Source organism: Adiantum capillus-veneris, chromosome 19, assembly GCF_014529385.1.
Source record: "Adiantum capillus-veneris isolate H3 chromosome 19, ASM1452938v2, whole genome shotgun sequence".
NCBI lineage: Eukaryota > Viridiplantae > Streptophyta > Polypodiopsida > Polypodiales > Pteridaceae > Adiantum > Adiantum capillus-veneris.
Genome location: NC_140949.1, coordinates 135,882,471 through 136,026,649, shown reverse-complemented (window position 1 = coordinate 136,026,649; position 144,179 = coordinate 135,882,471).

Sequence of the window (144,179 nt, the reverse complement as noted above, 5' to 3'; positions counted from 1 at the left end):
CATTCCACAAAACAAGAGTCACTTCGAACATTGATGCTATGTCTTTGAGAAATTCCGTCTTTATAGGATTTTCTTAAATCTTGAAAAATTCATTTTTATGGTTAGAAAAGGCAAAATTCTTGGATATATTGTGTCAAAAAATGGCATAGGAAAGACATGGAAAAGGTGGCAGTGATTGTCAAAATGGCTAGACCAACATCAGTCAAAGAAGTTCAAGCATTTATGGTACATTGTGATTATTATCATAGATTTATCTACCAGTGGTATTCTCCCTTGTTGCAAAATTTCTTGAGTGTAGCCCCTTAGGTATATATGGAAGGAGAGTCACTTAATAGAATGATCATTTATCAAACCGAGTATATTATACTGGGGGATTGTCGTATAAGAAGATGTTGTAGGAGGTAACACAAAATTTGGAGATCTTACGATATATTAATAGAATATATTGAGAAATTATGTATCTAGAGGTTCTCTGAAGAAAGAGGTAGTAATCAAATTGATAATCAAGCCATCTAAGTTGAGTCTATGTACTTGTGTTTTTCTCTTTGAATGAAATTAGTAGACACATTTAAAAGAATTTAAGAGTGTGGAACGGCCTTGTATGAGAGAGTTACCATGCTAAAAAAACTCAAGACTATAGATTACCGGTTAGTCTGGATGTTTGACTATGTGACAAACATAGAATTGATAATAGAATATTGTAAAATATTGCTAGTGTAGTATCATCTCAATGTGCTAAGTGGCTTTGTAAAAGAAAAACCAATAAAAAAAGAGAGCTTATAATGTTTTTGTTGAACCTCATCACAAGTTATCCCATTCATTAGTGATGCAAGTAATAGTGAGCTTGTAAGATATACATACATAGAATAATCGTCAAACTAGAAAATCTAGAGGTTTTTGAAGCTTGAGGCTTGGTATAGTTTTTTGTGTTCAGCCCTTTTAGAATATGAATTGTTTGAGTACGGAAACAAGTTTTTACAAGGATTCCAAGTTACTTTAAGTCATGTGTTTAGGTTTACTTTAAGACAAAGCACTTAAGATGGTTTTTTGCTAGAATCAACAAGGGGTTTACCTGCCACACAAGCTGATGATGTAAGAGCTAAATAAATCTGTACAATGGTTTGTAAAGCTGGGTAGTCATTGAATACAGGGCTCATGTTCAAATGGTGTTGAGATCAAACAATGGCTCCAAATGAAAGACTAACCATGGGGCTTTATCCAAACAACTTCTAGGAAGTCCATTCCTAAATGACTATGCAGTTACATAACACTATACTTGGTAGTGAGTTGTAAGATTGATAAAGTGCAAAACTAATCCACAAAGATTTATTGAGTTTATGATGTACATAGATATATAATGGTTAATGACTAAATATTAGGGTATGCTAAAAGTAGGGGTAATAATACATATATATATAATGATTAATGAATAAATATTAGGGTATGCTAAAAGTAGGGGTAATGATACATAGGTTTTGGTATCAAATTTTGACATAAGAGTAAGTACCTAGCTTTGAGTAACCTTAGCCATCCACAAAAGAATATTGCAAACAATAGAAGAGATGCAATATACAAACAAATAAATGAGGTAGTCTCTAGTAAAATACAAGACCATATGGTGCAATATTAAAAATAATCACAAAGGTATCAAAGTATAAATCGCATTATGCTACATCACTAATAATAGACATAGTTGTACATCATTGGGCCAATGGCTCATGAAAATAGTGGGAAGAGAGAAATTTTCTCCTTTTCAATAGAGAGCTACTCACAAAGCTGTATTCACATTCTAATAATTGAGATAAGAGTCAGTCCACATAGTAGAGAGAGTATGAGAGGGTTCTAGTCCATAGTGACAAGCATAAAACCTAGTTCCAATGGGTTATTCTAACCAATCAATATGGAAGCTTGTGAATGAGAATACTAGATCAGTGATTGTTTATTAATAGTTTGGACTATTGGCCATAGATGGTGTAAGAACCCTAGGAGCTAGAGACCCTGGATCCTCCACCCAACCGCCCATACTTATAGGCTCTTAGCCCTAGGATCCCCTGTCCACACTGCTAGCTGGCCCGTGGCCGGGGTCCGTGACCCCCCTTTAGGGTAGGGCCCTGCCCGTAGGACCCATGTCCTGACAGATGGGTACCTAACCAAATGCATCCTACTTCCACTATGGCATGCCATACACATAGATCCCTCTACAATGAAGATTTTCAGTAGGAGTCATTGCCAAAGGTGATGCAGATAGTGTCATTATAGCTGCTTGCAGTGAGTCATAAATATTTGGTAGCAAGAGAGATGTGAGGGAGATTCTGTGTCTATTAGCGAGTGTATTCCTCATTGACCAACGTCTGCAACCACAAGTTTGTGTATGAGTCTTATCACTAGCATCACTATGGCTAGGATTTCTTCTGTATTCATTGTCTTTGTCACGGTCTCCTTGTCTTTTATTACTTCCTTTATGTTGATTATATCTAACATGAGCTCCATCATCAAGTCTTTTGTATCATATTGACTATCGACCATACTTCCAAGGTGGGCCTTTTTAGTTGGACAAGGTATTTTGACAAAGCTAAGAGAGTAATCATGAGGATATCATCATCTGATTATCCTTGAGTCTGGTTAGGTATTCAAGGTCCACAAGCATCACCATTTTCTCGCTACATCTATTATTGTCCTAGTTGATGTCAACTTTGCCACCGACCATGAGGTCACTTATTAACTAGTCAAGGGCATCTACGTGTGCTCCCACTAGATGGTGAATATTGGGATATCCTTAGCATCAATGCTAAAGATATCTCATCTGACTAGGGCCGTGTGGGGATCTCACATGTTGAGCTAATGTTTCACTCAGAGAGAGAGAGGGAGATGTGAGAGCCAATGGATGTCATGTAGGCTCAATATGGGGAAAGGGTAGGTTGTGCGGTTGTTGGAAATTGATGATAGATCATGTGTATCATGGGTTAAGAAAAATAGGAGATAGATAAGAAAGAAAAGGGGTTGTGTTGAGGTTTGAGTTAGAGGGAAAAAAATGAAGTTCTAGACGAGGGGTGATAAGGGTTTGGCATGATAGCATGGTAGCATGAGAGAGAGAGAGAGAGAAAGGGTTTGAGCTACTACTTAGGGGCATGCAACTAGAGCCACAAAGGAAGGGAAAAAATAATTTGAGAGGTTGACATGTGAGACCAGTGGAGATCCGAATGTCAACTCTCTCCACAACCATAGCCTCTAATAGGAGCCCCCTAGCCACGTTCAGATTGGATTGTGGCCTCTAGACCTTGGCCTTACATTATGCCCCCCTTGGAGAAGAGATTTTGTCCTAAAAGAAAAAAGTGGGATTTTTTTTCTTAATAACACTAATGTTTTCCCAAGTGGCACATTCCTCAAGTCTGTCTTTCCACTTTACTAATGCTTGTCAACGTACATGATGACACGTACATAAATCAATGTTATTGAGAATACACTCAAGCTCATGCGGTTGAGTAGGTGGTTCAATAAAATCAACCAAACTCTACTGATCGATAACATGTTATCCTTATGTAAGCGTTTAGGTAAATGACTTACATGGAATACCAAATGAATACAAGAGTGAACAACTACTGAGAGTTTGTAGGCCATATCACCAACTTGCTGGAGTATCTTAAAAGGTCCACAATACCTTGAAGATCATTTAGGTGTTGACCTAGTCTTCATAATTTTTGAATGCTATAGCACATGAAAAATGACCTCTTCCCCTTCTATGAAGGTAACTTGCTGACATTTCTCATCAACATACTTTTTATACCAATTATGTGCTTGTTGAACATTTTGAAAAGCCAGTCTCAACATATCATATGTCCTTGGAGGAAATCTTTGACTTGCTAAGGATTTTTAATCACCAATCCCACCATAATTGATGACCTAGCTTGAAAACCATACACAAGTGTGAAAGGACTAAAACCAGTCTTCACATGCTTAGCACTTATGTAAGCAAACTTGAGAAAAGGAAGATAATATTCCCAATGTGATTGCTTCTTGATAATTTATGATCATAGATAATGTATGAGCATTTGGTTGACTTGTTCAATATGACCATCCATTTCAGGATGATCTGCAGTGCTTATGTTGAGTTGTGTATCCAATTGTTTAAACACAACCCTCCAAAAGTGACTAATAAACTTGGGATCAAGATTGATCACAATGTTACTAGGAAACCCATACAACTTGTATAGATTATCCACTATAAATAACTTAGATAACGTTGGATTCTTAACCATGATTCGGTTGAAATAAGCTTACAAAGTTTAGTCGATCGGTCTACACCACCCATACAGAGTCATGACCTCGTACAATGGTTAGTAAACCCACAATAAAATCCATAGAGATACTTCTCATTTATGATTAGGAATTTCCAATAGATGCAAGAGACCTCCTACCTTGAAGCGCTCTGCTTTATTTTCTTAATACTTTTGTCAATGCAAAACATAGTCTTGAACATAGCAATTGAAACCTGGCAAGTAAATTTGTTATCGTATGAGTGAACAAGTTTTCTTTATACCTGGGTGCCCTACACTTGGACTGTTGTGACATTCATAAAGAATTTGGCACCAAATTTATGTGTCCATTGGTACACAAACTCTCCCCTTGTGGAGTAGGTACCCATTATCTATAGAAAAAATCTTCCATCTTTGCAACTCATAACTCAAAAGAGGAGAATTAGGTGTGGAGGTTAAAGGCACACTACCAGCATTGGAGTGAGAAGTATCCATCATTTTCACATGGCTCCACACTTCTCAATATGCATTGTCATGCTCACATTTTCCCTTGAGAGATTCCAAAAACTCACATTGAAGCTCAGTAAAGAGAAGAGAGTCGATCTCAGGCATATGACTAAAAACATATACTACCACATTGTATCGTCCTTTACGATACCAAAGCTTTGCATCATATTCTTGAAGAATCTCAGACACCTAGCCTTTCGATCCTTCAAATATGTTTTCTTTGCAAACCATTTTATGCTTTCATGGTCAAACACAATCTCAACTTGAGCTCCATACAAATAATGTCGCAATGTCTTCAAAGTAGACACTATTGCATAGAGATATCTTTTGTAAGTAAAATAATTCAGCTGTGATAAATCAAGCTTCTTTCTTTCAAATGAAATTGGCATTCCCTCCTATAGAAGGACTGCTCCAAAAACACAATTATTAGCATCCGTTTCTAATACGAATGGCAAATGGTTTCAAAGGATCCACAACAGCCAAAATAGGAGTAGTAGCTAAAACATCCTTGAGAGCATCAAAACTTTGTTGTTGAGCTTCACACCACTGAAAGGTTTTTCCCTTGGATTTTAGTTGGTCTGTCATCAAAACAGCAATATGAGGCATAGTTTTTAATGACCCTTTGATAAAAACCTACAAATCCTAAAAAGATCTGTAACTCTTCCAGGTTTTTGGGAGAAGGCAACCTACGAATTGACATCCACTTTGGATTGATCCATGTGTAGCCAATTGGCTAAAATACCATGTCCTAAGTAGTGAATTTCCTCCTTGAGAAAATCACATTTTGATTCTTTGGAAAATAACTTATTTTCTCGTAATAATTCAAACACTTGCTTTAGATGTTGTAAGTGCTCTCCCCCTCAGAGGCACTATACACTAAAACATAATCGAGAAAAACGATAACAAACTTGCCCAAATACAATTTCAAGACACTTTCCATAAGCGTCATGAAATTTTTGGGCACATTGGTCCCACATTGGTTAACCCAAAGGGCATAACCAAAAACCCATAGTGTCCAAACCTTGTTCATAATACAATTTTTGGTATATCACCAAGCCTAATGCATGCTTGATGATACCTTGACTGCAAGTCAGTTTTTGTAAAGATATGAGCATGTATGAATTTATCAAAAAACTAATCCACCCTTGGCAATGGATACTTGTTCTTAATCATAATTGCATTCAGCCCATAGTAATCTACACACATGCGCATACTACCATCTTTTTTCTTCAACAACAAGATGGGAAAGACCCATGGTGAGAAAGTGGGTTGTATAAACCCTCTATTGAACTTGTCTAAGAGGTGAACCCCCCGAGGTAGTCATAGGTGGAAAGTGGCCATATGCTACCACATGGAATACACATGCCCAATGCCATGTACGCATCCTAGTAGACTAGAGAAGATTCACACAAAGAAGCATAAGTGTAGGCCAAAGCCCACAAATCCCAACAATCCTCCCCTTGGGATTTGGGCTACGACAGATGGCACAATACAACTCTTAACAATCCACTCCAAGAGCACAATAATCTGATATCCCCAATCCAAGAGACATGCTCCAATCCAAGAGCTAAAGAATATCTCCAATCCAGAAGACCGGTGCTAGTCTTTGATCCAAGAGTCTACAGGCCTCTAATCCAAGAGAAAAAATGAAAAATACCTCCTCTCAAACCAATGTCTACAATTTCAAGACCAGACTGAGCCATCCACTCGAAGCTATCTCCAACATGTATCAACTACAAGAGGTGAAGGAAAAATGATTTGCCACTATCATGGTCCTCAAGAAATCTTTGATGATTTGACCTTTGCTCTTCCTTTATCCACTTTGGTTGCATGGTGCCTCTTTCCTCCCCTTAATGAGGATAATCTTTGTTTTTTTTAATTGAATAAAAATGCAATGCCGAACATGTAAAAAACCAAAAACATGCTTAAGTTGCCTCCCCTTGAATTGGAAATCTCTAGTTCCCAATACCTTGTAGTGATTTGGAGTAGCCTTTGCTCTTGGAAATTGTTTAAAGGCCAATGTCTAAGCCCCCTCACAATTTCACATATCCTTGGTGATATATGTAAAAACATACATGGAAAAACTGTGCTTGGATGCAAGCATTTTTACTATGAAACTCCCTCGAGAGACTATCCATCTACCTTGCTTGTGTTAAGTACCCCTTCATTGAGGTGAAGCCCTCTTCACACTAGGTAAGCAAGAAAAACACTTTATCCTTTGTCTTGTCTCTTAAACTTCCTTCAATACTCCTTGTGAGCAGTCATGGGAATGAGCGCTCTTGAAGTGTTGGTTCGAGTTGCTATGGAAATAGTCCCCCAAGAGGCCCCGACAGGTAGAAACACCATGGAATAGATTCTTGAGTGCCTTGGTGCCTTGGTGCACAAGAATGTAGGCTTACAGAGTAGCTGAGCACTAGTTGGCCATGAGAATGGCTCCTATGCAGAGAGGTTGGTGCACACAAACTGAAGGGCACATGGGAGCGGCCGCTTGTGGAGCCAATGCAATCGTGGACAAAAAATGAAGCTTATTTAGAGTGTGTGGATGCCCAATGGTCGAGCAAGTCTTGTAGCTCACTTGGTAGAGCCCGAGGCTACGAACTTATACACTTGAGTTTGAAACCCACAGGTTGCAGCGTTAATGTTCAATATTTAGCTTGCTAGCAAAGCATCCGAAAAATGCTGCACTGATTCCTGTTTGAACCCACACACTTCGCAGTCAAAATTGTATTTGGGGAAAAATAGCCACATAGCCGAGGCCTTGCTTGTGATCAAGACCTAACAATAGACTAATTATACTCAATTTTTATATTGGCTTCCACAAGGACACACACACCTAAATCGGGTAAAAGATTAAGTTGGCTAACGATGCTCAAATTAAGAGCTTGGGGGATCTACTCAGAGCTGGAATAGAGGAGAATAACACTAAGCAAATATAATTATGAAGAAAAATTCCTAATTCTAATGATAATATTCTTTCATTAGCTTAACAATGTGGATAGTGGAACATACTCAGTGAGGGTACATATCCCATCATTATCAAACCTCCAAAAGAGATTAGTGCAACTCTAATATGTAATGGAAAGAAGATTAATTTGTTAATTATGGAGCTTGATTTACCCCTTGTAACTTTTAGTCTAAAAAATGCACAGTTGTATGGCCCCCGTTATGAGGAGAAGCCATTGTGCTTAAGAAAAATCACTCACCAAAAAACCAAAATTTCATGCCCAGTCTCGATCTTTGCATTACGAATTTAAAGAAGAATGGATGAAGAGCATGCAAGTAGAGATGGACTCATTACATTACAACCAAACATGGGAGTTGGTTGAGTTGCATAAAGGTAAGCAGGCACTGCAGAACAAATGGGTGTACAAGCTGAAGGAAGAAGAAGGTGGGAAGAAAAGGTACAAGTCCAAGCTTGTGGTGAAAGGGTTTTCTCAAAAAAAAGGTATCGACTTCAATGAAATATTTTCTCTTGTTGTAAAAATGAACTAAATTAGGCTTGTGTCTTAAGCCGTGTGGCTAGTCATGGCTTAAATCTTGAGCAGATGGATGTAAATACGGCATTCCCTCACGGTGACTTAGAGGAGGAAATCTACACGCTTCAACCAAAGGGGTATGAAGTAACGGTTAAGGAGAAAATGGTTTGCAGATTAAAGAAGAGCTTGTATGGTCTAAAGCAAGCATCAAGATAGTGGTACTTGAAGTTCAATTGATGGATGTTGGACCACGATTCAGAAGATGAAACTCAGGTCACTACGTCTACATAAAGAATTTGGGAGATGGGAAGTTCATCATCCTATTGTTGTATGTTGATGACATGTTGATTGCAAGTGCTAACATGCAAGATATCAAAGACCTAAAAGAGGAGTTGTTTAAATATTTTTCAATGAAAGATCTAGGTGTTGCTATTGAGATAGGCATGTCCTTCTTCAACGACTATGGGAAACACCTCTACATGTGCATACCTATTGCTATTGACATTTAGCCTATGAGTTGTACGCTTCTAAAAAGAGCTACATGGAGAGTCATCATCCGGATAGCCACTCCAACTTTGTACATAAATAAATCCCAAGCCTATGTTGTACATACACTATGAAAAAGTATTATTAGCCCCTTTTTGTGTATTGAGTCTATATTTTCAAAAGTGTGTATACTTATCTCTCTAATTGTGTAGCTATGTCTACACACACACACAAACCTTCTTGAGCACACACACACACACACACACACACACCATCAGCCCCAACAACTGGTATTAGAGCCAGTGAGCATCACAAAAAGCTTAACAATCCTATTAGCATCACATAGAAGCTCAATTTGCTGATTTTCAAGTGCATTAATCACTGATCAGAAGGTGATAAAGAAGCCCAAATCAGCCCCTTGATCGAAGAAAAATCAAGAGCATGGCTTGAAGTTGCTTCGATCCAAGCTCACGAATGTTTTTCCCTCACTAAGGTGCTCTCTTTTGCAACTTTGGATCATGCAAAGCTGAACATTTCATCTTATCACCTCATTCGACGGCTTCGGCTTCGCTTCGGAATCTCTTCCCGGCCTTAGAGTTTCGTCAATCAGCCCTTACGGATGTAATCGCAGCTCAAAAACGACCCTCTTGCAATATCTGATCGCTAAATGGCTTCAAGATCAGCCCACCTCGCTTTGGACGGCAACTGCTCATCTCAGCAACTCTCAAGTCTCGTTTTCTGTGCACATAATGCCTTTTTTTGAATTATAATAATCTTTTGAGCCTTTGATTGGCTATCTACTGGAGCTTCACACCAACATATTACACAACTCCAACAATTTGCAAAGCTCCTATTATAATCTTTTTTATTGATTAAAACCCGCAAATTTACACATACTCAAAGTGGCAGCCAAGCTCGACATTGACAACACGCTCGACTTCGTCACCAAGCTCGACATAGTCAATATTTTATGGTCGATTTTTATTCAATCAAGCTTCCAAGCTGTTTGAACTTCAAAGAACGCTTCTCCAAGGCATACACACACTTCCACACACGTAATTTAATCGCCACTTCTGAAGAGGTGCTTCATGCATGTGAAGATTGACTTCACAATTTTGGCTTCCGATCATTGTGTACAGGGCAAGACACTGCCATAGAGAGAGTCTCTCTATTGTAGGACCAAGTCCCTTCATGTGTATAACCATTTTGCACCATGAAAAATTTAATGGGGACGGTTTCCATACATGGTAGACAAAGCTACATGGATACCTCATGAAAAAACAAATGTTTGTTGTAAAACCGAGAGTAAGCGAACCATCCACTTCTGTTGAAGGCACTCTCACTAGGGTCCAAATTGCACAAGCACAAGCTAAAGATGAATAATCACTCGGCATAATTATCACATCACTCCATGATAATTATGTGCACTTTACAGATAGTTGCACCACTGCAATCCAAGCATGGGATACTCTAGAACATAACTTTGGTGCTAAACAAAAGCAAAGTAAGATTAGCTTAAAGAAAAATCTTTTTAAACTTACTATGCTTCAAGAGGAGGATGTTCCAAGCCTCGTTAACAGACGGATGAGCATAATCACGCAGCTCACTTACATTCAGTGACAAGTCCCAAAAGAAAATCAAGTTGCTGTGCTCCTGAGTGCTCTACTTGAAATTTTTGACAACATAGTCACAGTCTTAGAGCAAAAGGAACCCATACCTTCTCTACAATATGTTCCAGGGGCAATCCATGAAGAAGAAAAGAAAAATAAGATGAAATCTGAATCAACGGGAGGAGCTTATTTTACATCATCATCATCATCATCATCATCTAGGGTGTCATCATCATCCCCTAGATTAAATGACAAGAAGTTTTATGAGTGTGGCAAGCCCGGACACTTCTCCAAGGACTGCTACAAGAACAAGTATTGTAGTAATTGCGGCATCAAAGGTCATCCACCATCAAAATGCCAAGGAAGAAACAACAAAGACAAAAGTAGAGTCAATCTTGCAAAAGAAGAGGACAGAGATGCAACTCAACAGGCAGAGAATTGTCTCCATGTGTGTGCCACCCCCAACTTACTTTTGCTAGTATACTGATGTATTGTAAAATGGATGGTCTTCCACCTTCTTTGTTTAAGGGGAGGATTTCTTAGTCTATGTGACACCATGTGATGAGACCACTCAGTCTGTGTGACTATAATTTGTGTGACTACCTTGGTCTCTGTGACTATTAGCCCTGTGTGGCTTTAGGTCTCAATCCAGCTTCATTCAGTATATTCCATGCCTAAGGGGAGGATTGTTGATGAGAGAGGCATGTACTTCTTTAGTGACTATGGGAAACGCCTCTACATGTGCATACCTTTTGCTATTGACATTTAGCATATGAGTTGTAAGCTTCTAAAAAGGGCTACATGGAGAGTCATCAGCCAGATATCCACTCCAGCTTTGTACATAAATAAAGCCCAAGCCTATGTTGTACATACACTCTGCAAAAGTATTATTAGCCCCTTTTGTGTATTGTGTCTACCTTTTCAAAAGTGTGTGTACTTCTCTCTCTAACTGCGTAAGCTATGTCTGCACACACACAAAAACCTACTTGAGCACATAGACACACACCATCAGCCCTAGCAGTGGATACTCATTATGAAGATATCAAGGGACAGGAAGAAGAAGACAATAAAGCTATCTCAAGAGGATTACATCAAGAAGGTACTCGAAAGGTTTGCAATGCAAGATGCGAAAATGGTTTCTCACCTTCGGCTAGTCACTTTAAACTAACCAAGGATATGTGTCCAAAGACACAAGAGGAGATAGCCTATATGTCTAAAGTTCCATATGTTGTAGCGGTAGGTTCTCTAATGTATTCTATGGTATGGACAAGGCTAGACATTGCACATGTAGTAGGACTTGTGAGTAGATTCATGGACAATCTAGGTAAAGAGCAATGGAAATCTGTGAAGTGGATACTTAGGTATCCAAAAGGGACAACAATAAATGCTTTGTATTTTGGAGGCACTAATATTTTCTTGCAAGGGTATGTTGATGCAGATATGGCAGGTGACAAATACACTCGAAGGAGCACTATTGGCTACATCTTCATAGCTAGAGGCACATCAGTAAGTTGGGCTTCAAAGCTACAGAAAGTGGTCTCACTTTCTACTATAGAAGCAAAGTATGTGGCAATGATGGAGGCAAGAAAAGAAATTATGTGGCTTCATAGATTCTTGGAGGAGCTTGGATACAAGCAAGACAATTGTGTCTTGTACAGTGATAGTCAAAACACCATTCATCTTGCAAAGAATCCAGCCTTTCACTCAAGGACAAAGCACATTGAGGTGAGATATCCTTTCATACATAACACTTAGAAACAAATGCATGTGCCCCAATCATAGGTCACAATGGCATGCTATCAATTCGTGTTGGTATCTTTGCTTGTAGACATTAATCACATCATCAAACAAATTCTTTTACATCGGCAAACAAAGCTGACCACCAGATACTTGCCATCAATATAGCTTTGGGTGTGGTTTCATGAGAGAAGTGACCCCCTGCAAGACTGTGTGTGCTTGCTCTAAGATAGGAAGATACTCCTCTTCATTGGCACATAGTCTAAGTTGTTGGTCTTTCCCTCATCAATAGAGTTGATTACCAATCATTGTATAGCTGGCTGCTTTAGTCTCTATTTCCCTTCTTCTTTGTTTACTCATATCTTTTGAGAATATTCTTTTAGTCAGATATTCTAATAGGTATCTATTCCACTGTGGTGTCACTCAAATATGAAATAAAGTGGCATGGGGTATGGTGGTTCTTTCTTTACATTGAGAGAAATAATTCATGTAATGATGAACGTCTCTCTTCATGGTAGGCCAGTAAACTTCCAACCAAGTTAACCATCGTAAGGTTTGATCTTGTGCAAAAAGCAGACCTACTATTGTGGTATGATTTTGACTCAATTAGGCTTCTTTCTCCTCAGGATTAATGTACAAAAGAAGGATTCCATCCTTGTTTTTGCAATACAACCTTCTAGCCAGCAATTGCTATAGGGCGGATTGCTCAATCAATTGTGGTGTAATAGGGATTGGTATTTGGGAATCTACTTGGTATGGTCATTAAAGATACAATATCTTTTGACTATCTTGAAATCATTTCCACAAAGAATAGATATGCATTTGGTAAATCATCATCTACCCCTTTGGGTGCTTCCCCTGTGCTGCATCTTGATAGATGAACTCCTCTTTGGTATGTGGTGCCTTTTTTTACTACAACTGTGAAGTCAAATTCAAGTAAGATGATGAACCATCTCACTATCCTTCCTGTACTGCACGTTTTGTTCACCAAATAGAGTAAGGCTTGATGGTCAGCAAAAAAGACAAACTTGTTAGCTCACAAGTAGTGTTGAAATTTCTTGATTGAATACACCATACCAAGATCCTCTCTTTTAGTGGTTGTGTAGTTCTTTTCCGCTAGTTTTAGTTGTTGACTAGCATAGGACTTAGAAAAATCCATGGTTTCCTCTCCTGGTTGTGCTAAGATGCAGCCAATAGCAAAACTCAAAGCATTGACATGCACATGGAACACGTTGTTTCAGTTTGGAGATTTCAGTATTAGTGTTGTGATCAAAACTTGCTTAAGCTTTTGGAATGATTCCTCACATTTGTCAGCCCATTCAAAATGAGTGATAAAGCTATAAATGGGTTTAGCAATTTTAGAAGACACGGCTCTTTTACTTACCTACATTATCTTATGAGGTGTGAAATCAACCATCAAATTAACATCATGACCTGTACTTGCATTGACTAGAATTACTCTTCACATGATCAATCATTAAGCTATAAAGCTGCTCACATGAGCTCATGTGATTTGGGATGATCGATAACACTTTGTATGTAGTTCACTATTCTGACCTACATCAATCTAGTGTCAAATGTTTTGGTTTTTTTAATACCTTGCCTAATCCATTGGTCACCTGCACAATTTTTTTTCAATTCAAGCAGTGTGTATATGCTCATCTTGGTGTAGGTTCACTAATTCAGGCAATATCAATTAACTAAATAGATCCACCGATTTAGACAACATGAGTGAAAATCACCGATTAAGGTAGCACATCAACAACCAATAGGTTCACTAGTTTAAAGAATACCAATGCCAATTTGTTGGTTTAGGTAGCACAAGTGAAGATTTGCCAATTTAGATAGCATGTCCTATTGGTGTCGATTTACCAATGTAGGCAACACCAATCACAAAATCATGCTGCAATGGCTAGCCACCATTGTCCTTAGTATGATTTTGTTACTTGAGTATATACTGAAAGTGATTTGGATTTGGATTTGGTTTATGATGATTGGTTCTCAAGATTGTCTATGGAAATGGACTTGGAATTTATGAGAATACATTATTCATGTTACGGCATGAGTCGCACATGCGGTCTTGCGGTCCTGCGGAGGTCTGGACATTGCGGATTAGGAGTCATGCGATATGCGGCGGCCGTGGCGGCAGTTCTTCACAAGATATCATGGGACAAGAGTGTGTGCATCATTTCCGATCTACGCTGGAGCAGCGGCTGTATATGGAGGGGCATGCCTATCTTTTGATGAAAAAACCAACCAACCTCTATGTTATTCATGACATCTGCTGTTGTAACTCTGTGTCCGGATTACATATGAATGAAGTAGGAGGTGTTTCGTGCCTGTGTACTGTGTATTGTCTTCTCTCCTATTTCTATGTGTTTGATGTTCACATAATGTAGTTTGCGGGTAATCATTCCTGTAATGCCTATTGCTCCTGTGCGGGCAATAGCCATTACATCTGGCGACCACGATGCGTGATTGACGACTTGCGATGAATATGCATGTGCACTAGGTCGCAGGGTCCGCCTGACCCTGTGGTTCCAATTGTAGGAAGACGTCGGAGGAGAGGCGGTTTGGATGAATTTGTTTTTTCTTCACCGCCGTAGGTTGAGGAATCTGTATCTCCATCACCAAGCTCAGTGCGTGGTAGGCGGTTGCGGCGTGCGAGGCGTACTCCACGCAGTCAGTCATGTCCTCCTGTCGTACATTCACCCTCACCCTCACCCACACGGGTTGCTCCACCACCGTCTCCGGTAAGCAGTCCGGGGGTGTCTCCGCCACTGTCCCCACCTCCCAGTGCTCGTCAGCTTTTTTCGGGAGGAGGTACAGTTGGGCAAGGGGTGATGGCGCATCCTCAGATTAAGTATAGTCGATTTCGAGGTCTTTCGAGAGAAGACCCTGATGCACATTTGCGCCAATTCAATAAAGCTTATGGATTGAATCATCCTGGGGTGGTGATTCCTCTCCATCAACAATCAGTGTTTGAATCTACACTCTCGGGGAAAGCTGCAAAATGGTTGTCCGAATACCCTGATGATAATTTTCAGACGTATGTCGACGGATCCAGAGCGTTTATATGAAGGTTTATAACGGAAAAGACAGTCCCTCAACATTTGGAAAAGCTTCGAACGCTGCGGCAGAAGTCATTGCCAGTGGAGGATTACGCTGCAAAATTTCGGATGCTTTTGCAGAGGGTACCTCAGGCACAAAGGCCGGCAGAAGAAGTGCTGAATGATTATTTTTTGCGGGGGCTCAACAAGGATCTCAGAACTGCTATGGCAACATTGGATAAGGTAACTACTCCAGTGGATAATGTAATTGCTAGGGTTGTAGTAGCAGGAGAAGCTTTAGAGGATACAGAATCTCCAAAGAAATCAAAGAAAAAAGATAGGAATAAATCTCATCGGAAGTCGCAAGACAGTGGGAGGGATAGTTCGAAGTCGGAATCCGCAGTATCAGATTCCTCAGACTCAGGCAACAGCGATTTGGGAAAAGAATCGGAAGAGACACCTCGGAAAAAATCCCAGCGTCACGGGAAAGGTGTTTCATCCGGATCGTCGGAATCGACTGCGGTGGCTAAAATTCTGAAGGAACTATGGTGTACCCAGTGTCAGAATCCGGGCCATGCTGCTCAGGAGTGCGCAATGAATCAGAAGTGGTGTGCGATTTGCACGACCAATACTCATAATACAGTGGAATGTTATTTCAATGGTCGAGGTCGTCAGAGTCGAGGAGACTCTTCTGCATGGCAAAAACCACATATAGGGCAGGGACAAGAGCCTGCTGTGGCGATGGCTCATGCTCATACATTTTGTGTTTGTCCTGTAGTTTTTGGCTAGCAACTGGTTCTTTGTGGATTTCGTCTACTTTTTTGCAATTTTTGCTATGGTTCCCTTTACAAAAGTTGTTCCAAATGTTGTCAGCTATCTACTACTTAAATCTTAGCCTCAGATGGTCAAAAGGTACATGGATCGTGATCCATGTTTCACCACATCCGTGAAATTTGGTCACTTGAATGTTTGCACTCTGTAGAGGTCAATTTTCTTGTCCTTTTTGGATTTGGAATTCAAAAGGTTAAAAAGCCCCAAATTTTGGTCAATTTCAAAAGTTTCTATGCCTTCTGCCTAATTTCTTGATTTGAGTGAATTTCTAGTATCAATTTCTCACCCAAAGTGTGTATTCAGTGATTAGGAACCGTGCTTGATCCAATGGACTCAATTTCTGCTCAAACGGTCATAGGGGGACATGGATCGTGATCCATGTGCTTGCACCATTGAAACTTTTCAAATTGACCTCTTTTTGGCTTGGTTATCCCCTTTTTGCACTTAATTTTGGATTTAGATCAGCTTTTGAGTTTTGACCATCAAAGTTTCAAATTTTTAGAGTTGTTGTCTCACTTACCAAATATGGTTCTTGTAGTTTTTTCCCTAAACTTCTCAACCCAATTTGATGGTTTTGGTTGTTATCTAACCTACTCCTAAATGTTGAAATGAATTCTAAGAACAAAAACAAACAAACAATAGAAAAATTGAAAGTAAAATGGATGATGGAACAATACTTTCAAGAAAAATGCAGAATGTTATGGCCTCACTTACCAATATATGGTTTTTTTAGTTTTTTACTTGAACTTCTCAACCCAATTTGATGGTTTTGGTTGTTACCTAACCTACTCCTAGGTGATTAACTAAGAACAAAAACAAACAAACGGTACAAAACTGAAAGTAAAATGGATGATGAAATAGTACTTTCAAATCAATGAGAAAAATGCAGAATGAAATGATTTTCGTCTCTTACTCACAAGACCCTATGCCTCTCAAGCATAGATCTAGCAAGTCTCTAAGTTCTAGCCTCTACCAAGCAATAAACCCCATGTCTAGCTGCTTGACTGCTAAGGTGTCAACATAATGGGAATCAAAATCTAAGGTCTCAAAAGTCAAAGCTATGACTAGGTCACTCACCACCTAAGGATCACTATCCCCGACAACACTACCAATGTTAGCAAGTCATCACGATCGAACGTCTACAGCATACCTGTCTAGCACTAGCATAATGTCAATACTCAAGGAAGCGACTCGGATGGGGCACAAAGACTCTTTGAGGGTGTCAACCTCAAGAAGTGAACCTACAGAATGAAGTCATCTCTAGCACTAGCAAATCTATCACTCTCTACTCAGGCAATCTATATATGTTTTGTCTCACTGCTCTCAATTGTCATGCCATTTTGGCACTCAAACGAAGTTGAAATGCAACAAAAGTTTAGGAGGAGGTCTATGATGTCTAGGGGCACTATCGTACCAAGTCTAGTTGCAATCCAACAAGGTACTAAAATCACAATCCATCATGGTGAAGGTCCTAAAAACTACAGAAGAACTATTCAGAAAGGTCACCCTATGGTCTAAGAACACTCTCATGTGGTCAAAACATCAAAAATAACCATTAATGCACTCAAAACAACAAATTTAGCTCGTCAACATGTAGTCACAAACCACAACAAAATTGAGATTGGATATAATTAAATTAAAGAGCATTAGACAAGGAACACAATGCAATTGTCAGAAACAAATTTGGATTATCAGAGCTCAAGAAAAATGGATTACAAGTTGCATGAGAGTAGCCGCTCTCAATCATGCACTTCAAACTCTCCAAAAACCTTTGATAATGATAAGTGTTGTGTACAAACTTACAAAATTAGGCTTTATATCTAGGGCTTCTTTTGGTCAGTGGTGGCAGGCTTACAAGGCTCAGACTCTAAATCAATTATTACAACTCAGGTTTTACAAAAGTTGGGCTCAATGGTCACTCGGCTAAAAATCATAGTTCCTCTTATTTACAAGGCCTTTCTCAAAAATAATGGGAGTAAAAAATTGGCGGCTTTAGGACGAGGTGGCTGACTAAGAGGGTGCACATGTGGTCCATTTGCTAATAGATACCAAAGGTTTGTCTTAAGGTGTGAATCACACTCATAGGGTTGAAAGTGCAATTTGACATTTTTCCACATAGGGCGGGAGAAAATTGCAATTTTCTCCTCATACCCTAGCTACATCAAGTTTGAGGAGCCAATATTTGTACCATAGGAAACCCCTAGGGTAAGGAACACAACCATATAGTCAAATCTAGAATTACTCTCTTATGCATGAGAATGAACCATTTTCCTTTTGGAAGGCAAACTAAAGGATGGCTAGGAGACCTTTGAGACCATCAAAAGAGTCAAAAATTTGAAAATATTGCAAGAGTAAGTTGGCTGGGTTAGGTAGTAAGTCTTTGAGATAATTGGAAGGAAAAAATGCCTCAAAGGACCTCAAGCAGGAGAAAATCGCAATTTTCTACCATAAAGTGTTAGGATCAAAAATATTTGACCAATTTTGGTTCAATTCTCTAAAATGAGATCTATAAAGCATTCCTAGGTCTAGAGATCGTTGAAGTTGTGCATGAAGTCTTGTAATTGACTAAAGTTATGTGCACATCAATTGCCAGCTTTTCTTAACTCTATCTATGTTCAAGTTTTTATTGAGCCTTGCAGAGGAAGGGAGACTGGTGCACGAGAAGAGTTGGAGTACAAGAGAAGATTCAAAGGATCTAAAGAACTCCAAGTAACAGTTCAGGTTTGAAATCACTAAAAAAATTTCATGTTCTTGAGATTAGGAGCTTGGTATCGGTCAGGTGTTAGTAGATTACCGAGAGACCAACCAAGTAGGGGATCTGCTGAAGAGAGTGTCAACCAAGCGAGCCTAGAACCCTTATCATCTATGCAAGAATAAGTAGTGTCAGACACTTCTTCTGAGCTAGCTTTTCACAGTTCTTATGGCTGAGAAATCATCAAAAATGAGCTACAATAGTGAGAGAAAAGGGGAGGGCACATCACAAAAACCATAAACTCCACCAACTAAACAACTATAATACCATTACACTAATGGTAAGGGAGTCAGAATCTATGTAGACATCCATCATAATTGCTATGCTTGAGAGGACTTGGGAAACCCTGAGTTTTGAGAGCAAGTTGAGGTTGTCAACTATGAACGTTGATGTATTGAAAAGAGAGGGGTTGCATATCTTAGGACATATAATCCTGATCTTGTAGATACTATGGGATGACCAAAACCAAACATAAAGTTTACAAAGGAATCGAGATACCTCCACTGGAGAATGACCCAAGAGCTAGATTCATTTTCATGAAAGAGCTAGAAACAATGCTTGTAGATTATCCTACGGTGCGATTGTATAAGTTCACAACCAAGGAAGGGAAAATCTATTACAAAAGGGAAGACGTGAGTCATATGGAGCTTATCGACATCAAACAGATGTACATGTATGTCTGCCAGTTCAAAATGGGGAAATGACCTATTTTGGTGGATATTAAGGGGCATGAGTATAGGTGTGCATATATAGTAGACATGGAAAATGTTTCTTACTGCTTGAGGAGAACCATTTTTTGTTATCTACTTAAACCCAATGGCCCATAAAAAACCCATTGAAAAGGAGGTAAGTTTTATGGATAGAATCACTGAGATTCCACCCCGTGTGGAAAGTACTCTTAGGATAGGATTAGGTAAACCAAAATGTCCAAATTTGTGGATGAGAAGGAGTCACTTGTCAAAAATAGAGCCTATTGGAGGTGGCTATATGGCCATTACAGGGTCATCCATGCCACACCCTACCAAAACGGCAAAACCAGACATACCTATAAGAGAAGGATCAAGAGCTAGTGACTCCAAGAATTGCAACATCTCCATAAGAGGAAGCTTGTGCAGGAGCTCTAGAAATGGTGAGATATGTCTATGAGCCAAGGTCCATGCATTTGTCTCAAGTTGAAAAATGCATGGCTTTGAAATACAATGGATCAAGTGATCCACCATGCACATTCAACACCTTTCAATTGAGACTTGAATAAGTCACAAATTTCCACATCTAGAGGTTTTGGATTGACCTTGGAAGGCACCGCTCTTCTTGGTTCTAGCCTTTAAAAAAGGAAGACTATGGGAATATTAGGATTTTGTCGAGAAGTTTTCCATGAGAGTAATTAAACGCAATATTGTGTTGTAGATTCATTCCTTCAAAGAGAAAGAGGGTGAGAAATTCTGAGAGGCTGCCTTGCAATTCAAGAAACACATTGAGAGGTGTCCAAACCCTCAAGAGGATTGTCAAGTAATATTATTCATACAGGGGCTCAAGAACGAACACCTCAAGAAGGATTTGAACTTGAAAAAATATATGACGTTCGCAAGGTCACGAAAGAAGCTATCTATTTAGTGGACAATTGCCAAATCTATGGATAAGTGTTGCGGGATGCAAATGCAAATTCAACAGATTCTTGATCTACAACCAACGGACCAAGCACTACTAAAACACTATCACAACAACAAACATCCATGAACACCGAAGAACTTGCTACTACAATCAAGGGCAAGTTAGGAAGAGGACTTATCAACCAAACCCTCAATACCAGCATAATATGACAACAAACCCTCAGTATCAAACAAATAGGCATGCACTGCCACCACGGAGATATGTCTCAGGGCTAGTAGACCCACAGCCAGGAGTAGAAATACCAAGACAGATGTTAGGCCATCAACCGCCACTATCAAAAGAAGATCATGCAGCAATGAGTTATATGTATCCGAATCAATACCTCGAGGAGAGTGCTTTGGTACTAGTACAGATGTATCACAAGGAAGAACATCACAAAAATTGTCATTAGACTGATCCTTATCCATCAACGGTCATGGAATCCTATGACCAAGAAAGTGTTGTTTCATCCTCTAGAGCTTCAAAGTCAATAAAAGGAAACTTAAATCAATGCAAAGGGTTTACCTTAAGTAAAGGAAGACTGATGTTCATAGCTAACAAGGAGCCAACCAGTGTGAATCTAAACTGGAGTCATATCCTCAAAGGCCATATGTTCAACAACCTAAACAACAAAGACCTCCGAGACCTTGTTTTAGGTGTGGTGAAGACCATTTGTAATGGAATTATCCTTTTAACTTGAGTTGGAGTGGAAAGTGAATAACATATTGAGCATTTCCTTGAGCATTCTTTTGAGTATAGATTTATAGTGAGAAATAAAGTGCTTGGATGGAGAGAGCAGCACTAACACATTACTTCATTAACATGGCATGATCAATACTTGTAAAAGAGAGTGAAAGTTTAGAGAAATTGATGCCAATAGAGGACCGGATTAGTTGGAGCCGGTCCCCCCTCCAATAGGCATTTGTATTATAGATTCTTCCATGACAGAAGACTTGTTTACAATACAACTGTTTGTGTTCCTTGAGACCTTCTTGATAAGATGAAGATGGTAAGATTCACTCACCAAGTATAAAAACAATAAAGATGATTAGCATGAACTTGGAAAATGCCCAGCCTCAATCCCAAGACCTCAAACACCATGAAAGGTGAGGAGAGCCGGCAGGGAGTGAGGAAGAAGAGAGAAGTATAAGTAGCTCAACGAGAAAGAAATAACCCCTTGCACATAATCACTCATAGATCTTGTAGCATAGCATAGCATAGTGTTAATGGAGATTAGAGAGATTGATAAGAAAGCATAATCATTCTCTTGTGTGGATTTGCATCCATAGCCAAGAGCTTGTGGTAGTAGGCACTCAACTTCTCAAGCTTGGAGAAGGAGATGGACTCCTTGCTTCACAAGAGTGTGTGAAGGAAAGAATGAGGGAGAGAGAGCTCATGGGATGCTCAAATGAGAGAGAGAGAGAGAGAGAGAGAGAGAGAGAGAGAGAGAGAGAGAGAGAGAGAGAGAGAGAGAGAGAGATAGGTCGACCCCCTTTCCTATGCTTCCTTAGAAGCTCATTGGGCCATGTAGCCCTCTAGCCAATGAGAGCTTGGCTCCCTTTGCGGCAAGGTGTGTAGCCTCTTGACAAGTGTCCTTCTTTCCCCTTGTGAGGCTAAGCTAGCACCCCCTTGCTTAAGCACAGCCCCTACTTGCTTGAGCAGTGTGTCTCTACACTTGACATGTGGCCCCTTTCCTCCCATGAGATTATGGGTCATTGGTGCGGTGCTCACATACTATCCACCTCCCTCCTTTGTAGGGCTTGCCCCCTCATTATTAGCAAGTACTTTGAACTTGGTAAGCAGGCAGCCCCCCTGCTTAAGCACAGCCCTAGCTTAAGCAAGATGTCCCCCTTGCCTGCTTGGACCTTAGTGACTAAAGAGTAAAAATCTAAAGACTATGTCTTAAGGCTTTTAACATTTACCTTTGGAGGCTTTAATGAAGACAACCCTAAGGTCTTTTGCTCTATTGGTTAACCTTGCTCTTTGATAGACCTTTTCTCATTTGGGCCCCTTTACCATTGGCCCCGTGCTGAAATAGATTTATAAGCACATCTATATCTTAACCCTTGTTCCCATTTATTCTCCCACATTAAGTGGTCAGTTTAATATGAGAAATCATTTGGGTTGGTCAGATATTAGATTTTATGACATTACCTGTCTCTTGAAATCATAGTTGTCCTTGACTATGAGGTAGAAGAGATAAAGTCGTAGTCATTAATCAATTTTACTTAGAGGGTAGAGGATCCCTTTTTACCCTATGACATCTTTCCAAGATGGATGACTAATCCATTTGGTGCTTGGGAGACATAGTTGTCACAAGCATGTCTGCTCTTTAGTCCATTTCATTCTCCCAAAGTAGAGTGACAAATTCTACTTGGTGTTTGAGAGACGTCGTCCTCAGAAACATGATTCTAATCATGCATACTATTTAAATTTTTGCACAATAAAAAGAGAATTAGTCTTATAAGACAAAAACATGAGTTATTTAAAGAAAATTTGTACATTTGCTTACTCTAATGTAGCATTGTAAGCATTGACAAGTTTCATACTATCCTTAAGCTGTATTCCTTGCATCCATATAGCATCTTCAAAAGGATATTTTTTGAATTTAATAAGATACCGTCGGATAATCTGACCATGTCTTAGTACCTTGTCTTCATGCCGAAGGATAGCTTCGGGTTATAGCACCTCTCTCTTGGTCTTCAACTTCGGGTGGATCTTCAATAATTGGTTCACTTGGTGGCTCTCCTTTGTAGGGCTTAAGTAGGCTCACATGAAAATCATTGTGTATGAGCCAATGGTTGGGCAATTTGAGTTGGTAAGCCATCTCATTGATAGGCTTCAAGATTTGGAAAGGACCATAGTATCTTTTTGCTAGCTTAGCATAATACTTTTGATGGTTTGTAGGATTTTTGCCCGTCGTTTGTTTTAATCGATCCTTACGAAACTTAAGTAAGACCCAATCATTTTTGTGGAATGTTAAGTCCCTTTTGTGCTTGTCAGCAGCATCTTTTTGCCTTTGTTGGGAGATGGATATAGCCTCCTTAATCTTTTGAAAAGATTCTTGTAGGTCACAGCTATACTCATCGGCAGCGAAGATCTTCCCATGTACTTTAAGTAGCAAGGGAATTTTTGGTCTTCCCTCAATGATCTCAAAAGGTGCCTTTCCCATAGAAGTATGTACAATATTATTGTAAGCATACTCTACAAGTGGTAAGTACTTTTCCCATTGTGAGCGTTGATCTACTTCTATAACATAAGTCTTTAGTAGATAGAGTATTGTAAGATTGGCTATCTCACTTTGGCCATCCGTTTGTGGGTGATAGACTGAAGAGAAGTTCAATCTTGTTCCTAGATTTCTAAAGAGACCTTTCCAAAAATTACTGGTCATTCTAGGATCTCTATCTGACACGATGGATGTGGGTAATGCATGGTGCTTGAAAATTTGACATATGAAGTGAGTTGCCATTTGATGTGCCTTCATAGTCTTTTTGACAGGAATAAAGTGTGCTTGTTTGCTAAACCTGTCGACTGTTGTCCATATATCCATATTCCCATGGATATACTTGGGTAATCCAAAGATGAAATCCATGGATATACTCTCCCATGGTGAATTTGGGATAGGCAATGGCTGGAGTAATCCAGGTTGCTTCCCTCTATCATATTTGGTCTTTTGGCATACTACATTTGAAACATACTCTTGTATGTCCACTTTCATGGTAGGCCAATAGAAGTATGTCTCTACTCCTCGGAGAGTAGGTTGAATACCTCTATGCCCCGCATATGGAGGAGCATGGGATTCATACATAACTTTGTCATGAAGGGAATGTGTAACACATAGCCTATTGCCGTGGAGAAGATAACCATTTTGCAAGGTGAATGGTTTCTCTTTCTTCCCCGAAGCAAGGGCTGATATTATGTCTCTAAAGTCACGGTCAGTAGCATACTCATCTATCATAGAAGATAGGTCATTGTGAGTAGCTATAGACACTACATTAACTTTTGGTCATCGTAAAAGTGCATCAGCCACTTGATTGTGCTTACCAGTAATGTGAGAAATATGAAATTAAATTGCGAAAGAAAATTTGCCCACCTCATTTGTTTGTTGGAGATCTTGGTTTGAGTCATTAAATACTTGAGACTTTTGTGGTCGGTTCGAAGATAAATGGAGTCCCCAACAGGTAGTGCTTTGTTTGGCGGACGAAGCTACGGTTTCCAGAGAAGGAGTCACATTTTAGTGGGAAACCCTTGTAAAATTCTTTTGTAAGAGAGCATCTCTAAGCCGAGAACTTGTAAAAGAATTTATGATTATTTTTTCTGAGAGCAATTGTATAGTGGAGATCCAGTTAGAAGTTTAGGACTTTTCGGCCGGACAAGCCATTTGTAAAGACCTAAACTATAAAGGTCAATTTTGTAAGTTTGAACATTATCTTCTTTTATGAAAAGTTTAAGAAGACAGCGTATGTTTGAGAGCTCTATCTTGCTCCAACTTGTAATCTTTGCTACTATGGCTACGGTAATCCGAATTCAGATTCGTTTATTGCATTGTGTTCCTCTTACTTTGCTCTTCCATTCAAGTGTAATCATTCAAGATTCGGTGTAGGTTTTCAACTACGTGTTTGGAGCCTTAAATTGCTATTTTGAGTGATTATATGCATATTTTATGTTGTTTTGACCCTAGGAGAGTCTTTAGGGTCCCTAAAACGACCCTTTAGGATCACCTGTTCACTGTTTTTGCTGACTTTGAGATGAACGATCGTGATCTTTGTACCTCTCCAGAATGCTATGAGACAGTGATAGGATAGATTCTAAATAGTCCCCTGTAGCTCCCCTTCAAGTTTCGTGCGAATCCGACATGATTTGCATGGTAAACGGGCGTGATGACTATAGAATTGTGTAGAAGGACATAGGCAGATTACTTGGCTTTAGTGCGTATGATTTGCTTGTAGAGTTAGTAGTTTCATCTCATCGAGTTCACTTCATTAGGAATGACACCCTAGTGAGTTTCCATGCCTCATCCTGGTCACTTCCCTTGTATTGATATTTTATGTTGATACGTGAGAGCTATGCTATGGACGTCCGTCACGGTGACCCGCAAACATTGGCTCCGTTGCCGGGGAATGCACCTTAGGTGATGAGTGACCGAGTGCGCAGTTAGCTTCCTTAAAAGAAGATCAATCCACAAATCCATTTTACACCTCAGTTAGGCTGCTAGACAGGGGTTTAGAGCTTAGTGGAGTCTAGAGTCAGTGGACCGGCTAGATCCTGTCTTAGGAGATTTAGGGAGCTGTGAGTGAGAGTGTTCAAAGAATTTTTGCTCTTCAATTTCTCTAATTCGATTGAGTACTGAAATCTCCCCGAAATCCGTCTTGTTTGTTTTGTTTAATTCATTTCTTTATGTTCTTTCATTTCTGTACTTAGGAGTAGGATAAGTAATTCGCATTCCAGTCATATTTGGGGCAAAAGTTAGAGTCGAGAAACCAGGAAACCATAACTTTGGAAAAAAGGCCATAAGACTCTGAAATTTAGAAAATGTGACCCAACAAGGTTGATATTGATTCAAATCACCAAGTGGTAGCACAAAACACTGTAAAACACTTGACAGAGGGAGCAGACTAAATTTCATCAGATTTGGCCCAAGTACTACGATCGCGATCGGTGTACTTTTGTGTCAGCATTGTACAAGATTTGACATGTGCCTTCTTGATAAGATTCTAAACAAGTTTGTCTAAAGCAACCACACCCAAAAACATCAAAAATCAAGGAAATCAGGCCACTTGGGTAAAACTAGCCTGACAGACCCAAAAACTGTAAAATCTTGACTTTTGGTGATCCAAATGCAAAAAGACTTGGGGGATAGCCTTAAAACATCAATGTCTACAAGCATGCCAAATTTGGTTGAATTTGGGCTCAGAACTACGATCGCCATCGGTGTACCTCTGTGCCAGATTTGACTCATTTTTGAACTGTTCATAGACCTAGACTATTTAAGATATTAGGAGTTGTCAAAACCCAAATTCGACATACTGTCAATCAAGTGTATTCATTTGCAGAGACTGATCAAGTAACAATCCATGCAGTCGTGAGAGTTAGAAGATCACTCCATCTCTAGGTAAGAGGTTTGGATTCAATCAGTAGATTCCACTTTCTTGAGATCGGGAAAACAAACCAACAACCAACACCGAAGTTTAGAGGATCAAGCAAGTGTTTTATCAATGGAGGAGAGTGCAAACCAAGGTGTAGTACGACCGTTAGAGCCGATCCCTGACGGAAGTATTTCCGATACTTCTTCAAAGAGATCTTACGAGTATTTCATGGAAAACTTGGGACATTTAAACCTAAACGAAAGAGAAAACATGGCAGCAGGACCATCAAACCCTTTGGCCACAATGAAGCTATTGTTCATCAAGTATCAGTATGACAAGAAGCAAGGTGCCAAGATCTACAAAGATGGTATGGACCGCTACTGTGTGAAAATAGAAGATAGACCAAGTGAGTTCAAGGACTTAGTGTCTGTGAGCTATAGCAGAGATAGGTACCTAGATGACGAAGGTATCATGTACTTGGTAGTCCTGAATCCTAACATTGTGGACAAGTGGGGATTGATGGGCACAAAAGCCAAAGCAGATGAGGAACCTGAGGAGAAAGCACCAACAATGAGCTTCCCTAATGCGAGGTTAAGTCGAGAAAACAAAACTTTGAGAGTCAACACAGACAACGTCTACGTGGGGTTATATAAGTATAATAATGGAGAGGAAGATCTCTATTATAGATGCAAGGAACCCTACGTCAGAGAGTTGACGGAGTGGAAAAGACTTTATGTCTTCACCTACACAGAGGGATCAGAAACGAAAATCGTCGCATACGAAAAATATGGAAGACGATATGCAGCAATCGATAAAAAGGAGTTGGAAGGATGTACGTACTTTGGGGGACCACTCCACCAGCATTATGTCACTCCAAGCCCATAGAGACCAGCACCTACAAATGTCATGCCAGACCCGATGGCAACAGGTGGAGAGAGGACTCATGTAGCTGATTCTTTCAGTCGGCCTCAGTATTCTATGCCAAATCCCCTGGGAACACTACATCCCAGAGAGTCAATGACTACAAATCGAGGTAGTGCGGTTCCTATCTCTACACATACCGTAGTAGGTCCGACATTCGCAGCCACACCATCCTATTTGCCTCCTAGTAGTAGATTCGTGGCAGGGGAACCAACGAGAGCAACCCACGACATCCATGATGTACGAGAACGCTTAAGTCGAGACACGGGAGCATTGAGATTGGTCGCATACCATAGACGGATGAGGCCATCCCAAGTAGCGAAGTGCATGCCAAAGAAGTATAGTGGATCAGGGGATCCATATGCCCATGTGTCGCTCTTCAAGCAAGTCTTAAGAGCAGAGCAGATCACTAATTTTCATACTCAATATGAGGGATTCAGGCTGACCTTGGAAGGGACGGCCTTAACATGGTTTCAATCTTTGAACCCTGAAACTTGTCTGAATATTGAACATGTATTGCGGGAGTTCGCGAAAGAATTCTCAAAACAGGGTATAAAGCATAATACTGTATCACAGATATATGCTTTTAAACAAAAGGAGAACGAAAAAGTGAAGGAAGCATCCTTGAGATTCAAGCAATACATTGAGAGGTGTCTAAGGAGAGATTACTGCAGGACGAGAGATTGTATGTGCTCTTCATTGAAGGACTTAGAAACGAAACCTTGAAAAAGGACCTTCACTTGAAATCCTGTAGCACATTTGAAAAGGTTACAAGGGAAGCGTTATATCTTGTTGATAATTGCAAAGCATATGGGGAAGTGTCAGAGGATACTGATTCAGTAACCAGTTTCTCTTCATCTATTAAGAGTGAACCCTCTACCAAGAAAGATGCTCAGGCTTCTTTGATGCCGACAGCTGACCAAATGATAGAGGAAGTAACGAAGAGAATGCAGCAACATATGAGATCAAATCCGGTGATGAGACAGTCTCAGACGAGGAAATGTGACATATGTGGGGGGGATCACTCGACACCGTGGTGCACACAACAGCCGAAAGCACCAGTTGCGAATGGACGAGTACTAAAATGGTGCACCATAGAGAAAAAAAGGACGAACCATGGCACGGATGAGTGTTTTTACAACAAAAAATATGTGAGGGAAAGGCCGTATGGACCTCCAGTAGGACCACCCCAGCCACCTCCTCCAAGATATCAAGTTGGGCCAAATGTGAATATTGTAGCAGGAGCAGACAGACCTCAACCTGTGTTGGGTCAACAACCTCCTTTACCACAGGAAAATAGGGCCATGATTAGGTATGCTCAACCTTACGAAGTATCACCAGGAACAAATAATACACCTCAAATTTCTTATTACGAGGAACCGAATGAGCCTTACATAACTGAACCTGAACCACAGATGTACGCAGACGAAGCCTATCAAACGTGGGGAAATAACGAGGGTATGGCACCACCAACGTATGTAGTATAACCTTCAAGGGATCAATATTTGGTGGACGAAAGAACTCTAATGTTCATGCAAACCAGGACTACAAACCAAGAGGATATCCTAAGAGGGTGGGACAACCTATGGGACCACCTCCTTAAAATCAACCACCAATTGGACCCATCTATAACTGTGGAAGTACAGATCATTGGGAGCTTAGTTGTCCTTTCAAAGGAGAAAGAGTGAAAAATTTTGGGTTTTGTGACGGTTGTGGTGTGAATCACATACTGCCAGATTGCCCAAGGAATCCGGACAACAAGGGAAAAGCAACTATGAATATTGTGGGGGTGTTACCAAGTGCAAGCAGTGGATCAGAAACCAAACCCATGATCTAGATCAATGCGGTAACCAGAGCCCAAGCCAAGGACTTAGAGAAAAACAAGCCATTGGAAGAAAAGGTCAAGTTGCCAATACCCATTGAAAACGAGAATTTATCTGTGAGAACACAGCGGAAATCTTGGAAGGCGAAACGAGACAGAATGAAAACAAGAAGGATAAAAACCCAAATTGCCATGCAAAATGAATTATATGAAACGAAAGAGCAACTGAAACAAGAGAGAGATAGTAAAATTGTTGAGGACAACAACAAGCCGAGGAAAGCATCCTCAGGGGGATCAGTCTTGGTCGAGAAAGTGCTAGAGCCTTTAGATGCTCTATTACAAGCATATGAAGCAAAGCTAAAAACAAACCAAACCTTAGAGCAGAGATGATTGACTTATCCTCAACCAGAAGTGGAAACGAAGCGTTTGGAAATGTGTAAACAGCTCATTGAAACAGCCCTGGCATTGATGGAACCTAATGCGATTAGAACCCCAAAACAAGAAATGTTGATTCACAAAGAGCGAGAAAAATTGAAGATCGATGAATCTGAACAAGTAAACGGACCCAGGCCTGAAACTATACTGTCATTGGATCACCGAGTGGTGCCGAACACCACTGATGATGCTAAGTCAATGACTATAATGCCAATTCCAGAAGTGGAAGAACCATGGCTACAACACTTATGGGAAACCATTAGAAATAGAAAGAACGGAAGTGCGATGTTACAGTCTACACCAATTCTTGAGGTTAACATGGGCAACGAATTTTATCCAGGAGATATACAATCGATGTATGGAGATGCAGGAACGAAGGTTTCGATGGAAAGCAAATCTCAATCCCTGAAAACCCTGCCTTCATTTATAGGTGAACATGAGGCACAATTGGAGATAAGATTAGTTCTATCCCATATGAGAGCTATTCCACAAATGATTGACTCAAAAAGTCTTCAAGAAATGTTGTCGACACCTATAACATGCACAATCACACTGTCAGAACTCTTGAGAGTCAGACCACACTTATGGGAAGACATGGGGAAACATTTGGAGAACAAAGGAATAAAGATTCCTCTCCAGACAAACCCTACAGTAGAAGAAAACAAATGGGAAGGTCGACCCAAAGCCCAACCTATTCCCATAAACAAGGTCGGAGATTACTGTGAAGGTGAGGAAGATAATACAACCTTACCTGTCGAATATCAGGATATAAAGATGATAGCTATCCTAGACAGTGGACCGGGAGTTGCGATTGCTACAAAGCAAGTTTGGGAGAAATGGGGTTGTCCAGCTCTCAGAAAGACGAGAATGAAACTGCAACTCGTAGATGGGTATGTAGAGAGACCATTGGGAGTCCTGGACCAAATAGTTGTAACTTCGTGTGGAATTAACTATGAGCACACCTTTGCCATGGTAGACTTCAGAAAAACGAACAACTTTGACATTATTTTGGGGCGACCTTTTATGCATCAACTCAAAATGATACAAGATTGGGGGTACGACCAAATTTACCTAAGGCATGAGGAGCTAATAACAAAAATCAACATGAAGGATCACAGCTATAGAGACGTTGCAAAAACACCAGTGCAAGAATTTGATTCAACCACAGTGAATGAAAAAGAAATACTTGCGTGGTTACAAATGAAAGCACATGTCTGGATGTGTGGAGCATCTGATTGTGGAGACTTAATCAAAGAGGAATGTGTGTTGGAAAGGTCCCTAGAAGACGAGGCTTATCTCCCAGAACCTTTCCCTAAACATTTATTTGAGCCATTTGGATGGACTCAAATATTGTCAACCTTGGATGTATGTGTTAACGAATGCACGCCTACAAAATTTTGTGACGATGAAGGATACGACCTAGTAACGTTGCAAATGGCTAGCATCATCCTTGAGTCAGGATCAGAGAGCGAGGAATGAGAAGAACCACTACGTGAGACTGAGTGTAAAAGAATAGTTGATGAGATATATGTAGTGGACGATAGGAATCAAACAGAGGAGGAATTCACAGATTCACTAAACGGTGACCTTCTATCACTGGGTGATGAAATCCAAATGATAGATGCTGATGACAAGATATCAAGTGGATCAGAGACAAATAGGAAGTATATATCGAGACCGGACAGGTTTTACGAGTTTCCTAACCAAAAACCTAGTCGACAAGAGTGGTATAAATCAAAGAGAACAAGGAAATCAGGAGCGAATAAGCATAAACCCATGCCTCTTGTCAATGACAAAACGGGATATCTAAGGCTTGTAAAAGCTAATGATTGTGTCAAAGACAAGGTCACTGGCCGGTTTATCAAAACTAAACCATGGAAAAACAACAAGAAGAACAAGTGCGAAAAGCAAACGACTGAGACACATAAGGAGGGGGAAACAGGGTCTAGAATGACCAAAACAGAGAGGAAAACAGCGTACAATAAGCTCAAACGGACCCTCAAAGACATATGGACAACTCAAATGGAAACAGATGAGTACACAAATACTGACAAGATGAATGTGCCGTCCCATTATAAGAAATATACCATACAAGATAGAAAAATCATAGTGCAACAATCGATGAGAGAATTGAAGGAACCTGGTACATCATACGACTGTCCTGAAAAAGCCAAACGAATAGATCTAGCAAAGCCAGGAGAAGATCCAAAACCTGCATATATTGACACGGATCTTACTGAAGAAGAGGAAAAGCTTTTGAAAAACAGTATAGAGATGTGTTTGCATGGTCATACAAAGATCTTAAGGAGGTGGATCCAAGTATCTGTCAACACACAATACCCCTTAACAATGATGCCAAACCAAGCAGACAACGTCCTTATACTTACAATGAGACGTTTGCAAGGAAGATCAAGGAGAAGATAGATAAACTGAAAGAGACAGAGTTTATTTACAAAATTGAGCACACTGACTGGGTTTCACCGATTGTGGTGGTCGTGAAGAAAAATGAAAAGTTGAGAGTATGTGTCAATCTCAAGAAAGTAAACGCTACTACAATTCGGGAAAACTATCCCCTCCCCATTACTGATCATGTAATAGAAAGAGTGGCAGGAAAAGAAGCTTACATTTTCTTAGATGGATTTTTAGGCTACAACCAACTCGCAATAACGCCAGAGGATCAGCACAAGACAGCTTTTTCAAGTGAATGGGGCATTTTTGCATTCAGGGTAATGGCTTTTGGCTTAACGAATGCACCAGTCACATTTCAGAGGCTGATGGGTCATGCTTTTAAAGAATATCTAAGACAGTTCTTAGAAATTTACATGGATGACTTGTGCGTTCATTCTCTCGTAAGATTGGAGCACATAGAGCACTTAACCAAAGTATTCAACAAATGCAGACTGTATCGGATTTGCCTGAATCCGGAGAAATGTGTCTTCATGGTAAGACAAGGCAAAATATTGGGACATATAGTGTCCAAAAATGGTATTTCGACAGACATGGAGAAGATCAGCGTAATTGTTGATCTACCACGACTAGTAAAGGTAAAGGAGGTACAGGAATTTATGGGCCATTGTGGATATTATCGCAGATTTATCTACTCATACGCTATAATTGCGAAAGTACTTTACGCGTTGATAACTAAATTTGAGTGGACAGGTGAGTGAGAGAAAGCTTTTCAAACTTTGAAGCAAATATTGATATCCACTCCAATTTTGAAGGCTCCGGATTGGGAAAAGATATTCCACATCCACGTAGATGCATCAGCATATGCTATAGGATGCATACTTGCACAACTTGGAGAAAACAACATGGATTTTCCAATCAGTTACTCCAGTAGATAACTAAACAGTACAGAGAAGAATTACACAACAACTGAAAGGGAGGGTTTGGGTATGATCTATGCTATGAAAAAGTTTAGACATTACCTACTTTCCAATAAATTTGTATTCTTCGTTGATCACCAAGCACTGTTGTACTTGGTAAACAAACCTTGCAGTATGTGAAAGATTGTACGATGGTTCATCATACTGCTTGAGTTTGACTTCACGGTTGTAGTCAAAAAAGGAACTACACACCAAAGAGCGGATCATTTATCTAGAATGGTGCATGGAGAAAACCCTGTAGGAGTTGATGATGATTTGCCAGATGCATATCTCTTCAACATAGAAATGGTTCCAAGATGGAGCGAGGATGTAATTCCTTTGTTGACTATTGGGTCATTGAATTTGACAAGACAACCATCTACCATTGCAGCATCTAGATCATTGGTAATGATGGCTGGAAGGCTATACAAACAGGGATCGGATCAAATCCTTAGGCTTTGTGTTGATCCAAGTGAACAAGACTTGTATCTAAACCAGGCTCATGTACAAACAACGGGGATTCACAATGGGCATGCACAGACGTATCAAAGATTGATGAGAATGGGTGTATATTGGCCAAAAATGCAACAAAGTGTTCATATGCATATCAAATCATGTGTTATTTGCACTTTTCAGAAGCCGATAGAACACGCAACTCTGTTCAAATTATCTATAGCACCCCGATGGAGTAACTACATTGTAGAATACCTCACCATCGGAATACTGCCTGAAGGGATGAGTAGATCACGTATCAAAACAATCACGAAAGAGGCACAAAACTATGTATTGATTGAGGACAATCTTTACAAGAGGGGAAAATACAATCAATTGAGAATGCGTGCGACGGAAGAGGAATACATTCCTATCTTAGAGCAAGCACATGGTGGACAAGCAGGAGGACATTTCTCAGCTGGACAAAACGGCCAAAGCAATTCTTATTGTTGGCATATAGTGGCCTACACTATTCATGGACGCCGAAGAGTTTTTGAAATGATGTGATGATTGCCAGAGGACAAAGATTCCTAGAGCACGAGATGACATGCCCTTGAGACCAATGATGGGGGCAAGAGTGTTTGCAAAATGGGAAATAGATTTTGTAGGAACAATTGCGTCTCCTGGATATAAAACACACGCTCAATACATTATTGTGGCAACAGATTATCTAACAAAGTGGGTTGAAGCGAAAGCAACAACCAAAAATGATGCAAAAACAACAGCACAGTTTTTGTATGAGAACATTTTCACCAAGTATGGCTTACCAATAGATACAGTGAGTGATAGGGGGACTCATTTCGTCAATGAAGTGATCGAATTCCTATTGGATGAATTCATGGTAATTCACAAGAAGTCAGCTCCCTATCATCCACAAGCTAACGGCCAAACAGAAAGTACAAACAAGATTTTGGTGACAATTCTCACGAAAATTGTTAGTGAATCGAGAGCCGACTGGGATCAGAAGCTGCATTCAGCTTTATGGGCATATAGAGTAGCGTACAAAACCTCAATCGGAACGACTCCGTTCAACATGGTTTATGGAATTCAAGTGATTTTGCCACTTGAATTTCTTATCCCCACACTTCAGGTAGCTAAATAATTAGAATGGACGGGCCATGAATTATCCAATCAAATAGATATCCTAGAAAAACTGGATAAAACTAGATTGAGAGCAGTTGCATCAATCTACGCACAAAAATGAAACATGAAATCATTCTTTGATCAACATGTTATCAGCAAGGAATTTGCTACGGGGGATAACGTCTTAATGTATACCCTGAAACAACATTCTCGGAAACTCAAAAAGCGAGGCAATGGACCCTATGTGATTCATGACATATCATCTAGCGGTGCCATTAAGCTTGCGATATTAGAGGGAGAGGAGATTCCTAATTGGATTAGTGGCTGCAGATTAAAGAAGTACAACCTACCACTAACCTCAGAGATGCTTGCCAAAATCCATGTTGCGAAGGAGCGCAAGAACAAAGAAAATGAGACAAAGTCTCAAGCACAAGAGGAAGCCAGAATCAAGATTTTAAAGCGAAAACAGAAATTACAACAACAAAGGCTTCCTCAACCAGCAGATACGGCTCAAATTCCTCTTTCTATAATTCACACTGACGAGCAATGGGAAATAGGAATCGAAGTTCGCATCAATGTAAGACTTTCGAATGGCAGATATCAAAGAGCATTGATTGACACAGGGGCAAGAGTCAATGTGGTCAACTTCTCCACTTACAAGATGCTTACCGATGAGCCCCTAGTGCAATCCACACGAGATTTACAAGCCGCAAACGGGGCAAAAATGCCAACATTGGGAATAGTAAACTTACCAATCAATATTGATGGAAATAGTTGCCCTCATCAATTTCTCGTAATAAAAGACAAAGGAATCAAAGAATCACTATGTTTGGGAGTTCCATGGATGAGAACGTACAATGCAGTTACCGAATGGTCAGAACATGCATTGATGTACACACACAACTCTAACACGTACATGACTCCATTCGCCAAAACAGATCACTCGTGGCCGATTATACCCATCGACAAAAAGCAATCAGCTCATCAGCCAGAAACACCGAAAATGGCTGTTCGGAAAATATGGATAAAGAAAACCGTCGTGCAAAAAAAACAGAGATAGATATGGCTGCCCAAGTCACAGCTCCCGACGATAGCAACACCATATCAAAGACCTTCAGGAGCTAATCCAGACTGGAAATGGCAACCAAAGTTGGAGACAACCAACAATTTAGCAAGACAAAGATCGAAGGGAGACCAAAAAGTCAACACAGGAAGCCTGAACTAACAAAATGGCAATGGAAAACTAAGAAAATTCAGGAACCTACATTAAAATCGGCAAATATGAAAAGAACTGAATACAAATGGGTTCCAAAAATAGTTGCCATCAAAAAACCAACAATCAAGGAGAGAGCAATTAAACTACAAGATCTTCTGTTCCATCAACAGCTAGCCTCGCCATCCAAAGCCACTGAAAATTACATTCAGTCCCCGCATCTTGCACAGCACTTTGTTACCCAATGCATTGTCTCAAACATGAGGTAGAGCCACATTACACGGCCGTGCATAGACAGAGATTTCAAAACCCATGCACATGCACACAACCTTCGTCCGAGACGACTCAGTTTAGGAAGGGGGGAGTAACTGCTGAATCTAGCAATAGTCAGGACCATTAAGGGGTCCAACATGTATATATGTACATAATGCGTGTGTTTGTTTTTTTTTTCATTTTTTAGAGTTCAATTTCGAACAAATTTGATCAAAATCTGACATTTTTAGCGTTTTTATCATCCAACCAACATAATAATGAGCTGTAAAGACAAAATCTGGAGCATTGGGATGCTTCTAGTGAAAATATATACTTGGGGTGAGTATAATAATTTTTGGCTAATTTTTGCCATTTAATAAGTATTTTTAATTTATTTTGTTTGATTTTCATTAATAATCTTCCAAAAATTAAAAAATATCACCCACAGTGTCGGAATCAAGTTCTGGAAGCAAACGCCGAAGTATCATGATAGGGTTATCAAGCATGTAAGATATGAAGCTAATCTGAAGATGTCGAATTTCAGCCTTAATGATCATGACCACTTTCACCAGAATCGCATCAAATGGTCATACGACGCCAGAATGACGAACGATTCGACCCACAGATGGTATGCAGATTATATCGGGATCAAAGGTAATGAAAATAATACCTATGTCACGAAAACCTCGGGAAGATATGGGTCAGGTAGGCCAAATTCTAGCTCATTGATCATTTTCACATTTTGAGAGAGAAGAAGAGAGCTTCTTGACCTAGAGCGATCTGCCAAATTTCTACCCCATACGGACGTTCGGAGCCAGCATTTCATACCAGATTTCACAGGTATGTTCCTTATCAAGTAAAGATCAAGTCTATTACGCATGCAAGCGCGAATCATTGCACAAACGGGCGCATTGGCCAAATCAAAGTCGGATTGAGTCAAATAGGTCAAGGGCCCTTAGAGGCATCATGACAAAACTTTTTCAGGGACAGAACACATCAATGTGCTCCCCACAATGTCAGGAACAAAGCCATGTGATCAAATCTTAGTTTGGTGGTGGTACAACGATCGCGATCCATGTACCCCACTGACCAAAACTGACACAGAATTTGCAAAAAGCCTCCCCTCAACTCCTGCAGGTGTCAAAAATTAATTTGGGATCTATAGTACGATCGCGATCGGTGCCCCCAGTTGCAGGTTTTAGAAATTTTGACATGGTCCAGGCTTAGAACTCATGGAGGAGCACACTCTCTTGAATTTTCATAAGAAATGCACAAAGTTTGCTCATAGAATGGGCCAAAATTGTCAAACACACCCGAATCGGGAAATTTAACCTACAACTACCAAAATTCGACTGAAAATTATGACGGGTGGTTTGAAAGGTATACCTGTCCGACTAGGAGTCAGCACAGTAGTAGAAAACCCTGAATGGAGCTCAGAATCTCCTACAAGGATGGAGATGACCATTTCAGTCTCGAGTGATCACACAAGGGAAGAATTTGGCCGAACTAATGTCAGAGACTAAAAGGCGACTTAGAGATGCCCAATTATCCCATTGGTATCCAAAGAATGCCTGAAAAATACCCAAGTCTGGAAAATCTCCAAAGACGGGGTAAAAAGTGCCTGATCAAGTCAGAATCAGACAGCGGAGTAGGCTGATGGTAGCAACACATCATGGAAGCACTAAAAGCTCAAAAACTAACATCAACTAAGTCCAGGCTCCAACCAGAATTCATCAGGAAAACCCAATATGGTTAGACTTAGTAGAATAAGGTCAAACAGTGAAAAATTGCTCTAATTTGTTCATTTTAAGTCCAAACTTGAAAATAGATCATCGATGGGCTAGGCAGGCATAGGACACTAAATCCATCTAGTTTTCAGCCAAAAAAGCCCAGGTACTACGATCGCGATCGGTGTACCTCAGCATCAGATTTTGACCAAAACCTAACAGATCCATCTTGTTCAAGTCACCCATCAAGTTTCAAGCCAATTGGACATCAAAAACCCATGAAAAATAAAAGTCTAGTCCAAAACTCCTTTGTAACCCAAAATTGGGACTTATAAACCTAAAAGTGGTTCAAATAAAAGAGAGAGTGGACCAAAATGGACTCTAGCTATCAGCAAACCGCTCATGTGATCAAATGTTAATGTGGGCTCAGAACTACGATCGCAATCGGTGTACCTCAGGCCCAGATCTGGCTCAGATTTCAATCAGTCATAGCTCTAGTGAAATATGGACAAGAATGGATGAGATTTGTTCAAGTTTTGATCAGTTTTAACTTTTGAACTGCTTTTTACTAAAAGTCTAAATGCTACTAGTTACGAAAGGAAAATCCTGATAGCTTGTGATTCTAATGACACAAAATGCCTCGCCAAAAGCAAGCAAGGCAGTGGACAGTAGCACCATATGAAGTGGATGAGCTCTCTACGGAAAAAAAAGCTCACATTTGGAATGAAACACTAGCTCATATCCCTGCTCATATTTTCATCGCGAAGTTTAGGGATGTTGATGGTGACATGGTAAAGACGACTATCATGCCACGGGAAATATGGAATCTCCACTGAAGGCCGGAGGTCACCGAAGCCGTGCAGGCTATTCATTTGGAGCAATTTTTCAGATTGCAGCCATGGGGAACAGACTACATGAGGGTCCACGAGCTCATGAGCTCGATACAGTATGATGGGCAAGCAATGCTCATCGACAAGGATGGTTCAAAGATAAAAGTAAATATCATAAAAGAAATCATCAACGAAGCTTTGCACTTCCTTCCAAGGCAACACAACTCGCTGGCAAAGACCAAGTCACTGGATAACGAGAAGGCATTTATCAAAGCAAAAGGAAATAAGTACAAGTACAGTGACATGATATACGGTGAGTTGGAGTTACCAATGAGATTGATCTCTCAACATTTCAGGGTACAAAGCCTCCTCGCTACACCGAGCCGATCCTGCACATTGTAGTGGTCATGGCTCTAGCAACAACTAAAAACAGGACCATCCGATGTGATTATGGTTCTTACATCTTGGAGAACTTGGTCGAAGCAAATTTGAAAAGCTCGGCAAAGAACAAAAGCTACATGAGTGCAGGGCCAATGCTAACAAGAATAGCATACCAAGCTTTGGGCATGATTGAAGACCTGCGGTGGCGGCCAGTTCTCAAACGGCCTTGATTCAAAAAGCAAAGTTGGTTGCTCACTCAGTAAGGAAGGCCACTAGCGCAACATCATCGCGCTCGGCCAAGGAATCCAACAAAAGCTCAAGTGATGATGAAGAGACGGAGACTAAAGATGAGGGAAACTCTCAAGGGTCAAAAGACAAAGGACCATCGGAATTTGAAGAAAGCGAGGAGGAAGACACGACCACACCGCTTGAGAGAAGAAGGAGGGAAATAAGTACAGTGCCGCAGTCTAAACTTCAAAAAGCATATGCAAAGGCCCAACAAAGAATTGAGGAAAGAAGGACAAAGTTGCGGGCCGACAGAAAGGCAAGGGCTACTGCAACACAACAAGCGGAACAACGAAGATTCGAGAAGGAGAGACAAGCAAGAATAGAAAATGAAGCTCGAATACGGGCTGAAAAACAAAGGTTAGAAGCGGAACAAAAGGCTGCAGAAGTGGACGTTTCTTCTCAGTCCACTGAAGGAACAAAGGAGAAAGAAGTGGTAGAAGACCCGAACCACGCAAAGCAATGGAAGAAAGCTCAAAGAGAGAAGAATGTGGAAGCATGACAAGCGGCAGAATGGACTCGCCAAAGAATAATAAATATTTAAAAGAAAAGAAAAGCGGACGTGTCTGTTTCACAGCCAAGGGAAGATGCATCAAAAAAGAGTCACGTACAAGAAGTGGAGAAATCACCACCTCCTCCCTCGCCAAAATCACCTCCTCCTCCTCCTTCATCCTCACAAAAAGAATCTATGCCTCCTACGGAGGCAATAGGATACCAAGAAGCCTGTCAGGCTATGGTTGATTTCGACTACAGAAAAACCTTGCAAGATCTGGAAACACACTTCCGATGCCAGCACGTGGTGCTAGAAGAAAAGGAAAGGCTAGTACAGGAGACTCGAAACATGCAAAAATCTGGGCAAGAGGAGTTAGAGAGCCTGTGGGCACAACTGGAGCTCGCAACGAAGGAAAGAGACACTGAGCGATTGCATGCTCAGTCTCTGATCAGAGACCTGGTGGAAGTCAGGACGAAGTTGACATTCAAGGAAAAGGAATGCCAAGATTTGACAGCAAGGGTAAAGAAAGCAACGGAGCAGCTTGAGTACGAAGGTGCAAGGTTCCAAAGAGTGACAAGTTCATACAACACAGTAAAAATCACGCTTACCACATTGCTGAAGAACCACAAACCTGCTGGGGCATTGGTCTCCACATCAAACAATGATGCAGCAGTGAACACCCTAGCGGCGCTGAAAGGGGAGCTAGAGCAAGAAAAACTTCAAAGACAGCTGCTCTTATCGGGAATGATGGGCGGGGCCAACGAGCAAAAGGTAAAAGAGCTGGAGCAGCAATTGGCAGCGGCGAGAGCAAAAATACAGACGCAGAAGAAAATCAGCGAGACCCTGCTGAAAGAAAAAGAAGACCTGATTTCTCAACAACAAATTAGAACAGACGAAGCCCAAGTGCAACCGCAACTGCTGTCTAGTCAAGACCTGCCTGACTTGCCTGAAACTTCACACCAAGGAGAACAAGAGCAAGGATCAGCAGAGGAAAATCTGGAAATAAGAGATGAGCTAACTCAGACCATCAAGGACATGCCAGAGGGACCAACAAAAGATTACATGATATACGAAAAGAAGATAATGGAGTCAGCAGCCCTAGCGTTCTTACAGCCAGAAGAGCAGGTGGAGGGGTTTGGCCATGAGTACCTACCTTTTCCCTTGATATGCCACGAAGCAATCTTATGGAAGGAGAAGATGCGGCCGACCCTGCCACGAAACAAAGACGGGGATTACGAAGGTGTAGCACTGACAGTTGAAGAAGCACAGGTACTCATAGATGACCACCCAAAGTGGAGGCAGAAGTGGTTGGACAAGCGGCCACAAGATCTACCCAACTACCACAATGCTCCTCAACACATTCAAATAGATCCTACTTTCTTCCCAGTCCCTAGAAGACGCACATCAAAGGAGTTTGCCACATGGAAAGGCTCAAGGCGGCAAAAGCTCAACTACCCAGTCCTGACAGCGCAGAACCCTCCTACAGTAGCATATGTAGTGAACACTCTCAATTCGACTATCACTTTGCTGCGGGATGTCCCCGAGGTAGCCTGTCAGATGCTAGTAAAGATAGCCCGGATGATCATCACCTGCATCCAAGTGTTCAAAGACACTGAAGGCGACGATCATCCGTGGAACCTGTTCCTAGAACGGCATAGAGGGATCTGCTGGAATCTCTAAGATTCGCCGCCACGACATATTCTGATGGCAATGTACTCAAGACTAATGTACTTGCCTTCACATTACTTGCAGACGTTTGAAGAGGTCTTCGTCACAGGTTTCTTCAAAATCGACTCAAAGATCTTTCATCCTATGGTGAAGGACCTCAAGGCACGGTACATAGCATACCAGCACACATTAGGTGAAAACCCTTTCAGACAGCAGCAAGAAGCCCTCGAGGTTGTACTCTGCACGCGAAGCTTTTCAGCAACTATTGCCTCCTTGGAGCCCAATCAACGACCAAAGCTCTGAACATGCACGAGGATGTGCAAGGATAAGGAAGGGGGGAATGTTTGGCAGATGAAGCTACGGTTTCCAGAGAAGGAGTCACATTTTAGTGGGAAACCCTTGTAAAATTCTTTTGTAAGAGAGCATCTCTAAGCCGAGAACTTGTAAAAGAATTTATGATTATTTTTTCTGAGAGCAATTGTATAGTGGAGATCCAGTTAGAATTTTAGGACTTTTTGGCTGGACAAGCCATTTGTAAAGACCTAAACTATAAAGGTCAGTTTTTTAAGTTTGAACATTATCTTCTTTTATGAAAAGTTTAAGAAGACAGCGTACGTTTGAGAGCTCTATCTTGCTCCAACTTGTAATCTTCACTATTGTGGCTACGGTAATCCGAATTCAGATTCGTTTATTGCATTGTGTTCCTCTTACTTTGCTCTTCCATTCAAGTGTAATCATTCAAGATTCGGTGTAGGTTTTCAACTACGTGTTTGGAGCCTTAAATCGCTGTTTTGAGTGCTTATATGCATATTTTATGTTGTTTTGACCCTAGGAGAGGCTTTAGGGACCCTAAAACAACCCTTTAGGATCACCTGTTCACTGTTTTTGCTGACTTTGAGATGAACTATTGCGATCTTTGTACCTCTCCAGAATGCTGTGACAGTGATAGGATAGATTCTAAATAGTCCCCTGTAGCTCCCCTTCAAGTTTCGTGCGAATCCGACATGATTTGCATGGTAAATGGGTGTGATGAATGTAGAACTGTGTAGAAGGACATAGGAAGATTACTTGGCTTTAGTGCGTATGATTTGCTTGCAGAGTTAGTCATTGCATCTCATCGAGTTCACTTCATTAGGAATGACACCCTAGTGAGTTTCCATGCCTCATCCTGGTCGCTTACCTTGTATTGATATTTTATTTTGATGCGTGAGAGCTATGCTATGGACGTCCGTCGCGGTGACCCGCAAACATGCTTCCATGTGTCTAGGGCATGTAGAATAGCTAAAACCTCTTTTTCATAAATTCCCAAGACTCATTCATCAGTATTGAGTCGCCGGCTCTCATATGCTATGGCATGCCCTTCTTGAAGCAAAACTGCTCCAAGGAAATCACCACAAGCATCACATTGGACCTCAAATGATTTTGAGATTCGGAAGCATGAGGACTGGTTGGGAGGTAAGCTTCTCCTTGAGCTTATCAAAAGCATTTTGCTCTTTATTAGCAATCCATACATACTTAACGTTCTTCTTAGTTAATTCATGTAGTGGTCCTGCTATTTGAGAGAACTTTGCTATGAGACGTCTATAGTATGCGCACATACCAATAAAACTTCTTAGCTCATGTAGATTCTTTGGGTTAGGCCATGCTTTTATTACCTCTAACTTTGATGGATCCATACGGATACCATCTTGAGAGATACTATGACATAGGTATTGAATCTCTTGAAGGAAAAATTTGCTTTTCTTTTGGTTGAGAAAAAGCTTATTCTCCCTCAATGCTTGAAAAACCACTTGGAGATGTTGCTTATGTTCCTCCAAAGACTTAGATAAGATGATGATATCATCAAAGAACACTCCAGAGAATTTGCGGTATGGTCTAAAAATTTTCTCCACTAGATGATTGAATGTAGCTGGTGCATTATTCAAACCAAAAGGCATGACTAGATATTCATAAAGACCAAACGTTGTGCGAAATGCGGTCTTTAAGATATCTTCATCCACTATCCTTATTTGATGATAGCCACTCTTAAGGTCAATCCTACTGAAGTAGGTAGATCCTTGTAGCTTATCAAACAGATCTTCTACCCAAGGCATGGGAAATCTGTTTTTGATAGTGATATGGTTTAATGCTCGATAGTCCACACACATGCGGTATGTACCATCTTTCTTTTGCACTAAAAGGACTGGAGAATAATAAGGAGAGGAACTAGGACTCACCATCCCTTTGTCTACGGGCTCCTCCTGTACTTGCCTCATGATCTCCTCTTGTTGAGCTTGTGAGACTTGATAAGGAGGCTTGTTAGGTGGTGAGCTTCCAGGAAGGAGCTCAATGCGATGGTCATCATCCCCTTGTTTTGGAGTGTAAGTCCATAGGGATATCATCGATGAACACATCTTGGAATCCTTTTAGAAAATTAGACAAGTTTAACTCTTCTTGATTCCTACCATTTACTTTTGATGAAACATTAGGATCTTTTAGAGACTCTTTGACAAAAATCATATACGCAGAAACTGAGCTCTTCATTGATTTATCAAAAGCAAGAGAATTTACAAGTGGAATAGTGCGCCATGCTCACTAGAGTCTATATACATATTCTTTCCCCTGTAAGTGAAGTAAATTCTCCTTTCAGGAAACTTCATATTGGCAGCCATGCAATCAAACCATGGTGCCCCTAAAATAACATCCTCATGTTGGAGAGGAGAGATAAAAAAAGTCTTCTTTGCGACATAGCTTTGAACATGAAGCCTCAACTTCCCAATCAAGGGAGTAACAGAGGATTTTTGTCCCTTGAAAGCTGCATCAGCCATTACCATATCTCCCATCTCGAAAGCTTGAATGCCCAACTTGGTGGCCAACTTCGTTGATATGAAGTTGTGAGTAGAGCCAAGGTCAAACAAGATGAATGCATCATGCTCTCTTACCTTTCCCCAAGCATAGGAGAGTGATGAGCCTTTGCAATGAGCATCCTATTTTGGATCTTCGATGGTGGAAGCCCTAGGAGTCTCATTGCGAGTATTATTCTTGGGGCAAGAACGATAGCCATGTCCTTGCTCCGTACACTTGAAACACTTATGATCCTTGCGAAAAGCTTCAAGCTCTTCAGGAGAGAGTTTGTTTTTACCTTTGTAAACTCCCTTCTCCTTGAACCGATTATTGTTGTTGTTGTTGTTGGAAGTTCCTTGGGGAGAATTTTGAGCATTGGTCTTCCCCTTTGCATCATTTTTGCCTTTGTTATCCATGGGTTCGACATTACGTCCAGCCCCTTGATGGAAATTGATACGTGAAGCAACCATGGTGTGATGGATTACTTCACTAATAGTACCAGACCATTGAGAGTTGATGTATTCGGCCATCTCTTTAGGTACTCCCACACAAAATTGTTGCCTTTTCTTGGCAAAGTCTATCTTTTGAAAGACAGTAGCCTTGAGATGTAAATCCCAAACTTGTCTACATACTTGTGGATAGACTCATGAGGGAGAAGCTTCAAGTTGCGCCATTCGGTAAGCACTTTGTCCTTTGCATCGCTTGCAAGGAATTGCTTCATGATGGAAACTCGTAGAGTTTTCCATGTCTTTGTGGCTTCGCCGTTGCCACAAAGGCTAGCCCACCATTGACGAGCTGATTTTTGAAAGTGCATAGCTACATCGCATAGCTTGGAGGACTCTGTAAAGCTCTCATCTCCAAAAGCCGCATCAAATTGATGGATGAAGGCCAACACTTTTTCAGTAGCACCAAGAAAGGTGCCATCATAAGTGAGAAAAGAGATACTCTTTCCTCCCTCCTTGAACTTCTTTAACTTTTGGGACCTTCTCCATGTATGGAATGATGTGCGATGCCCTCCCCTCTTGTATTCTCTAGGAGAATATCCATATCTTTCATCGAAAGAGGAGGAAGGTGAAGATGAAGGAGAAGAGGGTGACCTCTTCCTAGCCCCTTTCTTCCTTTGTTTTCTCTCTTCTCTTTTGGAATGACAAGGAGAAGGACTGTGTGTTGATCTTTTCCTCTTGGGACGAGTAGGTGATCGTCGAGACCGTTGTCTTCGTGGAGCCACATCTTCAGAGGAACTTAAATTTTTGTTGCTTTCTTGCTATTTGGATTCCTCCTCTCGTATGGGAGAGAGTCTTCTTTTGGGGATCTCTTCAAGAGGCCTCCTAAGCTCTCTCTCCTCTTGGAGAGGAAGGGATAGTCCATAAGCACGAAGTTGTTGAGAAACTTCGGCTTGTAAAGCAAGGTTTCCCATAGCTTGCTACAACCTCGTGACTAGATAATTCACAAACATGGGAGCATCATCATTAGCACCTTAATGTGCAAAATCAAAGCTATCAATGTTCATTCTACTCTCTTGATTATTGTCAGTCATGTTAACAAAATTTATGTATGTACTTAGTGTATGCTTTGGCAATTCAAAACCTTAGTTGCCACTCCTCTTAGCCTTTGAAAAGAGGCTCTTAAGTATCTACACCCACGGCTCAAAGTGGTTAATTATCGAGAGTAGAGGAGTAGGTCTAACATAGCAGAGTTGCCGAGGGCTAGCTCCTTTCGAACTTCTTATGGCTCAATAATGGTAAAGCCATAGGCAAATCTAAAAATACTCCATTTTAAGTCCAAAGCTCCCAAGGTGTGCACCATACCCCACATAATGGCCTCAACAAAACCGATAATAGATCCCAATTCCACTTACCCTAATATAATTAACAACATCAACCATTTATAGGCTACTTAAGGACCTCTCTTCTTAATCAAGAAAAGAGAAACCAAATGCTCTGACACCAATGTAATGGAATTAGCCTTTTAACTTGAGTTGGAGCGGAAAGTGAATAACATATAGAGAATTTCCTTGAGCATTCTTTTGAGTATAGATTTATAGTGAGAAAGAAAGTGCTTGGATGGAGAGAGCAACACTAACACATTACATCATTAACATGGCATGATCAATACTTGTAAAAGAGAGTGAAAGTTTAGAGAAATTGACACCAATAGAGGACCGGATTAGTTGGAGCCGGTCCCCCCTCCAATAGGTATTCGTATTATAGATTCTTCCATGACAGAAGACTTGTTTACATACAACTGTTTGTGTTCCTTGAGGCCTTCTTGATTAGATGAAGATGGTAAGCTTCACTCACCAAGTATAACAACAATAAACATGATTAGCATGAACTTGGAAAATGCCCAACCTCAATCCCAAGACCTCAAACACCATGAAAGGTGAGGAGAGCTGGCAGGGAGTGAGGAAGAAGAGAGAAGTAGAAGTAGCTCTACGAGAAAGCAATAACCCCTTGCACATAATCACTCATAGCTCTTGTAGAATAGCTTAGCGTAGTTTTAATGGAGATTAGAGAGATTGCTAAGCAAGCTTAAGCATTCTCTTGTGTGGATTTGCATCCATAGCCAAGAGCTTGTGGTAGTAGGCACTCAACTTCTCAAGCTTGGAGAAGGAGATGGAATCCTTGCTTCACAAGAGTGTGTGAAAGAAAGAATGAGGGAGAGAGAGCTCGTGGGATGCTCAAATGAGAGAGAGAGAGAGAGAGAGAGAGAGAGAGAGAGAGAGAGAGAGAGAGAGAGCTAGGTCGACCCCCTTTCCTAAACTTCCTTTGAAGCTCATTGGGCCATGAATCCCTTTAGCCAATGAGAGCTCGGATCCCTTTGGGGCAAGGTGTGTAACCTCTTGACAAGTGTCTTTCTTTCCCCTTGTGAGACTAAGCTAGCACCCCCCATTGCTTAAGCATAGCCCCTGCTTAAGCACAGCCCCTACTTGCTTGAGCAGTGTGTCTCTACACTTGACGTGTGGCCCCTTTTCTCCCATGAGATTATGGGTCATTGGTGAGGTGCTCACATACTATCCACCTCCCTCCTTTGTAGGACTCACCCCCTCATTAGTAGCAAGTACTTTGAACTTGGTAAGCAGGCAGGTTCCCCCGCTTAAGCACAGCCCTAGCTTAATCAAGCTGCCCCCTTGGCTGCTTGGACCTTGGTGACTAAAGAGTAAAAATTTAAAGACTATGTCTTAAGGCTTTTAACACTTACCTTTGGAGGTTTTAATAGAGGCTTTGATGAAGACAACCCTAAGGTCTTTTTCTCCATTGGTTAACCTTGCTCTTTGATAGACCTTTTCTCATTTGGGCCCCTTTACCATTGGCCGCGTGTTGAAATAGATCTATAAGCACATCTATATTTTAACCCTTGTTCCCATTTATTCTCCCATATTAAGTGATGATTTTAATATAAGAAAATCATTTGGGTTGGTTAGATATTAGATTTTATGACACCATTAGGCTAGAGGCTGCGTTTAGGATCAAACAAATGCTATAGTCAACACTCCTCACGGGAAGAAGAGTGATGGAGGATATTATGGAGAGTGCAAGATTAAACACATGTACCCAGATTGCCTACAGAACCTAGATAAAGTGGAAAAATGTCGATGAAAAATTGCAAAGGTTTTATCATCTTCAAGTGGATCAAAATCAGAGACAAAAATAGCATTGAAAGCGGTGATGAGAGCACGTGCAAAACAAAAAACAGCAAGAGAACAGGAAGGTAGAGACTCCCACAAATCTATTAGTGCAAAATCAGTTAGAAAGCCTACACGAGATAGAGTGAGAGCATAATACCACAAGAAGTTAAAGGCTATTATGGTTGAGCTCTCCCAAGCTCAAGAGCAATCACAACAACTAGCAAAGCCCAAGTCTAGTGTTGTACTAGAGGAAATACATAATATTGAACTAAACCCAAATAAAACCATGTCAAAGGATGTTAATTTTAATGGTTCGGTGCTGGTTAACAAAAAATCAAGCCATTGGAAGCAATTTTGAAATCATACGAGGCCAAGCTAGACAATCGCCAGACAAAGGAACATGAATGGTTGACTTATCCTAATGAGGAATGGGAAAAGTTGTAGCTAGAGATGTGTAAAAAGTTGATTGAAATGGCTCACTCTCTTAAGGAGCCTCCAGTGGCCATGCCTGTCTGAGAGAGGATCGTTCCCCAACCGTCTCTAGACCTGAAGGACCTTGATGAAATGAAAGAAACGAGTGATTGAGAATAAGATCCTAAAATTTTGATTAGAAATAAAAACCAAAAGGAAATAGTTGACAAACAAGATGAGAAGAAAGATCTCATACACCACCTAGAAAAGGAGTGGACAGACATATGTCATAAAGATGTGACAAATCAAGTGGTGGAGAATACTACAAATAACTTTGCTTACCAGATATCGCCTAATGTGCCAGAGGTCAGAGGCAATTGGCCAGAATAAGTGTGGAAGATAGTCATGAAGGCAAGAGATGAGAATCGGGACAGGAAAATGGCACCCATTATGGAAGTTGACGTTGACAAAGGCATGGTTAACATTGACATTCAGTCTATGTACATCAATCAAGGAACATAGAAATTGAAGGATAGTCAAGAGGAAAACTTCAAGGAGTTGCCTCCCTACTTAGGTCCTTATGAAGGAAAATCGGGTTTTGTGGTCCTACCATCACAATGGAGGACTTTTAGGCCCATCATAAACTCTCAGGAGTTGTAAGAACTTATGTCAACGTCAGTGAGATGCACACTAACCGTGGTTGAACTACTTAAAGCCAGACCACATATGTGGAAGGATGTTGGAAATGTCTTGAGAAAATGGGAATCGACAACCTAGATGAAGCTTTAGACCATGAAATGGAGGATTGGAGCCATTTCAAAAACAATGCCATGCCAATTTCCATAAACAAGGTGGGTGATTACTGTGAAGGAGAAGAAGGGAATATCACACTGCCCATAGAGCATCAGGGAGTAAAAACCATTGCCATTCTAGATAGTGGAGTGGGGATTGTTATTGCTACAAAATTGATTTGGGAGAAATGGTGAAAGCCTACCCTAAGAAAAACTCGGATCAAATTATAGCTAGTTGATGGCTATATTACAAAACCTATTGGTATTCTCAAATAGGCGGTGATGACTTCTTGTGGAATTGAGGATGAACATACGTTTGCTATATAGATTCTGGTATTGAGAATAACTATGATGTTATTTTGGGAAGTCCATTCATGTGCTAGTTAAAGATGGTTCAAACCTAGGGTTATGATTATATCTACTTGCACCACATGGAGACCACTACACATATCAACTTAAGTGACCACAGGTACAGAGATTTACAGAGGACTGCTACTACTACCGAGTCGGAAGTACGTGCATGGTTGAATTCTAAAGCTCACATGTGGATGTGTGGAGCTTCACATTGTGATAGTTTTGTCAAGGATGAATACAAGAGAGTGGGAGCATATGAGGATTTTGGTTCTGCAACTGCTACTAAGTCAAAAGTACCTGTGTGATTGAATTCTAAAGCTCAGATATAGATGTGTGGAGCTTCAGAATGTGTTAGTTCTATCAAGGACGAATACAAGAGAGTGAGACCATATGAGGATCTGGACTATATACTTGAGCCTTTCTTGAAGAAATAACGAAGCCCTTGGAGTGGAGTCAAATTTTTGCCACCTTAGATGTGTGTGTCAATGGGATCATACCTACCAAGTTTTATGACAAAGATGTCTTGGACTTGGTTTCCTTCTGGATGATTAGAGTGAATGCAGACACAAATCACCAAGAAACAATAGAGATCGGTAAGGTGTGAGAATTAGAGATTCAAGTGTAGTGTTTGCATATCCGAGATGAGATTTCTAATAGGGCTCTTACCATGGAAATTGATTCAAGTCATATCTTGGAGAAAAATAGAGAATCAAGTGATGGATGTTATAATGACACCCTTGATACTCAAGGATACTTGGATCTTAATGCAAATCTTGAAAAATCAAAAGGTCATGAAAGTGATTCCAAAACAAAACTCTTTGATTTTCCAAATCAAAAGCCGAGAAGAGAACAATGTTACATAAACATACGTGCAACAAAAGGGATGAGAAACAATTCAATGCCATATATCAAAGAGAAATAGTCATACTTGAGACTAGTAGGAGTCCATGATTGCATAAAGTCAAAGAAATTGGAAAATCGATAGCCTTGTTTCAGCCAAACAACCTGAAACCAAAAAAAGAACAACTGATGAAACCTCCAAAAGACACATCAAAGACAGTGGATGATGTTAGGGAACCTAAATGGACAAAGGTTGAAGGTTGAGCAAAAAATGAAGTACAGTGAGCTAAAACAAACATTGAAAGAGGTTTGGACAATAGAAATGGAAAGTGACAATAAAATGGGGAAGAGTCAAGGAAGGACAGAATAAGAGTACCCTCTCATTACAAGAAATACACTATTCCAGATCGCAAAGTTATGATTGAACAGCCAATGAGGGAGAAGGTTGAACCAAGAAAATCTTATGATGGACCTCAGGATGCTAAAAGAATAGATCTATCAGAACCAGGAGAAGAGCCTAAACCTGCTTGCATTGCTACAAATCTATCACCAGAAGAGGAAGAGTTGTTGATTCAAATGCTCAAGGAGTATAAGGATGTGTTTTCCTGGTCTTATAAGGACTTGAAGGGGGTTGATCCAGTCATCTGTCAGCATACAATTCCCTTAAAGCTCAGATGCTAAGCCAACCAGACAACACCCTTACACTTACAATGAGACATATGCAAAGAAAATCAAAGAGGAAATCGATAAGCTCAAGGAAGTTGAGTTCATTTACAAAATTGAACATACGGATTGGGTATCCCCAATTGTGGTTGTAACATTTAATGGTCTAGTAACTTGTGTGTAGCGGAAAATAACATAGACATAGTGAGAATTTCATTAGAATAGCTTCCTAATGAGCATAGCAAGAGTGCTTGGATGAAGAGAGCAACAAAAAGAATAACACCTAGTTAGATAGGCATGAATAATACTTCAAAAGAGAGAGAAATTAAGCTATTGACAACAGTTGAGGACCGGATTTACATGGAGCCAGTCCCCCCTCCAAAAGGCTTTGTATTATAGGTTTCCCCCATCAAGGGAGACATTTTACAATACAATACTTTGTGTTCCTTCAATAACTTGCTGGTGCAATGAAGACGGAAGCTTCAAGCACCAAGCTCACACTTGTAAAACACAACATCAATTCCCTCACGGTCTCAGACCCAAGACCTCACACACTTTTGAAGATGGTGAGAGCTAGTGGGGTATGAGAGTAGATCAAGAGGAAGAAGGAGTATTCTTACGAGAAAGAAGTATGTCTCCTCACATAATCACTCATAATAGCTTAGCATAGCTTAGTAATTAGCATGATAGAGGAGATAAGCATGCATTGGAGCTTGGCTCATGGTTGGATTTGCATCACAAAGCCAAGAGTTGTTGGTGTAGGCCTCCCTTCTCACAAGCGGAGTAGATGATGAGATTTCCATTAAATCTGGAGAAGGATAGAGAGTCTTCTTTTCTTCACACATGAGCTTGTGTGAGTGTGTAATTGATAATTCCTTGCAAAAATCGGCTCCCTCTCTCTCTTGGTCGACCCCTCTTGCTAACTGCACATGTTGGCTTCCTATTGGCCCCTGCAAAGCTTAGCCAATGACAACTAAGAAGCATAAGTGATAGCATTGTGACATGTGTCCCCCTTTCCCCTTTTGTGAGAGCTTTAGGTATTTAAAAAATTCAAATTAAACTCTCATTGGACCTCTTAGTCTTCTGGCCAATAGGAATCAAGCAAGCCATTGGGCTGTTGAATGCTCATTGGACTCCTTGGGAGACTGTCTAATAGTCTTCTAAAGAGCTTAGTTTTTATTGGTTCTTTTATCAAGTGTTTTAAAATAAATTAAACTAAATTTACTCTAGCCTAATTCTCATTGGTCCACCTCTATGGCCATCCAATAGAATTTGAATGCACCTTGGGGGCAACTGGGCTCAAGAGCTGACATGTGTCCAGTATGCCCTTTGTGTAAAGGGAGCTTGCAAAAGTGTGTGTGTGTGTGTGTGTGTGTGTGTGTGTGTGTGTGTGTGTGTGTGTGTGTGTGTGTGTGTGTGTGTGTGTGTGTGTGTGTGTGTGTGTGTGTTTCTCTCTCATTCCCTACTAAAAGGGCTCGCCTCCTCAAGGATAGGAATGTGGGAAGACTTTTGTGTCTTCCCACAAGCATCCAATTTACCCTAAGGCTAGACCATTGGCCATAACCTTTGAATTTTCAAACCTTTGCATTTTGAAAGTTTTAATGGGTTGAACCTTAAGGTATTTGAAGCCCATTGTTGTACATTGCTCCTTTGCATATGGCCCCCCCTTTAGATCCCTTGGATCCCTATTGTGACCAGTCTGTCAACCTAACCAATATTCTAGCTTTTTCTCCCCCGGTACTTCCCCATATTAAATGATCAGTTTAACATGAGAAAATCATTTAGGAGAATTAGATATTAGTTATTATGACATTATCTCTCTCTTGAAATCATAGTTGTCCTCAACTATGGGGTAGAGAAGATAAAGCTGTTACCATATACATGTGGTAGTGACGTGTGTGAACACACTAGGACCGCCAGGGCATTTTTTCCCTCTTTAGGAGGTTTTTTCCCCCGAGCATTGTATATACGCCCATCACTCTAGGGCTATCTATCTTTCCACACAGATGTGTTCAAGATGTTTGTTGTTGAGGACAGGTTGGATGGAGACAACTACCCTATGTGGGCTTATATGCTGAAACATGTCAAAGGGCGTCTGGAACATTGTGCAGGGCATTGATGTACGTCCTGGTTCTGAGGATGTAGGCGATGTTGAAGATGTTGCAGGTCTTGCTGCAAGGATTGTTGTTGTTAGAGTTGTTTTGCCTACGGCAGAACAAGCTCGTTGGGATGTAAAGGATGCGCATGCTTATGCATTGATTGTGTTGTCTGTGAAGCGCACCATTGTTCCTCACATCCGTTCAGCAAAATCTGCCAAACAGGCTTGGGATATTCTAGCAGGTCTTTATGCAAGTCGCAATGAGGCTAAAATTGCTTTGCTGCGTAAAGAGCTGGAGTCGAAGATTATGCATGAGGAAGATGATATGGACACTTTCCTTGCTAGTGTCAAGGATATCAATGAGCAACTTATTTCTGCAAGTGAAGTCATTTCAGCAGACAGTTCCCTTGTGCAGATTGTTCTTGATGCCTTACCAGATTCCTACCAGACTTTTGCTAGTACTTGGAGACTGATGACCCAAGGAAATCTTGAAGTTGTCAAGTTTGATGCATTATGCACATTGTTGTTGCAAGAGTCACTTTCTAGAAAAAACAGGCAGCGTGCAGTTGAACAGGCTTTTACTGCTTCTCAAAGAAAGGGTGGTAACAGTAATGCAGCCACTTCTTATGGTTCTGTTGCGAGTGGCAAAAATTCTTTTCCTAATGCTTCTGCTGGCAACAATTCGTCTAGAAATTCTGGTGATAAGAGGAAAAAGAAGATGCGTTGCCATTATTGCAAAGCTAATGATCACTTCATCAGGTCGTGTCCTAAGTTGAAGGCCAAAGAGGCTAAGAAGAAAGAGGGTGGTTCCACTGCAAATGCTGGTTCCACTACAAATGCAGCCATTGTTGAGTCTTCTGTGAAAGGAGACTATAATGTTGATATTGATGCAGAATGGGCTTTTTTACCATAGAGTGCATTTACAATCCTGCTATCCACGATGCATGCTTGTCAGTTGCTGCAGATTCACATGTGTGGTATTTTGACAGTGGTGCTACAAAGCACATTACCTCACATCGTGAATTGTTTACCTCTCTCGAGTCTGTCCCTCATGGGAATTCAGTCACTTGTGCCAACAATGCCTCTTATCCAGTTCAAGGGGTTGGAAAGATTGTGCTTACTGCTGCAAATGGCAATTCCTTCACACTTATTGATGCACTTTATGTACCTGGGATCAAAAATAATCTCTTTTCTGTATCCGCACTTGCTAGACTTGGACTTGTAGTCAAATTTGTGGATGACAGATGTACAATTCATGATCTCAGTTTTGGTGATAAAATTGTTGCATCTGGCCTTTTGTGCCGTGGGTTGTATAAGCTCACTTTGTATGACAAGTGTGGACAAAATTTTGCAAATGTTGTTGCAGATTCAAGGGCTATTTCAGATGCAAAACTTTGGCATGCACGTTTTGGTCATTTGAATTTTGCCAGTTTGCTGCGTTTGTAGAAATCTGATATGGTTGCTTCTTTGCCGCCTCTTGAAGCACCTGTCAAACATGTTTGTGAAGGTTGTATTTTGGGTAAGATGCAGCATTCTAAGTTTCCAAAGGATGGTTCACTTCAGGCCACATGCAGGTTGTAGCTCGTGCATAGTGATGTTTGTGGGCCCATGCAAACTCCGTCCTTGGGCAATTACTTGTACTTCGTGACTTTTATTGATGATTACTCCAGGCATACATGGGTATTTCCTCTTAAAGCGAAGTCCGAAGTTTTTATGTGCTTCAAACAATTTCTGGCTATGGCTGAAAATGTCTCGAAATGTACTATGGGCACCCTCCGTTCTGATCGAGGGGGGGAGTATATGTCTCATGAATTTAATGCATTTCTGGCTAGTCATGGGATAAAACACCAATGTACAGTGCCTTATACACCTCAGCAAAATGGTGTTGCTAAGAGGAAAAACTGGTCTCTGACGGAAATGGCACAATGTATGGTCAAAAGTCAAGCTTTGCCGCATTCTTTTTGGCTTGAGGCCATCATGTGTGCCACTTATGTACTTAACAGGTGTCCTACGAAAGCTTTGCAGTCTATTACTCCATATGAAGCATGGCATGATAGAAAGCCTTCTATTGAGCACATGCGTGTTTTTGGCTGTTTGGCATATGCTTTGGTGCCACAAGTGCAGCGCAAAAAATTGGATGATAAGGCTATCAAATGTATTTTTGTTGATTATAGTGCTGAAAGCAAAGGTTACAGGTTGTATCATCCGCAAACAAAACGTATTCTCGTTTCAGGGGATGTAGTGTTTGTGGAAGATTCTGTTCATCCCTTGCTGTCATGTACTAGAGAAAGTAATGTAAACTCACAGGACATTTATGACATTTTTTTGCCTCTTTTCAGTGGTGGAAATACGAATGTAAGTTCCAATGAGGCAAATGTACAGCCTATGGGGGTTTCTGAAAATGTTATAGATCAGCCTATTACTGATGCAGATGTACATGATGTACTTGATGAGGAAAGGGCTGAAAATGAGCAAGCTAGAGGTATGCCAAAATGGCTGGTGCACACTTTGTGTGACAGTAAATTGGATGCACCTTTAGCTAGTCGTACTCGTTCAAGCTCTTGCCATGCATCTTATGCATTAGATTGTTATGCTTTGGCTGTGTCTAGGCTACATGATGTTGAGGAGCCTCTATCTTTTGATGAAGCATAGAATTCAAAAATTGGATGGCTGCCATGCAATCAGAATATGATGCACTTATAGAAAATGACACATGGACTTTATGTGATTGGCTCCTGGCAAAAAGGCCATTGGTATGAAGTGGGTTTACAAGTTGAAACGCAAGCCGGATGGTGAGATCGATCGCCATAAGGCTCGACTTGTTGCAAAGGGTTATGCACAACAAAAAGGCATTGATTATGAAGAGACATTTTCTCCCACTTGTCATATGACTACTGTGCGTTTTCTATGTGCATTGGCAGCTCATTTTGGTTGGGATGTACATCGATCAGACATTGTTACTACTTTCTTGAATGGTGACATATTTGAAGAAGTTTATGTAACGCAGCCTCGCGGTTTCGTCATAAAAGGACAAGAGGACAAAGTGTGCAAATGTAAGACTTACATGCTTTTTCGGACTCAAATTGGGCTGGTTGTTTTGACACGCGAGTGTCCCCAAGTGGCTTTTGTTTCATGCTTGGTAGTTCATGTATATCATGGTTGAGCAAGAAGCAACCTACTGTGTCCACTTCGAGTTGTGAGGCTGACTACAGGGCAGTCTTCACAGCTACGCTTGAGTGTGTATGGCTTAGACGCCTTATGGCTGATTTGGGTGTTGGACAGGACATTGCCAACACTATCTACAATGATAGTCAAAGCGCATTGGCAGTTGCGAGGAACCCATTTTTTCATGCTCGCACAAAGCACATTGAGGTGCATTACCACTATGTCAACGAGAGGCTCTCAGCAGGAGAGATCAGCTTGGCTTATGTGCCAACACAGGACAACCTTGCAGATCTTTTCACAAAGGCATTGTCTCGTGAGAAGCTTGAAGCTTTCCGCAAAGCTTTGGGCTTACTCCCCTTTGTGGACTGATCATGTCCTCAGGACATGGCACTTCCCTTTACTCATGTGCCAGCTCTCGTTCACTGCATCACTCCAGGGGGGATTTGTTACCATATACATGTGGTAGTGATGTGTGTGAACACACTAGGACCGCCGGGGCATTTATTCCCTCTTTAGGAGGTTTTTTTCCACGAGCATTGTATATACGACCATCACTCTAGGGTGTTGGACGGAAGCGACTCACACACCCATGAAGTGCATGCAAACACTACCTATATCAACATAATGTCAATCGAGGACACAGATGACACGATAGGCACACAGAGGAAATCTCTTTAGCTTGTCAGGTTGAGACCATCCTACACATACAACACTCTGGAAGGCCAACTAAACCACAATCAAGAACCTCACTACTCTCAACTACACCACCTAGCCACATACACACATACGGAAGGTAACTCACCTAATCATGCCAGATTCATACGAAACTTAAGGAACACCATCCCCTCACTAGGATACACCTGTCCCTAAGCTTCTACACTTATTGGAGTGTGTGTAGTTGAACGTGCCTTTGGTATACGCTCTTATTGGAGTTGAGCAGTTGAACGTGAAGTACATGTTCATGAAAGGTGAGTGCTTGGGTGAAACACGAAAAGAGTGCCTGATGCAAGTGCCAATTATGGGACACTCTATATGCATGTGAGAAATTTGTAAACAAAAGCATGCAATGTGAAAGAAGGAGATGATGGGTGTTTCGAGGAATAAATGTAGCACATGTGACATCAAAAGATGTCTCAATAGCTTCCACCTTTCCAAGAAGGGTTTTCAATGTAGAAGTTTCTCCACTCGTATCTCACTGTGCTCAGTACGTGAGTGTCTTTTGGACCTTCTCCTTCACTTCACCAGACTTAAGTACTTAGACTTCGACTCTTTTGCTCACCTATACCAGCATGAGCGACACAACGTAAATATGCTCAACTCTTCTAGCTTGAGCAGTACCTAGAATAGCTAAGACGCTTAGACCATAGAGAATATTACTTGAAGCTTTGGGACTAACACCTCACTCATTTTTTGGCTTAGCTACTCGACTCTGACTTGTATGACTTGTCGGTTGCATGGTGACACTGCTTTGTGACAAGTTCTTCGGATGCTGTAGTGGCTGCTGAGACATACTTCATGAAGTTTCATCGTTTCCCTGTACCTTCTTCTCTTTGTAGTGCTCAGGCCTCTCGTCAGTCTTTTCTTCATGTGGATTATGGATTTTTTTATTTTTTCTTAATAATAAACCAAGAAAATCTTAAAACAACTCAACAAAGGAAAAATCATTCAAATAGAAATCTAAATGCTATGTACACTATACACATGTCCCTAGGGGCTCATATATGGATTTTGTCCCCATACTCCTCTGTAACACTACTATGAGGGCATATACTCTAAATTTCGTCAAAAAATTATCACAATAAAACACAAAAATTCAATGCATCTCACAAAACATTGCCCTCTAATAGTCATAATGTTAGATCCGCATTCAGAATGCCTCCCCCCTTCCTATTTGGAGTCATCCTTTACGACAGGGTATCGCAAAGGATATGTGTTGTGCTTGGGCAATTAATAGTTGTGCCTATGCATGCCTTGTAATGTAGCCCTATTATGCATACACAGTCAATGCATGGAAAAGATTTATGTTGTGCAAGATGTGGGTATAAGCAATTTGCTTATTGGCATTTGTTGGCGAGGCTTCCTATTCTAAGCAATGTAATGGTCTTTGAAGCTCCTGTATCGTTGCTTGATTGAAGCGACTTACTCTCTTCTAACCGTACTGTAATCTTAGGAAGAATTGTAAGAATTCAAGCGACGATGCACTGACAGCAGTTTTGTTGTTCTTCTTTGGGACCCATTTCTTTGCGATTATTGGATGTTTTGTTGCTGGCTCTGGTTTGGGAACCCATACTTGCCCGTGCTTCGTTTTTGTTTGAAGAGACTTCTTTGGGATCCACCTTTTTGTTGTGTGATTCAACAGTGGTCTTTGCTTCAGCCCTTGTACGCGTGGTTGGGGACGGGATTTAGGCTTTGAAAGTTGATATTGTGGTTGTTTTGGAATCCAAATGAATTCTTGATTTTTTTGTGCTTGAATCAACTGCTTTGGAGCCCAAACCTGAGTTGTGAAAGCTTGCGACTTTGTGATATTCTTACCCGTTCGCGCACGCTTTCCTTGTTTTTGTTTTGATGTTGGATCTTGTGATTTGTCATTAGAGATCTTTGTCTTCTTGATCCATATCTGTTTTTGGCCGATCTTGCTTTTTGGTATCCAGATTTGTCGAGCTTTTTGGCTTTGACTTGTTGTCCTGTTCTTTTGACCTATCATGGTTGTTGCTGAAGGGGTTGGTGATAGTGATGGCCTGAGTTGATGATAGGGGATGTCGTAAGATTCATCACTATCGCTACTATCCTCGGTAAGGTTGTCTTCTTGTACTTTCCCTTGATTTTTTGGCTGGTAGTGGAAAGTTACTGTCTGTTTGCTCGTGGGTGGTAGTTTCTTGGAGGACTTTTCTAGCCCATTGATTAGAGCATTGTTAGCTCGTTGCTCTGGTCGTATTCCTCCTAGATGAGTCTTTGCATCCTTATTAGGAGACATGTATGAGGATGCTTGTGGTGGTTGTGTTTTCACCGAGGACTTTGGAATCCACTTTTGATGCACATTATTCGTGTAGCGATGACATTGATTCCCGGGTCATTGATCTTCTTGAAGCTCGAAGTGTTCTACAGAGTCATAGAACTCGTCGTCTTCTTCATCTTTTGATTCTCCACATTTCTTTGTTTGCTCCTTATTTCGAGAGCTTGTTGATGTCTGGTTCTCTTTGTTTTCCTGGATTACACTCACTGCAAAATAAGGAACGACATCATAGCCATTGTCATCACAAACCTTTGTTGTGGGAGCATCCTCCACGGCGCACACGTCCAGAGTAGCCAAGATGTGTTCCCATCCAAAAGGCTCTAACTCTTCTTCAGGAAATGGTTCTGGGATATAGTCCATATCCTCTATAACCCGCTCTAGGATACATTCCTCACGTTTCAAGCTACCACATTGTGAAGCTCCACACATCCACAGTTCTTTAGGCTTACATAACCAAGCTGGAAGTTTTGATCCTGCTCTACTGTGGCGGAATCAAACTCATCAATCGGTGTTCTTGTCACATCCCTATAGCTATGGTCCCTCAAGTTTATCTTTGTTATGGTTTCCATATGTCTCAGGTATATATGGTCATAACCCCAATCTTGGACCATTTTCAATTGTCGCATGAATGGTCTTCCCAGAATGATTTCCTAGTTGTTCTTCTTGCAGAAGTCAACAACAGCAAAAGTGTGTTCATATTCAATGCCACAAGAAGAAACAAGTACTTTTTCTAGCAGTCCTCGGGGCTTTTCCTTGTGTCCGTCTGCAAGCTGCAAGGTCATTCGTGTGGATATCAAGGCAGGTTTTCCCATTTTTTCCAAACCTCTTTGGTTGCAATGGCCACACCAGCTCCACTGTCAAGGATTGCCATGGTTTTTACATTATTGAATTCCACAGGAAGGGTGGTGTTTCCATCTTCTCCCTCATAATACTCGCCTACCTTGTTTAATGGCACTGGCCTAGTATTTAGTTGAGGCATTTCAAGCTCTTTGATGCCTTCCTCGATTTGAGTCATTGGGGTTTTTACACCAAATTTCTCTAGAAATTTACCCACATTAGCCCACATGTTTGGTCTTATTCTAAGAAACTCGGCTAACATTATTGTACAGGTGACTGGGGTAGATAGAATATCTACTAGCCCCTTTGAATCGATGGCCTTGTTGGGAGACAGTCTCTGTGATGGGACTGCAACCACATCTGACTTGGTCTCGTACACTCCCACGTAGGACGGTAGTGTTCTTAGCGAATGGGGTTGACTATTCATAGATTGTACAGATCCTTTGTCTCCCCAATACGATCACACATCTAGATTCATTTGAGATCCCATCTCAAATTCCTCTATTGGTGGTAGAAACACTCCTCGTTCATCACCAGTCTTGTCTACTCGTCTTCTTACGTCATCGGCTTCATTGGCCTCTCTGACTTGTTTCCACAATTCGTCCACACCATCTATCTCTTTACAATCCTCAGGTATAGCTTGGTGAAATCCCTTGGAAGAGTTATTCGTGGTATTGAGTACTATCCTTGGTTCTAATGCTGGGTCTTTGAGGTTTGGTCTGTGCTCATGACTAGAATCTGGCTCTTTTAGTTCCCGGTTTGGTGGGATTACTTGTGTAGGCATGACACGGATCACGTCCTTAGGTTTTGCAACTGGTGGTTCTAGTAAAGCTTGGGCTGTTTGAATCATTTTCTGGCACATTTCAAACCATTGCTTTTCTAGTTCCGCATAGGGATATGTCATCCACCTGTGTTCTTGGGTTCGGTTGTTTTTGAGCCTCACATCATAGGCTTTCAAGAGGGCATCTAATGTCTCATTAACCTTCTCTGCCAACACAGATCCTCCTGAACTAGCACTTCTCGGTTTCTCATCCGTGGATGGTTCTTCTAGAGGTTTAACCATCTCTGTAAGAGAAGGTGCCTCCTTCTCCTCAGCTTCGGTAAGCTTCTCAGCTAGGGATTTTTTCTCTCGTTCCCTGCGTGCTTTCATCCTAGTCTTTCTAGCTTTCCAACTATTTCGTTTGCTCTTGGTTTTTTAACTAGGTGCATCTGTCTTTGGTCCATCATCTGTCTTTGGACTCGTGTCACTTTCCGTGTTCTTTGTCTCTGGATTCTTGTTAAGGCGGTTACGCCGCTAGCGGAAGCTAAATAGCGAGAACTCAACCAACAACAGAATTTGTCAGACGAGGACGGAGCTTGACCCGCAGGCGCATGGAAACAACTAGGTGGGTGTCAAATCACCTACTCAACCTTCTAATGACAATCACTACTAAGGAAATCAAATCTAAGTTCTAAAATACGCAAGTGACTGAAATCCGTACTACGAACGAATGCTATACGAAACAGGATCTAGAATCATCGAATCGATCTCAAACTCAAGGGAAAGTCTATACACTAGGTAAGAACAACACCCTAAAGACTTGAACTGCGAAATCAACCTATAATCACTCCGTGCGGTAAACGCGTATGAAGACAGGCCGAAAAATACAGGTGACCGAAACTTGACCCCGATGGTACTAATGTGTAGCTCTACTCGTTGTGGTTCTATAGATATGCTGCACGCTCTATTCCGACACACGAGTTGGAAGAAAACTCACACCGAAGCTCGTAGGAACTTACCACACGTAGAAGCCGATAGCGCGCACTCTTGGTATCTGTGCGTAGCTCTCACCGTTGCTAACGCAATGGTGGTGTCACTTCTCCAATGGCGGTCCCGTAGCTCGCGTAGCAAGGAGATAAGACTCTCTCTCTCTCTCTCTCTCAGACACAGTCACGACGCTCAAAAACTCCCTTTGATTAATAATTGAATCTCTTTTAGGTTACAAAACTTTGGCTTATATACCTCAGCCTTGGAGGTGAAAACATCTCTAATTATTTACATCAGCAGGTGAAATTACGTCGGGATTACAAGCTGGAAACTCAATTGAGTCCCGTTACTTAATGAATGGCTCAAATCAAAATTAAATGTCGGAAAGACATTTATTACAATCAATGGTTACAAAATGATGGGTGTGAGCAAAAATGCGGGTGTGATCCTCTACTGGCTCAACACTCCCCCCCTCCGCGTTCATGTCGTCCCTGACATGACTTTTAGGCTTGATCAATAGAGTCCTGTCGTCTTGAGCATCTGCAATTGTGATTCGTAGCGTAGGTTGCCGATGGTCAAGGTTGGGCCGAATATTTTGCTTTCGTGAGTGAAAAAGCCGGTGTAGAAAGCTTCTTCGAATGTTTGCATGTGAAAGCTAGGCAAAAACATAATTCTTTGGTATAAGAGATGTAACACCTTTGGTGATGGCTGCAAAGAAATATCATACATCATATATGTCACTGTGTCGGCCGTCGATAGTAGACTCGAGGTCGTGGCTTTATCTGGCGCGAACACTTCAATGCATGCTAAGAGAGTCCTGCAGATTTTCTTTAGCATCTGACACGAAAGGTCAGGAGAGCCAGTAAAGAGTTTGATGGTGCCCGTTAGGGTTTTCACCATGTAGGCTTTACCTATTCTCTCTCCTTCCTTTGGTCCTGGCATCCTTGGGTAATTAAGCCAATTTGGCTTCTTTTCTGCAATCCTGCCATGCTCTTTCCAGCTTTTGACTCTTGGCACCGGGCAGAAGGTTGCATCCTCCCGAATCTCCTTTGGAGCCTCTACCAAGTAGATGAGGTAGGCTGGGTATTTGTTCAGCCAACCTTTCCTCCATCTAGGTTGAGAATCTACAATCTTCTTTGATTGTTCATCCTTTGTGATGTCGCCTTCGTAAAGAGCGACATACTGCTCCTCCTCTATTCTCTTTTTCGTCTTTATCACTTCAAATTTCATCAGAGGGAAAGGCAGGCTAGGTTGCATCCACTCTTCATGGAGCACTTTTGTGTCTAAACCTTGAAGTCTAATGGAGATGAGGAGTCTCCTTTCCCATTCCATTTCCGCCTTGGCACTTTCCTCTGTTGACTTTTCTATTTGGTCTTGGAGCCTTTGTTCTTCTTCTTCAGAGATTGCTCAAGTCGAGGCCACTTCTTGAACTGGGGCTGGATCTTCAATTGTGGTTGCCTCTCCAGTTTCAGGTAACTCTATGGCTTCTCCCCCTGCTTCTTCTTGTGGTGGCTCTGTTTCTCTTCTTTGTTGCTCTTGGAGGTCTTGGAGCTGTTTGCGGAGGGCCTCATTTTCTGTCCTTAGTGTTTGGTTTTCTGATGTGAGCCTCTCCTCTGCAGCCAATGATCCCTCTGCCATGTGCAATCTTTGCACTTGCTCTAACCTCAGCTCTCTTTGCAGACTTCTTACCTGCTCCTCCAGAGCTGGTACGAGGGCTCCCTCTTGTTCTGTTCCTGCTCTGCTAGCTCTAGGGGTGGTCCTGAGTCTCATGATTGTCCTTTCTTGAAGTTCGACTCTTTCCCTTAGCTCAATGAGCTCATCCTTGGCTGCCTCCAGCTCATCTTCTATTCGCTCCTTTGCTTCCTGTGAGCTTGTTACCTCTCTTGAAGCTTCGGCTAGTTGGAGTATCAAGCCGTCTCTCTCGTTTTCTGCGTCGTAGAGTGATGCTTTATGACTTTCAGATTCAGTCATAGCATTCTCTAACTTCTTCTGCAACTCTGCTTCCTTTTGTTTTGCTGTCTCAAGTGCTACTTCCTTTGCTCTGGATCTTTCTTTAATCTTGCTGAGCAGTTCATGCACCATGTGCATGTCTTTTTCATCTTCATCTGTCAACTTGACAGCTCTTTCTGCCACCACTTCCAATGGCTTCGGCTCGTCCATTTTTTCTTCACTCTCCATTGTACCCTTTGTCTTTTCTTTCGTCCCTTTCCGATCATCTTGTTTTCGTAGGGATATCCCATAAACTGCCTCCAGGGCCTCTTCTTCACTGTATCCTATCGCTACCAGATCCTCGTAATCATCTTTCTTTTGCTGAACTGGATCTATCTTCTTTTCCTTGGTCCCGGCCTCCGGCTTTTCCATAACTTCTGTTTTTATTTCTATTGTGGTTTCCTCCACAATAATTTCCATCTTCTTCTGGCTTGGTACAACAGTAAAAGAGGGCTGATTGTCCTCAGTCATCTTGGCTTTCCCTTTGTTTGCTTGCCCGTCTTTCTCTTGAGGATCAGTAGACTCCTCTGCTTTCTTCTTCCCCTTGTCGTCCTTTTGCAGCTCAGCTTTTAAAAGATGTACTTCCTCTTCAGTATAAGGCTCGACAGGATTCTGCTCCAATATGGCCTCCGACTCCTCATAAGCTCTAATATATTGATCATATTGATCAACATGTGGCCTGGCTGAGCTGGTTCCGACTTTACTGGGGTCTGGCACCCACATTTCTTCGAAGTCCCCCTTTAGAGCTCTTTTGCAGCTCTAAACTGCTCCACCAGCCTTTCCATTCTTGCGGCTTTTTGACTTTTGGTCTGCTTGGGATCGGCCTTCTTCTTCACTTTCTTCTTGAGCGGCTCGTCCACAGCCTCTTCAGGTTCTGAAACTATTTCTAGTTTTCGGCGTGCTCTTGTGGACGCCCTCTTGGACACTTCTTGCTGTTCTTCCTCCTCATCGGCTTCTCTAAGCCACTCATTCTGGGAGGGAATTTGTGGCCCTTGATCCCTAGCTCCAATAGCTTCATAAGCGATTCTTGTTAGGATTTCTCCTCCTCCTATGTACTTTGGTTTCTGGTTGTGCATGGCGATTACTTGCTCGTGGATGTATTGAGCATAATTCACCTCTTTTGGCACGTTGCTCTTCAGTGCCCATGTGATGGTTGTCGCAATGGCATGGGGTGGTGTAGTATACTTCTGCGGTCTTTTGCTGCACACATGGAAAAACTGGTTGTATAATCGGCAAAGGGTTGCCGCTCGTTGATCTGCCATATCTCCGTAGGTTGTATTTTGTTTCTTTGATCCATAGACCTCTATGGCCTCCCTTCTTTCTCTGACAGAACTCCCTTTGTTGTGCAGCTTCAATGCATCTGCAATGAGCTGTGGAGTGATCTGTACTTCAACTGTTTCTCCATCCATGGCTGTCAACGTGGCTTTCCCATCCTTCTGAATGGATGTTGCCAACTCATACACTCTTCTTGTGTCTACACCTGATGGTCTCGAGGTGAAGAACCTGTGTAAGTCAGCCTTTTCCAGGTATTTGCTTATGTTCTCTGATCTGCTATAATCCACTAATTCTCGTGGGATCATAGGTACATCGACCGATTGCCCTTGAGGATCTCTGAAAGTCCCCTGGTAGATCTTTATTCCCTCTTTTTCTAGTACTGCTTCCTCCACCCAAGTCTTGGTTGGCTTGAGGGTTTCTGTTGGAATATCAAAAGGTTCTGCCTCTGCAAGAGCATCCTTGATGGTTGGTCTTTTTCTCTTAGTTGCCGATGACTTAGCGGAATCCATGGATCCTGTAACTCCAATTTCAGAAGTTAGCGTCTTTTTAGTACTGAAAGCCGAAATGAAGCTTTTAACTATTCAAATGACTTGAAAATTGAAACATGAGCTATTCAGGGCCTAAGGATGCAATGTAGGTGAAAAAATATGCAAACTGGGCTCAAAAACATGCTTGAGACATCATACGCGTATGATGTCTTTTGTGTCAGAATGACTTCATATTGGTTGTGCTTGTAGCTGATAGTGTATACATGAGTGTCATATGCTTGGATTTGAGTTTGGATACCATTTGGTCAAGTTTTGGCCAGTTTAGTCCAGTTCAGGCTCTTGGCAAAATTTTGAAAGGGAATTGGATTTTATGATCCAAATTGGGTAAAACTTGGTGGATTACCTTCAAATGGCATGTAGAACACTTCTGTTTGGTGGTTGAAGCCCTGAGGTGCCAAAATCACATAGTGAGACATCATACGCGTATGATGTCTTTTAGTGCATTTTTGGACCAAATTTCTCTATAAGCTTGGATTTGGCTTTAGATAGGCTTATTCAATGGATTTATCAAGTTTGGATAGAATTTGGGCTAAAAATGGCTCTGGAGACATCATACGCGTATGATGTCTTTTTCATCAATTTTTCATGGGATTGGTTCTGTGGACTCTCCATGTGCTAGTGAAGGACTGTTTATACTCAAATCTTGGTTTGGACTTGAATATGTTGGAATTGGGACAAAAATAGGCTTTGTATGAAGGATTTTCTCTTAATTGGGCTAATGGGGTGATCCACTTGACCAAATGGTTCCAAACTTCATATGTAGCATGTATTAGATATATATAATGGATGTATGATGACAAATGAGCATTTTTGGCTCTATAAGTGCAAATAGACATCATACGCGTATGATGTCTTTTGTGTCAAAATGGTGCTTTTTGGTTCCAGATAGCTTGTAGATGTGTTAATCAACAATCCTACAAAGTTTCAATGAGTTTGGAGTTATTTTGACAAAATTAGGACCAAAAATCAATTTTATGGCTTATTTGCGTCTTTTTGGTTTTCCTTGGGTTTTCTAACTCCAATTCTCATGATACTTGGTTCATAGGATGTGATTAACATGTGGAATGAGGCTATGCACTCAAATGTTGAAATGGATGTGAAAATCATGCTGTGAGACATCATACGCGTATGATGTCTTTTCTTGAAATGTTGGTCTTTTTGTGCAAAGAATGCTTTGTGCTAGTGCCCTAAGCCCTGCTAACTAGTTTTCAACTTAAAAAGTCATCAGTTTAGCTAAAAAGCCCCCTTATAGGCATTTCAGTCTCCGAAGTCGTCTTTTTGCCTTGGAGTTGAATTTCTTCAACTTTTCTTCTCGAGAGTTGCATTTCCAGCTCATTGGATATGTTGTGAAGCCACCTATTTGGTTGAACTTGACTTTGGCTCCCCGTTCTCCATCTTTCTCCATTTGGTTGCCCGAAAGCGTCTTTTTCACCATCGGTAAGAGAATCAGATTTCTCTTGGGTTTTGCTTGCAAACATAAGTCATCCATGTATATTTGAAGCTGCTTGTGAAGTTTCATGTCATTTGGTCGTCAATTTTAGCCGTTATGCCAAAATGACGCTTTGTGTGTCCGCCGCCGAATCGGTTGTTCCGACCTACTTTTGGTGATCCAAACCCGGAGATACGCCATGGTTGCATTGCCCTCGATGTTGTTAAGCTTCTTGAGAAGTTTTGTGTCGTTTCGACAACTTTTTTCTGTTTGCCTCTTGCAGGCTCTGTTGACCTAGGGTTTTTTCAGTCGTTCTTTCTCGAGCTTTGAGTGTTAGAAACTCATCTCCTATACTAGGGTAACCCACCTCTAAGTTCTTGCAAAGTTTGGTTAGGCGGTTGGCCCCTACCTATCGTTCTTCCCCATTCCCCGTCTGCTCTTGTTTCTTGGTTTTGGTGAGTTTTCGCGACAAAAGTTAACGATAAGCATCAAAAGCTTATGGCAACGAGTCTACCTCTCATGTCTGGTGTCCTCTGAGCTCTCGTAGCAGTCGTAGAAGGCGGTAGAAGGTCAGATGCTCCTGTGTGCTCTTTGCTCTCTCCAAGAAGGTAATAGTGGAAATGAGCTTGATAGTGAAGTGAAAAATACTTAACTTCGGGCTTCCCGGATCACTTGTTACCAAATTTGACATGTGCTCCTATCTCGTCGTGAAATGCACTTTAGGATTTGAAATTTCTCAATTTGGACTCCTTTTGACCTGTTTCTGAGAAATCTGTCCACTTTGCCAAAATATTGTCATTTCGGGCTTTCCGCAACTTTTTCAGAATTGTACCCAATTTTTATCCTGGGTTGCCCTTGTCATTAGGACCATCACCGTCTATTCTTTTCTTTTTTCCGATCTCATTTCACCTGTTTTTTTTTTATTTTTCTTTTATTTTTATTAAGAAAATCATAAAAAATAAAGGAAAATAGCAAATTGAAGCCAAAAAATTCCAACCATACACGATAAATAGCTAGTAACCCTGTGTATATGAATATACACTTCTTTGTGATTTTTGGACTTGGATTACCACTTTTTTCCACTTTTTAGCTCCAAAAACACTCTAATTTAGTGATATTTACACATCTAGAGACCCAAATTCATCATTTGATCTCTTCTTGTTGCAAAACAAGGTATATAAGGGCATAAATATTATCAATATCCGCAATCAAACATAAAAAATTGCAAAATCATGTAAGACACTGCCCTTGTAATATAATTTTTGTTTTTCTTTGTTTTTTCCGCTTGTAGCTGCTTTGTAGCTCCTGTATACCTCCCCCCCTCCTAGTCTGAGTCCTCCCGGACGACTATGAAGTGTCTGTGGGTGAAGCATTGTAGTTGTTTTGGTCATCAGTTCCCAATGCAATTGTAGAGCGATGATACAACAGTCTTTCCAATAAAGCTGCTCTTTGTTTGATTGAAGGATTGGTGGTCGGGTTTTGGGTTGGTTTTGGCACTTCGGTAGTAGAATCAGTAGATGGATTCTACGTTACCTTGTTGTCTTTTTTTACTATCCAAATCTGCTTCCGCTTTGCTTGTGCTTGCCACAAACTCTTTGCGACCCAAACCTGCTTTGTTCTGTGTGTTGATTTCCTCGCCTTGAAATACCTAGGAGTTTCCGTTGATTGTATTGAAGGGAGTTCCTGTTTACAAATCTTTGGGATCCAAATTTGCTTGCTATAGCTTTGTGCCGTCATGACCTTCTTTGGAATCCAGATCTGTTTCACTGTCCTTGATTGTCGGGGATCACTCTGTTGTCTGGTATTGAAGACTCTGTTTGTTTTTTCTGGCACCACCTTTTTTGGTCTCCATACCAATGTTGGCTCCGTTTTATCCCAAGGTTGAGCTGTTATATTATTGCTTGTCTTCCTTATCCAATGTTGAGAATTCCTCGTCGAAGAGTAATCCGGTTGTATAGAAACTTTTGGTTGCCATTGCTTCTTCTTTCTCTCTGTTTGTTGTTTGCCCTTGTTCGTGGATTCTTCCTTTGGAGTTGGCTCTGCTCCGTTGGTGAACTTGACTGATTGACTTTCACCTTCGTATTTGATAAGCACTGATTTAGAATTCCAGTCAATCATTGCATTATATTGCTTCTGCCATGGTTGTCCTAGCAATAATGGATGTTGTGTAGCTTGGTCTTCAACCACGTAAAACATATGAGGATACACATATTGGTTAATCTGTATATGTAAAACTGTGCATCCGACAGTTTTGATTGCATTCTCAGAGTAACTCTTTAACTCTTGCTTGGCAGCAGTTAGTTTAGTGTCATTTGTCAATTGTCTATACAAACTGAGTGAAAGTAGGTTAGCTTGAGCTCCTGAATCCAATAGTGCTCTGGCTTTGATTTGGTTGGTTCCTATTTTGCATTCAATGATGGGTTCTTCTTTGTCATTATCCATTTCTGTTATACTAACTGCGTTTATTCGCATTGCTCCTTCATTGCGCTGTTTCTGACGCAGTAGTCTTCTTTTCTCCATTCTTTCCTTCGCCTCGGCTTGCGCTTCCTCCACAATCTTTTTCTTTTTCTGGACACGCAGCTTTTCTTGATGTATTTTGAGAAGCATGTCTTGTGTTAGCGGCAACAGATACTTTTTCACTCTGCATCCACTAATCCAATTGGGCATTTCTTCTCCGTCTAATGTAGCAAGCTTGACGGCTCCACTTGGTGATAGATCTTTAATCACCAGAGGTCCCATCCCTCGCTTTTTAAGCTTCTTAGCATGCTGTTTCAGAGTGTAAACTAGGACATAGTCCCCAACTTTAAACTCTTTAGTCCGCACATGCTTATCAAAAAATTCCTTTTGTCGCCTTTTTTGAGCGTAGATGGAAGCTACTGCTTTTAGGCGAAGCTCATCTAGCTTTTCCAGGTCATCTATTCTATCAAAGAGCTCGTGCCCTGTCCACTCTAGATCCTTAGCCACCCTTAAGGTTGAAATCAAGAATTCTATTGGCAAGATAGCATTTAGCCCAAAAACCATGTTATATGGGGTCGTTCCTATTGATGTTTTATACGCTACCCTATATGCCCATAATGTTGAATGCAACTTTTGGTCCCAGTCAGTTCTCGACTTAGATACAATCTTCGTGAGGACCGTGCATATGGTTTTGTTTGTTGCTTCAGCTTGTCCGTTTGCTTGTGGATGATACGGGGCTGATTTCCTATGGATTACCATGAATTCATCTAGAAGGATCTCTATCACTTCATTTATGAAATGTGTGCCTCGATCACTCACAATTTCTATTGGCAATCCATATCGTACAAAGACGTATTCATACAGAAATTGTGCCGTGGTCCTGGCATCTGCTCTTTGAGTTGCCTTTGCTTCGACCCACTTTGTTAGATAGTCTGTAGCCACAACGATGTATTGTGCATGAGTCTTATATGCAGGAGGTGAAATGGGTCCGACATAATCAATCCCCCATTTTGCAAAAGCTCTTGCCCCCATCATTGGTCTAAGCGGCATATCATCTCTTTTAAGTGGTACTTTGGTCCGCTGACAGTCATCACACCTTTTAACGTATTTCTCAGCGTCCATATGTAATGTTGGCCACCATATTCCTGCGGCTAAGACAAGTTTTGTTGTCTTATCACCTGAGAAATGGCCTCCACCTACTCCTCCATGAGCTTGCTCCAGAATTATCACATACTCAGACTCTGATGCGCAAATCCTAAGCTGGTTGTCTTTACCTCTCTTATAGAGTTGATCTCCTATTAAAGCGTAATCTCTAGCTTCTGTCTCTACAGATTTCTGACGAGCTTTTGACGTTCCTCTGGGAAAGTTCTATTTGTGAGATATTCAACAATATACTGACTCCATTCTGGAGCGATCATTATCTGATATAATGTTGAATACTCGGCGGCGGTTTTGATGAACATACAATACATACTGTGACATATTCATGTACGCTTTCTTTCATTCCTGGCCAATAGACTCCCAATTGTAACAAATTCCTATATGTGTTCCTTCTTGAGCAATGAAATGCACATTCTTGAACATGTGCTTCGCACAGATATATATTATATTCCTCCGGATTGATGCATAGTCGTAAAACATGATCATTTCCCAATTGATACAACCTTCCTGCAATCAATTGAAGATTCTTGGATTGCTGAATAGCAATACATTTCAGGTTGTATTCTCTTCTATCGAACTCTCCTCCATAGGTTAATAGGTCAACGACATTTTGAGACCACTTAGGTATCATTTCTATGTTGAACAGGTACGCGTCTGGCATGTCGTCATCTACTCCTATAGGGTCTTCTCCATTCGTCAATCGCGAAAGATGGTCAGCTCTAAGATGTGTTTTTCCTTTCTTTACTACTACCGTGAAGTCGAATTCCAGTAAGATAATGAACCATCTCACTATTCTCCCGGTATTGCATGGTTTATTCACTAGGTAGAGCAAGGCTTGGTGATCCGTAAAAAACACAAACTTGTTGGCTAGAAGATAATGCCGAAATTTCTTCACAGCATATATCATTCCTAATCCCTCTCGCTCTGTTGTGGTGTAATTCTTCTCTGCATGGTTGAGCTGTCGACTGGCGTAACAGATAGGAAAATCCATGTTTCCTTCTTCTGGCTGAGCCAGAATGCATCCTATTGCATATGCCGAAGCATCTATGTGCACATGGAATATCTTCTCCCAATCTGGTGATTTCAAGACTGGAGCAGTAATGAGTGCCTCTTTCAATTTCTTGAATGATTCCTCACACTCCTCTGTCCATTCAAAGTTCACTATTAGCCTGTAAAGTGGTTGGCCTATTATAGCGTACATGTAAATGAATCGTCTATAATATCCGCAATGTCCCATAAAGCTCTGTACTTGTTTCGCATTGGTTGGTCTAGGCATATCCACTATAACTTTTATCTTCTCTAAATCCGTGGATATTCCGTTTTGTGAGACAATATGTCCCAGAATTCTGCCCTGTCGGACCATAAACACACATTTCTCAGGATTGAGACAAATGCGATATGTCCTACATTTCTCAAATACTTTTCTTAGGTGTTCTAGATGCTCATCTCTCAGTAGAGAATGTACACATAAGTCATCCATGTAGATTTCTAGAAACAGCCTTAAGTATTCTTTGAAAGCATGCGTCATAGCCTCTGGAAGGTTGCGGGAGCATTGGTTAGACCAAAAGGCATAACCCGATAAGCATAAATTCCCCACTCCGTTGCAAAAGCTGTTTTATGTTGATCTTCCAATGCTATGGCTAGCTGGTATATCCTGAAAAACCATCAAGAAAGGAGTATGCTGTTTTCCCTGATACACGCTCTAGAACATGATCAGTTATCGGCAGGGGATAATTTTCCCTGATTGTTGCAGCATTCACCTTCTTTAGGTTGACACATACTCGGAGTTTTCCGTTCTTCTTAGGTACTACCACAATCGGAGATACCCAATCAGTGTGTTCAATCTCGTATATGAATTCAGCTTCCATTAGCTTATCTATCTCTTCCTTGATTCGCTTAGCAAAAGTATCATTATATGTGTATGGTCTCTGTCTGCTAGGCTTTGCGTCTTGTTTCAATGGGATTGAGTGTTGGCATATCGATGGGTCAACTCCCTTTAAGTCCTTATAAGACCATGCAAACACATCCCTATACTCTCTGAGAAGACTCAAAAGTCTCTCTTCCTCGCCTTGAGACAAATCTGTGGCTATGTATACCGGTCTAGGCGTCTCACCTGGAGCTGCTAAATCAAGTTTTTTTGCATCCTCCGGTCCGTCATAAGATTCGTTCTCCTTCCTCTCTCGAATAGGTGGGGTTAATATCACCTTCCTATCCTCTATTGTGAATTTCCTATAGTGAGAGGGAACATCCATGTTTTCCTTGATTTTGACGTTTTCGTCCTCTCCACTCTCAATTTCCGTCGTCCAAACTTCCTTCAGAGTTTTCTTGAGCTCTCTGTACTTGTTTCTACGTTCTAACTTGGACTCTGTGTATTCTCTGTTGCGCTTGTTCTTTTCCGATTTTTCTGTTTCAGTTTTCGTTCCATTCTTTTGAACTTGATTTCTTGAGCCTCTTTTGTCTTTTCGTAAGCTCTTTTGATCACTGCCTCTCATTCTTCCAGAAATCTTATCCTTAACACAATCTTCAGCCTTTACTAGCATTAGAAATTGATTTTTTCCTCTTATTCTAGGTATCGGATTGGTTCTAACCCCTTTTGTTTTCTTCTTTGCTCTATAGTGTTTCTGGCGTTGTTTAGTTTGGTTCGGAAAATCATAAAATCGGACATCCATTATAGGTTCTTCGTTTCCGCTTGAATTGTCCGTTGACTCGTTGTCTGCTTCATTTCCCCACTCTGGATGATTGGGAATGTCGTGAAACACCTCTTCTTCATCTTCCTTTTCCAGTGTATCGTTCTTTTCAGTTTCTTTTTTGAGTACAGTTCTCACCATGAAATACGGAACCACGTCGTACCCGTCCTTGTCGCAAAATTTCGTTGTGGGACCATCCGGAATTGCACAAACATCTAGGGTTGCTAGAATGTGTGTCCACTCTAATGGTTCAAACGTATCCTCTGGAAAGGGTTCTCCTACATAAGTTTCGTCTTCGATAGCCCTTTCTAAAACACATTCTTCTCGTTTCAGACTTCCACATTTCGAAGCTCCACACATCCATAACTCCTTGGGTTTACCTAACCAAGCTGGAAATTCGGATCCCGCCAAAGTAGCTGAATCAAACTCCTCTACCGGTGTTCGGTTCACATCTTTGTAGCTATGGTCTTTCAGGTTCACACGTGTAGTGGTTTCCATATTTCTCAAGTATATGTGATCGTAGCCCCAATCTTGGACCATTTTCAACTGTCTCATGAATGGTCTTCCCAGTATGATATCATAGTTATTCTCCTTGCCAAAATCGACAATGGCGAAAGTATGTTCGTATTCAATGCCGCAAGAAGTCACTACAACTTTCTCTAATAACCCCATAGGTTTCTCCATGTGTCCATCTGCTAATTGGAGTTTCAACCTAGTCTTTCTTATTGCTGGTTTTCCCCATTTTTCCCAGATTTCTTTTGTAGCAATGGCTACCCCAGCTCCGCTGTCTAGTATTGCCATTGTGTTCACTCCTTGGAATTCAACTGGTAAGGTTGTATTCCCCTCTTCACCTTCGCAATACTCTCCGACCTTGTTTAAGGGTACAGGCTTAGCGTTCTTTTGTGGCTTGCTCAGCTCCTCAATGCTCTCTTGCAATCTCGATGTTGGATCTTTTATCCCGAATTTCTCCAAGCATTTTCCTACAGTGGTCCACATATGTGGTCTTAGCCTCAAAAGCTCAGCTAGAGTGATAGTGCATGTCACTGGTGTTGACAAAATCTCTATCAATCCTTGCGAGTCCATGACTTTTTCTGATGAGATTTTTCGTGAGGGAAGTGCTCTAATCTCGGATTTTGCTTCATACTCTCCTAAGTATGAAGGTAAGGTTTTCAGTGAATGAGGTTTGCTCTCCATTGTTCTAACAGAGCCCCCATCTTCCCAGTAAGATTGCAGATCCAAGTCCACTTGAGATCCTGCCTCAAATTCCACTATGGGAGGATTCCTGATGTCCTTTTCCCAATTTGTCTGATTAGCTTGGCAACTTAGCTCGTTTGCAAAGTTTGCCTCTCTCACTTGTTTCCAAAATTCATTGTAATCATCATCTCTTTCGTAACTCCTCTGTATGACTGGATGAAAACTCTCTATCTCCTGATCGGTTGTGTTCAATACTATGCGGTCATCCTTTTGTGTATTTTCAGGCTTTTGTGCACTGGGAGTCTTTTCAGCTACCCGTAAAACGATAGTCTCTTGCTGAATTGGGTTTTCCTTTCCACAATTCATTGTTTCTTTTGGTGGTTCTAATAAGGCTTGTGCAGTCTCGATCATTCTCTGGCACATTTCAAGTCTCTGCTTTTCCAATTCCGCGTTTGGGTATGTCATCCACCTTTGTTCTTGTGTTTGGTTGTTGTTCTTTAACCTAGCTTCGTAAGCTCTCATCAGTGCATCCAATGGTTCATGTACCTTGTCGACTAGCACTGATCCCCCGGAGCTTAAGCTCGTTGTTTCTTTGATACTCTTTTGTTTCGTCCTTTCCGGGCTCATCTCTCGTTTCCCGTTTTGACTCTCAAGTTTTTCTAATCTAGCTTTAGTTTGCTTTAGTTCCTCAGCTAGAATAGCGTCTTCACGTTCTTTTCTCAACTTCATGCGTGCTTTTCTAGCTTTCCATGTGTTTTTTTGACTCCGCTGTCCTTGACTAACTACGTCAGTCGCTAACTTTCCATTCTCAGGTTCTCTAGTGGTTTTCTTAGCTTGAGCTCTAGTAACAACTTGCGTTGGTATCAGAGTTTCATTTTCAGACCCACTGCTGGTAGGAATAGTTTCTAGCATATTCAATGTCGTCTTTTGCACTTTGTTTGGATTCTTTAAGCAATCCTCAATGAAGTGAGTAACCCCACACTCAGTGCAATAAGCGTTAATTCTAATGATTTCCGTATGTGGGCAAACATTCATCAGATGGTCACCTCCACACTTGTAACAAGGTCCTAGTGCTGGTCTTGGTCCCATTTGATTCGTCCTTTGTGGATAGGATGGTCTCTGTCCTGCTAACCCTCCATGAGCTATGAACATCAAGGTTCTTGCGTCCATATTGTATCTCTCTTCATCAGAAGCACTTGTAACTGTTGGTGTTCCAACATTCCCCATCATGCCCCATGGTTCTGGTTGTTTTGGTTCTTCTGGTGGGTAATAAACTGTCGGAGACATGTGTGCACCCGATTCTTCGTAATAGGCTTGAACAGGCACTAAGGCTTGTTCTTCCTGATTCTCTAAGGTTGGTGCATATCTAATGCCCACTGGTCTTGCTCCTGGTAAAGGTGGTTGTTGTCCCAATACCGGTTGAGGTCTTTCTATCCCCATAGGTCCTGGTACATTTCCCGTTGGGTATCGAGGTACTGGATGTATCTGAGGTGGTGCTAATGGAGCAGGAGGTGCATACTGGCGCTCCCTTACATACCCTTTGTTGTAATAGCACTCCTCTGTTGGATGATTTGTCCATTTTTGTTCAATAGCACACCATTTCAGTGTTTTTGGCAATGGTTTTTGGTATGGTGCCATCCTTTTTAGAGCATCTTCTATCATTTGCTCTACATTTGGCGTGGTTGTTGTTTGAACATTCTTTTTAGTGGTAGTCTCGCTCGCTACGGAGGAGGAGCTACTGGATGCAAAATCTGTATCCACTGACACCTCTCCATAAACCGTACAGTTATCCACTAAGTACAATGCCTCTCTCGTTACTTGCTCGAAACTTGTACAAGCTTTCAAGTGCAAGTCCTTCTTGAGAGTGTCGTTCCTCATTCCCTCAATAAAGAGAACAGATAGTCTGTCATCTTGTGGTCGTTCACGTACTGGACATCTCTCAATGTATTGTTTGAAGCGAAGTGAAGCTTCCTTCACTTTTTCATGTTCTCTCTGTTTAAAAGCATATATTTGTGAGACCGTATTGTGTTTAATCCCTCGTTTTGAGAATTCCTCAGCAAACTCTCTTAGCAAATGGTCAATGTCATGGAATCCCCCTATGTTCATTGGTTGAAACCATGTCAATGCGGTACCTTCTAGAGTAAGACCAAATCCCTCGTATTGTGTATGGAAATCTGTTATCTGCTCAGCTCTTAAGACTTGCTTAAAGAGTGACACATGTGCATACGGATCTCCTGAACCACCATACTTCTTTGGCATACATTTGGCTACTTGAGATGGTCTCATACGTCTATGATCTGCTACCAATCTCATTGCTCCTGTGTCTCGGCTAAAGCTTTCTCTAGCATCATGGACTTCATGGGTTACCCTTGTCGGTTCCCCTGCCCTGAATCTACTACTAGGAGGTAAATGCGATGGTTCCGCTTCAAACCTTGGACCTGGCGTGGTATAGGTGGGGATTGGAACTGCACTACCTCGATTCGTCTCCATTGACTCTCTGGAATGTAATGATCCCATTGGTCCGAGCTTCGAGTACTGAGGTTGACTGAAAGAGTCAGCAACCTGAGTTCTTTGTCCTCCTGTTGTCATTGAGTTTTGCACTCCAGTTGTTGGTGCTGGTCTATGTGAGCTAGAAGTAACATAATACTGATGTAGAGGTCCCCCAAAGTATGTATATCCTTCTAATTCTTTCTTGTCCATTGTTGAGTATTGCCTGCCATACTTATCGTAAGCGGCAATTTTCACTTCCGATCCCTCTGTGTAGGTAAAGACATAAAGTCTTTTTTGGTCTGTCAACTCTCTGGTGTAGGGTTCTTCACATCTATAATAGAGATCTTGCTCCCCATTACTATATTTGTATAGCCCCACATAGATGTTATCAGTGTTGATCCTTGTAGTTTCATTCTCTCTTCTTAACCTCGCATTAGGGAAGTTCATTATTGGTGCTTTCTCCTCGAGTTCTTCATCTATTTTGGCTTTGGTGCCCATCAATCCCCACTTGTCCACAATGTTAGGGTTTAGGACTACCAAGTACATGGTACCCTCGTCATCGAGATATCTATCTCCGCTATAGCTCACAGGCACTAAGTCCTTGAACTCACTAGGTCTATCTTCTATCTTTACACAATAGCGGTCCATTCCATCTTTGTAGATCTTGGCACCTTGCTCATTGTCGTACTGGTATTTTATGAACAGTAGCTTCATTGTGGCGGAAGGGTTTGATGATCGTGCTGCCATATTTTCTCTGTTGTTCCTTTTCGAGTGTTCCAAGTTTCCAGTGAAAATCTCGTAAGATCTCTCCGAAGAAGTATCAGAGACACTTCCTTCAAAGATCGGCTCTAATGGTTGCACCCAACTTTGGTTTACACTTCCCTCGGTTGATATGACACTTGATGGTTCCCCTTGTTTTGGTTGATTATTCCGGAGATTCCTGCCCGATCTCAAATTCATCAATTCCCCTAAAGGACTGTAACTTTTCCGTCTCGGCAATTTGTTTTCCCCAAGTTTTTGTGGTCAGAATTGATCCAAACTGACTGATACTTGGTCAATTGTTTAATCTTGTCAGTTGGAAAACTTCTGTTTCATCAAGTGAAAATTTTGTTACTGTTATGCTGAAAAAGACATTATACGCGTATGATGTCTTTTTTCACAGATTTTGACTATTTTGGTTATGCTCACTCTCAATAGCCCCTTTATGCTCTGTTCACTCACAAAATTTAGTTTGAACTCTGTTTGAGCAAGCTATGGCTAGTTCAGGCTTTTCTTGGCAATTTTCTGCTTTTGACTTGTTTTTTGGGTCAATTGTGATCAAAATGGGATGAAACTTGAAATATAACCTCTAGACAGCTATTACAATGGATCTGTGTTAGCAAAGTATCAAAATATGTCCAAAATTAGGTCAAAGACATCATACGCGTATGATGTGTTTTTCATCAATTTGGGTCCAAACTTGATATTTATGCTTTCTACAGTGTTTGTAACAATCTTGTCAGGTCAGATTTCAAAAATAAGCAGTGGAAGTGCCAAAAGACATTATACGCGTATGATGTCTTTTTTCACAGATTTTGACTATTTTTGGTTTTAAGCCTTCTCCAATGTTTATAATTGAGTTTCAAGTGTTTTTGTCAGGTTTGAATGTAAAAACAAGATCTGAATCCAAAATTTCCTATTCTTTGCGTTTCTTGGACTCCGACTTGTCTTTTTGGGTTTCTTTGAGTGTTAATGTTCTTGTTTTAAGTTGATCTTAGGGTAAAACCCCCCTTCTAAACACTCTGGCAATGTCAAATTTTCAATTTTAGTCTCTGTTTAGGTCTTAAGACATCATACGCGTATGATGTCTAAAGTTGCAGATTTCCAGTTTTTCAGCACAGAACTCTTCCAATAGCTCTTTTAAGTGCTCAGCAACAATCAGTTACACAGAAAATTTTTCTGAACTTGTGTATTGCATATTTCACTACCAAAGCGACTTTTTTCAGTGATCTAACATGCAATCAAACACATCAAGCAAATAGAACATCAATTCATAGCTCTAGATCAGGATCAAATCAGGCCCTACCTAAGCTACTTCTAATCATAAAATGGATTTTTTTGCAATTGAAAATATAAAGAGATTTACTACCACACAAGGAGTAGCAAATGCTTTTTATGTCAACAACCACTTAAACACCATCAAAAAAACAATCTAATCTAAGCTAGACTAAAAATACTGTCAACACGGAAGACCCAGGAATACCCCACTTCCTAGTATCTCTCGAGACCTTCGGAGTCCACCACTCCTAGATCTTTTCTAACTAAAGTATACAAAGTAGTTTATACGACTCACCTCGTAGGATTAGTCTAAGGTCACCTACTTAGGGCTCTCGTCCCCGGCAGCGGCGCCAAATGTTAAGGCGGTTACGCCGCTAGCGGAAGCTAAATAGCGAGAACTCAACCAACAACAGAATTTGTCAGACGAGGACGGAGCTTGACCCGCAGGCGCATGGAAACAACTAGGTGGGTGTCAAATCACCTACTCGACCTTCTAATGACAATCACTACTAAGGAAATCAAATCTAAGTTCTAAAATACGCAAGTGACTGAAATCTGTACTACGAACGAATGCTATACGAAACAGGATCTAGAATCAAGATCTCAAACTCAAGGGGAAGTCTATACACTAGGTAAGAACAACACCCTAAAGACTTGAACTGCGAAATCAACCTATAATCACTCCGTGCGGTAAACGCGTATGAAAACAGGCCGAAAAATACAGGTGACCGAAACTTGACCCCGATGGTACTAATGTGTAGCTCTACTCGTTGTGGTTCTATAGATATGCTGCACGCTCTATTCCGACACACGAGTTGGAAGAAAACTCACACCGAAGCTCGTAGGAACTTACCACACGTAGAAGCCGATAGCGCGCACTCTTGGTATCTGTGCGTAGCTCTCACCGTTGCTAACGCAATGGTGGTGTCGCTTCTCCAATGGCGGTCCCGTAGCTCGCGTAGCAAGGAGATAAGACTCTCTCTCTCTCTCTCTCTCTCAGACACAGTCACGACGCTCAAAAACTCCCTTTGATTAATAATTGAATCTCTTTTAGGTTACAAAACTTTGGCTTATATACCTCAGCCTTGGAGGTGAAAACATCTCTAATTATTTACATCAGCAGGTGAAATTACGTCGGGATTACAAGCTGGAAACTCAATTGAGTCCCGTTACTTAATGAATGGCTCAAATCAAAATTAAATGTCGGAAAGACATTTATTACAATCAATGGTTACAAAATGATGGGTGTGAGCAAAAATGCGGGTGTGATCCTCTGCTGGCTCAACAATTCTCATCAGCTTTCTTTTGAGCTTGTGCTCTTGTAACCACTTGAACTGGTACGATATTTTCATTTTCTGAGCTACTAGGTAGCTGAACAATCCCTAATACATTTGTCGTGATTTTCCTGATTTGGTTTGGGTTTTTCGGGCAATCGGGGATCAAGTGAGTGATGCCACACTCAAGACAATAGGCATTTACTTCAGTGATCTCCGTATGAGGTTATTGTTTGACCAAGTGGTTGTCACGACTTTTGTGAAAATCTGTCTTTGATTGAGGAGATTCTTTTAGCATTTCCTCTTGGCTATAAGCAAGCTTTGACCTAGATAAGCCGCTATTTGCAATGAATCGCAATGTCCTTTCGTCCAATTCATTCTTTCTTTCTTTCGACTGAAACCCAGGAGGTGGAGGTTGTACCGGCCTCACCACTCCATGTGTTTCTCTCACATTTTGTTGCTCCAAAGGCTAGTACTCACTTTGGTTGCTATACCACATTGTAGCTGGAACTAGCGTTGGTTTATTTGATGCTTCCATCATTGGCATGTATCTCATGTCTACCTGCATTCTAGCACCTGGCAGCGGAGGTTGTTGTCCTAAGACAAGCTGTGGCCTTAAAACTCCTACTGGTCTTGGCGTATTCCCCGTAATGTATCTAGGTGGAGTAGGTGCTTCTGGAACAGGTTGTACATACCTCTCCCTAGCATTTTCCATGCTATGATAGCACTCTTCTCCCGTATGGTTCGTCCATTTTTTCTCAATTTCACACCACTTCGGCTCTCCCGAATCAGACCTTACAAGAGGAATCAACCTCTTGACCAAGTCGTCGATAAGCTTTTCTTGATCAATAGGTGCAGTTGTCTTGGCAGTGGACTCACTTATCTGTGAAACACTGTGCTGAGAGGATGTGTCATCTCCTTGACTCTTTAAGTCCTTTTCTTTGTATGCCTCACAGTTATCCACTAGATAAAGAGCTTCTTTGATCAACTCGTTTAGCGTCATCCTCCTTATCATATGCAGATCCTTCTGAAGGCCCGCATGTCTCATCCCCTGGATAAAGATTAGCATCAGTCGTGCTTGCGTAGGTAATTCCTCTCTCGGACAGAGCTTAACATATCTCTTGAGCCGTAATGATGCTTTGCGTACTGATTCATTCTCTTTTTGTTTGAATCTATGGATTTGCGAGACCGTGTTGTGAGCAATGCCTTTTGGCAAGAATTCTTCAATAAACTCCTCAAACAACGCATCTAGGGTCTCAAAATCCCATTTTTCCACCGAGTCGAACCATGTAGCTGCATCATCTTCTAGGGTCAATCCAAATCCCGCAAATTGTGTCGCAAAATCTGAAACTTCCTCTGCTCTAAGCTCTCTTCTAAAAGCCGTTACGTCATCTCTCGGATCTTTATCTCCAGAGTATTTTCTGTTTACCCATTTCTAGACTTGGGATGGTCTAACTCGTCGATTGTCTACAATTCTAACCAGAGACTCTCCCAATCCTTCTCTCGTTATCGCTCTTGAAGGGAATCCTGGTGGCTCTCTTCTTGGAATTCCTATAGGAATTCTCATGTTTGGTGGAGGCATTTGTGGTCCTTCATTGACCAAATATCCACCTCTTTCTAGTACAGTCTGTGGATTTGTGCTTTCTACAACTCTGTATTCTCGTCCATACTTGTCGACAACTATAGATCTCCATTGACAGTCGACTCCGTATGTGTAGACATATAAGTTCTTGTAATCCGTTATCTCTTCTAGGTATGGATCTGAGCACCTATAAAGATTGACCTCATTGTCGTCAATGTATCTATATAGTCCTTCACTCTCATGACCAATCATCCAAAGTCTCTCAACAAGATGGATCTTTATCAATTGTAAGTTTGGAAGATCCATTGTGGGAGGATATTCCTCTATCGTCAGGATCTCCAAGCTTGAGTAAGCTGTGTTTGAATCTAGGGTAGACATGATTTCTGGGCTTAAGAGCTTTTGCTTGGTTCAAGTAGACTTAGTCCACTGTGTTCAAGTGCTTTGGTTAGGGAAAAGTCGAAACTATGTCCAAAACCGCAACCGTTTCTCACAATTCTCGCAAATTGTCGCTTTCAGACACCCCTAACTTGTGGATGCATTTTGAGGCCTCAAACGACGTTTTTTTCAAAGTTGAACCAGAAGGTTTCTGCGGGCATCATTTAGTTCAAGTTTTACTCTAAGATCTGTAGAGCCGCTCTCAGACTACGTTTTGATATAAAAACTTTTCCGATACGATACCGTTTGTGAAAGTTATGGCCAAAACAGTGAAATGCAGTTTAGAATGGTCAAAATGAGTCCAAATTCAATTTTAAAAGAAGATTTGGGATCTCTATGACACTGTGAACACTTTTGTATGGTCAAAATTATAGTTGCACCCTAAAACTGGCCTAGAGACATCCTACGCGTAGGATGTCTATATGCTCAGAATTTAACAAAATTTGGTCTAGAGACTCCCCTTAAGTCCAGCAACACAATGGTATGCTCAGACATTCATTTGGACCTAAAAATGGCTTTGAGACATCCTACGCGTAGGATGTCTTTTTGCTCAGAATGACTTAAAATTTTCACCCCAGCTTCTCCTTGATGTGCTTATCTCACAGCTATTTTTACTTTTTGATTCTGACACCTATAGGTTGGTCAAATGATCAAGAATCTGTTCCAAAAGCCTGACGTCTGTTCTGATGGATTCACCAGTCAAATCAACTCCAAATTGGACCAAAATTGACTAGGAGGCTTGCCTAAGGCTATACAACACCCTGCTATGTCCACAGTTTGAATTTGGCCTCTAAATCATGCCTTAGACATCCTACACGTAGGATGTCTAACTGCTCATAATTGCCCCAAATTTGAATCACAGGCTCTCCTTAAGGTGTTGATCATTGTGGTATGCTCAGAGGTTGATTTGGAGTGCTAAATCATGGTGAAGACTTTAATCATAATCAAAACTTTAGCGCTGCCGTTTACTGTGTGTGAGAGAGAAAGAGAGTGAGCGTGAGCTTTATCCTCTCGCTACGCCCGGCTCCCTCAACACATTGGAGATCCGACTGCACCATTGTTGTAGGCTCGAGGAGAGCTACGCTACAACGCCAACAATTCCATGCGAGACGAAGCGCACACGTCGATGCATCTACGAGCTATTTGTGGCCGTAAGTGTATCAAACGATGTCTGTTTTCTGTGTGCTAGTAGTCTATAGAATCGTGGCGACATAAGCTACACATCGGTACTCATAAATTTCAGTTTTTGGCACTTTCAAAATTCTGCTTTGTCATCCTACGCGTTTTCCGCAGATGGGTTTAGAGTGAGGGTTTTGAGTGTAGAAGCTTAGGGACAGGTGTATCCTAGTGAGGGGATGGTGTTCCTTAAGTTTCCTACGAATCTGGCACGATTAGGTGAGTTACCTTCCGTATGTGTGTATGTGGCTAGGTGGTGTAGTTGAGAGCAGTGAGGTTCTTGATTGTGGTTTAGTTGGCCTTCCTGAGTGTTGTATGTGTAGGATGGTCTCACCCTGACAAGCTAAGGATATTTCCTCCGTGTGCCTATCGTGTCATCTGTGTCCTCGATTGACATTATGTTGATCTAGGTAGTGTTCGCATGCACTTCATGAGTACTTATGCGTAGCTTATGTCGCCACGATTCTATAGACTACTAGCACGCAAAAAACAGACATCGTTTCATACACTTACGGCCACAAAATAGCTCGTAGATGTGTCGGCGTGTGCACCTTGTCTCGCGTGGAATGCTTGGCGTTGTCGCGTAGCTCTCCTCAAGCCTACAGCAATGGTGCAGTCGGATCTCCAATGTGTTGAGCGAGCCGGGCGTAGCAAGAGGATAAAGCTCACGCTCACTCCCTTTCTCTCTCTCACACAGTAGACAGCAGCGCTAAAGTTTTTGATTATGATAAAACTCAGCGACTCACACACCCATGAAGTGCATGCAAACACTACCTAGATCAACATAATGTCAATCGAGGACAGAGATGACATGATAGGCACACGGAGGAAATCTCTTAAGCTTGTCAGGCTGAGACCATCCTACACATATAACACTCTGGAAGGCCAACTAAACCACAATCAAGAACCTCACTGCTCTCAACTACACCACCTAGCCACATACACACATACTGAAGGTAACTCACCTAATCATGCCAGATTCATACGAAACTTAAGGAACACCATCCCCTCACTAGGATACACTTGTGCCTAAGCTTCTACACTCAAAACCCTCACTCTAAACCCATCTGCGGAAAACGCTGTGAGCGGGATGAAAACACACACAGCGCCTCTATAACAACCCGACACACACTCTTGGGAAGATACACACACACACTATGGGGCACCACTCGGCTTACACAACACACCTGGCCGAGACAGGGAACACACCTATGGAGTGAGAGGAGAGAGATTATCCACTTGCACACTCCACACAGAGAGATACACACACACACACACACACCCAAAAAACTCAGCTCAAAAGAGGAGAATTTCTGATGTCTAGATACAAATGAGCTTGGGCCAACACCAATGGGGCAAATAGCTCACACAATATGGGTAAAATAAACCAGATACAATCACAAACTGGAGGAGAAACTTTGCTCATAGGAGAAACTTACACAGCCAAAACAGCAGAAAAAGAGTGAGGAATTTGGCAAAATGGACAGCTCCATCGCGTCCGGAACGGCCCAAAACCCCAATCTACAATGTCAAAGTGCTCAAATCCGACCTCGGATAAGCAGTTTACGGCCAAAACAGGCTCCAAAAACCCCAAAAACACACCTGCGGCTGTTCCTCCTCTCTTCTCCACGTTTTTTATGGTCTTTTCTCTTGTTTTTCAGGTCCCACACTTAGCTTTATTATTTAGGCACCCTTGGCCTTTTAGATGACCTCAAACGGTGTTGGGATATAAAGCCCAATGTGGTCGCCCAGGTAAGTGGGCGGGCCGCCAGGTATGTACACATATTCTTTTGTTAAAACCTAATAAGAACTCACTATGCTCTACATATTACAGTAGAGCGAGTTCACCATATCATCGTGCTCTTCTTCTCGCACTCTCTCTCGCGTCGCACTTCCGCTCGCACTCCTTCAACTGGTATCAGAGCTCAGATCGAGGCTCGGGGCAGCACTGCAGGAGGCTAGAGTCACCAGCTCAGATTGGAGTGAAATTCGACAGGCAAAGACACGGCCCCAAATCCTGTGGGAGCACCCGAAGGCCTTGGTGTTCTCAGAATTTCATTCTGAGGTCATCTCGGCCACCGTTCGGCTTCGACAAAGTCCTGCGCAGGCCATTTTCGACTACGTGGTCTCGACGGGTGCAGATCCGACTCTGCAAATTTGGGGTTTTCGGCCTACGACTGTAGGTGCTGAGGATATCAACACTCCCAGAGTGTTGATTTGTGGCTGTCTACACATCGAAGGACGGCTCACAGTTCTTGGAGGCGTCTCACATACGACACGGGCGCATCTACACACAGACTGTAGGCGACATCCACTAGTTCATCAGGTAGCTTGTGTTTGCTGCTTGATATTCCAGATTTCATCCTGAGATTGCAGGTACTTCCACATGGGATGTATTGTCAGAGATGATGTATGTATGTTGAGGGTTTGCTGGCTGTGAGTCATGCAGCAAACAACCGCCGCAGCGGTTACAGCATACAGTGGGAAATTTGTGGATGTATGACTTTGTGGGAAGTCTATGTACTGTCAGATTTACTGCAGCCTTTGTTGAGGGTCGAGTGAGGTTTTATTGAGCTGGGGGATTCTCAAATGTTGAGATCCTTTCGGTGATACAGGTCTTGGAGCGATCCCTCGAGCACCCTTAGATAGGCAGCTAGGATGTATTGACTGTGAGTTAGACAGTTGGGATTTCATCTTTGCTTTACTGCCGTTGAGTCATTGTCGCAGTCTATGCTTACAAGACAGTGACAGGACAGTAAGAGACAGTACAGGTGCAGGACAGGTTTACCCACAGCTTACAGTGTCAGAGAGACAATGTTTTTTGAGCTGTTTTTTGGTCTGTTTTTTGAGTACACCAGAGCCATTTTACAAAGGAGACTTTGCCGAAATTTATGCAGAATCTGAAGCTTTCTTGGTTCATTTGACAGGTTGATATTGGTTCAGAGGTCAGTTTACAGGGGAAACTCTGCCGAATTTTTCCCAGGAAAGTAAACCACTGTGAAGCGTAGCTATGGCTGGATCACAGGACACTGCTCTTTACAATATCAAGAAGCTGGATGGAACCAATTTCCCATTGTGGAGGAAGAAGAAGATTTGGCACGTGTTGGTACAAAAGAAGCAGATAAAACCTATAAAGCTCAAGGGGATAAAACCAAAAGATATGGACGAAGATGAATGGAGCGAAATGGATGAATTGGCACTTTCTACCATTATGCTGACTTTGGTAGAAAGCGTTTACTTCAATGTGGCAGACGAGATGTCGGCTTATCAAGCATGGTTAAAGCTGAGTGATCTTTATGAGAATCAGAGTGCAGCTTCACAGGTATACTGGCTTAAGAAGCTTGTTGACTTGAAGATGAAAGAAGGGACACCTATGTCCAATCATCTGAATGAATTCAACACAATCTATAGTCAGTTGTCAGCTCAAGGTGTCAAGTTTGATGAACCTGTTAGAGCTATGTTCCTGTTGATCACATTGCCGGAAAGTTGGGACACTTTTCGCACAGCTTTGAGTAATTCTGCACCTCCAAATGGTTTGAACATAGCAGGTGTAGAAGGAAGTTTGCTTACTAAAGAAACCAATAGAAAGACAATAGACAAAGGCAAAGGAACAGCCTTAGTTGTCAGGGGAAGGACCAAAGAAAAGTACTAAGGTGGAAAGAGGAATCAGTCTCATAGCAAGTCCCGCAGTGCTAAAGGCAAGAGTGACATAGAATGCTACCATTGTGGCAAGAAGGGTCACATGAAAAGAGACTGCAGAGAATGGAAAGCAGAAAAAGGCAAAGAGAAAGCTGAAGACCATGGTGAGAAGAACAAGTCCTCAGTGAAGATTCAAGAAATAAATGTGACAAACACTGTTGCATAGGATGACAGTCTAGTGTCAGGAGACATCTACTTCTTGAAGAATACAATGGACTCAGCTCTTCTTACAGCATCTGATGGAAATGCACTGAGTGACTGGATTATAGACTCAGGGGCATCACTTCATGTGTCTCCAAACAAGAAGTGGTTTACCTCTTATGTGACCACTAAAGATCATGTTCGGCTAGGCAATGGGCAGACATGTGAGATCTTAGGTGTTGGAGATGTTCAATTGAAGTTTCAGAATGGCTCTTCTTTCACGCTGAAGAATGTGAGACATGTTCCCGCAATTACAAAGAGCTTGATCAGAACAGGTTTACTTGATGATGCTGGCTACGTCACCACTTTTGGACAGAACATGTGGAAGATATCCAAGGGTTCTATGACAGTAGCACATGGAGTAAAGTCTGGAGGACTTTACATGATTTATGTATCAAATGTCTCTAAAAATGTAATCAATGTAACCGAGCAGCCGAACGTTTCTTTGTGGCATAGCCGGTTAGGACATATGTCCAAGAAGGGAATGGAAATCTTGTCTCGTTCTGGTTATTTGCCTGGCTTTTCATTTAATGATTTTGAATTCTGTGAACATTGTCTGTATGGTAAGCAAACACAGCAGCCACATAAGCATAGAAGCAATAGAAGAGATACACAGTTGGCACTTGTTCATAGTGATTTGTGTGGACCTATGCCTAACCTATCTCTAGGGGGAGCTTCTTACTTTATGACATTTATAGATGATTACTCGAGGAAAGTATGGGTTTACTTTCTCAAGCACAAGGATGAAGCATTTAGTGTTTTCAAAACGTTTGTGACACTTGTGGAGAATCAGAGTGGCAAGAAGCTTAAATGCTTACGCACTGACAATGGTGGAGAGTATGTTTCAAAGGCCTTTCAGGACTTTTGTGAGTCAAAAGGTATAAACGTGAACTTACTGCTCCTTAAAATCCTCCTCAAAATGGTGTTGCTGAGAGGATGAATAGGACCATACAAGAGAAGGTCAGAAGTATGTTGTCTAATGCACATCTGCCAAATGGGTTTTGGGCTGAAGCTGTATCAACAGTTGTTCATCTTGTAAATAGATCTCCTAGCAAGGTTTTGCAGAAGGATTCAGTGCCAGAGATGGTATGGTCAGGCAAAATGCCCTCATACAAGCATCTCAGAGTCTTTGGCTGTGAGGCATATACTCACGTTCCAAAGGAATTTAGGAACAAACTTGAGCCAAAGAGTAGAAAGTGCATCTTTCTAGGCTATGGTAATTTTGGTGAGATGGGGTACAGACTTTGGGATCCCGAATCCAGAAAGGTTGTCCGCAGCAATGATGTTCACTTTAATGAATCCAAATATCATTCTAAACCAGAGAGGGTTGACGAGATTAGAAGATTTGTCTTCCAAGAAGATGGACCTGCACGTGCAAGACAAAATGTCAGGGCTCAAGAGGAGCAAGGACAGGATAGAGTGGAACCACAGGTTGTGGCTGAGCCTGAGCCACCTATTGTGCGTAGATCTGGACGTGTCACGCGACCTCCTGATAGGTTTGTTCCATCTATGAACTATGTCATGTTGACTGATTGCAATGAGCCTTCATGTTACAAGGAAGCAGTGCAAATGAAGGACTCCGAGAATTGGAAATTGGCCATGCAGTCAGAGATGACAGGTCTGCATAAAAACCAGACATGGAAGCTAGTTAAATTACCACGGGGCAAAAAGTCTCTACCCTATAAATGGGTTTACAGGTATAAGATCACCGCTCATGATAGTCAGCCAAAGTACAAAGCAAGGCTTGTTGCCAAGGGCTTTAAGCAAGAACAAGGCATTGACTTTGATGAAGCCTTCTCTCCGGTGGTCAAGATGACTACATTGAGATGCTTTCTTGCATTGGTTGCCATATTAGATTTGGTGTTGCACCAAATGGATGTCAAGACAGCGTTCTTGCATGGTGATTTAGATGTGGAAATTTACATGCAGCAGCCAGAAGGGTTTGTTGAGAAAGGCAAAGAAGATCGGGTATGCTAGTTGTTAAAGAGTCTTTATGGCTTAAAACAATCACCGAGGGCATGGTACCATAAATTCCACAAGTTTATGCTTTCTCAAGGCTACAAACGTAGTGAGTTCGATCACTGTCTATATACAAAGAAGGCTAAGGATGGTAGTTGGCTGATCCTTATTTTGTATGTGGATGACATGTTGATTGCTGGCAAGCACTTGGAAGAAATTTCAGCTTTGAAGTCAAAGATGGCAAAATCGTTTGACATGAAATACATGGGTGAGGCAAGTCATATACTTGGTATGCGCATTGAGAGAGACAGATCAAAGAAGTTGATTTGGTTATCTCAAACAGAGTATATTGACAAGGTTTTGCAACGCTTCAATATGGAGAAGGGAAAGGCATTGAGTGTTCCATTGCCACCATATGTGAAACTTAGCAAACAAGATTGTCCTGTGTCTGAGGAAGAACAGGCTAAAATGGATAAGATACCATATGCGTCTGCAATGGGTAGTTTGATGTATGCAATGATTGCTACTCGCCCAGACATTGCATTTGCAGTGGGAGTAGTAAGTCGATACATGTCAAACCCAGGCAAGAAACATTGGGAGGCAGTGAAAGGAATATTGAGATACCTGAAAGCTACAAAGAGTATGCGTATATGCTATGGGAGTTAGGAGCTAAGTGTAAAGGGTTTTACAGACTCAGATTATGCAGGTGACTTAGACAACCGAAGGTCTACGTCAAGGTATGTCTTTACATTGGCTGGTGGAGCAGTATCATGGCGTTCTAGATTACAAGATTGTGTTACTCAGTCTACTACAGAGGCTGAATATGTTGCAGCATCAGAGGCATGCAAAGAATCAATTTGGCTTAATCGACTAGTAACAGATTTGGGAATCAAAGAAGAGATGCCTGTGTTATATTGTGATAGTCAAAGTGCTATACAATTGGCTCGCAATCCAGTTTATCACTCAAAGACAAAGCATGTGGATGTGAAGTATCATTTCATCAGGGAAATGCTCGAGGATAAGCAACTTCAGCTTGTCAAAGTTCACACCGCAGAAAATCTTGTTGATCTACTTACAAAAGGACTTCCCTCGGAGAGCTTTGCGCATTTTTGCAAGCAGTTAGGTGTAGGGTAGTACATCTCTTGTATATTAGCTTGTATAGTAGCTTCTCTCACACTTAAAGTACCACATTGGACTTTAAGTGGGAGGTTGTTGGGGTATAAAGCCCAATGTGGTCGCCCAAGTAAGTGGGCGGGCCGCCAGGTATGTACACATATTCTTTTGTTAAAACCTAATAAGAACTCACTATGCTCTACACATTACAGTAGAGTGAGTTCACCATATCGTCGTGCTCTTCTTCTCGCACTCTCTCTCGCGTCGCACTTCCGCTCGTACTCCTTCAAACGGACCCCGAACAAGCCAAAAATTGACCTCGCAGTGCATAGTTGTCACCTTTTTGCATCATTCACACACCTGGCACTCAGCTTTTTTCCAATAATGCATCTGGCCCCAAAACAAGGTCCTCATGATGACCTTTCTGCATAATTCTCACAAGCAAACACCCACGTTGTGTCCGTACTTCTCCGCGTGCAAGTATTGACCCCATTCGCCCTCCTGACGCACCTGCTTAGCTCATGTCGTCGGCCTGCGGATAGCTTCCTCGAGAAGTTTTACGCGCTACCAACTCCTCCTTATTGTAGAAAAAATACACTATTACTGGTAATAGTGAAAATCGCTGCACTATGTACACCCTGTCCTACCTATACACACGTGGGCCCCACGTAACCACCTGGCTATGGAAATTGGGCAATCCTTTATTCGATGCACCATGCATGGATATGTACATATGCACAATCTCTTCCTCCAAAAAACTCCTGACATAATTTGCCCATCCCCTAGCCTGCTAGAGCATTCATGCTCAGCAGCAACAAAAAGAGATATTCATTCCACCTGGATCCCACACAAAAACACTTGGTATTCCCTGCCTTAAAAACTTAATCAAGCTTCCACCTGGTTCCCAAGGAAAACATGTAGAGATTCCATATATCAATCTTGCATCAAGAAAAGCATCAAATACTTTGGTATAGACCGGCATGTGCAAATATATTCCCTTCTCCATAGCTGAGAGGTCTCCACCACTGATCATTTGTGTCATCAATTCATGCTTCTTTGACAACTCAACCTCGGTTTGCATAAGCCCTTCAATCACTTCATAAGGCCCTTCACTTTCATCCTCGACTTCATTTGCAAATGCGATTAAACCAGACTCCTGGATTTCTTTATCCATCAAAAGAAATGCAACATCAGCATCCTCATCACTGCTGGTAGTGCTATCACTGTCCTCATCTGTCACTGTGAAAGAGTCTTCATCACTAGACTCATCCTCATCTTCATAAATCTCCTCTAATCGTTTCCTTGTGTCCATATTGTATAGCTTCTTGGTACCTGTCTTTCCATAGAGGCTAATCGTACCATGTCGCCAATCTTGAACAGCTCCCACTGCACGTAACCATGGTCTGCCCAGTATAATAGGATATGCTCCCAACCCTGTTGGCATCACATGAAAATCAACCACTGCCTTTGCATCATATGCCTCCACTTCTAAGCTCTTTACAACACCCAAGCATTTTACTTTTTGATGGTTTGCCAATCTAATCCGAAAACCTGACACCCCAGCCACTGTGAGACCCATCTTCTCAACGCATCAGTGTGTTATGACGCATATTTGGGCTCCGCCATCCACATAACCTTGTCCCAAATTTTTCCTTTTATGCCACACATCTACTATTGGACAAATGTCTGGTAGCTCATCCATTGCCAACACCTTTACTGAACCTCTCTCTGGCTCTTTCTCCATTGGGTTAACCATCCTCTTCCACTGTCGCTTTAGCTTAGGCACCATCTCTATAAGCTGCCCAAAAGTAACATCGGCTTTCCTGCTTGTCAGATCCTCCTTCAAGTCATAGCTTAATTGCCGATCCCCTAGTGGAAAATCTAAAACATGAAACTTTCGACGAGATCTCCTTTTCCTCTTGGCCTTGACATCCTCGCCTTCATGGCTCTTTCCTTTCTTCTTACTAGGACCTGGGGCACTTCTTCCTTCCTTATCCTCTGTGGTCCTCTTCCCAATAGGCATCACTAATGTATCCTCTAGCTTTGATGCCTTCTCCAAGGTGACTACACTTAGCACTTTTGTCTTTCCCTTTTCCTCTTGGGTTAATCCATTGGTTCCTTCATCTCCCTTAATTTTGATGCCATAATCATTTGACCTAGTTAACACCTGTCTTGGCAATGGATACATGTCTCCCCCCATCCTTGGTGGCTTATGACATTGCGGGCTGATGTGACCAAACTCTCCACAATTGTAACATGTGGGCGTCTGCCTCCAAAACCTACCATTGCTTTGTCCAACACCATTCCTAGGCCTTTCTTCACCTCCTGGCTGATTTGCAAACCTCCCTCGACCTCGATTATTTCCCACTTGACCTAGCATGTTTAGGCTGAGATTCTTCATCAAATCTACCACTTGCCTCATGTCTTGCCTTAGCCCATCATCTTGCACCGATGTAGTGACCATTGCTGGCATAACCTGAGTAGTAACAGGAACCACTGGTTCATGATGAACCCCTAACATGCGACCTTGTAAAGACTCTATAGGCTGAAATTCAGACCTCATGGGCAAAGACTCCACCCCTAATTGGCTCATTTTCCTCAACTTCCACTCTTTGTTCCTTGCTACCTCTAGTGCATCTTCATATGTCCTAGGCTTCTTTAGCTCCACTCTCCAACGTATATTCTCCCAAAGACCAGCCAAGAACCTGTCCTTCTTCATCATGTCAGGCAGGGGTACCTGTGGTTCTAAGGCCTTGCACATCCGCTCCCATGCCAATGAGAACTTACGTATGTACGCATCTACTGGCTCACCTTCCTTTTGCACCAAACCTTGTACTTCTTGCCACACTTTGTCAGGATCTTCTATCTTCACAAACTCCACTTCCAAATCATGCCTTAGATTGTCCCAACTCAATCTTACAGGTGGATCCACTGCACGCAACTCCTCTTCAAATGCTTTAGACCAAACTCGTGCATCACTCTTCAAACAAATTTGGAGAAGGCGTAACATTTGCGCAGGGTCATGAATCTGGTTGCTAATGCAGGCAACCTCCATCTTTTCCAAAAATTCTTCCACATCTTCATCACTTCTTCCATGAAACTCCGGATAAGAGAAAGCCATGGCTACCCAAGTTTAATGCTTTAAGAACCTCTTCCAACACACGTGCAAGAACCCAAAACTTTTCACTACCCAATCCCCAAAAACTTCAATGGAGCTCAGCTTTGGATAAGGACAAACACATGCACATCAAATGAGTTTTCATAGTTGATCATCGGAATTACAACAGGCAAAGGACATTCCAGTATCTCTCTTACTCTTCTTGGCCCGAACATAAAGACTAGGCGCTGCTGGAAAAAGATCTTTCTGGACACATGAACATTAATCTGGATTCTTTGAGTTAAATGAAATGGAGTGAATTGAGGGCCATTTTGATCATCCATTAAAGCCAACCATGCAGCTCCCAAGAAGGCACACCTGACTTATCCTCTGATTTTGCCAAAATTTCAGCAGCATCACAGCATAAATGTCTCAAAAGACCAAAATACCAGCCATCACAACTCGGAAAAATTTTGGCAGAGTTTCCCCAGAAGTAGAGCAGTAGGAACCCAAAATATAGACTGTATATGTATGCATAAATTATCAACAATAGAACCCGAGCATCAAATAGGACTCACTAGTACATAGCCTATGGCGAGGTCACGAAAAGGGTGCTCCAGCTACCTGTATCACCGAAAGGATCTCCACATTTGAGAATCCCCCAGCTCAATAAAAACCTCAAACTATCGACCCTCACACGAAGGCTAATGCAAATCACGTATAGTCAAGTCTCAGAAATGACTATCTTCCAGACCAAGTCTCAGAAATGGCTGGGACTGCCAAATAAAACCATATATGTCTCCACAAATGCGTACAATGGCAGTTTCCACAAGTAACGTACAATCCAGCAAACGATGCGCTCAAATAGGCGCCAAGTGATGCATACCCACAACAACTGCAAGTGACATCACTGCTAGTATATCACTGTACTCCAGCTACCTGTACCTGTGTGAATCATCTGTACCTGTACCTGTCCCTGTAACCTGTAACCTGTAACCCCGAATCTCGAAGCTTGAAGCTCGAAGCAGAAGGTACTAGAAGAAGATCCTCCGTGGGGGCGCCAAAAGAATGTGAGCGGGATGAAAACACACACAGCGCCTCTATAATGACCCGACACACACTCTTGGAATGATACACATACACACACTATGGGGCACCACTCGGCTTACACAATCCACCTGGCCGAGACAGGGAACACACCGATGGAGCGAGAGGAGAGAGACTATCCACTTTCCCACTCCACACAGACACACACACACACACACACACACACACAAAAAAAATCAGCTCAAACGAGGAGAACTTCTGATAATTAGATACAAATGAGCTTGGGCCAACACCAATGGGGCAAATAGCTCACACAATATGGGTAAAATAAGCCAGATACAATCACAAACTGAAGGAGAAACTTCGCTCATAGGAGAAACTTACACAGCCAAAACAGCAGAAAAAGAGTGAGGAATTTGGCAAAATGGACAGCGCCATCGCATCCGGAACGGCCCAAAACCCCAGTCTCCAATGTCAAAGTGCTCAAATCCGACCTCGGATAAGCAGTTTATGGCCAAAACAGGCTCCAAAAATCCCAAAAACACACCTGCGGCTGTTCCTCCTCTCTTCTCCACGTTTTTTCTGGTCTTCTCTCTTGTTTTTCAGTTCCCACACTTAGATTTATTATTTGGGCACCCTTGGCCTTCTAGATGACCTCAAACGGACCCCGAACAGGCCAAAAATTGACCTCGCAGTGCATAGTTGTCACCTTTTTGCATCATTCGCACACCTGGCACTCAGCTTTTTTCCAATAATGCATCTCGCCACCACGTGAAGTGGCCCCAAAAAAAGGTCCTCATGATGACCTTTTTGCATAATTCTCACAAGCAAACAGCCACGTTGTGTCCGTACTTCTCCGCGTGCAAGTATTGACCCCATTCGCCCTCCTGACGCCACTAGATGCCATCTGACGCACCTGCTTACCTCATGTCGTCGGCCCGTAGATAGCTTCCTCGAGAAGTTTTACGCGCTACCAACTCCTCCTTATTGTAGAAAAAATACACTATTACTGGTAATAGTGAAAATCGCTGCACTATGTACACCCTGTCCTACCTATACACACGTGGGCCCCACGTAACCACCTGGCTATGGAAATTGGGCAATCCTTTATTCGATGCACCGTGCATGGATATGTACATATGCACAATCTCTTCCTCCAAAAAACTCCTGACAACGCGTAGGATGACAAAGCAGAATTTTGAAATTGCCCAAAACTGAAATTTATGAGTACCTATGCGTAGCTTATGTCGCCACGATTCTATAGACTACTAGCACGCAGAAAACAGACATCGTTTGATACACTTACGACCACAAATAGCTCGTAGATGCGTCGGCGTGTGCGCTTCGTCTCGCGTGGAATGCTTGGCATTGTCGTGTAGCTCTCCTCGAGCCTACAACAATGGTGCAGTCGGACTCCAATGTGTTGAGCGAGCCGGACGTAACGAGAGGATAAAGCTCATGCTCACTCTCTTTCTCTCTCACACACAGTAGACGGCAGCGCTAAAGTTTTTAATATGATAAAAGTCTCCCTTTACAAAATGACTTAAGTACCTTATATACTAAGGCTACCTTAGGTTTAACCAAAAATGGGGTTGAAAGGGTCAAATGGCTTTGTATTTACAATCTAGAAGTGCCATTGCACCCCGGCTTCTGAAACTAGAATAACTACTCATTACAAATGACGTTTATAGCCATAATCCGCAGCATTTCATAACTCGCAAAAGATAAGACTTTGATACGAAACTTGAGTTATGTTGTGTTGTTGACCCAGCGGTCAACATAGGGCTATCTATCTTTCCATTGCACACTAAGTAACACACTCTCTATTGTGTGCCTTGAGCTTCCTTCGTCTTCTCTAAGCTGTGTGCGTTTCTTTGCAACCCTAATTGTAACAAAAGCCTAGTCATTAGTCCTTTTCCTAGCGGGTAGAGGATCCCTATTTTACCCTACGACATTGTTCCAGATGGATGACTAATCCATTTGGCGCTTGAGAGCCTAAGCTGCCGCAAGCATGTATGTGCATTAGTCCTATCAATCCTCCATAGTAGAGTGACAAGCTCTACTTGGTGAAAACTTGATCCTACACATGCATACTTCTTGAAATTTGTGCACAATAAAGAAAAAGAGAGTCTTATAAGACAAAAACTTGGTTCATTTTAAACATTTTTACATTTGCTTACTCTAGAAGAGCATTGTAAGCATTAACAAGGTTTAGGTTGTCCTTTAATTTTATGCCTTGCGAGTCTTCAAAAGGATAGTTCTTAAACATAATAAGATACCATTGGATAATCTTACCGCCTCTCAATACCTTGTTTTCATGTCGAAGAATGGACTCGGAGCTGCGGCACCTCTTCTTGGTCCTCGATCTCTGGTGGGTCTTCAATAGTTGGTTCTTGAGGTGGTACTCCTTTGTAAGGCTTTAGTAGGCTCACATGGAAATCATTGTGTATGAGCCAATGACTGGGCAACTTGAGTTGATAGGCCATCTCATTGATCGTCTAAGAATCTAGAAGGGACCATAGTACCTTTTTGCTAACTTAGCATAGTACTTTTGGTGTCCCATAGGATTCTTTCCCGTCGTATGCTTTAACTGAGCCTTGGGAAATTCAAGCAAGACCCAATCATTTTCTTTAAAGGCTTGGGTTCTTTTGTGCTTATCAGCAGCAGCCTTTTGCCTTTGCTGTGAGATAGAGATAGCATCCTTAATCTCTTGGAAAGATTCTTGTAGGTCTTGGCTATACACATATACAATGAAGATCTTCCCGTGTACCTTAAGTAGCAGGGGACTTTTGGATTTTCCCTCAATTACCTCGAAAGGTGCTTTTCCCATGGAGGTATGTATAGTATTATTGTAGGTATACTCAACTAGCATTAAGTACTTCTCCCATTGGGACCTTTGATCTACATCCGTCACATAGGCTTTTAGTATATTAAGAATTGCTAGGTTAGCTATTTCACTTTGGCCATCTGTTTCAGGGTGATAGGCCAAAGACAAGTTTAACCTTGTCCCTAAATTCTCAAAGAGACCCTTCCAAAAATTATTGGTCATTTTAGGATCTCTATCCAACACTATGGACATTGGCAAGCCATGGTACTTGAAGATTTGTGATATGAGGAGGGTTGCCATTTGATGGGCTTTGATAGTCTTTTTGACATGTATAAAATGAGCTTGTTTGTTGAACCTCTCTCTATTGTCCCGTATTCCCATGGATAGACTTGGGCAATCCAAAGATAAAATCCATGGATATGCTCTCCCATGGTGAATTAGTGATTGGAAAAGGTTGAAGCAATCCAGGTTGCTTCCCTCTTTCAAACTTCGTCTTTTGGCATACCACACATTTAGAAACATACTCTTGTATGTTTGCTTTCATGGCAGGCCAATAGAAATATGTTTCTATCCCTTTTAGGGCATACTGAATCCCTCTATGACCTGCATAAGGAGGACCATGAGATTCATACATTACTTTCTCACGTAGTGAGTTAGTAACGCATAGTCTATTGCCACAGAGAAGATAACCATCTTGTAAGGTAAATGGTTCCTCTTTCTTACCTAGTGCAAGGGCTAGAATCACATCTCTAACAATCGGGATCAATAGCGTACTCATCTATCATAGAAGATAGATCATTGTGAGTTGCTATGGAAACCGCATTTACTCTCGGTTGTCTTGAGAGTGCATTGGCTACTTGATTATGCTTGCCAGCAATGTGAGCAATATGAAAATGAAATTGTGAAACGAAATTTTTCCACCTCATTTGTTTGTCGGAGAGCTTGGTCTGCGTCATGAACTACTTAAGGCTTTGGTGATCCGTCTGCAGAATGAAAGTACTCCCCAATAAATAGTGCTTCCACGAGTCTAAGGCATGTAGAACTGCGAGGAGTTCATTTTCGTATATGCCTAAAGCTTGCTCAACAAGGTCAAGCCTTTGACTTTCATAGGCTATGGCGTGCCCTTCTTGGAGCAAAACAAGTCCAAGGCAATCACCCCAAGCGTCACATTGGACCTCAAATGGCTTTGAGAGATCCAACACTGTAAGCACAGGTCGAGAAGTAAGTAAGCTTCTTGAAGCAGACCATGTATACCTAACGTTTTTCTTTGTTGGGTCATGTAATGGTCCCATTATTTGTGAGAACTTTTCTATGAAGTGTCTATAGTATGCGCACATACCTATAAAGCTTCTTAGTTCATGTAGATTCCTTGGATTAGGCCATCCTTTTATTACCTCTAACTTTGATGGATCCATTTGGATGCCATCTTGAGAGATAATGTGACCTAAATATTGAATCTCTTGTAAAAAAAACTCACTTTTCTTTCGATTAATATAAAGTATATTCTCTTGTAAGACTTGAAATATTACCTAGAGATGTTGCTTGTGTTCTTCTAGAGAATTAGAGTAGATGATTATATCATCAACAAAGAACACTCCAGTAAAGGTTCGGTGAGGAGGCCTGAATAGTTTCTCCATCAAGCGATTAAATGCGGCTAGTGCATTAGTCAAGCCAAAAGGCATGACAATGTATTCATAAAGACCAAATGTAGTGCAAAATGTGGTCTTTACAATGTCTTGATCAACTATCCTTATTTGATGGTAGCCACTTTTTAGGTCAATCCTATTGAAGTAGGTCAAACCTTGTAGCCTATCAAATAGGTCTTCAACCGTGGAACGGGAAACCTATTCTTGATAGTGATCCTATTTAGTGCTCTATAGTAGACACACATATGATATGTGTCGTCTTTATTTTGCACTAATAACACGCGTGAACAAAATGGAGATGAGCTAGGCCTAATCATGCCCTTCTCAAGTAACTCATGCACTTGTCGCATAATCTCCTCTTGTTGAGCTTGAAATACTCTATAAGGAGGTTTATTAGGCGGTGAACTTCTTGGAAGAAGTTCAATTGCATGGGCATCATTGCCTCGTTTAGGAGGTAGTTCACAAGGGATGTCATTGATAAAAACATCTTGAAATCCCTTGAGAAAATTGGATAACTCTGATTCCTTGTGATTGTTTATACTTTCTTTTAATTTGGCGGCACTATCTTCAACTCGCTCGAGCTCCACACACACCTACCCTTGTAGTCACTAGGTGCTCTCGCCATCCCCTCAGAGCCTGACAAACCAGCCCCTTTTGGGCTTGTCTTAATTGTGAGCCAGTAGCTCTTTCTAATTGCACTCTCACTACACTTTGGTTGTAGTCCATCTTCTAGCTCCAACTACCACAAAAGCTCTACATCTCCTGCCTTGCCATCATCACACCAGTGCCATCAGCTTGGTTACCTCTCCCAATCAAAGCTTGCATAGGCTTCCTACACACATGCGGCAGCTCCTATCAAAATTTCTCCAAGTTTTGTCTTTACTAAGTCTCATTAGAAATCGGCCATGCTAGCCATTTTGCAGCACCCTATGCCAAGGCTTTGCTATCACACAAGTGCCTATAGCTTTGTAGTGGCCCTTGCTTCGAGTACTACGTCTACACCATGTCGTGTTTGCCACGACAGGAAGCAAACGTTCAAAATTATTGAGCATAATTTATTTTTCTTTAAAACTTTACAAACCTTTTCTATTTGATTTAAAAGAGTTGTCACACCTTTTATTTTCAATAACCTTTCTTTGAGCCAACCTCATGGCCGGCTATGAAGATGATTGCATGGAAAGTGGTGATTGTACTTCAAAAAATCAACCTCAAATTACAAAGACACGCACTCAAAGGGGGCAACAATATCAACCTTTCTAGAGGGTGGACTATTGACAACCAACTGTGAAGAATATCACCAACATGATGACTACGACACGACCAACGAGGATCACATTATGCTAAGAATGTATGATATTGAATCCCTACATACTAAAATTACCCTCTACACTTGCATGATGTATTTGAATGGGAGAACAACATGATGTATCTAGTTTGAGAACCATGTTTATGCATCCAAATGTGAACCCATGCATCTACCTAAGGAAGTCTTGTATGAACCATGACATGTTGAATCCATTGAGATCTAGGCATGATGTATCTTAGGCAATCCTAGGATAAAATCACGTTTAAGGGGGCAATTATGTTGCACGGTCCTCCAATTTCAGCCATAGAAATAACCAGGGAGCCAAAGTGTCTACCAAGGACTGTTTCTATTATTTGACAGTCTGGTCCTCTAACTTGGGAGTAATAAGCCAACTTCCTTCAAGGTTTTGGCACACTTTATAATTACTATCATCAATGATTAGAGTGTTTTTTGGCCGGAGCTCTATTAATCCCCTCCAAAATATACTCAAGTTCTTGAAGAAAATAGGCTTATTACATATCAGCCAAGGCACCTTACTACAATGCTCTTATGCAAGAACACTTGCCATCCTTGCCGGCTATGGTTTGAATATTTTATCTAATATTGCAATTATTTTACGTTGCATGTTGGTGATCCAAGGTACACATGGAAAAACTGGAAGCACCAATCCAAAAATTGGTGACTATTTTTGCGACAAAATACATACCGCATATGTTGCACATAGTACTTTTTCATTTCCCTTGCGTATTCAAGGAGAACTCCACCATGCTTTGACTCTACAACTATAACCAGCATGCCATTCAAATTAAGAACCAAAGTGTGCTTCTTCTCAGCCAATGGCTTGGGCACCCATATTGGTTCCAGCGACGGCAGATACCACTCGAGAAAAACGACTTCCCCCGAGAGATGAACAAAATTCAAGTACTCATCAATTTTCCTACGTGTTTAAGTTAGCAGTCCAAGTGCTTCTCAATCTCACCTTTTTCTCTTCTTAGCTATCTGGCCTTGGTGATACGCCTTTTTGTATCTTTTTCAATGCAATGCAACATTCATATCATGCAAGGCAATTTATTGTAGTTTCTCTTTCCGTACGACATTGTAAAGGTATTGAATGAAGAATCATAAAGGAAAATCTTACAAGTATTGAATGAAGACAACATAAAGGACAGAGACATAGTAATGCTAATAAGTGTTTCTCCATTATAAATATTCAAAGAGATATATGCCACAAGATGTGCATCTTGCTAGCACTATAAAATTTGGGCACAACAGAGAACAAGTTCAACATAGTTTCTTGCAAGCACGTGAGCGAGTGGCTTTCTTTTTACCTTTGGTAAGGTCGGTCATGTCATCGTGGGTTCTCTTTGGGGAAACATAGTGTCATCTCCAAGATCTTTTGAATTTTGTTCCAGAACACCTTTCCTCTTTAGCGTCAATTTGTTTACAAAACCCAAGAGAGGCATGTCATCACCAGCGTCTTGCACATTCTGCCCACTATTAGTCCTCACAGCTTCCTCTTACACACTCTTGACTGTTTTCTTTGAAGCACTTATTTCATTACTTGTAGCAGGCTTGGGTTTGGGATGAGTAATCATGATGAATTCATCATCATAATCCGTTTCTTTACTATCTACAGCACTCCCAAGAAATTTTTCTTGTTGTGGTGTCACATTTACCCTTTGTGCATTCTATCCAGCTCATTCAAGTAATCATTACATGGCTTCTCTTTTTCTATCATTTCCTTGACATGCTTCTTGTCATGTGCGCTTCCCACATCATTGATTCCTTTGTATTCCTTTCAGGCCTTAATTATCATATCCAAATTGCTAGTTAAAATTCAAAGTTGGATTGTTAACACTACAAGTAGCATACTCAAAATACTAGTAAGCATGGGATGTTTGGTAGTTAACATAATGACTTTGTACATGTATACAGTATGCTAGGTAGCATACCATTATGATTGCTTGTATGCTTAGTATGCCAATAAGCCTTCCATGTTTTGCATTCCATGTACTTGGAATGCTAACTGGCATAACTGGGTATGCTAACTAGCATACTGTGTATGCTAGCCACCAGACCCACTATGCTAATTAGCATATAATCTCCCATAGTATGCCAACTAGCATACAATGGCATGACTAACATAACTGGGTATGCTAATTAGCATATCCAACATATTGAGCACATGTGCTAACTAGCATAATTGGGTATGCTAGCTAGCATGCACAATATGCTAGCCAGAATAGCCACTATGCTAACTAGCATACAGACTATGCTAACAAGCATACATAGCATAACTAGCATGTATGCTAACTAGCATAACTGGGTATGCTAGCCATCATACCAACTATGCTAACTAGCATACAGACTATGATGGCTAGCATAGTCTGTATGCTAGCCATCATACCCATTATGTTGACTAGCATACATATCATAGTAAGTATGTATGTTGACTGCTATGTATGTTGACTAGCATACACAGTAGAATGTATGCTAACTAGCATAATTGAGTTTGCTAACTAGCATATAGACTATGTTGACTAGCATACACATTAACATGTATGCTAACTAGCATACTGGGTGTGCTAGCTAGCATACAGAGTATCATGTATGCTAACTAGCATAATTGGGTATGTTGGCCACCGTAGCCACTATGCTAACTAGCATACATAGCATAACTAGCATGTACGCTAACTACCATACACAATAGAATTTATGCTAACTAGCATAACTAGGTATGCTAAATAACATAAGTGGGTATGCTAACTAAACACAGTATGCTAGCCACCATACCCCCTATGCTAACTAGCATATAGATTTTAATAACTAGCATACATAGCATAATTAGCATGTATGCTGACTAGCATACACAGAAGCATGTACGTTGACTAGCATAATCTGGTATGCTAACTAGCATACACCGTAGCATGTTTGCTAACTAGCATAACTGGGTATGTGTTAGTAGCGGCTAACATAGGCTACACCAAATATGCATCAAGCGGGAGATATCTATGGATGTCACAATATTTCCCACACACTTTGTAAAGTCGGGCTCACTTGGAGTTCCAAAGTTGTATATGGTAGTTTGAGGGCTCAAGCTTAAACCCATAGTAGAAGGGATTGTGGGGAAAGCCCTTAAAAGGAAGCCTTTAGGCAACGAGGCCTCATTCTTGAGTATCCACTCTTAAGGACCCACTTTTGAGAGCTCCCTCTCTCTAGAGTGTTCACTCGTTGGCCTAGCCTTGAGCTTAATGTCTATGCTTGAGAGGCTAGTGCTAACCATTGTAAGTAGAGTAAGCTCTTCTTGATTAATCTAATTCTTATTTTCTCATTAGTCTCTTCTTCTCTACATTTCATCTTGTCATGAAGTAGTATTACACTTTCATTATTCTAGATTTGAGAGATGTATGTACTTCTTGCTAGTAACCACTCTTATCTCTCTACGAGCAATTGATTTGTGATATTTAGCATCACAAATTAGGGTGATTAAGTTGGGTCTTAATCTTTTGATTTGTGTGTGTGCCCTATTCTTTGCTTGTGTGTGTAGATAGGTTTTATGGAGCTCTAGCACCATTCACCTCGTGTGTGTAAGCTATCGATGAAGTGCCTTAATTGACGTGTGGTAATTAGTGTGTGCTTATCATCAGTGTGTTTGGAGTTTCTAGTCTATGGCAAGTCGGACTTCGGTGGGCTTGATGTGTATAGGAGATTAATTGATTAGTGATTAGAGTAGGTTTAGAGTTAGTCTTGCAATGGCTAATCTCTACTTGCAATGAGAGGTGATCTCTTGAATCCTCTATTCCATTCATTCTAGGCTCATGCTTCCATGCCCTAGCTGGGTTGTCAGATCCACGGATTTGAGAATTTTGTGTGGGTTTCAATTAGGTCATGCTCAATGCCTCCCTACATTTGGCCCCGTTGCCGGGGATTGTAGGGAGGCATTGTAGCATGACCTAATTGCAATCCACACAAAATTATCAAATTCATGGATCTGGCAACCCGGCGAGGTCATGGAAGCACGAGGCTAGGATGAATGGAATAGAGGATTCAAGAGATCACCTCTCCATTGCAAGTAGAGATTAGCCATTGCAAGACTAACTCTAAACCTACTCTAATCACTAATCAATTAATCTCCTACACACATCAAGCCCACCGAAGTCCGACTTGCCATAGACTAAAAACTCCAAACACACTAATGATAAGCACACACTAATTACCACACGTCAATTAAGGCACTTCATCGATAGCTTACACACACGAGGTGAATGGTGCTAGAGCTCCATAAAACCTATCTACACACACAAGCAAAGAATAGGGTACACACACAAATTAGAAGATTAAGACCCAACTTAATCACCCTAATTTGTGATGCTAAATATCACAAATCAATTGCTCGTAGAGAGATAAGAGTGGTTACTAGCAAGAAGTACATACATCTCTCAAATCTAGAATAAAGAAAGTGTAATACTACTTCATGACAAGATGAAATGTAGAGAAGAAGAGACTAATGAGAAAATAAGAATTAGATTAATCAAGAAGAGCTTACTCTAATTACAATGGTTAGCACTAGCCTCTCAAGCATAGACATTAAGCTCAAGGCTAGGCCAAAGAGTGAACACTCTAGAGAGAGGGAGCTCTCAAAAGTGGATCCTCAAGAGTGGATACTCAAGAATGAAGCCTCCTTGCCTTTTAAGGGCTTTCCCGACAATCCCTTCTACTATGGGTTTAAGCTTGAGCCCTCAAACTACCATATACAACTTTGGAACTCCAAGTGAGCCCAAGACTTTAAAAAGTGTGTGAGAAATATTGTGACATCCATAGATATCTCCCGCTTGATGCATATTTGGTGTGGCCTGTGTTAGCCGTTGCTAACAGTATGTTAACTAGCATACACAATATCATGTATGCTAACTAGCATAAATGGGTATGCTAATTAGCATAACTGGGTATGTTACTAGCATAATTGGGTATGCTAACTAGCATACATGGTATGCTAACTAGAATACATAGTAGCATTTATGCTTACTATTATAATTGGGTTTGCTTAGTAGAATACACAGTAGCATGTATGCTTACTAGCATAACTTGGTGTGCTAACTAGCTTGTTATGTATGATAACTACCATAATTGGGTCTGCTAAACAACATAGCTGGGTATGCAAACTAGCATACACAATATGCTAGCCACCATACCCACTATGATATTTGGGTATGCTAACTAGCATACAAAGTATGCTAGCCACCCTGCCCACTATGCTAAGTAGAATACACAATATACTAGCTAGCATACCAATATTTTCTTGTTATGCTGGTCTACTAATTAGCATGCTACCATTTATAATTATCTTAGCAGGGATTGGTGTGATTGGATGTCCTTGCCCTGTGAGCTTGCAACACCATTCTGTTGGTATCCTCTACTGTTAGGTGGAAGCTCTCCATTCTGTCCCCATGGACCATGCAATAGAAAAGCAGATAAGATGATAGCTATGCACACAGGGCATCTTGATCGTTGAAGTGATTTCTTGTACTTCTAGTTGTAGACCATATCCAGTACACCAGTTGATCATTATCCCATTGCATACCCCTCCTATTCTTTTTGTAAAAGTGTCCATAGCTAACTTTATAAAGGATAGCGGGGAAGAAGGAGCCTTGTAGCATCTTGCTTATATGCATGAGTAGCTACAATTGACTTTCACAGGCATGCACTTTTGCTTCCTACACCTCCACATTAATCTACAAACCAAATAAAAGAGAAGCATGGTAAGTACAAAAGATATTTGTGCACATGTTCCAAACATAAGGGGCGAGCACAAAAGTCACAGACACTTACACGATGACAAGTAATGTCAATTTCAGCATCAATGGGGGTGTCCTCACTGTGAGGAAACCCAAACCATCTAGTGTCCCTATTTTCACTTTGAGATCTATTTCCTTCTTTACATCCACATTGTAGCTCTATAGTATCCTCTGCAATTCATTGTCAGCATCACAAATCTTCTATCTCATAGCAACCACAATTGGGCTAACCCTAACATTGCTTGCTATCAAAACCCTCACAGCTTTGAACTCTTGTCTTGCATTCAAAAGATGTTGTTTAACATCCTACAATTGTTGTCTAAGATGATCATCAAAACCTTTATGTGTTGCAAATCCTCAAGGCCAAAATATGATAGGCTTTCTGCCCCATGGTGAGTGTTGTGGGTGAGAGAGTGGTGTCTCCTTGGTAGATTTGGCAATATTGAAAGTTACTCAGCCCGAGCTGTAGAAAAAATGGTGCACACAATGCTCTCTAGTGGTGGGATGCTCTCGATACAGCATGCCTGCGAACTCACAAGCTAGCTCAAATCTATAGACAATAGTGCAAAGACACAAAAATAGAACTGAACTGAACAATGAACAAAAAAATGACAATAGCCACAAGCCCTCCAAGGTAGCACCCTGTACATAACCAAAAAGGCCATGCAAAGACTAGTCTAGCTGCGGCCAACTCTGCCCAGTCTATGACTATCAACAAGGTACAATGGGGATGTAGAGGTTGAGGTGCAATGGAGTGTGCAATGGTGCAAGTACAACCGAAAACCACAATGTAACTAGGCAAAACCACAATATGACTAGCCAACAAGACTACAAGACTCACATACTGACTACAAACCACCAAGGTGAAGTGCTCCAAGACTAGTACTCAAGAGTGTACAAGACTAGGACAGACTCCAGAACTCTGGCTAGACTCTCTCAAGACTGTCTCTATATGTTTTCCACATGCTTTGTATATATCCACAAACTAGGGGCGTCGTTGACTACCACACATACCTAATCCAACTGGAAATGTCTAGCCAAGGAGACCCTTGGAAACTACAATTATCCTCTAGTGGTGGCCTAATAAAGCCACTAGTGAGTTGACCCACCAGTCACCTAGCTGGCCACTGGACAGCGTAGCCCAACGTTGGTCCACTACCACCCCGGCTACTAAAGAAGTGTTGTTTGGTAGCTCTTGAAAGCTTTGAAAGGGGTGGCCATTGACTGGCCACACTCTGGATGATCAATGCTACCTCTTTGGCCAATGTGGTATGAGCCCCACCCGGACTGGTCGGTGTATCCACATTGGGCACCCGTTGGTGGGCGGTCCAAAAGTGCCTGGGTGCCTAGACCATGGAAGGTCCAACTCAAAGATGATATCCTCTGGAGCACGTCCACCAAGGTGGCCATGCAAGCTGACCTTTGTGTAGCTGTGTAGCCCTACTACAGATGCTTGTCACTATTCCACTCACCGTCTCGAGAGTGGTGGTAAGCCAAAGACAAGAACTGCTAATCCAAGACTAAAGAACAAGAACTATTGAAAAACACCACTGCCAAGCACTGGAGCGACTAAAACCATACCAAAACTAAAATGAGGCAGCCAACTAAAAGGAAAAAAGTGGTTTGTACAATGGGTCCCAACGGTGGTGAGACCTAAGGGTGTTGTTTGGATGAATAGGAGGAAGATCCTGCTAGAGGTGGGGTGGAATCAGAGATAGGAGAGGCAAATGGTGCATGGAGTATGGCGGGAAGGGTTATGGTGGGAGAATGGAGAGGCTATTGTGGGAACTATATAGGGTAGTCAAGTGGTGGAGGTGAATAGTAGGAGGGTATCGAGGATGGTGCGGGTGAGCGTTGTGGAGGGTAAGCAAGAGGAAATGACTCTGCCACCAATTCGTACCACAACTTTGCCAGTTTTGGATGAATAGTGGGAACTATAAGTGCCCCACCTTTTTTTTAGAGAGATGAAGAGTTTTCCACAAAAGAAAGGAAACCAAAGGTAAAGAACAGAAAGTAAATTGTATCACTTGAGTTTGAGAAAACAAGGAGAGGGATGACTGAGTAAGAGATGAGATAGGAGGAAAACTTTAGAGAGAGCGGGAGGGGAAGAAGAACCAAAATTACCCTCCATGATAGAGATCCTTGAGGAAGAGAGATAAAGAAAGAGAACCATTGTAATAGAAAGAAACAAATAGATAGAGAGAGAATCCACCGGGATATAGATGCTAGAAAAGAGAGATAGAGAAAGAGACACAGGAGAGAGAGAGAGAGAGAGAGAGATGCACTTGCTTTGGACTGTGCACATAATGAGGAAGCTAGAGAGAGAGAGAGAGAGAGAGGGGGGGGGGGGGGGGGGGGGGGGGGGGGGGGGGAAGGTGATGAAAATAAGAGAAAAGAAGAGATAACCATATGTCCGAGCACACAAGAAATATAGTGAGAGAGAGAGAGAGGGGAAAGCAAAGATTCTTATGACTCGTATAACCTATCGAATCCCACATTCATGCTGGAGTAAGACAGTGATACCAAAAGCATAGCTTTTACAAGGAAGAACTGGTTTAAAAGCAGAAAAGCACAACTAGAAGAAGATCCTCATAGTATCGAGCAGTTCAAGTTATAATTATATCCCTTTCCAATAGAAAGCCATAAATATCCGGCATGAATCTTGATACCATCGGCATCAAGGAAAGTTGTCTTCTCTTCATCCTCTTGACTACGAAGCCTTGTAGCCTATTATTGATAGAGCTACGGAGCTGGCAGTTCCTTCCACTATAGTGTTGCACATGAAAGTCAATATATTGTGTGTCATTCACCACAAAACTTGCAGGGTTGCGGCCTAGAGTGGTTGGACGAAGAGAGATGGAGAGCAAGGCAAGAGCAAGGCGAGGGTGAGCCGTAAAGGGCGAGGGCATTGGGCAGGCCGGAAAGGGCGAGGCAAGGGGAGAAGGGTGGGCTAGAAAGAGCGGGTCAAATAGGGCGTGGGCTGAATTGGGCAAGTAGAGAGAAGAAAGAAAAAGGTGAGGCGAAGGGCGGGTTGGAACGGGCTGGCCGAAAAGGGTGAGGCAAGGGGAGAAGTTCGGGCTGAATTGTGTGAGTAGAGAGATGTTAGCAGCAAGCTGACGTGGACACCATTTTTCAAAGCTCTCCTTGTAAAACAATTATTATTTTGATAAATCAAGAATATTGTAACTCCTATTTTCTTGGTAAACTTTATAATTAATGAGCCGGGGCTACAAGCTTCCAGATTGTATCAGCCAGTCATTTCCCAACTTTGGTAGAACTCCAAATTATTAGTTTTGACCACCCAAAAACCTTGACTAAGGTATAAAAGCCAATTTTTGTAAGTTTTTTATAAGTTTTGGATAAGAAATACACAGTGTGAGCTAGCGGTGCTCACTTCTCTCCTTCTCTCGCTTCCTACTCCCTCTTCGGTTGTCACATTGCGATTGTGTTTGTTGCATTGCAACCACAAGTAAGAGCTCTAAACATTGACATAAGCCATTCACAGTATTTCGTAGCTTTTGGCGTCGCTGGACCCGCGGCCTAATTTCATCATAACTAGGAATTTAAATGTTCAAATCAAAAACTAATCATAGGCGGGGTATTGGGACATCATTGCTAAGCATTTAGATGCATTCTCGGTCGAAAGCGACTAGGTCAAAAATCCACTGTTGTTAATAATCGCGATTTTGGAACTTAACCTAAAGTGGGGTTTGAGGCCATAGGCATGTGTGCTTAGGTCTTATAAACTTGTCCTAGAAGTTTCGTTATATTTGGATGTCATTTGATGCTGTAACGGATGTGATTTGCTTGCCGATGAGCGATTGGCTTTTGGTGATTTCAGTCACTTGAGTGAAGCCTGAGTTAGATGCGAGTTGTTAGTTGTTTTCCAAGAGATTGACAACCTCTTGTAGCCTCTATGCACTAGTCGAGTTAGCTTCGTCCCATGGTTTGACAAATTAATCGTGGTTCTCGTTAATACTGCAATAAGATAGGATAGTGAGGTTAGACATGCGTCCCACATTTGGCGCCGCTGCCGAGGATCGAAGAGACCTAAACTAGGGAAAAACACGAGCATTTTGTGTAGTTGTCTTTAACATCCTCTAGGTTCGCCTAGAGTTCAAAACTTTCTTTTAACCCGCATAGCTTAAGATTGTCGTCTTTTGCTGTGTAGAGGTAGCTTGGAAGTAATCATACTTGCTGAGTACCTTTAGGACTGTAGGATTGTAGATTTAGATTAGGATTTGGAGAATGATTGGTAGACAAGACAAGTCTTAAGATCAAGACTCTGAAAAACATAAAAAACACAAGAAAACGAGTGTTTGTGGACACTTTCAACAATCCCATTGCATGAGAATCTAGGAGTAGGGTAAGTAGGACCCGTGGTGGATTTCAAAACATGGCTCTCTCTGAAATAATCAAGTATGAGTTGTTATTGGAAGTTGCAAAATTTCAGGTCTACGGCTAGAAATAGCTTGAAAAGACTCAAAGCCACTCAAGCCGACTGGAGAGTAAGCCTAAGAGTTGTCCGAACCGATGGGTAAGCTCAAAGACACTTTGAGATCAAAATTTCAAGAGTTGGCCAAAACTCAAATTATTTACTTTTTCTTTACATTTTGGGCCAAATTAAGTTTTGACTTGATTCATAGGCTTAAAAAACATCATAAAAAGACTGTCTTTGAGAAAATTGCAAAAAAGTGCTCATTTCAAGCCTAAAGTTAATAATCACGATTATTAACTTTTTGCTCTAAATTGGCCAAGGTTCATACCATTGACTCATTGCATGTGTACAAACAACTTTTGTAAAGGCCCAAAAGATTTGGATCACTAAACTGACAAAAAAGTGGGTAAAAACTAAAGTTTATACTGACTTTTTGAATCTTGAGTATAAATTTGAAAAAAATTTGTCCAAACTTGTTGAAATTTGATTCATAGGCTTATGTTGATGTGATAAACGTGTGTATATGCTCAGTTGACCAAAAATTTGCAAAAATTTGTCAAAAGTAACTAATCGTGATTATTTACATATGCCCTATTTTTCAAATTTTTTGACCAAGTCTGCATACCACTAGCTTCACCATGTTGTAATAAGCCCAGAAACCAAATTTGGTAAGATTTGGATCACTGGAGTGAAATTGGTGACTAAAATTGCAAAGTTAGTCTGCGGACAATAATTGATGACCATTTGACCAAAAATTGTCCAAACTTGATGAAAATTGGCTCTACTGACCTTAACTTAAGGTGCTTAAGATTGTGTCAAAGTTGGGGCAAAAACTTGCAAAAATATAGCTGGAGTCAATAATCGCGATTATTTACATCTGCTTCAAAACTTGATGATTTTGCAAATTTGAGTATACCACAAGGTCAAGCACATCAAGTAGACCTCACAAATAAATTTTGGTGAAATTTGGATCCCAAAAGGTGAGACTTAGGCCAGATTCTTGAAATCAGAGTCTACGGACACCGAACAGTTGATAAACTTGATCAGAATTGGTCCAAACTTGTTGAAATTTGCCCAGAGACTCTAACAAGTGGTATACTTGCCAAACCTATCAAAAAAGTGTAAAAATTTGACAAAAGTAAATAATCGTGATTAATTCCTTTTGCTATCCAGAGACATCATTTTGGACTTTTGAACTCATACAGTGATAGAGCAACATAATGTAAGGCCACAGGGCAATTCTGGGTTAAATCAGATCAAAATTGGTACAGATCCACTCAGTTTACAGGTTGCAGATTAGACCTTTGATTTTTGCTAAAGTTGAATTTGAAAGTCAAATTTTGATTTCCATAGCTCGGTTTGAAGTGATACAAAGAGACCAATCACGAGAGTTCTCAAGAGCTCCACTGTCTTTATAGAAGAATAGCTAACTTGATTAAATTTGTACAGGAATCAAGTTGCAGATGAGGAATCAGTGGCTTGACAGAAAGTTACAATTGAATCGAGTGAAAATTGACGACAAGTCAGTCCAAAGGTGAGCACTCTATCCAAGGCTTCATAAGTGTATATGAACCTTATATATGGTCGTGTACTAGGAAATCAGGGCATACTCGGAAAAACCTCCAGTAGAGTATCTACCGAAGAAAGCGTGAATCAAGGCAATTCCTTGCACACAATTCCTGAAGAAGTCTCAGACACTTTTTCAGATTCAACATCCAAAATGTCTTCTTACTTGACTCACTTGGAGACCGGAACGACAGTGCGCAATAAGCATATACTATCTTTTTACAAGACTAACCGTCATGGAGCCCAGGTTTACTTGGACCCTAACGAGGAGTATGCTATTCGCATTGATGACCATGGTATTGAGTTCGAAGAAGAGGTTGGGGCAAACAAACAAGGAAAAATGTACATGGATCAAAATGGAACTCAGTATTTATAGGTCGAAAACCCTGACGTGATAGACAAATGGGGGTTAGAAGTAAACACTATAATCCCAGATATGTCAGCAAAAGAAGGACCACCAACTTTGGAATTCGATGGATATGATCCAGTAGACTTGAAGCCTTTGAAATGGCTTAGTATGGATAATCCTAGGATCGGAGTCTATTGTTGGAAAGATAGAAACATAAAATATCTTTTGTGGACTTCTCATGCCAAACCAGGACAATTAACAATCATGAAGATCATCTATATCTTCAAGATCAAAGATACGGGATCAGCAGACCTATCAACCTACCTGTTTAGGAATTGTTATAACAACAGCTTTGTTATGATGACTCCGAGGAGGTAGAACAAACCAAATACCAAGGGTATTTCATACGGGATTGGATATCGGGGCAAGGACCAAAAACAAATCCAAGGGATGAACACCGTGAGAGATCATCTGAGAGTAATGTGAAGAAACCAGAAACCACCTCATCACGTAGAAAATCAGGTGACATTAAGGCCAGTCCAGGGCTACATGAGTCACTATTTCCAACAGACTGGTTTGAAGGACTTGGAACAGGACCAACTCTTAGAAGACCGGGAGTTGAACCAAATAGACGTGTCAGACCAGCTGATTTTCAAAAATGGGTCAGAAAATACAGTGGATCAAGGAATCCATATGACCACTTAGCAAGCTTTAAGGAAGTGCTAAGAGCAGAGCATATATTCGATTTCCATACTCAATTCGAGGGGTTTGGAATGACATTAGAAGGAAAAGCTTTGACATAGTTCCAAAACATTCCACCAAGGTCAATCATGGACTTGAACACATTAGCTCAAGGATTTGTAGCTGCTTGTTCCAAAATTGGGATTAAACATAATACGGTAGCTCAAATCTACAGCTTTAAACAAAAACATGGTGAGTCTGTTAGGGATTGTGCAGCTCCAATGAATCAATACATTGCCAGATGCCCAGAGATGGAGATACCTACAGAAGAACGACTTGTATCTTTGTTTCTAGAGGGACTGCTAAACAAAGAACTTCATGCTATACTCTATAGTAAAAAACATACAACCCTAGAAGCGTGTGTGTCTGATGCGATTGACCTAGGAGACAATTGCAAGATCTTCAATGAAGAAGATGTCCCTAAGGATAACCAAAGCGAGAAAACAGCATCCACAAAACCAGCACAAGTGGGAACGGCTGCTGTGGCACCACTCTCATCCATAGAAGATATGCTAAAAAGGATAAACAACATGATGAACAATATGCAAAAAGCACCACGACCAGGACAAGGGATACCTCCACGAGGACAACCAATTAGGCCACAAAAATGGTGTGCAATTGAGGGTAAATGGACCAAACATGAGACCCATGAGTGCTACTACAGACCAAAGTATGATGGGAATGTTCAGTACGTGCCCATGAGGCCACAAGGAACCCATGTGCAGATATCAGCCTAATATGGCCCAAGCTCAAAGACCACCAATGGGTATGGAAAGACCTCAAATTGTGTTGGGACAACAACCTCCATATCCAGGACATATGTAGTGCTTGTAAAGTACATGCACTCGGAAGGAGTCATAGATGAACAAGGATTAGTGCATGTTACACCCTATGCAGAGCCTAGTCCATCTACAATAGTGGTAGAAGGAGATTGGTATAGTCCACATCCACCACCAATGGAAGAAACCATGACTTATGCTCCACCAGAGCTTGCACCAATGTATTATATAGCTAATCAAGGTGTCATACCTCCCATGGAAAGACCCATGATGAAGCCTAGAACAGGAAACTGTCATAATTGTGGTGCTGATGACCATTGGAAGAACAAATGTCCAAAGCCTGACAAGAACCTCAAACCAATTGAAGCCTATTGCATACAATGTTGCAAAAAGGGAGGACACTTTTCAGAAGATTGTCCTAAGAATCCTTTGAACAAGGGAAAAATTTTCGTAAACGTAGTCCAAGTGATGCCTAGTAGCTCCTCAGAGAGTGAACCAATTGTTCCAATCAAGGTAATCACTAGATCCTAGGCAAAGAAAAAGAAACACAACTCCTCTGATGATTTGGAAAACACAAAAGTTTCTTCTCAAAGAATCAAAAGGAGCAGAAGCAAAAGATATGAGATGAGAAAACAAAAACAACGGATTGAAATCGAAGAGAAAGCAAAAATGCTAGCCTAGGACAATTTGAAAGAAACTCGTAGTGAATTCAAAGACACAACCATGAAATTTGGAGGATCCATTCTGGTTGATAAAATTTTTGAGCCTATTAATGCTGCCTTGGAGGCCTACCAAGCAAGACTTAAAGCAGGCCAAAACATGGAAAACAATTGGAAAAACTATCCATCTCCAAACATGGAAGTAGCGAAGCTGGAAGCTTATCAAAATCTGGTAAGAATCACGCAAGAAATGCTGGATAAACAAAAACCCAAGCTTGAAAGTGTTGGAATTAGGGTTGCAGAGAAACGCACAAAGCTTGGAGAAGATGAAGGAAGCTCAAGGCACACAATGGAGAGTGTATTACTTAGTGTGCAATGGAAAATATAGATAGCCCTAGAGTGATGGGCGTATATACAATGCTCGGGGGGAAAAACCTCCTAAAGAGGGAAAAAATGCCCCGGTGGTCCTAGTGTGTTCACACACATCACTACCACATGTATATGGTAACAAATCCCCCCTGGAGTGATGCGGTGAACGAGAGCTGGCACGTGAGTAAAGGGAAGTTCCATGCCCTGAGGACATGATCAGTCCACAAAGGGGAGTAAGCCCAAAGCTTTGCGGAAAGCTTCAAGCTTCTCACGAGACAATGCCTTTGTGAAAAGATCTGCAAGGTTGTCCTGTGTTGGCACATAATCCAAGTTGATCTCTCCTATTGAGAGTCTCTCTCTGATATAGTGGTAATGCACCTCAATGTGCTTTGTGTGAGCATGAAAAACTGGGTTCCTCGCAACTTCCAATGCGCTCTGACTGTCAGTGTAGATAGTGCTGGCAGTGTCCTGTCCAACACCCAAATCAGCCATAAGGCGTCTGAGCCATACACACTCAACTGTAGCTGTGAAGACTGCACTGTACTTAGCCTCACAACTCGCAGTGGCCATAGTATGTTTCTTCTTGCTCAACCATGATATACATGAACTACCAAGCATGAAACAAAAACCACTTGTGGACACTCGCGTGTCAAAACAACCAGCCCAATCTAAGTCTGAAAAAGCATGTAAGTCTGGCGGCAATGATCCCCCCTTGGGATAAAACAAGCCAAGATGTAAAGTGCCACTAAGGTAGCAGAAAATCCTCTTGACAGCCTATCAATTCTTAGACCCTAGCTATGCATAAATCTGCTGACCTATGAGTCTGCAAACTGAATATTTGGCCTCGTGTTGCATACATAAATGAGGCAACCAACAGCAGTTTGGTAAAGAGTGACATCAGCAGGATTGCAAGCATCATGTAGACTCAACTTCAAACATTAGGAAAATTTTGAACTCATTTTTGGGCCTTTAAAGAGTGCCACATCATCAAAGTTGTACAAAAGAAAGCAACCCGGTAGACCCCTCTAAATATTGCTTAGAACCCCATGATATGACCTATCATTGGAAAGTTCTTGAAAAATGGATTCTAAAGAGCCAAGGTCCAAAAAGTTTGGATGCCTTCTATGAAAGTTATGCCATTTTTTTTCAATCAACCAGGTTTTGTTACCGTTACGGTAATCTAAAATCACCTTTTTCTAGATCTACATGAAGGCAATGTCCGATACATGCATGCTATATATCAATAGATAGCATTTGAAGAGTAGATTCTAAATATCCAACCTCCGACAAGTTTGGATCTTATTTGCAAAAAAATTTACCGATCCCCACTTTTCTAAAGCTATGCCACATCAACAATTCTTACAAGGCCCATTTTTGAGTCCAAACTTTTTCTAATGCCTGTTTCCATGGGAGTGGCAATAGGTTTGCAATCCTCAAGTCCAAACTTACATAGCAATGTTTGTATGTATCTTTTCTTACACAAGGCAATACCACCATCACACTGCTTAAACTGTATACCCAAGTAATGATGCAAGAGCCCCAAATCTTTCATCTTGAAAGTAGCATTCAAATCTGCCTTAAATTCAGCAATATGTCTCTCACTTGGTCCAGTGATCAGCAAATCATCGACATAAAGAACCACAATGAGAAGCACATCACCCTCACGCTTTACATACAATGTGCTTTCTGTTGGACTGTTACAAAAGCCTCGTTTGACCAAATGAGTGTCAGATTTCCCATACCAAGCACAAGGAGATTGCTTCAACCCATACAAAGCCTTCTTACATTTGCACACTTTGTCCTCTTGTCCTTTTATGACAGAACCGCGAGGCTGCGTTACATAAACTTCCTCAAATATGTCACCATTCAAGAAAGCAGTAACAATCTCTGATTGATGTACATCCCAACCAAAATGAGTTGCCAATGCACATAGAAAACGCACAGTAGTCATACGACAAGTGGGAGCAAAAGTCTCTTCATAATCAACGCATTTTTGTTGTGCATAACCCTTTGCAACAAGTCGAGCCTTATGGCAATCGATCTCTCCAGCCGGCTTACGTTTCAATTTGTAAACCCACTTTGTACCAATGGCCTTTTTGCCAGGAGGCAAATCACATAAAGTCCATGTGTCATTTTCTATAAGTGCATCATATTCTGATTGCATGGCAGCCATCCAATTTATTGAATTATGTGCTTCATCAAAAGACAGAGGCTCCTCAATATCATGTAACCTAGACACAGCCAAAGCATAACAATCTGATGCATAAGATGCATGGCAAGATCCTGAACGAGTACGACTAGACAAAGGTGCATCCAATTTACTGTCACGCAAAGCCATTTTGGCATACCTCTAGCCTTCTCATTTTCAGCCCTTTCCTCATCAAGTACATCATGTACATCTGCATCAATAATAGGCTGATCTATAACATTTTCAGAAACCCCCATAGGCTGTACATTTGCCTCATTGGAACTTACATTTGTATTTCCACCACTGAAAAGAGGCAACAAAGTGTCATAAATGTCATGTTAGCTTACATTACTGTCTCTAGTACATGACAGCCCCGGGGGATTCACTCTACATACAAAACGGGATGCCACCTACGAGCGGACAACTTTGATAAAACCCCTGTATACGACTCAAATTAGGAAATATGACCCCTCTTTCTACGCTTATACAAAAGTCAATGCAAAAAACTATCATACCCCTATGTTACATATAAAATTTAGGTCTCACATGATCTAACTGGGATAAAACTAGTCAAAGAGCGTATAGCATAGTGACTAGCAATGTACTAACGAACCACTTTTGATAACTAGATGTACCCTCAATGTGTCTTAGTTTGAATTTCAAACTATGTGCCCGTTCCACTTGCACTCTAGCTATTCGTCCAATTATGACCCATCTAAATTACTCCAAAAACATGGTTATAAAGTTGTGTTAGGTTCTCCGTGTAAATTTGCATCTATACAAACTCTTTATAGCTTTCATCCTCAACAAATTAACTATAATAACAAAACAAGAAATTGATACAAAGCATTGTTGGTTCTTGCATGTATCTTGGTAGCTATTGATCACAAGTTTGAAGGAAGACTCTTTTGGGAAGCCATGATTTTGAAACACAAATACTTTCTTTCATTTTCTCCTTTTCTCACTTCCCTCCCTCCCCCCTAAATATGATACCCCCTCCCTTATTCTTAAGCGTAGGAGATAAATTATTGGGGGCCTACCCCTAACTTATACGCTTATGTAACTTGTAAAAAATACCCCCTCCCTTGCACTTAGTGGTGCAGTAAGTTTTCCATGGTGAATCCCCTAGGATGACAGCAAGGGCTGAAAAGAATCTTCCACAAACACTACATCCCGTGAAACCAGAATACGCTTTGTTTGTGGATGATATAACCTGTAACCTTTGCTTTCAGCACTATAACCAACAAAAATACATTTGACAGCCTTGTCATCCAATTTTTTGCGTTGTGTTTGTGGCAGCAAAGCATATGCCAAACAGCCAAAAACACGCATGTGCTCAATAGAAGGCTTTCTATCATGCCATGCTTCATATGAAGTAATAGACTGCAAAGCTTTCGTAGGACACCTGCTAAGTACATAAGTGGCACACATGATGGCCTCAAGCCAAAAAGAATGCGGCAAAGCTTGACTTTTGACCATACATTGTGCCCTTTCAGTCAATGACCTGTTTTTCCTCTCAGCAACACTATTTTGTTGAGGTGTATAAAGCACTGTACATTGGTGTTTTATCCCACGACTAGCCAGAAATGCATTAAATTCATGAGACATATACTCCCCCCCTCGATCGGAACGGAGGGTGCACATAGTACATTTCGAGACATTTTCAGCCATAGCCAGAAATTGTTTGAAGCACATAAAAACTTCGGACTTCGCTTTAAGTAGAAATACCCATGCATGCCTGGAGTAATCATCAATGAAAGTCACGAAGTACAGGTAATTGCCTAAGGACTGAGTTTGCACGGGCCCACAAATATCACTATGCAGTAGCTGCAACCTACATGTGGCCCGAACTGAACCATCCTTTGGAAACTTAGAACGCTGCATCTTACCCAAAATACAGCATTCACAAACATGTTTGACAAGTGCTTCAAGAGGCGGCAAAGAAGGAACCATATTAGATTTTTGCAAACGCAGCAAAATTTAGATGACCAAAATGTGCATGCCAAAGTTTTGCATCTGAAATAGCCCTTGAATCTGCAATAGCATTTGCAAAATTTTGTCCACACTTGTCATACAAAGTGAGCTTATACAGCCCACGGCACAAAAGACTCTGATACAACAATTTTATCACCAAAACTGAGATCATGAATTGTACATCTGTCATCCACAAATTTGACTACAAGTCCAAGTCTAGCAAGTGTGGATACAGACAAGAGATTCTTCTTGATCCCAGGTACATAAAGTGCATCAACAAGTGTAAAGGAACTGCCATTTGCAGCAGTAAGCACAATCTTTCCAACTCCCTAAACTGGATAAGAGGCATTGTTGACACAAGTGACTGAATTCCCATGAGGGATAGACTCAAGAGAGGTGAACAATTCATGATGTGAGGTAATGTGCTTTGTAGCACCACTGTCGAAATACCACACACGTGAATCTGCAGCAACTGACAAGCATGCATCATGGACAGCAGGATTCTAAGTGCACTCTGCACTAAAAGCCCATTCTACATCAACATCAGCATCGCAGTCTCCTTTCACAGAAGACTCAACAATGGTTGCATTTGTAGTGGAACCAGCATTTGCAGTGGAACCACCCTCTTTCTGCTTACCCTCTTTGGCCTTCAACTTAGGACACGACTTGATCAAGTGATCATTAGCTTTGCAATAATGGCAACGCATCTTCTTTTTGACCTTATCACTAGAATTTCCAGACAAATTGCTGCCAGCAAAAGCATTAGGAACAAAAGTTTTGCCACTCGCAGCAGAACCATAAGAAGTGGTTGCATTGCTGTTACCACCCTTTCTTTGAGAAGCAATAAAAGCCTGTTCAACTTCACGCTATCTAGTCCTGTTTTTTCTAGAAAGTTACTCTTGCAATAGCAATGTGCATAATGCATCAAACTTGACAACTTCTAGATTTCCTTGGGTCATAAGTCTCCAAGTACTAGCAAAAGTCTGGTAAGAATCTGGTAAGGCATCAAGAACAGTCTGCACAAGTGAACTGTCTAAAATGACTTCACCTGCAGAAATAAGCTGCTCATTGATATCCTTGACACTAGCAAGGAAAGTGTCCATATCATCTTCCTCATGCATAATCTTCGACTCCAACTCTTTACGCAGCAAAGCAATTTTAGCCTCATTGCGACTTGCACAAAGACCATCCAAAATATCCCAAGCCTGTTTTGCATATTTTGCTGAATGGATGTGAGGAACAATGGTGCACTTCACAGACAACACAATCAATGCATGAGCCTACGCATCCTTTACATCCCAACGAGCTTGTTCTGCCGTAGGCAAAACAACTCTAATAGCAGCAATCCTTGCAGCATCCTCAACATCGCCTACATCCTCAGAACCAGGACATATATCAATGCCCTGCACAATGTTCCAGACGCCCTTTGACACAAGATCATGTTGCATCATATAAGCCCACATAGGGTAATTGTCCCCATCCAACATGTCTTCAGCGGCAAACATCTTGAACACATCTGTGTTGTTGTTGTCAGCCATGGTAAATGCTACACTTGATGTGAAAACTACCCGAAAATAGGAGAAACAGAACGGGAACAACACGTGCTATATAGCACAAACCGTAGAAGACTATAAGGCACCTGTTATGCAGAAAATAGCACTGATAGAATTTTTGCACAAAATGACAAAATTGCATGTGCAGACCTACCTGTAGTGGAAACGGAGGCCGAAATGAGCCCGAATTAGAAATATTTGTCGACCTGCGAACGCTCACCAAACCTCGCTGTAATCAGAGAAAGTGAGCAGGTGTGTGCTGGAGCAGCTGGCGACTAAGCCCGAGAGGACGTAACCTGCTCTGATACCAATTGTTGGAATTAGGGTTGCAGAGAAATTCACACAGCTTGGAGAAGACAAAGGAAGCTCAAGGCACACAATGGAGAGTGTATTACTTAGTGTGCAATGGAAAAGATAGATAGCCTTAGAGTGATGGGCGTATATACAATGCTCGGGGGAAAAAACCTCCTAAAGAGGGAAAAAATGCCCCGACGGCCCTAGTGCGTTCACACACATCACTACCACATGCATATGGTAACAGAAAGTATTGCAAAACCTGCAGAGCTTGTGGTAGAAGGAACGAAAGAAAAATCCGATATGGTGGCAGAACCCCACCTTGAAACAAATGAACCAGAGCTTATAGTGCCAGACAACAAAGATGCCTTAGACAAAATTACATTCGTAGAGGAAGACTGGCCAAGACACTTATGGGAAAAAGTAAGAGAGATCAATGATGGGAGCCTAACTTTAAAGTCAGCTCCTATAGAGGAAGTCTGGTTGGATAACCTACCTTCTGATATGAATATGGTTTTACAATCCTTGTACGGGGATTGTGGATCGGAAGCTTCAGGAATGTCTAAACCATTGACATTAAAAACATTACCTTCTTAGTTGGGAGATAACAAAGATGAATCCCTCGTTTGCAAGACCACTCAAGTAAAAAGAGCTGAACAGACCCTAGAAGTAGACAACATTCATTCAATCATGTCTACACCCATCCAATGCACTCTTACTTTGGGAGATTTGTTGAAACTCAGACCATACCTGTGGAACGAGTTACAGAAAACCCTAGAGAAGGTGGGGATAACGGGGTTAATCTCTAAGAATTTGGAAAATTTGAAAAATGAAATGGAAAACAAAGAGATTCAATCAACTCCTATGAACAAGGTCAGAGAATATTATGAAGGGGAAGAAGGAAACACCACCCTCCCAGTGAAATATAATGACATTGAAACCATGGAAATACTGGATAGTGGAGCTGGCATAGCCATAGCCACTAAAGCAATATGGGAATCCTGGGGACAGCCAGCCATTAGACAAACGCGAATGAAATTGCAATTGGCTGACGGACACATTGAGAGACCACTAGGATTGCTTGAAAAAGTGATAGTCAATTCCTGTGGAATTGAATATCAACACACTTTTGCCATAGTAGACTTTGGGAAAAAACTCAATTATGAAATCATATTGGGAAGACCTTTCATGCGATAGGTACAGCTTATCCAAGATTGGGAAAATAACTATCTGTACTTGAAGTAGGTGGGATCTATAACAAGAACCAATATGAAAGATCACACTTGTAGAGATGTCTTGAAAACACCCATCCAAGAGTTTGATTCAATCTCTTCGACTGGAACTACACTCCCATCCTGGCTAAACAAAGACACTCCTATTTGGATGTGCGGAGCTTCAGAAAATGGAAGCTTAAGACGTGAAAATTGTATCCACAGACGAAGCCTACATACCAGAACCCTTTCCTGAGCATTTATTTGAGCCATTCGAGTGGACTCAAATTTTAGCGACAATGCATGTATGTGTGAATACGTCTATGCCTACTCAATTTTGCAATGAGGATGGCTACGACATAATTCCCATCCAAATGATGTCAGACGTCAACATTGAAAACGAAGATGAGGAACCCAAGGACTTGATGAAAGCTCAACAAGTCTTTTTAGACCTCTATTACGATGCAATTGATGAGTTAGATGAACACTCAGCTACCTCAGAAGATTCGGGGTCAGAAAAAGAGCATACGAGAGCTCAGTTACTCTTAAAGGGAGGGGAGGAAAAGTTTTTTGACTTTCCAAACCAGAAATCAAGAAGACAAAAATGGTATGGATGAAAGAGAGACACCAATATCATGAAAACACGACCTATGCCATTAGTCTCCAATAAAACATAATTCTTGATGCAGATAGATGTTAATGATTGTGTCAAGGACAAAAAAACTGGCAGATATCCTTCAAACCAAAACTCAGAAATGTCTTAGACATCAAGCAAAACAAGGAAGGATACTCAAGAAAAATCTCAAGATAAAAAAACACTCATGACCAGAGTCGAGAGGAAAAAGAAATATCAAGAGTTTAAAAAAGCTCTAAAGGAGATATACACAACCGAAATGGAAACCACGGAAGAGGATGTAAGGATGTCATGCATGTTCCATCCCATTACAAAAAGTATACTCTCCAAGATCGGAAAATCATAATTGAACAACCTGTTAGGAAACTACAGAAACAAGGCAAATCTTACAAAGGGCCTAAAAATGCTAAAAGGGTAGACTTGGCTGAACCAAGAGAAGAGCCTACCCTGCTTACATTGCGAATGACCTAATAGAAGAAGAAGAAAAGCTTTTGCTGAGCTTGTTAAAGGAATACCGGGATATCTTCGCTTGGTGTTAGAAGGATCTCAAGGGTGTTGATCCAGAAATCTGTCAACATACTATACCCATGAGAGATGATGCGAAACCAAGTAGACAAAGACCATACACTTATAACAAAACATTTGCCAGGAAGATCAAAGAAGAGATTGAAAAACTAAAGGAAGCTGAATTCATTTATGAAATTAACCACACAAATTGGGTGTCTCCAATTGTGGTAGTACCTAAGAAGAATGGGAAATTACGAGTGTGTGTTAATCTCAAAAAGGTGAATGCAGCTACCATTAGAGACAACTTTCCTCTTCTGATAACTGAGCATGTTTTAGAACGAGTTACAGGAAAAGAAGCTTACAGCTTCTTAGATGGCTTATCGGGATACAATCAACTTTTGGTTGACCCAAAAGATAAGCATAAAACTGCTTTTGCAACAGAATGGGGTATATTTGCCTATCGGGTTATGCCGTTTGGGTTAACTAATGCTCCAGCCACCTTCTAGAGGTTGATGAGCCATGCTTTCAAAGAGTATCTTTGGAAATTCTTAGAAGTATACATGACATTCGTCAATCCGGGTTGATCATTTTGTATACCTCAAAAAGGTATTGGAGAAATTTAGACTTTATAGGATTTGCTTAAATTTTAAAAAGTGCACATTCATGGGAAGACAAGGGAAAATTCTTGGACATATAGTGTCTAAAAAGGGCATAGCTACTGATATTGAGAAGATTCATGTCATTGTTGATTTGCCTAGACCAACAATAGTCAAGGGGGTACAAGCCTTCATGGGACATTGTGGATATTACCAACGGCTCATCTAAATGTATGCTATAATTGTAAAACCCATGTATAGCTTGATTATGCACTTTGAATGGACCGAGGCATGTGAAGAATCCTTCATGAAGCTTAAGCAAGCTCTCACCTCAGCTCCAATATTGAAAGCACCATATTGGGATAAGGTATTCCACGTACATGTAGATGCTTCAAACTTTGCTATTGGTTGTATACTAGCTCAACCAAAAGATGGGAAAATTGACTTTCCTATTTCTTATGCTAGCCAATTGAACATGGCAGAAAAGAATTACACCACCATTGAAAGAGAAGGACTAGGAATGATTTCCGTTAAAAAATATAGACATTACCTATTAGCCAAAAAGTTTGTGTTCTTTGTGGACCACCAAGCTTTGTTGTATTTGGTCAACAAGCCATGCAGGACAGGGAGAACAGTGAGATGGTTCATCATTCTTCTTGAATTTGATTTCACTGTGGTTGTAAAAAAAGGCTCTACACATCAACGAGCAGATCATTTGTCAAGGATTGTTTTAGGGGAATCACCTAAAGGGGTAGATGATGATCTACCAAATACCTATTTGTTCTCCGTGGAAATGATACCTAGATGGTCGGAAAACATTGTGTCATTGATGACAATAGCTCAAGTGGATTCACAAATACCACTTCCTATCACAATTGATTTAATTGAGCAATCGGTTATGTATCAATTACTAGCTGGAAGGCTATATAAAAGAAATCGGGACGGGATGTTGTTTTTATGTATTAGCCCTGAAGAAAAAGAACAATACCTAAGTCAAGCACATGTTACGATAGTAGGACTTCACTTTGCGAAAGACCAAACTATGCAACAAATCTTGAGACTTGGAGTATTTTGGCCGACTATGAGTAAAGATGTCAGATCTTTTGTAAAAGATTTCCCTCAATGTCAAAAAAAACCACCCATTCCTCATGTAACATTGTTTCAAATGTCACATGTTCCTAAATGGAGTAATTATCTAGTTACTTACTTATCGAGCCGAACATTTCCTGAGGATATGAGTAAACACTGTCAAAAAGCAATTGAAACTGAAGCAAGAGACTATGCTCTTATTGGGAACGAATTGTATTGAAGAGGTAAAGATCAACATTTGCGTCTTTCTGCAAATGAAAACGAGTACATTCTAATTATAGAACAAGCACATGTTGCATTAGCTGGAGGTCACTTTTCTAGTGAGACCACCGCAAGAGCAATCTTGATGGCAGGCATATGGTGACCAATACTTTTTGCAGATGCCAAAGAATATGTTTGAAGGTATGATGCGTGTCAATGAGCAAAAATGCCAACATGAGTAGACAGCATGCCCTTAAGACCAATGATGGGGGCTAGAGCCTTTGCAAAATGGGGTATAGATTGTGTTGGACCAATACAGCCACCTGCTTATAAAACCCAAGCCCAATATATCATTGTAGCTACGGACTATTTGACCAAGTGGACCGAGGCTAAAGTGACTCAAAAGAATGATGCCAGAACCACTGCTTCATTCTTATATGAGTATGTATTCATGAGATATGGACTGCCAATAGAGATTGTCAGTGATTGAGGAACTCATTTCCTCAATGAGGTAATAGAGGTATTTGCTTAATGAGTTTATGGTCATCCATAACAAATCAGCTCGCTATCACCCACAAGCAAACGGACAAGCTGAGCATACAAATAAAATTCTTAGCTCGGTGCTGACTAAAGTGGTTAGTTCAAGAAGGACAGACTCGGAAATGAATCTCCATGCTGCTCTATGGGGTTATCGAGTTTCATTCAAAACAGCTATAAATGCTACACCCTTTAACCTTGTTTATGGTCTTGATACCATACTGCCAATAGAATTTCTATTGCCGACATTAAGGGTAGCACAGAATCTTGAGTGGACTGGACATGAATTGTCAGCAAGACTTGAAGATTTGAAAAAGCTAGACGAGCAAAGGCTAACTGCTGTAGCTCATATCTATGCACAAAAGCAGAAACAAAAACAGTTTTTTGATTCCCACTTAATCACAAAAATCTTCAAAAAAGGGGACTTAGTTCTAGTCTATTCCCTTAAGCAACACATTCCCAAGTTTAAGAAAAAGGGAAACAGACCATTTATCATTGAAGATGTATCTCCAAGTGGAGCAGTAAAATTGTCCACCCTAGATGGTGAACCAATGGCTAATTGGATTAGTGGATGTCGTTTAAAGAAATACAATTTGCCACTAACCAATGAATTGCTAGAGAGAATGCATGCAGCCAAACAAAGAAAGATCAAGCGACAGCAGGTTATTGATGAAGCCCAAGAGGAAGCTAGACTTGGGGTACTCAAGCGTAAAGCTTCTCTCAAGAATCAACAGATACCGATTCCCATCAACACTTTGGAAATAGATGATCGACAATGGGAATTACCTAAAGACGCAGTTTCAACAGATAACGACTGGTTAGATGGAACGGACTGTGCATCAAAGTAAAGCTCAATTATCATAGCACCAATGCTTTGGTAGACACAGGAGCTAGAGTGAATGCATTCATTTATTCCACATACAAGAAGGAAAAAAGTCAAGCATTGGCACAGCAGGAATAGCGACAATCAAAGGATGCAACAAGAATCCAACTCCAACATTGGGAGTAGTCAACTTGAACGTGGTAGTACATGGATGTTCATGTCCTCATCAGTTTGTATGCTTGCCAGATGAACACATGAATGAGATGATGATTCTTGGAATTCCCTGGATGCGTACATACAAAGCAATACCAGATTGGGATACGAATCAACTAAAGCTAAGGAGGGCAACTCATTGTTCCAATTACACCAAGCAAGGAGGAATAGAGACGAAGCAATCAGCAGACCAATCCACGAAGCCAATCTTATCCATCCCCTTGACAATCAAATGCTACATGTAGCATGCAAGGAGTCATGCAGATTTGGGTACTAAAAGCATAGCTTAAGAATAAACCAATTCAGCTCTGGGTGCCTAAAACTTCACCAAAGAAACAAAAGAAGGTTCTACCGATTCGAACACAGAATTGAGCATCTCCAAGAAAGGAACCTAACATGAAAAGGGTTTGGAAGAAAAAAGAGCACTTATCTTCTCCACAAACTGTGAAACCAATCAAGCAAAGGCGAGTTAAGTCTCAACAGACTCAACCACACCATGCAGCACCAAGCCGACCAAGCTACCAATGGAGAGAAAAAGCTCAACAGCAGTCGAAAGTGCTACCAAGAGCTCAAGCAATCAAAATGCTAAAGCACCCTGATGGTACAATCAAACAAAGAGCAGAAAGCTACAAGATTTTCTCTTTGGAAGACATCAGCAGCAAACCTCGACATCGGAAACCCTTGAGTCAATTACTCAAGACCCAGCTCTTGCATAGCATATGGGTTTGAAGTGCATTGATCTTCATATCCTGATAGAGCCAATCATGTCTATGCATAGACACAATTGTTCAACCCATGCACGCAGTCGTCCCGGAGTACGCCACCTAGGAGGGATGGAAGGGCACTAAGTACTAAGTAATTAAGGGCAATGTTTGAAGAGGGAGGAAAAAGTTCCATGTTAACGTGTGATTTTTGCAAAATTACCTAATAATGCCCTTATAATTCATCATCAAGGGAAAATTCACTGATAATATCTTCCCAATGAGTGTAAATAGTGTATATACTATCAGAAAATCATCAAAAATAGTCCTTTTTTGGGTGTTTTTCATCATTTTTGTTGATAAGGGGGCTTAAAAATAGAGAAATCCAACAAAAAAAAATAAAGCTGTGTTTCTCAAGGGATTTTCTTAATTATTGGATTTTTACTTTACTTTTTTAGAGCATTTTGCTATTTTCTTTGAATTTTTTAAATAAACAGGTCAAAATTAATAATAAATAGCAGGGAAGCTTAGATGGAAAATTGAAAGACACGATGGTGATCAGAGAGACAAGGCGGACAAGCACAAAAATTTTCAATGAAATCAGAAGATGGAAGCAGGAAGCCTAAATTAGGCGGCCAGGCCTACGTTTGCAAAATTCTTGCAGAATGAGCTTTAGGAATCCGATCAGGGAAATTTTTGAGTCTAACATATATTTCAGGGCCTAATAGGACTAATGGGGGAATCTAGGGAAATTTGATTCGGGAAGTCCAAGTATAGATATCTATGGTAGGCTAAAACCACCCCATTTCCACTTGGAGCCTTTGCAGAGAGAGATTTCGGCCTCTTTCACGCGACATTTCCGGAGCCCACAGTTGACCATTTTCAGCACCGTCTCACACGAGACATGAGGGATAAGTTCTTTAGTCGATAATGATCCATTTTGTACAGTCGGTAGCTAGTCTAAAGCCTTAGAAAAAACCCTAGAAACCGAGCAGTGCACGAAGACCTACAACCTAAAACTGACCATAGCGGCCTGTCAGCTTTACCAAATCGGATGGTATTTGAACCATAGCATGCCCTAACATAATAGAACCTTTCTATACCATCAGATGACCATTCGACTGGGGTCAAGGGGGTCCCCAGTAGAAAAGTTAGGTTTTTGGCAAATGTCAGAATTTCGACCTGACTCCACAGATGGCTTGCTAATGAGGTCCATATACAATGTATATGATTGGTTTGGTAAAATCCATCAAGCAACACCCTCGAAAAGCAGAAAACGGCTCAAAGGTTACAAAGCGTCAAATTCGACATACGAAGCCAAACTGACTCCAAATGAGCCAGAATTGGCCACGTAGCTTCACGACTATGACACAGACAAGTCCAAAGCCTCAAAGTTGACCGACCAACCCAACAAACGGAGTAATCACAAAAAATGGTGATTTCAGAGTCGACAAAGCACAAAGTGATGCCGGCATGACCAAACTTGACCAAATTCAATTTAGGACTTGTATTAGGTGTATGAAACATGTCTAGGTCAAAATTTGGGGTTTTGCAAAGTTTTTGTCACTGAAGTTAATAATTGCAATTATTTACTTTTGCATCAATTTTGCTTGGAAATTGCCAAATCATCTCACCTATCATGTGTACACACCTATTACATGCCAAAAATCAAGTATGAGCCAAAATGACCACCCGTTACTTGTAAAATTGCCAAAAAATGCAAAGAAGTCTTTGCAAGCCAATATTTGGGTTATGAATAACTTTTCTTGATCCAAATCACCTCATATCTCATACCCAAGGTCCATACCATGCCTGGAACCAATTTGTACCAAAAAAATGTCAATTTTAGAAAAAAAAAGTTAATAATCGCGATTATTTACTTTTGGTCAAAATTGGGGAATTTCGATATTTGGCCATCATACATCCAAAGTACATGTTGTGATAAGCAGCCCACTAGCCAACTTTGAATCAATTTGGAGTTCAAAATCTCAAATTTCCTTTATATCTACTGTTTCAGAGACCTAAAGCCAAAATCTGGTACCATTTTCAACCTGTGCATCCAAATGAGCCCATATTTCACTCAGAGCATGTATTTGGTATATACTTCAAGCCTATAAAGCCAAGTTTGCAAAAAGTTGGAAATTTTTCTCAGTTGTAAATAATCACGATTATTTACTTTGGTTGCAAATTTTTGTTTTGACCATACAGTTTTGTTCCTTGCATGATTTTATGCATCTTTGCTTGTTCAAAAATTGATTTGAAGCAATTTGGACCAGATTGTCAGCATTTCAGTCTGAAAGGACATTCCAGAGAAAAATCCGACAAATCTGCTAACTTTGCACTCTATTCACTGAACAGGAGCAATGCAAGCAGCGAAGAGGGCCAAGAAGAAGCTAAACCAGAAAGAGAAACTACAAGAACTGCCTGCGTATCAACCTGACCCCGAGTCAGTCAGAGCGGCAAAAGCATCCTACCTTTCTAAAGAATAGTTGGAAGAGCACCACACTACGGTCTTCTCACTGGCAGGTTCAAAAGTGAAGAAGGGCATCAGGTGGAGTTGCAACTCCTGCCTAAAGAGGTCTATGATGAGGCTGCCAAGCCAGAGACCAAAGAGGCTAACCGCAGGTTAGGGCTCATGCATTTCTATGAACAAGAACCTTGCGGAGTGGACTTTTAGAAAGCTTACGAGCTTCTATCCACCATCAAAGAGGACGGAACCGCACAAATATCCGACACCCAAGGGAACAAGGTCGAGGTAGTAATCACAAAAGAGATAGTGGCTGAGGCACTCAGATTGCCCACTGAAGGAATGACCATGCGGGCAAGAGACAGGAAAACCGCAGGCACATTTACCAAGGAGACAGCCACGGCTACATTTGCCGATCTTATCCACAAACAGGTGGAAGAGCCAGCCCGTTTGTACCATCAACACTTTCATGTCCTGGCAAAAAGGCCACCAAGGTACACTATACCAAATCACGCCGTGGCCACCACCTTCACTCAGGTTCTTAAGTCAACAACAAGGCAGACTGTGGACCACGTGAAGTATGTCTTGACAACCTTGAAGGGCATCAAGAAGGAAGGAAAAATCACATACTTGGGCGTGCCAGAGGTGTTGACTAGAATAGCCTATCATGCCATCGGCATGGCCGACAACCTACCGCCTACCCCTGATCAAAATACATGGATCTTGGCAACACAACCCTCTCCACGAGCTACAAGGTCGGGTATAATCTCACAAAAATCAAATGATGAGTCAGCTGACAGCTCACCAGAGTGGCACAGCAGCGAGAGCTCTGACAACGAAGAAAAGAGAGCTCGGAGGGAAGAGATGAAGAGGAAAGATGTGGCTGCCCACCAAGAGGAGCCAGCTCAAAAACAAACGTGTTTTGAAAGAGAAAAAGAGGCTTACCAGTGCAGTAGGCAAGCACAAGGAAAGGACCCAGAAAAGTGAGTACCCACAGGACTGAAAGGACCTCGAACAAAGCATCATACAAGAAAAGAGGCAGATGATCCAACAGATTATTTAGAAAGAATGTACCAAGAGGCCGAAGCCCTAAAGCTGAAAGAGGCAGAAGAAGCGGCAACGAAAGTTGAGGAAACGGCTACACAAGAGCAGAGCCATGGATCTCCCCGACCCACCTCACCACCTCCGGAACAACAAGACCATCCCATGCCTAGCCCACCACCATCACCAGTAGGCAAAGGTACCAATGAAGAAGCAGAGACTGAAAAAGAGAAAGATTCTAAGTCCACCCCGCGAACAAAAAATCTACACAAAAACCTGACCACACCGACGGACATAAGGAAAAAGAAGCTGAGCCAGAACTGGAGCAGGCAGCAGAAGAGACTCAAAAGCCGGAAGAAGAAACCAATGAGGAAGCAGATATAGAAAAAGAGTCTACCACTGCACCTAAGACAGAGCCCGCGTCAGAGAAGGAAGAAAGGTCGGCTGATGAAGAGACAGTAAGGGTTGAGACCACTCTACTCAGCCAGAAAGTGCCGAGGCATCAAAGCCTCAGGATGGTCAAGAAGAAGACCAACCATCTACCTCCACACAAGAACCACCAGCAATTACGACGCAGCAAGAAGCAACACATGAGGCTGCAGGCACATTCCAGCTGGCAAGACAAGAGGAGTGGCAGTCAAATGATGAAGTTATAATACAGGTCAATGAATATGTATGCCAGATGCAGGGACGGAGAGACTCCGTTCAACAGCTTTGAACCGCAGCACAAAGGCCAAGGAATTAGAAATGGTGATCGACGCTCTTCAAGGAGAGCTCGAAGAGAGGATGATTATCATCATTGATCTCCAAAGGCAAGTGCAACAGCTGAAGACAGAAGCGGAACAACATCAGATAGCCAGGGATAAACAACAAAAAGAAATGGAGGAGTTAGGTGACCTCCTCACCAAATTATCTGATGCCTGTAAGGTAAAAGACAAGCAACTGACAGAAGTCACGAATGAACTTCTTACGACCTCTCTGTCAACTCAAAAAATTCAAGTGCAGTTAGATGTTGCCAATGCTTCCCTGCAATATTATGAACAAAGAATCAATGATCATGCCATTTTCTTACGGCAAATCAGAGAAAACCTAGCCGTGGCCTCGATCAAGGGAATTGATGAAGTGTACAAGGTACTTGAAAAGAAAAACATAGATTTAGAATTGGAATTAAAGCTTGAACAATCACAACACAAAGACCTGGCACTGATGCGGGTTCAAAGAGAGGAGGAGCTCCTAAAGAAGATAGCAGAACTCAAGTGCATAAATCAACTCCTCAAAGATGGAAAGCCAGACACGTAGGAAGAGGCAGGCACTTCAGAGCCGCCACAAATAGACATACCCTCGGACTCATTTGTTGAGTTTGAGACGTAGCCCACAGCAGAGCCGAGTGGTGATGAAGATTTTCAGGTTCACATCACAGACACAGATACAGTGCCAATGGTCCAGCTGTCAAAAGCTGAAGAAGACGCACTGAAGGAGAAGATCACCTTAGAGGTGGATGAGCAGTGGAAGACCACTATGGATTGGGAGTTGAGAGTTTTACACTCTGTCAACGTCACTCAACTCACTCCAAAACAAATCAATGCTCAATAGCACCCAACTATCCATGCCTTACCCTCTCATCAAAGTAGAACTTTTACAGGTAAAAGAAAGGCTGTACAAGGATATGCAAGAAGATGGCGCAAATAAAGACCACCCAAAGTGGAGGTTAAGCTGGCTGAACAAGAATCCGAGATACCTGATTCTATTCACAAGAGCACCTGCAACCTTACAAAGAGATCCAACATTCTGTCTTATACCCAAAGTAAGGACATGGCAAGCGCATGAAGCACTACAGAAGAAGAGGCCAACTTGGCTCAACTTCCCCAGGGTGCCAGCTCCAAAGAGAGGCCAAGCGACAGAAGAATACATGGTGAAAACCTTAACGGGCGCCATGTAATTCTTCAAGAGTCTGCCTGATCTCTCCTGTGAAATGTTATATAAAATCTGCATGATGCTACTCACATGCATACAAGGTTTTAATGAGCTCGAGCAGAGAGGAGCCCCATGGCACTCATTCTTGGAAGGAAACAAAGGCTTATGCTATGATCTGAGTGGGCAACCTTCAGAAGAAATCCTTTACGGATTCTATGCCAGATGCATGTTCCTGCCCTCGCATAATATGCTAGCCTTTGAAGAAGCATTCTACACTGGATTCTTCACCTGGCGAACGAAGATATTTGCACCGGTGATAAGCAACCTAACATCCAGGTTGGTAGGCTACTCAGCGGTGAAACTGAAGAATCAAGTCACCATGCAATTTCTGCAAGTCCCGACAAAGAAAGAAGAATCAGATACCAGAAGGCACAGGAAGCACTTAAAGACCGCCTCGCCCGCCGTCAACCCGAAGACTACTTCAACCCATAAAGCTTTGTCAAGGGACGACACAGGCGAGGAGGAGGGAATGTTAGTAGCAAGCTAACGAGGACACCATTTTTCAGAGTTCTCCTTGTAAAAAATTTATTATTTTGATCAATCAGGAATATTGTAACTCCTATTTTCTTGGTAAGCTTATTAATGAGCCGGGGCTACAAGCTTCCAAATTGTATCAGCCAGTCATTTCCTAGCTTTGGTAGAACTCCAGATTATTAATTTTGACCACCCAAAAACCTTGGCTAAGGTATAAAAGCCAATTTTTGTAAGTTTTTTATAAGTTTTGGATAAGAAATACACAGCGTGAGCTAACAGCACTCACTTATCTCCTTCTCGCGCTTCCTACTCCCTCTCCGGTTGTCACATTGTGATTGCGTTTGTTGCATTGCAACCGCACATAAGAGCTCTACACATTGACGTAAGCCATTCACAGTATTTCGTAGCTTTTGGCGTCGCCGAACCCGCGGCCTAATTTCATCATAACTAGGAATTTACATGTTCAAATCAAAAACTAAGCATATGTGGGGTATTGGGGCATCATTGCTAAGCATTTAGATGCATTCTAGATCCAAAACGACTATGTCAAAAATCCGCTGCTATTAATAATCGCGATTTTGGAATTTGACCTAAAGTGGAGTTTGAGGCCATAGGCATGTGTGCTTAGGTCTTACAAACTTTTCCTAGAAAAATTTCGTTATGTTTGGATGTCATTTGATGCTGTAACGGATGTGATTTGCTTGCCGATGAGTGATTGGATTTTGGTGATTTCAGTCACTTGAGTGAATCTTGAGTTAGATGCGAGTTGTTAGTTGTTTTCCAAGAGATTGACAACCTCTTGTAGCCTCTATGCACTAGTCAAGTCAGCTTCGTCCCATGGTTTGACAAATTAATCGTGGTTCTCGCTAATACTGCAATAAGATAGGATAGTGAGGTTAGACATGCGTCCCACAAGAGAAGAAGGGAAAAGGCGAGGCAAAGGGAAGACGGGTGGGTTCGAACGGGCTGGCCAGAAAGGGCGAGGCAAGGGGAGAAGGGTCGGGCTGGAAAGGGCGGGCTAAATTGTGAGTAAAGAGAAGAAGGGAAAAGAAGAGACGAAGGGTGGGTTGGAGCAAGTTGGCCAAAAACAGCGAGGCAAGGGGAGAAGGGTAGGTTGGAAAGGGCAGGCCCGAAAGGGGGTCTAAAATGGGCTAGCCGGAAAGGGCGGGCTGAATTGGGTGAGTAGAGAGAAGAAGGGAAAAGGCGAGGTGAAGGGAAGAAGGGTGAGTTGGAACAGGCTAGCCGAAAAGGGTGAGGGAAGGGTGTAAAGAATGAGGATGCAAGAGAGCTACACAAGACAAGCACAAAGCACACAGAGATGGAAAGCTTCTTCTTCTTCTTCTCAGAAAAGAGAGTACAAAATGACTAAGTGCTAAAGCTGAAAAGTAGCACATATGTACATGCGGTCACTAAGTGTGAACTCGCTAGAAGCGTACTAGGCTGGCACTATAAGTGTAGTCCAGCTGTAGAATCACTGGCAGAGATCCTCCGTGTCGGTCACCTAACGCGCCAGTGAGTAAATGCCGTAAGCGGCCAAGACCCGTAGTGGATGCCAGCTCAAGGTGTAGAGCTCGACATCTCAACACTCCCCCTCGAGCTCTGCATGTCGCAAAGTCCAAGCATAGTCCGGAAACGTCGAAGCTTCTCAGCTCCGAGGGCCTTGGTAAAGATATCCGCTATCTGCTCCTCTGTGCTGACGTAGACCAAGTCGATGTCGCCCGCCAACACTCGCTCTCGAACGTAGTGGTAATGGACCTCTATGTGTTTGGTCCTAGCATGGAACACTGGGTTCCTAGCCAACTGCATGCTGCTGAGGTTGTCACAATGAATGACAATCTGCTGGTCCACCTGCACTCCCAAGTCCTTAAGTAATGTGCGTAGCCAAGCTACCTCGCACGCTGCAACTGCTGCACCTCTGTACTCGGCCTCTGTGCTCGATAAAGCAACCGTAGGCTGCTTTTTGCTGCTCCAAGTAACAGCAGCACTCCCAAAAGAGAACATGAAGCCACTCGTAGATCTCCTATCAACAATGCTACCTGCCCAATCTGCATCTGTATACCCATACAATGCTAATGGTGCATCTGCTGCATAGAACAATGCGTAGTCAAGAGTCCCTTGCACATACCTAAGTGTGCGTCGTACTCCATCCAAATGTGGCTTCCTCGGAAGCTGCATGAACTGACTCTCCAAGCCTACTGTGTAGCTCAAGTCTGGCCTTGTGATAGTCAAGTACTTAGACTACCCACAATCTTCCTGTACATGTTGACATCCTCAACAACATCACCCTTCTCTGCACTCAGCTTTGCATTCACATCCAAGGGAATAGAAATTGGCTTACAATCAGCCATACCATACTTTGACAACATGTCCAAAGCATACTGTCTCTGTGATAGCCATACACCCTCTGGAGTCCTGATCACCTCAATGCCAAGAAAGTAGCGCAACTCGCCCAAATCTTTCATTTCAAACTCCTGTTTGAGAAGACCCTTCACATGGTCAATCTCCATAGCATTGTCACCAACAATAATAAGGTCATCTACATATATGGTAATGACCACAATCCCCACATCACTCTCACGTACATAGAGTGAATGTGATCAGCATGAGCTCTCCTAAAACCAATACTGACAAGATACTTGGCAATCCTGTCATACCATGCTCTAGAGCCTTGCTTCAAACCATACAAAGCTTTGAGAAGTCTGCATACATAATCTAGGTAACCTGGATCGACATAACCAGGTGGCTGATCCATGTACACTTCCTCTTGGAACTCACCATTCAAGAAGGCATTCTTTACATCCATTTGATGCATAATCCATCCTCTAGATGCAGCCACTGCTATGACAGCTCTCACTGTCGTCATCTTTGCCACTGGAGCAAAGGTCTCCTCATAGTCTATGCCATACGTCTGTGCATAACCCTTTGCGACCAGCCTTGCCTTGTGACGCTCAATGTTACCATCAGCCTTATGCTTGGTTTTATACACCCATTTACAGCCAATAGCTTTCTTGCCACTTGGCAATGGCACCAACTCCCATGTGTCATTTGCTTCCAATGTAGCCATCTCTTCATTCATTGCATCATCCCAATGCAGATTTCCAACTGCATCCTCAAAACATGTGGGCTCCACATCCTGTATCACCTTAGCCATGTAGGCTTGGTGATGCGCTAGATACCCATCATAAGTCAATTTCTGAACTGGATTTCTGACTCTATTAGATCTGCGCGGTCCTGGGTCACTCCTTTGCCCTCTAGCATCTTCTTGTACTTTCCTTACACCAGGTGTCCTGACAGCCGGAATTCCAAATTCCTCATCAAGACTTTGTTCAGAACCATCTGAATCCATGTCTACATGTGAAAAACCTGATGATGCATCAACCATAAAGGGAGGTTCATCAACCTTTTCCTTTCCTTTTCGTGATACATTCCCTGTACCTGTTGGTGGAGTAACCTGCGTACGTAGTCTACCATTCCATGGTTTCTCAACAGAGCCACGAGAAGAGGACTCTTGTGGTCCACTCAAAACCTGTGACTGTGGCCTCACATTTTGTACAACCACATCATCTTTTACATCAGCCCCAATAGTGCCATGTGCATTACTGTACCAGCTGCTCATCTCATCAAAGACTACATCTCTGCTCACTCGTAATTCTCGTGTAGTAGGATTGTAGCACCTGTACCCCTTTTGTTCAAGGGAATATCCCACAAGAATACATTTCTCTGCTTTAGGATCCAATTTCCTACGCAACTCATCTGGTACATGCACGTAAGCTATGCAGCCAAACACTTTCAAGTGTGCCAAATCAGGCTTTGTACCTGTAAACTTTTCCTCAGGTGTTACATCATGCACCGCAGCTGTAGGTGTCCTGTTTATAATGTACACAGTTGTATTTACAGCTTCAGCCCAGAAATGATGAGGCATGTTCTTCTCATTCATCAATGCACGTGCAACCTCTGCAATGTGCCTGTTTTTCCTTTCTACGACCCCATTCTGCTGTGGAGTATATCTGCATGTAAACTGCCTGTGTATACCATGCATTCGCAGAAAATCTGAAAAATCATTGGAGAAGTACTCTCCCCCTCCATCTAACCTCAATGTCTTGATTTGCATATCTGTCTCCTTCTCAATCATGACTTTGAAGTCTTGAAAGTGACCAAACACTTCACTTTTGTTACGCATGAAGTAGACCCATACTTTCCTTGTATGGTCATCAATGAAAGAGACATAATACCTGCAACCATGTATACTTGCAGTATCGGTTGGATTCCAAACATCTGTGTGCACCACCTCAAGTGGCTTTTTACATACATTGCGCTCATGTGGAAATGAGCCCTTTGACTGTTTTCCAAACTGGCATGCTGCACACACTTTATGCATTCCATCCACCTTGAATTTGGGCAAACCTTTTACAATCTGTTTTGATTGCATGCTGCGCAATCTCTGCTCATTGACATGGCCAATGCGTTTGTGCCAAATGTCAACATCAGCCACAACACCTGTGCCCTGTGCAAATAATGCAGCTTTTACCTCAAGCATGTCTACATTCAACGTAAACATTCTGCCCACACATTTGCCCTCTGTGATCAGCTTACAGCCATTCTGGAAATCTTCTACATAACAGCCATTTGGATTGAAGCGAACCTGCAAACCCTGCTCAACCATTTGTCCAACAGAAACAAGATTCTTTGTAATGTTTGGGACATGAAGTACATCTGCTAAGTACTTTGATTTCCCACTCTTCGTATTTAGAGGTATGTCCCCTACATGAGCAATGGGGTGAGCTGTGTCATCTCCTGTCTGCACATAGCCTGACACATCTGGTTTGCGCATATCTCTAAACCACTCTCCACGAGACGTCATGTGATTAGAGGCACCTGAATCCACATACCAAACATCATCTTGGGTGGAATTCTCTGCAGTCATTGTATTCATTACATGTTGCATAACAAACATACGCTCGTTTTTGCTGTCATCTGCATCTCTGCTAGTAGATGCATAGTTGCCCTGTTCTCTCTTTCTACTTGCTTTTCCCTTTGGACAGTCACGTGACATGTGACCTCTTTCACCACAAGTCCAACATTCTCTACTATCTGGAGTATGTTGCTGCCTGCTTGATCCTGCACCACGACCTCTTTGACTCCCCCTGCCTTGAGACTTGTTTCCCCTGCCACCTGTATTGTTTTGATTTGATTGACCTTCCAGAAATTGGCCCCTGCAACCCCTTGGGCCTCGACCACGACCTCTACCTCTACCTCTGTTGGAGTTAGAATAGAAGGCCTGTTCAGAATTATTTCTGCCATGAGAAGAAGATGTGTCAAGGTTCTTCTCCTCAAGAATAAGCATAGAAATCAAATCTTGGAACACGGGGATGTCGTCTCTTGTATTCATGGAAGACCTAAAATGTACATACTCATCTCCTAGACCATCCAAGCATGCACGGACAATGTCATCGTCTTCCACTGAGACTTTAATAGATCCAAGAGCCTCAATGATACTCTTGATCTTCAAAGCATAATCATTGATGGAGAGGTTGTTCCTCTTAACCTGATTTAGCTCCGACTTTAGTTGAAGCTTCCTGGCCTTGGTGTTCACCTCGAACACTCTGCCTAAGTTTTTCCATGCAATGGCGGGGGTTTCAGCATCCTGTAGATAGCCCATCATGCCATCTGTGATGCTCATAGAAAGCCAATACATCACTTTGCTCTGGCCTTGTTGCCAGTCCCTCAAAGCTTTCCTTTGTTCTGCTGTAGCATTTGCCTCGGGAATCTCTGGTTTCTTTTCATTGTCTCCTTCTACATAGTCCCAATAACCTTTTCCTTTTAGGAAATTTGTTATTCTGAACTTCCATGCAGGGTAGTTATTTTTCTCAAGCTTCTCAGTAACAATCTGACTGAAACCGTCAGACATCTTGAAGCACTAAGACAAAATAGCTGCAATCTACAAAAACCTGCAAATCTGCTGAACCTGCTATCGTGGTTCCTGTAACGCTTTCTACACTCAACGAGTGTCCACAATCAAGCGTACATACAACCACTGTACTTGTACAATAAATCTCTGTATACTGCACCAGGCTCTCTTGCCTGCACCAGGCTCTGATACCATGTAAAGAATGACGATGCAAGAGAGCTACACAACACAAGCACAAAGCACACAGAGATGGAAAGCTTCTTCTTCTTCTTCTCAGAAAAGAGAGTACAAAATGACTAAGTGCTAAAGCTGAAAAGTAGCACATATGTACATGCGGTCACTAAGTGTGAACTCGCTAGAAGCGTACTAGGCTGGCACTATAAGTGTAGTCCAGCTGTAGAATCACTGGCAGAGATCCTCCGTGTCGGTCACCTAACGCGCCAGTGAGTAAATGCCGTAAGCGGCCAAGACCCGTAGTGGATGCCAGCTCAAGGTGTAGAGCTCGACATCTCAACAAAGGGGAGAAGGGTGGGCTAGATTGGTCGAGTAGAGAGAAGAAGGGAAAAGGCGAGGCGAAGGGTGGGTTGGAACAGGCTAGCCGAAAAGGGTGAGGCAAGGAGAGAAGGGCTAGTTGGAAAGGGCGGGCTGAAATGGGCATGTAAAGAGAAGAAGGGAAAAGGTGAGGCGAAGGGAAGAAGGGCGGGTTGGAATGGTCTAGCCGAAAAGCGCGAGGCAAGGGGAGAAGGGCGGGCCCAAAAGGCGGGCTAAATTGGACGAGTAGAGAGAAGAAGGCAAGGGATGAGGGGCGAGACAAAAAGGGCATACTGAATTGGGCGAGTAGAGTTAAGAAGGGAAAAGGCAAGGTGAAGGGCAGATTGGAACGAGCTGGACAAAAAAGGCGAGGCAAGGGGAGAAGGGCAGGCTGAATTGGGCGAGTAGAGAGAAGAAGGGAAAAGGTGAGGCAAAGGGAAGAAGGGCAGGTAGGTTGGAACGGGCTGTCTGGAAAGGGCTAGGCAAGGGGAGAATGGCAAGCTGCAAAGGGTGGGGCAAAAAGGCGGGCTAAATTGGGTGAGTAGAGAGAAGAAAGGGATGGGTAGTAGAGAGAGAAGAAGGAAGGGGTAGGGCTGCTTTAGTGGGCTAGGGGAGAGAGAAAGAAAGGGATGGGTAGTAGAGAGAGAAGGGAAAGCGGGGTGAGTGAAGAGAGGAAAAAAGAGGGGCGGTTTATGGGGCGAGTAGAGAGAGAAAATGTGGTGAGGGCGAGTGGAGAGAGCAAATGGGATGAAGGGCGAGTGGGAAGAGGAAAAGGACGAGGAGCGGGTTATGGGGCAAGTAGAGAGAGAGAATGGGGCGAGGGCGAGTGGAGAGAGAAAATGGGACGAGGGGCGAGTGGAGAGAGGAAAAGGGTGAGGGGCGGGTTATGGGGCAAGTAGAGAGATAAAATGGGGTGAGTAGAGAGATAAAATGGGTGAGGGGCGGAGCGTCGGTATAAAAAGGTGGCCAACAAGGTAGGGCAAGCAAGTTGAAAACAGAGACGGGCTAAGTCTTGTGAGGTCCTTGTATGACCAGGCAAAGACATCCTTCCAACTGATGATAAAGGAAACCATTAGATCTAGTAATTGGGGTTGATCCCACATCCATGCAGCCAGCAATACTACCAGGTTGGGCTCTTCTTCAATACCTAAGTTGACTTCTTTGTCCGAGTTTTGATAGTTGTCTGGGTTCCACTCTTTAGCTACATCTTGGCCAGCTTTGGTCAATGCGTCCACATCATGAGCAGGACTCTGATCAATGGGAATGTCTTGTGCCTGCTCATGTAAATCCTGGAGTAAGTTCCTCCAAAGGCAAGCCATCTCTACTTTTCTTTGAGCTAGTCTGCGGACTCTTGGGTGGGGTGGGGTCAGATGAAGCCTTGCCTATGGGCAGGGAAGAATCATTTGTGTCAATTTCATGCTCTAATTCTTCTTCTTCTTCTTCTTGTCCTTGTAGGGGAGACTTCTTACCACGCCTATGGTGAGTGATGGGCTCTCCAAGACCAAGAGATTCCACTTCTTCAATACCTATGTTTTCCTCCATTTTGGTGAGGACTACAAAACAATGAGGGTCAGGTGTTGCTTCTAACCATTCTAGGAGCTCATTGTGTTCACAGGGACGTTGGGTAAGACCTCTTCCTCTGGTGGGTTCTCCTCGGCCGCTTTAGCTTCTACCTTCTGGTCATCATGTTGTGCAATGTTGAGGGAAGACTTTCTATTGGATGGGTCAGCTCCACTTTCTAGTTGGATTCGTCTATGCCCTGTACTTGGTGTAGTGATCCACATTGTATCATTGCCCCGGTCTTGATGTGCACAAGTATGTTGTAGCCAAGGTCTACCAATCAACAGAGAAAACCACCCATCCACTTTTGCTAGCTAGACTACCACAAAGTCAAGCCAAAAAGTGAAGTCTTCTACTACCATTGGGACTTGTTCCACCACTCCGATCGGGTGGACTTTGTGTTGGTCGGCTAAGATGACAATGGAAATGGCGCTCTTGGTGGGTACCAAGCCAAGCTGTCGCATGGTGAACTCTGGCATGATTTTGATCCATGAGCCACCATATACGATGAAACATGTAAACTTATGGCCATGATTGGACACTGTGAGGCAAGGACTTTTATAATCAGTGAGGGGTGCCGGTGGGTATGAAATCATGTATGACTCTTCAGAGGAAATTTTGGGCAAGTGCCCGTACTATTTGGGCATGAGGGGTAGAGAGCTTGAATTTCCTTGAGAAGGTCACCTCTAAAAGTAGGGTCTATTTGGAGAAGTTCATATAATGAGACGCTCTTGTAGGTGGTCTTCAAAATCTCCTCAACTGGCAATGATCTTAACATGTGAAGCCTTCCTTGTGGCAGAGCTTGGGCCTCCATGTCCTGTAGGGCTTTTGTGTATGCATGCTCCAATTCCGATGGCATAACTATATTCTCTGGCTCTGTCTCTTCTTCTTCCACTATCGGCCGCAACTGAGTTCACTCCTTAGGTTGTCTTGTAGGCAGAGGCTTTTCTATGGGCCAGGATAGGTTCTGGGCTATTCTTTGAGCTCTTGTGAGTACTTCAGTAGTGCCTGAGATTTCTTAAGCCAATGTAGCAGGTGAAGGTGAAGGTGAAGGGTGAGGAGTGAGGACATGAGTGGATGGTCAGGCCAAAGTGTACATAGTGGGCTCTTATGAAGTAAGCATAGAATTTATTGAGATCATGTTGAGAGAAGAAGATAGATGTTGCTTGGGGCAGTCTCTCAAATAGTGATCTTTAGCATCTAGACAATGTCTGCATGGTGGAGCTCCTTCTAGTAAAGAACATCTAGTTTGGTAGTGACCATAGTTGCCACACTTATAGCACATCATTGGGCGATTGGCCGTCCTAGGGTAGGTAGGGTGTGGAGGGCACGGTACCATTGGGGTGGAGACTTGGTCTGGCTAGGGGTAGTATAGAAGCTTTGGATCACAGGGCCACCATAAGGGGTCATACTAGGTAGGGTGGAAGATGGTCGCAATTGTGGAGATGTACTAGGGATGAAGTGAGAAGCCCAAGGTGAGCTGATAGAATGGCCCATGGGGGCTGCGTTCATGTGCATGGCCGAGGCCAAGTTTTGGTGCAGATGATGGACACCCTTAAGATGGTATCAATCCTTAGTTTCATGACTGCCTTTACCACAAAACTGACAGTGGACCATCATGGGACATTCTTGAGGCGCGTGGCTAGGGTTGTTGTAGTTTCCGCACCATACTTGGGCCCTGGCCTCTTGTTGTGCCTTCAATTCCTCTAGCTCCCTTTTGAGTTGTGCCACCACATGTGGCGGCTGAGACAATTGAGTAGACATTGCTAATGACGTCTTTTCATCTTGTAGTGCCCTCTGTAGCTTAAGGGTTTCTAATTCTCTTTTGAGAGCCTCTAGGGTGTCAACAGTAGGGTCATCCATAAGAACAGCAAGAAAAATTACCTGGTGAACCGGCAAGGTGAACCGGCAAATTGTAATCTGGCATTTTTTATTCTAGTGGTAGCCGCAACAAAATCATCCATGGTAGCTTCAGCTCGTAAGGATTCCGAAGCTTTAATTGAGTCAAAGTAGGCAAGGCTTTTATTGAAATCTCCTGGTTGTTGGGGTAACCTGGCTACCAGGGATCTAGCTTGGGTCATCGACTATGCAAAAGTCTCCCCAAGACCCAACTCCAAGCTTTCCAGTTGGTCCAGGGCCTTCTCCCTATAGTCACCCAATTGAAACTCAGCAGCAGCATTGAAACCCGCCTTGAGGGCATTCCAGGTGGTGAAGCGGCCCTCTGCAAACTAAGTATACCACTTGTCGGCCAATCCCTCTAGGATTGAAGGAAAAAGCACCATGTAGGCATCTTCTCAGTTTAGCCCACGGCTTTGGCAGAGTGACAAGAACCGCGTCACATGGTCGACTGCATCCTCAAGAGATAGTCCCTTAAGAGTAGGAAACCTGATGTTAACCCTCAAGAGAAGGTTTGTCAATTCCTCCACCATGGCAGGCTTCATGAGAGGGGTGGGAGGTAATTTTGGAGAAGAAGTTGCAGAGGTGATGATGGTGAAGATGGTGAAGGTGACGTCGGTGGCTCAGGATAAGGCTTGGACGAAAGTAGAGGCAATGGTGCAGGTGAGGTGGCGGAAGGCGAGTATCTTGGCGACGATGTTGAATCT